This window comes from Chaetodon auriga, chromosome 15 (assembly GCF_051107435.1).
Source record: "Chaetodon auriga isolate fChaAug3 chromosome 15, fChaAug3.hap1, whole genome shotgun sequence".
Classification (NCBI taxonomy): domain Eukaryota; kingdom Metazoa; phylum Chordata; class Actinopteri; order Chaetodontiformes; family Chaetodontidae; genus Chaetodon; species Chaetodon auriga.
Window position 1 is genome coordinate 17,613,499 of NC_135088.1, and position 143,417 is coordinate 17,756,915.

General features: G+C 41.6%; 9 protein-coding genes across 13 annotated transcripts in view; 3 read left to right on the top strand and 6 right to left on the bottom strand.

Annotated features, from left to right (window-relative positions):
- Nucleotides 1-2,951: 2,951 nt before the first annotated feature.
- LOC143333113 (endonuclease domain-containing 1 protein) lies at nt 2,952-13,505 on the bottom strand. Its single transcript, XM_076751053.1, has 4 exons — nt 13,452-13,505; nt 13,312-13,366; nt 3,910-4,148; nt 2,952-3,733 (listed from the first exon to the last, which is right to left on the bottom strand). Exons 1-4 carry the CDS (start codon nt 13,503-13,505, stop codon nt 3,125-3,127), a joined length of 957 nt encoding a protein of 318 aa, XP_076607168.1. The 3' UTR covers nt 2,952-3,124.
- On the top strand, nt 8,764-29,591 carry kdm6bb (lysine (K)-specific demethylase 6B, b). 2 transcript variants are annotated; one of them, XR_013078223.1, is made up of 22 exons: nt 8,764-8,955; nt 11,279-11,402; nt 13,856-13,912; nt 14,567-14,687; nt 16,021-16,077; nt 16,382-16,601; nt 16,725-16,970; nt 17,073-17,228; nt 17,302-17,580; nt 17,887-20,516; nt 20,631-20,757; nt 21,728-21,833; nt 22,698-22,903; nt 23,828-23,990; nt 24,081-24,149; nt 24,247-24,395; nt 24,464-24,578; nt 24,656-24,843; nt 25,002-25,143; nt 25,254-25,380; nt 25,486-25,656; nt 26,732-27,050. XR_013078223.1 is itself a non-coding variant. In XM_076749970.1 (22 exons), the coding sequence occupies exons 4-22, from the start codon at nt 14,572-14,574 to the stop codon at nt 26,753-26,755; spliced, it is 5,280 nt and encodes a 1,759-aa protein (XP_076606085.1). In that variant the 5' UTR covers nt 8,764-8,955; nt 11,279-11,402; nt 13,856-13,912; nt 14,567-14,571; the 3' UTR covers nt 26,756-29,591. The 2 variants fall into 2 exon arrangements, 1 of the variants encoding a protein (XP_076606085.1); XM_076749970.1 differs by having other exon boundaries at nt 23,839-23,990; nt 26,732-29,591.
- A 2,337-nt stretch (nt 29,592-31,928) lies between these two features.
- tmem88a (transmembrane protein 88 a) lies at nt 31,929-34,965 on the top strand. Of its 2 annotated transcripts, none has more exons than XM_076750840.1 (3): nt 31,929-32,407; nt 33,578-33,900; nt 34,442-34,965. In XM_076750840.1, exons 2-3 carry the CDS (start codon nt 33,592-33,594, stop codon nt 34,727-34,729), a joined length of 597 nt encoding a protein of 198 aa, XP_076606955.1. In that variant the 5' UTR covers nt 31,929-32,407; nt 33,578-33,591; the 3' UTR covers nt 34,730-34,965. The 2 variants fall into 2 exon arrangements, with proteins under 2 accessions (XP_076606955.1, XP_076606954.1); XM_076750839.1 differs by having other exon boundaries at nt 33,575-33,900; nt 34,442-34,964.
- A 1,876-nt stretch (nt 34,966-36,841) lies between these two features.
- Nucleotides 36,842-42,802, bottom strand: pcolcea (procollagen C-endopeptidase enhancer a). Its single transcript, XM_076749971.1, has 9 exons — nt 42,514-42,802; nt 40,355-40,463; nt 40,002-40,260; nt 38,378-38,502; nt 38,134-38,270; nt 37,706-38,040; nt 37,537-37,617; nt 37,289-37,459; nt 36,842-37,189 (listed from the first exon to the last, which is right to left on the bottom strand). The coding sequence occupies exons 1-9, from the start codon at nt 42,600-42,602 to the stop codon at nt 37,059-37,061; spliced, it is 1,437 nt and encodes a 478-aa protein (XP_076606086.1). The 5' UTR covers nt 42,603-42,802; the 3' UTR covers nt 36,842-37,058.
- A 3,765-nt stretch (nt 42,803-46,567) lies between these two features.
- Nucleotides 46,568-57,726, bottom strand: vamp2 (vesicle-associated membrane protein 2). Its single transcript, XM_076751154.1, has 5 exons — nt 57,159-57,726; nt 52,566-52,668; nt 52,202-52,360; nt 51,627-51,678; nt 46,568-51,458 (listed from the first exon to the last, which is right to left on the bottom strand). Coding segments are annotated over exons 1-5 (333 nt in total). The 5' UTR covers nt 57,161-57,726; the 3' UTR covers nt 46,568-51,441.
- Nucleotides 57,727-60,374: 2,648 nt separating this feature from the next.
- Nucleotides 60,375-69,537, bottom strand: mpp1 (MAGUK p55 scaffold protein 1). Its single transcript, XM_076750837.1, has 12 exons — nt 69,197-69,537; nt 65,098-65,226; nt 64,910-64,988; nt 64,508-64,593; nt 64,333-64,401; nt 62,705-62,901; nt 62,448-62,551; nt 62,285-62,365; nt 62,054-62,134; nt 61,751-61,953; nt 61,245-61,319; nt 60,375-61,160 (listed from the first exon to the last, which is right to left on the bottom strand). Exons 1-12 carry the CDS (start codon nt 69,317-69,319, stop codon nt 60,984-60,986), a joined length of 1,404 nt encoding a protein of 467 aa, XP_076606952.1. The 5' UTR covers nt 69,320-69,537; the 3' UTR covers nt 60,375-60,983.
- Nucleotides 69,538-73,297: 3,760 nt separating this feature from the next.
- On the top strand, nt 73,298-79,831 carry tmlhe (trimethyllysine hydroxylase, epsilon). 2 transcript variants are annotated; one of them, XR_013078261.1, is made up of 8 exons: nt 73,304-73,738; nt 73,822-73,998; nt 75,964-76,243; nt 76,427-76,546; nt 76,732-76,968; nt 77,340-77,478; nt 77,625-77,849; nt 78,122-79,831. XR_013078261.1 is itself a non-coding variant. In XM_076751370.1 (7 exons), exons 1-7 carry the CDS (start codon nt 73,597-73,599, stop codon nt 77,754-77,756), a joined length of 1,227 nt encoding a protein of 408 aa, XP_076607485.1. In that variant the 5' UTR covers nt 73,298-73,596; the 3' UTR covers nt 77,757-79,831. The 2 variants fall into 2 exon arrangements, 1 of the variants encoding a protein (XP_076607485.1); XM_076751370.1 differs by having other exon boundaries at nt 73,298-73,738; nt 77,625-79,831.
- A 419-nt stretch (nt 79,832-80,250) lies between these two features.
- Nucleotides 80,251-85,084, bottom strand: LOC143333225 (V-set and immunoglobulin domain-containing protein 1-like). Its single transcript, XM_076751222.1, has 7 exons — nt 84,980-85,084; nt 84,677-84,840; nt 83,697-83,904; nt 81,573-81,728; nt 81,371-81,487; nt 81,122-81,266; nt 80,251-81,033 (listed from the first exon to the last, which is right to left on the bottom strand). The coding sequence occupies exons 1-7, from the start codon at nt 85,020-85,022 to the stop codon at nt 80,937-80,939; spliced, it is 930 nt and encodes a 309-aa protein (XP_076607337.1). The 5' UTR covers nt 85,023-85,084; the 3' UTR covers nt 80,251-80,936.
- A 14,562-nt stretch (nt 85,085-99,646) lies between these two features.
- The window catches only part of gabrb4 (gamma-aminobutyric acid type A receptor subunit beta4), a 52,636-nt gene continuing 8,865 nt past the window's right edge, over nt 99,647-143,417 (bottom strand). The window contains exons 3-10 of one of the 2 annotated variants that reach the window (XM_076750194.1): nt 120,564-120,631; nt 118,495-118,715; nt 109,673-109,755; nt 106,500-106,637; nt 104,135-104,287; nt 102,802-103,058; nt 102,068-102,157; nt 99,647-101,755 (exon numbers count right to left, since the gene is read on the bottom strand). In XM_076750194.1, coding sequence (XP_076606309.1) covers nt 101,402-101,755; nt 102,068-102,157; nt 102,802-103,058; nt 104,135-104,287; nt 106,500-106,637; nt 109,673-109,755; nt 118,495-118,715; nt 120,564-120,631 — 1,364 coding nt within the window. In that variant the 3' untranslated portion in view covers nt 99,647-101,401. The remainder of the gene's footprint in view (nt 101,756-102,067; nt 102,158-102,801; nt 103,059-104,134; nt 104,288-106,499; nt 106,638-109,672; nt 109,756-118,494; nt 118,716-120,563; nt 120,632-143,417) is intronic. The other variant, XM_076750195.1, reaches the window with a different exon arrangement.

Below are 143,417 nucleotides of genomic sequence, written 5' to 3' on the forward strand. Positions count from 1 at the left end.
TGAATCGAGGGTCTGGACAGCCAACAGATAACGGAAGCACACTCACTAAGTTTACCTGTTTACACTACAGTTGATGTTGGCTTAAGGTAAGGGAAAAAAAATAAGAAAAATAAAAAAGCATTACAAGGATCCAAGTATCTTCTTCTTACAACATTTATTGCTAGAATGGTAACGTGAAGGCTTGCACCTGTTTGTCTGTTTCATTTAGTCTGATTCAGTAACCTGCTTGAAGCTCAAGATACTGTGAGAGAGCATAATGACCAGAAGGGGTTGAAAGAATTAAAGTTAATATTTCTATTTCAAATAGAGGCTATTACACACTGTATGTTGTGTATCTGAACTGGAAAACATTAAAAGACATTCTTAAACAAACTTTTTGCCATTTTTGTCACATTGTCAGACATGCAACATATAAACTGTAGGACATTTTCTCACCACTTGGGGGCAGAAGAACCCCACAACAAGTCGGTACACACAACCCAGAGCAACTTTTAACATTGTTACAGCGCACTGGTTAGCAGACGATCGCTTATTTAGACAGCCTGCAGATACGGAGCTACTTTAAAGGAATAGTATGCGGAAATAGTAGAGTGCACCACCTGCAGCATCACATACCTACATAAGGCAGCGACTCAGCAGTGGGGTATCCAACGTCTTGCAGGAAAATAAGTGACAAGGTGTCAAATATTTTACCAAATAACTATTTATCGTGTTAACAGCATGCTTGGTGTATATGAACGAACAGCTGTGCTAATAGTTGGATGACTTGCCCTAATTAGTCAGAGTTTAGCTATCATCAGCCTAGCTTGCTAATAGGCAGAGTAGTAGACACAAATTAATAGCGTAATTACAATTCCTAGTAATCTGTGGAGTAACAGCAACATTAGCTAATTGTCTCTGTGCTCCACACAGGAGAATTTGGGGTTGAGAGGAATTTGTATAAGTCTGTACATCCTGCATGATAAACCTTTAATTATGAGCCGTGTTTCTGGCCTCCTGCTGAAAGTTACCTTTTAGCTCCGGTTTGGTCTCCACCTCCTGAGAAAAGTACCTCGGCCTATGAGCTGTGTGTCTGCTAACTGTATATTCGCCCACTGCTGCTGGAAAGATTTGAAAACGGAGAGCCTGAGGTTTGAAGAATATTTGCCTCTTTGTCAACGTAAAGTTCAAAAAGCATTAAAGAGGCTACAAAGGTCCGTAGAGCAGGTTGGTCGAGCCATTTGATTCATTGGCAGCATTCACCACAGCCTCTTAAAGCTGAGCTTTTGGAGTTCTGACTTTCACTCCATGAGGTCCACAAGTTATCCAAAGGATTTGAATTTCAAAGCCTAAAATAACTTGGCAGCTCCAGTTTTATGAAGGGAACCGTCCTCTGATCTCTGTTTATTCAGCTGTTGTACTCAATAAATCAATATTACAGCAAATACTCTGGAACAGACTGATGCACTGCTCCTGTTGGATAAAGCATTTGTGTTAATGCACAACTCTCCATTCATTCCAGGCCTGATGTGGAAATAATTGAACACCTTTTTTTCTTTTTTTTTTTTGTTTTGGCCACCGATGCATACGCTTCTGTGGAGGTGCATCAGCACTTTTAGACCACATTACACCTTTTTTTTTAAAAAATCCCTCCAAAGTCACATTTTACACTCTAATTAATTGTTTTTTGTCTGTTTTTTTTTTTTTTTTTTTTTTTTTTTAATTCACCACCTACATTAGCAGCTTTATAAATGTCACAGGTAGAGTATAGGAAAAAAAAAGTACACATCGTTTCAATAAGTCAGCCCGGCCGGCAGCTGTGCAGTTGCACTATCCATTCATATACATTCAAAAAATCAAACAAGCAACTTTTCAATAGTTCTTAATAATTGGATTTGAATAACTGGCCTGAATTATTGCTGCAATAAGAGGCGAGTTATTAAACCCACTGGGTTTAATAACTCTCATGGTTCACTGTATTAATCCAAATCATCTTTGTCATAACTTCACATTGACTGTAAATAGATTGCATAAGTGTTTGGATGACTGATGCACACAGTAATGTCACAGCATTTCTCTTTTGCACTCAGCTCAATAACCTCTGCGGATACAGACACTGTGTTGGTTTCCCTGTGAGCACAGAAAATACTCCTCCTCTCTCACTAGATGGCAGCGTGCGGCTGTGATGTATAGACAGAGGCTGCTGTCTCAGAAAGTGGCTGCTCCCAGCCTCTATTAAAATTAAACCTCCTCCTTAGAATTGCAAATGCCAACGTCAGTGTCAAAACTTTGAAGATGCTCTTCAGCACCACATGACTTATGAAAAGTGAAATATGCTTTTATGATTTTCACAGAGGTAATATTCAAACGTTTCTCACTGGATGCCCAAACATTATTCTCACTGTCTTTAAATAATGAAATGTAGATGGTAAAATTGGGGTTTTTGAATCCTGCTGGTTACATGTGAAAAACTTAAAAAGCTCTGCTACAAATGTATGCAGCTTTCCATAGATTCCTTTTCATTATTACATTCAAATGTCTTTTATAACTTAGAGATTAACTAAATGATTAAAGACGCTAAAACCCATCAGACAGCCATGAAAGTCAAATCCAATTTTTATAACTACACCAAACATTCAACCTGACAGGAGGCTGTTTCTAAGCTCAGCACAACTTTACATTCAGTCTACAATAATTTAACATCCTGACTGCAGGCGAGCTTCATTCAAACATGGTTGTTTTTCTGGTTTGTATTTTACTCTCAGAGCACATTTGTGATTTTTCACCTCAGTCAGTACAAACCCCTTCATAAAGTTCAGTATTTTACTCATTAAAACACAGTACAAACCAGTAAATTAATATAGTTTATTGAATGAGTTTGCAGAAAATCCCAGCAAAGTGTCTCTCCTGTGACATGTTCCTGTTTTTCATAAGAGGAGAGACAATGAAAGCATTTATCAAAACGATCTAATTGAAGAAAATACATTTTAAGAGCACACCAAGCCTCTGTTTGGAGCTGCGAGGGAAAATTAAAATAAACATTGCAGAGAATTATGACATCTTTTTTATCACTGCTGAGGGAGAAAAACACACGTATCTACCATTATGAGACTTAACTTGAAAGTAAGTAGGAACCCACGTGCTTTCAGATAGTATGCTGGAGGTAAAGAGGAAGCGGTGATGGAGAGATGCAGTTGTCATAGAAGATCTGAAGGTTCTGGTCCACATCCATGCTGTTTTTCAGAAGGATCTCCAGTTCCTGGACCGGCATCTCATGCACGCTGTTGCCCTCTTTGGCGTTCTTGGCCATGGCTGCGTGGGACGGGAAGCGGATGCGGACGTCGTGCGGTGCGTTGCGGTCGTAGTCGGTGCAGCAGTACGCGGACCACACGTCTTCCGGGATGGCCACGCGGTCCTGGTTGTTTCGCCGGATCATGTTGCCCCTGGTGGTCACGCCGGTCACGATGAAGGCCGTGCCGCGGCAGAAGTTGTTGAGGCGGACTCGGATCCGCTCCTCGTACTCGCGCCAAGGCCCGATGTTGAACTCCCGGATCTCTGGGACCACGTTGGTCAGAGTGTACGTGGCGGCGCGGTCGTGTGGAGTGGACTGGTGCTGATCTGGGTTCAGGTGACCTCTCTCATAGAGGACCACGTCAGAGTAGTCATCCAGGACTGCCTGGCTGTCCTCAAACTTCATGTGCAGGTAACCAGTGGGGAACGGCAGCATGTTTCCATTCCCATCGATTTCTGCCAGCTGGAGACACAGAAACAGCACTTACAGCATCCTTTCATATGACCAATAACACAAAGCCAGTTCCCATGAGCCTCTGGACTAGAACTATTGAAACTCATTAGATTTCATACTTCAGTGTGAGCTACCTGCTGAGAAATGAAAATGAATGACAGAACCCTGAGTGACAGATCTCTGACCTGTGGCTCATACATCCATGGATAGTCCACACGTCTGTCTCCCTCTGTTTTCTTGAAGGTGTAAGCCGAGTAAACTGGAATCCGCTTATGGGGGTCGTACAGGGTCACATAGCGAGGTTTGTCGGCGTAGCGCTGGCAGATCTTCTTCAGTTTGGTGTCGACGAAGCCCCGGGGTGGTGTCCCCATGTACAGGGAGTCCTTGCATCTCTCTACATGATTGAAATCGAATACAACCGTTGCTGACACGAGAGGCAAAAAACAGATGATCAAAGGAGAAAAAGGTAAAGGGCCCAACATGTTCATCGTGAAACACGTCTCCTGCTGTAGCTTCTGCAGAAACAATGGCAGAAAATGTTTGCAGTTATGATTTAAATGTCTCAAAGCAGATATGCAAATCGAGTAGTGTCACCAAAAGACAAGCCTGTGGGCACATGTGGGCGTGGATGTGCAGGTCATTGCATTGATCCAACCTAAAACTCTAGAATAATATTGAATAAGAAGCTGTTTGTTCTCTTGGATATTATCCAAAATTGGATGTTTTTCAGGTTGTTGCTCTTTGAAAAGTTACTGCAACAAACACACGGAAGTGTATCATCTCTGTGGCCACTTAGGCTACATTGACAGGTTTGTCCTTGTGACTTCATTGGGATAGATTCATATCATATATGCATTATATTCGTGGTGCAATTCAATGGTAATGCAGCTAGCTTCTAGATGATGACTGCTGTGGGTTTGCAGTCTTATGTCACATCTTCACCATGCCATTATTCCATATATTCCCCTCAGTACTGCATGGAACTCATAACCAATAAACCTATTCTGAACAACCAGCATCCAAAAACACTTGTGAAACCTCCATTTGGCACAAAATGTAAAAACGCAAACTGCCTTCCTCTTACAAAAACATTTTGACCTTGCAAGGTGTGTCATAAGCACATCCCTGCTTCCCTCTCACAGACGCCTTCATTCCACTGAATGTGGTGAAGACACACAGGCCATATTGAAATGGGATATTCAGAGAGGTGCTCAGTGTAATGGTAAAATGCAAAACTGTCTAATCTGTCTGTGTGATGAACAAAAGGCCTACAGTGACCGATAGGTACTATGCTACTCTGGTACTGTGAGTGAATGGTGGAGATAAAGGATGGAAGTTGACATAGCGACAAAGAGCGTATGTGTGCTGCACGTTTCCAAGTCAAGGTCTGAGGAAAGAATCCCGCTGAAATGCAGACGTCTCATTTAACAAGTCAGTCAAGAGCAAGAGTTGTACATCAACCAGCTGTGGAGATAATGATGAATATGAAGAGGCAAAATAAGAAAGTAATCCAGTACTCCACAGCAACTGAAGAAACTTAATTTGCTGTGACGTAGAAAGAGTGTTTCATAGCAAATGGTTCAATGTTCTGCCAAAATGGGTGCTTGACCTAATTTGGCAGCTCACTTTGTACAGAGCAATTAATCCATCTGAAACTCTCTTCCTGACTCCAAAGTTTTTTTTTGTCCTCAGTCCTTCATAACAGCTTGGACACATTATGCAAATTCTTCTTCTTTTATTAAACACATGATGACTGTGGCTGCACACTTTTCTCTTCCCAGTACTGCGAGGTGCACTTGCATGTTTCTTGATTTTCCAAGTATCGACGTCAACATGCCATGTGGTTTGCGGTTTTGCAGTGACCTTCCTGTGACAGAGGGGTCACTGATTGATCCGCTCAGCGACCACATGTCCTGTCAGTGTCCTTGATCTCATAACACATGCTATTTGGAAAGATGTTGGAGTAGCTGGAATAATAATGAGCAAAAAAGGCAAAGAAGAAGAAGAAGAAGATGATGAAAAAGAAAAAGAAAGAAAGAAAGAAAGAAAGAAAGAAAAATTAGGATTTGATTAAAAACATTCATCCACATATTGAGTTAGCTGCACCTGAGCAACCTGGAGTGCATGGAAGCTAGTTAGGATGTGAGCAACCAGCAAGTAGTGGATAAATGGTTGAAACAGCTAAATTAATGGATGAACAATTGAAATAGAAAACATAAAAACATCCTCTTTTATAATTTATAGTACAAACATCGAGTTTAATTCAATTCTTAATTATTATTCATTCAATTACCAAGTGAAGTGAACACATTTGAAACAGGGCTGTGGGAGAGGATTGGAAGCCACAGATCTAAATGTCTGAAATGTAAAGGAAATGAAAAATGTGCTGCATATCAACGGCTTCTGGTGCTGTCCTATGCCTCCCTGTTCTCAAGTCTGGTTCATGCAAATGGCAACTGTTTGTCAGATTAGCCAGAGCAACAATCCTTCACTGCCCTAATAAGTCAATTTGAGTGATCGAGCATGGTTATTCACTGAGGGACCAGCTCGCCTCTCTGATCTAATCTTGAGTTATGACAATCATAACTTATGTGGCCGGGGCCGATGGTGCAGTTATGTGAACAGACATTTTTCAGCCGTCAGCATTTTTACCAATTAAAATTATAAATTCTCACCCAGTGCAGCCCCGGCTCGGCCGCCCTCTGCTGCCTCATCCTCAGTAGAAGATGCTGCTGTTGAGTTCAGTGTTATCACCACTGGTCATGACTGTCCATGCAACACATTTCTGTTTTCCTCAGCCATTATCAGCGTGAGTCATGGGAAAGCACTTTGGGGAGGCTCATCAGTTGTCTGTTTATCCGTGTGTTTCTGAAGGTGGATCAAAGATGTCGAGTAAACCTCTGATTCTCATGCAAAGTCCTTACAAACGTAGTTAAAATGTGTGTATATTTGACCTGGGATAAGCTCATTAAAGGAAAATGAATGTTTAAGGACAACTGAAACTAGTTGCGGTTGATTCTTGTGCTGGGAGCTGCTCAGGACGCAGTGATTTAAAATGCTCTACATAATAAAGGCAGTATGATAATTTACTATAAAACCTACTAAATGTTTGTTGACTTGTTCTACTGTATTTTTAGCACCCACTCCTTGTGCTTGTTCTTCATAAAATCCAGTGTGTCATCATGCAATAATATATATGGCCCACTTGGAGGCAGTGTAGGCTTGCTTGTTGCTTGTTCGCATTTCCTGCTTGTGATAAATGCATTAAAACATAATTCTATTGTTGGTGTTTTTTTAAATCCAGCACATTTTCAATTAAAAAACACTGACGTGTTATGAAGCTTGAATCCAGTTTGTTTGATGAGAGAGGTGCTCTGCATTGACAGACAGGCTGTAGAGACTGTAGAGATTATAATGTTAAAACTATTCCTCTGAAACTCTTTCTGTGTAAATTCATCTATTTTAGTTTTCATCAAACTAACACAGATCTCCGTCCTGGTGCTCAATGTGAATATTTTTAGGAATTTGTATTCAAAGAGGGCTTAATCATATCTTCCTGTTTTGGGCAGGTCTGTTTCTCCTTTTCCTTTCTTAACTTTTTTCCTTTGTTTTCATTCTTTTCTTGCATTCCTCAGTTTGCCCTGACATGATGTTATCAGCTCTGTGTTTAGAGTCAGAATCTGAGTTATTAGTTATTATTAGTTATTAAGAAAAAAAAAACTTAACATTGTTATTTATTATTTGCTATGATTAAACTACTGTTTAATAATACGACTTTCAATTCAATGAAATCCACATTAGGATGATATCTATAATTTCTTCTGCAGACACAGTGAAACATTTGCAGTATAATCATTGTGTGATTGCATCCTAAACCTGACAGCCTTTTGATGGGAGCTGTCGAGACAGAACAGATGCTCCCTCTGCTTGCACACTACGGGAGACAGTTTCTAGGCCTTCGCTGATCCACCAGGGGGCTCAATTTAGCAGATATTCTGAAGCTACGAAGCTGTCCCCACTTAGTTCTGCACCAAAGCCTGCTGATTGGTCCAAATACCCACATGGGGCTGAGCATTGACCAATAGAGTTTGGGCTGATCAGGGGCTGTTGCTAAGGCACTTCAGAGGTAAAAAAAAAAAAAAAAAAAAAAATCTGTCAGCAGTATGCTTCCACCATTTCACTCTCGCACAGGTCTGCCTCCTCCTCAGCTCGCTGTCTCTGCGCCTCTGCCTCTCTCTGTGCTCTCAGGGCCCACAGCTCTGCCCGCTTAGCTTTTATTGGTCGCTGATGGGTGAAATGAGCAGAGGAGTGAGTGGTGGTTTTGCATTGTGAGCCACAAAGACTAGACCCTCCCTCATGAACCTAGAGCTGTAGCCCCACCTCCCCCTGGTTATCCCGTGTCACTTGATATTTGAGCTCAGCCAACAGCCCCGGCCCTTCTGTCACCATTTCCCTCCGCCTCACTTCCCTCTTCATCCAGAGATACCTGACTGTCCTGCCCCTGCCGAGAGAAACCTGTGCACTGTTCACACTGATACTGCCAGGCCTAAGGTGATTCTGTGGCCCTTTTCCTCTTTAATGAAGAATCTTATTCTGAAAAATGCTAGCAGCATGACAGTGTGCATGAGGTGTGTGTGTGTATGTGTTTGCACAGATAAACGCACAAAGCCAATGAATATTGCATTTAAAGTAAAACAAGTGTCAACCGGTTGCAGTGATTTTTGGGAGAAAACAGCTCGAGAAGATTCTTTTACAGCTGTGGAGGGATTTAAAATATCTCCTCTACTGTACTGGCCATGTTCCAACTCTCACTTACTCTCTCTCTCTCGCTCACACACACACTCACACACATATTGTATACTCACACACACACACAGAGGAAAAGGGAAATAAAGAGCCCCTCCATGCCTCTGTCTGCTGTTTTCCCCTCCTCCTGCCTCCTCTAGCTCACTGCAAAATGTGATAGATAAGAGGCTCTCCCCTCTCATTGGCCCTCGTCTTGTGATTGACAGCTTGCTAGGCCCGCCTCGCCGGTCTCTGTACATGGATCGGTCTGCTGCCAGATCCCCAGCATCAGAGAGTGGAGTGGAAACAGGAAGAGGAGGAGAGGGGAAAGACAGGAGCCAGAGGAGAGAGGATCGGGTGAGACAAGGTGGCGAGGAGTGAAAGAGAGGAAAAGGGGAGCAGAGGGGTGTGTGGACCAAAGAGAACAAGGACACAAAAAGAGAGAGGTAAAAGAGGAGTGCAGAGGAGCAGCTGGATGTGCAATTGGCTCCTGGCTGAATGTGGATGTGCTAAATGCAGTGTGGAAGCAGTGTGAGCTTGTGTTTCTGTCTCCTGTTTGTGCAGTGCCCGTCCACATCTGTTGATTTTCTGTGTGTTTTCTATGTGTCATTGTTCTGAACGGTCTGCCTTGGCTGAACATGCTGCAGTGTGTGTCTGCAGAATGCTGCACGTTCATGCATGAAGCCCACACACACACACACACACACACACACACACACACACACACACACACACACACACACACTCACATGCAATGCTCACATGCAGAGACATAGTGCAGGGGCAGAAATGTGAACTGATGAATGTAGTGGAGGAGAGCTTTTGCGGTTACTCTCGTGTTGTGGTTACATTTGTGCTCTGGAACGTTTAACTGTTGAATATCAGCCTGTGTGTGTGTGTGTCTCCCTCTCTCTCTCTGTCTCTCTCTGTGTGTGTTTGTGGGAGGTGTACAGTAGTAAGAGGCCACCAGTGTGACCGAGTGTGATGATTAATCTCCATTTAAAGTCATGTCCGAACTGTGTCACACACAGCTCTTAGCTCCGCTGAAAGTTCAGCTCTGTCTCTTAAACACCTCTCACACACTGGCTTTGTTGTGTTCTTGTAAAACGGTTGGCTCAAATATGAATCTCCAGACACTCATTTTTGACTTAAAATAGAATAAACAAAGGGTTTCTATGGTAACTATCGCTAATGCACAGCATGCACCCAATGTATGCTTTCAGGTGATATGATTGCCAGCTTAGGTAACCACCTGGATGTGTGATTCTAGGTTACCATCCCTCACACAAGCCAGCTGTCTGACGCGCACACACGTGCCTCCAGTGCCTTATTCGAACCTGTTAACCCACTTCATTGTCTTTGTTCACAAACAGCTGTACATTTTGCATTGTTTGCAAAAGACACCCCCCTTTCTTGTTCTTGACCTTGCCTTGGTACATTCCAGCACCCCTCAGAGGGCTATGCTTTATGGAGCATACACCGGGAGAAGCTGCTATTATAGAAAGGGAGAAGGGGATAGAGCAGAGGGAAGCGGGGCTGCGGGGATGTTATTTTTAGAAATGTGATTGATATTCGGCTCGTACTGTACATTCTCTCTCTGTGATCGTGACACTATTTCAGGCTTGAATCCAGTGAAATCCTGCATGTGCAATGCTTTCAGGGTCTGTCTGTACATCGTCGCCTCTCACTTCCCCTCCATCTGTTCTCTTCACGTCTCTGCTCCTCGTGTTAGCTAGCCTAGGAGCCACCAGAGACAGGCCTGGTGTGGTGCAGCCCATCCTTCCTTTTATGGTATAGGACCAGTATCCTTACTACTTCCACACACACACACACACACACACACACACACACACATAAAGTCTCAGCAAGAGATGCACATCTGCAGTGGTTCACTGCAGCTAGCAAGCAGCTCCAGATATTTTGAGATATGCAAGGATGTGACAGACTGTTGATTTGTCCAAATGAGAACACAAACTGGAGTGTGTTTGCAGAGCTGCAGCAGATCTTCACTCCACAGTGTGAATTTTTTATTCAGCTGACAGAGCAATTGTATAGAGGCTGCAGACATTTGAGGAGAGCGAGCAGAGAAGATAGAAATGTGGAATCATACATCAAATCCTATAGACTGTCTACACTCCCCCCCGTCTCTCTTTCTCCATGTCAAAATCACACACACACACACACACACACACACACACAGGCAAACACTCCCCTCCTTGCTTGAGGCCTTGCTCCCAGCTCTGGACTAAATGATATCATCGGTTGCCAGGGATACAAGGACACAGCGTGCAGAGAAAAGGGAGGGTGAGGCATAGGCAGAGCCATACACATAGCCTGAAAGAGAAAGGAGGAGGCTGGGATATTGGGTATCAAGAAAGAAAAAGAGCCTTGTTGAAACAAGTAGTGAAGATAGCAAAGGTAATGGGGCAGGGCCATGACGTGGAAAGACAGAAAAGAAAGCCTACCGGCTTGCCAAAGGTTACTGGCCCATTCTTCCTCTCCTCTCTCTCTCTTTCATGTCATTTCCTTCTTTCTTTGTCTGGAGAGGGTCAGGTTTGCAACACTGCAAGTGTGTGAGAAAGCATGTGTTGTATGAAATGAGACACAAGAATATAAAGGAAGAGAATGGCAGCAGTACCTGACGGATAGAGGAGAGACACTGCCCTTGATTTGAAACAATAAAACCTTCCTGTCTTTTACATCTGTGCACCGACTGACTATGGTATTTCCTCACTCTCTCTACTATGTGTGTCTGTGTGTGTTTGGCAGTGAGCGGAGGATGAGCATGTCTATTTAAAGGGATCCGAGTCTGCTGTCTTGCTATTCCTGACTGGCAGCATCATCGAATTTAGACCAGAGTCTGTGTCCCCTTTTCTCTCGTGCTCAGTGCAAGGTAAGATTGGTGACAAGGATACACACGTGCACACATGCACACACACACACGCACGCACATTTGTGCTGTTAGGTTTCAGATATATGCCTCCAATTTTCACTTAACAACAGTATTGGTGTGGTGAAATTGCAAAACGTTAGACAGCCAAATGGAGTTTTCAGCAGAGACGTGAATGGACGCACGGACATCCCTCTGTGGTGACAGAGACATGACCAGGGTTTCCTTGGTGATGGAGGGAGACAGGAAGCACACCAAAAGGTGCAGACAGCAGGTTTAACCTCCTAGGAGGTGTCATCTAAACACCCAGCAGCATAATACATTCAAATATTTACCTGTTAAGCATCATGTGCATACAAATATTTGACTATAAAAGTTAGGAACAGAATTGTAATGTCTTAGATGTCATGCCCAGATTTAACACGGTACGCTCCTGTACTGTACTGTTTACACCGCACATTCTTTTCTCAAAGTTATCTGACTGTGAAGCAGAGAGTGTACTTCAACAGCAACTTAACCCCTTTTGCACATGACATCATTTGGCCTTGGAGCTAAATTCCAGATGTCTGGAATTAACCCTGCACAGATGGGTTTAATACTGGGAGCACAGAGCCATTGTTGTGTAGTGAGTCAAATTTAAGCTGCTGTTGACTGACGGCTCCCCCTACAACACTGCTACGTATGTTCCAGTGTGCAACAGGGAGGGTCGACAGCAGATGGTATATCTGCTGTCTGTGCAATGCTGCTCAAATGCTAGCAAGCTCAGGATTGAATGCATGCTAAGATGTCATGTCAAAGAAAGAGGAAAACTGTAACACAGTGTTTAGAACTGTTGTAGCGCAGCACAAACTGTGAAACACAGTTTACAGGTTGTTGGCATGATTTGAGCACACAGCAAACTTATTTATTAGCATTCAGGATGGACAGTGTTGTGACATTAGCATAAACTGCCTTTCTGGGACACAGACCCAGAAAGGCAAGTCTGAGGATAATGTCAAACAAAAAGATCCTGAGCAAAGGAAGCTTTAGAGCGGCTGATGAAGAGGTTATTTCAGCCTCAGCAGAGAATTGTAGAAGCTCAGAAAGCAGATTTCACAGGAACAGGATGTGATATGAGGATTAGAGTGGATATACCCAGATGTGCAGTGTCTATTGTACATGATGACATACAGTGCTGCATGTTGGAATAAAGGTATGCAGTCACACTTTCTTGTATGTTAACATTGTCACAGCTTACACTGGCATGTAACATGTATATGAAAGTCTTTTGTGTCCTCTTTCTACTCTAAAAATAAATCTAAATGCAGTTGACTCTAAAAAGCCTGAAGCCACAGCATTAAGAACAGTCTGGCTTCAGTTGCTCTAGCAACTGGTTGGAAATGGACTCTTGAAGAGGTGCCTCACTTAGCTCATTCAGCATTCACTGAAAGGTTACTGCAGCACAGCTGCAACAGTCTTACCACAAACAAACCTGTATGAAACAAACATGAACCCCGAGGGAAGTGGTAACATGTTGCACAGCAGTTCTTCATGCTATCTATAAATAGCTGAGGGAAAAGAATGCATATAGAGATGCAACCTAGCTTCAGTAGAGCAATGCTCGCCTCAGCATGCAGAGTTGATCAAGGTCAGCTAACCTCAACACAATATACGGTGCTGAAGTGTTCGGCAACAGCAGCAGAGACAGTCAGAGATCATATCTGTCTATGAAAGAAGTGATGACTGCATGCAAATCAAAGTGAAACAAGTGAATAAAAGTCCAAATGTGCAGAGGAGGCTAAGGATTAGCAATTATGATCACACAGTGAGTGAACAACTTGAAATTCTGCAGAGGCACAACCAGCCAAAAAACCTGACCTGGTTTAGTGGTCCAGGACTCAGCAGGTAGCTGTAGAGCTCTGTGTGCCTGTACCATAGATGGCTGAACTCACAGCTGATGGATCGGATGGAAGATGAGTGCTGTTGATCTGAGACACAGTCACCACCAGTTCTGTCAGAAATAAAGAATCAAAGCTTTTACTGTACAGTGAGAAAAGAACTACAGCAGCCCACCCGGTTTTTCTCTCCGCTGTTCTTTGTTCTGAAAGCGAGGTCGCCATGGTCCATCGTCTTAGTGCCATGTTCTTTTTTCTGTCATTGCATGGCCACTGGCTGTGGTGACTGCTGGGTGGGAGTGATTAGAGAGAGGCTGAATGCACAATGCAGCTTTGGCTGACTGATGATACGAGCACTCAACACATACAGTGCAGCAGGAAAAGACAGGAAATAAAATCTACTGGAAGTACACAAAATGACACTTTGGTCTTGATGTAAATCACAGACCCACAAGGATAAAAAGCGTATTTGTTATGTTGCCAGAACAAGAGCTTTTACTGTGTCGACATGCTATAGAATTATGTTTCTCTCTCTCTAGTCATATATTGATTGCATCTCTCATCCATGTGTCTTGTCTGCAGGCTGCTCTTTGCTCTCAGGTGTGAAGTGGAGGGCCTCCCAAACACAGACCAAGACTGGTAACGACAGAACATTTGTTTCTGCCTCTGTACTTTGTGTGTGTGTGTGTGTGTGTGTGTGTGTGTGTGTGTGTATGGCTGTTTGCATGAAAACATGTAGCATGTGCACCACTGCAGCACTTTCTAGCATCACAGTGGTACATACTGCATTGAAGTTTTGCAATGCAGTACTGCAAAGGCACTGTCCAATCATGAAGTCATATGAAGGTATAGATTATTGTCAACATTGTGTGTGAAAACAAAACTCAGCAGTTACTGCAAATGTCACAGATAGTAGAATGATGGAGATGCAGAAATGAACCTTGATCTTGTTTCCACCTGCTGCTGTAATTGGATTTTACTTGACTTGATTACAGGGCCCTTCCTGTAGGCCTTATCAAACAACCAGCCAGTGTGTAGAGCAGTCTTATGAGTAAGCATCAAGGAACTAAATTTTCCCTTAATTTGTGTCATACATCATTTAAGTGTAAGAAGTAGTCACAAATTAAAATAGTGGTGGGCATCGTGACTGTATAAGATAAGATTTGATTGGTTGAAAGTGCCAAGATTTTGGTATTGTATTTTATCTGTTTAGAGACATCACATTTATTCATTTGTTCATTTATTTATTCAAAATCTGAACCCCGTACACATTAAACAACATCTGTGTTTCAGGCTGCATGTATCACCCAGCAGAGCTGTACTCTGGCCGTAACACATGGGACTCCTATCCAGCTGGAGGACCTAACAGAGGACAATGGGCTCCTGTAAACACTCGCCCCTGGAGCCACACAAGGTCAGCAGCACCCTCATACACACTTACTGTGTCTACAGTGTTATCTTTTATTTGTAAAACGTCAATAGTCCATTCTCAGGAGCACACATATCATTTCATATATAGAGGATATAGCCTCTTGTGTATTTACTGTACAGTAGTAGTCGTGCAGTATGAATCTAGACTTCCAATAAGACAACACTAACCTTCATTGCAGCCAATGGGGACATTGTTGCTGTTGCAGTGAAGAAAGCAGATGGAATAAAAATGTCTTGCACACCGAGACAGTTGGACTGAAAGTCTTCTTGAAAAGAATTGAAACTCAGTGGGAGTGGATAGTCGAACAACTTGAGGCTTGAACTTTCCCAACAAAGGTCATTCCAGCAGGTGGGACTCCAGCCTTTGTTGTCTGGGTTGATTCAAGATAAGCACCACTTTAAGGGACTGGCTGATTAACTGAAACTGTGATGAGCATATTCATGAACAGCTCTTATTTCAGCTGCAGCTGTGAGCATGAGCCCATCTGCAGTTTAAACAAGCGGGACTCCAGTGAATGAAACTATAACTTCTTCAGCTGCAGCTGAGAGAAGCTTCAATATAACCGTTCAGCTGCAGCAGTTGAGGTTGGCTCTAATGAAAATGCTTGTATGTGTAGTCTGGTTGTGGCTGTGGCAGAACTAACAGTTGGGACTCTGATAAAGAGGTGTGACTCCCAAAGACATAGTAAAAAAACAAAAAAAAAAAAAACTGTAATCCAATCCATCTGAGAAATAACACCACAAGTCTCCTTTCAAGGTCAAATTACAGACAGTATTCAGGATGCATGTTTTTGTTTATAGTAATAGAAAATTAACAAATATCAATTAGTGGGTTATCCAGTCACCTGTTTGAAAAGTTCAGTGGGGTCACAATGACAACATCACCCTGTGCATGGGGTTAAGTGACCCTTTAACTAGAAGTGCTTTACGACCTAGCTATGCAGATTTACTTTATAGTCTGTGAGGTCAAAGGTTATTGCTGTATAAGTGGGAATTTTTCCATATAAGACATTAAAATGAAGTAATGAAAAAAGTAACACCTCATTTTTGAGTGATGCAAAAATCATTAACAAGAAACCGTTGATTTTGACATTCAAAGAAAGAGTAAAGATACAAAGCAAATGCTTGCAGAGAGAAACTGATGTCAGCAGTCAAGGAGAACAAGTAAATTTGGCTTCAAGCCAACTTCTAGCCTCTGCGAACAAGGTTCAGAGCTCCCAGATTTGTTATTCTCACATGAGCTGTATATGTTCAACTCTCTGCTGCATTATTACCTTCAGACATTATTGATTTTCTATGTGTTTTTGCTACTGCAGATGCCAAGAAGGGCGCAATCAATCACATCATCTGCCATCAAGTCGTCTTTATAATAGGTGAGTAAATCAGTATAAACAGTATTCATACTCTGCATTGTAAATGTGCATTTTGCAGCTTTGCCGTTTATAGCACCAGTCATCTTTCTTAAGTAAGTTATGCACTGCAATGTGTTTGTAACTTTTTAAAACAGCTGGAGAGCCAACTTCATTTGTCACTTAAGTAGCAGAAAAGTTGATCACTTGATGCCACCATGGATATAAATATTCACTTGCTGTATAAATTCCCATTTGTGTCATTTGTGTTTTGAGTAGTATCTGCATCATGATACTTGTTAATTAGTTCAGTTGGTCTTTTGCTTAGGGGGGAGAGAACAGTCAACCGTGTCCAGGACAAGGGCATCTCTAAGGGGCACAGACAACCTCTACGTCTTTGGGATGGCAAAGAGCGGCCATTTGAGGCCCAGAACTGGCATCACAACTCCACACGCTCGTTCCACACCCGAGCTGGCACGAACAACTGTTATCTAACAGGACCAGGAGATCGCTACGTAAACTGGGACAACAGTGTCAGTAACTCTGTGGTGAGACCTGCAGCTGTGTAACCATATTCTTTCCAATGGAGATCATATTGTTATTGGAGCTAGAAGTGTGTCATCATTTGACTTTCTGATTACGACTGTCCCTTTTCTCTCTTTGACTGATAGCATGGGGGTCCTCGCCTGCATCGTAACAACAGAGAGATCCAGTCCCCACCAGAGAGATGGGCCCCATCAGACTGCCGCAGGAGCTTTCCAGGCAGAATGATAAACAACAGACCAGGACCCTGGAAACGGCCAGACCTCCACCAGCGGCGAGACCAACTGCACCAGCACAGTCCACCCCCACCACACCCTTTATCCCCTAGGGAAGAGTGTCCAGCCAAGAGGAGAAGGGACTCTGGCCCTGATCAGGTAAAGTCTGTTTTCTTAGTTAAATGTACACTGCATTTCATTTCTGTGTAGTAGCACCAAATCCCATCCAATGTGACAGGATATCCATGCTTCTCTGTTTAGTCATCTCATCCAGGATCAAGGCATTTACCTTTACTTGCCCACGCCCCATCACCACCTCGCCACCACCGCTGCAACCAAGACGACTGGAAGCCTCTTAATGACCGGGGGGGTCCTTGCCACCACTCTGACCACAGGACCTCAACAACACAGCAACAGGTAAGCTTGTGTAATGAATACATGAAACTAATATGTTGATCATTGTTGATTTCTCTTATTGACTGTGTTGCAGGAAACCTCTAAACTGCGAGCTGGAGGACATAGCTTCAGTAACAGTAACCAAGCAGCTCTAAGCCAGAGCTGTGGCAGCAGACCACCACATCATGGAAGCAGAGGGAAGGTCGACCGGAAAATCTCGTCTTCACCAGCAGACCACACCCGTGTGCCTTACAGCCACCAAAACCATCATTACCACTATCAACGGCACACAGGCCACCCCAGAGCCCTACAGCACAACCCGTCACTACACCCTCTTGAGGACTTGCGGAGCTATCACCACAAACAAAGCACAGTGAGAATTACACATTTAAATAGCATGAACACACATACATCTGTCTGCTTTTTACATTACACCCTCTTTGTTCTTACTAAATAAGAGTGTGTCCAATAAGTATTTGTTGATTCATCAAGTACATGGGGGTAATAAATTAGAAATGAAGGAAGTGAAAGCTCTCGATATCTCTTCCTTTTTAAAACCTGGTCCATGTCACCAGGCCTAAGTTGCTCTTAATATTATTCGTTTCAGTATAACAGTGCATGGTTTTGAGTGACTGATCCTTGAAGAACTGTCTTAACGGATGTAATGCTACCTCTGCAGGAACCTCAGCGCACTCATCAAAGGGTCATTTCAAGGGATCTGGCCCTCTCCAAGTCTTCTGGTGCAGACTTGCCTCCCTATTCATCCCTCCTCTGCAGTACTAATGATGGAGGCTCTACTGCCAGCAGTCCATGTGCTTCTTCCAGTCCCTCTTCATACACGGTGGTCATTGGCAGAAAAGATCCATCAGTCATTCGTCAGTGTAGTCCTAGCCTCAGTGGACAGCAGAAACTGCAGGGAAGCCCTAATCACACCCTGAGACCTAGCCTGACATGTACCACATCTCTTCCATCTCACGCTGGTCCAAAATCCAGGTTTTCAGACGTCAAATACAGAAAGACCTCACAGCCCCTCTGCTCACGACAGTTGCCCCATAGCAGATCAAGAGCAAACAAGCCTGAGAAGGAGTTGGAAGAACACAAAAAAACAGACAAGCTGGTGAAAAAGGAGAGAAAGAGTGAAGCTCAAAAGACAAACAGAAAGGGTGAAGAAAGAAAAAGGCGGAAGAAAAAAGAGGAAAAAAGGTTGGCTGAGAGAAAAAAGAAGAGAGATAAAGTGGCAAAGAAGGAAAGAAGACTCGTCATGAAAAGCAAAGTCATAGAAAAGGAAATGTTCACTTCCACCTTTACTTCCAACTCCTCAGGGGAGGCCAAAATGAGTAAAATGGAGACTACAACTCTGTCTGCAGAGAATCAAAGCCAGCCACCATCCAAACACAAGCACAGGATGAGGAATGAACGAGCAGAGAGGACACACAGGCCGTCCACAAACACTCCTCATCCCAGCTGCACTTCACAGCCATCCTCCAAATCAGAAAATCACAAAATGCCCAAGAAAAGCAGCAACCCCCAAAAACCTCCCTCCAAGAAACAGCCAATGCAGACTCTTCCCAGGAACATCAGTCCCAACAAGACCAGCAAGAAGCTCACCACTGTCTCCCAATCAGAAGACGGACCAAAAGCAAAGCCCAATGATACACTCCCTTGTCTTTTATTTAAAGCCTTAGCACCTCTCACTACAGCATGCTCCATTAGCTTAGAGCAGCCCATGCATGGCAAAGAAGGAGGGCAGAGAGGACTGCTCAATGCCCCAGACCTACAGCCTGTGGCAGTGATGGGAAACTTGCATGAAATGGGAGACAACCTTGCGAACACCCCTCCCGTTCTCAGCTGGCAGGGCTCTCCAGTGTCGACTCTGGGAGAGGATGAGGAGGAGCTTGAAAACGGAGTGATAAGTAGACCTGTCCTCCAGCCCAGCCCCACCCAGTGCTTGTCTCCTCCACCTGTTGACAGCGAGAGCATTGATGATACGAATAAGAAGCATTGTGAAGGTCCACCGGCTGATCATTCGCACGATGGCATGTCTGAACTCTGTGATCTGTCTTGTGCAATGGAACCAGTTACTGAGGATGAAAAGGAAGAAGAGGAGGAAAGCAGTGGGGAAACTTCTGGCTCTCTTCTTCGTGAGCTTCACCATCATAAAACAGGTTTGGATGATGTCTTCAAGAGCCTGGCCACCTTTCTGGGAGGCCAGAGGGTCACATGCCGAGGCGGTCCATTTGGGGGACCTCTTGCTGGCGCCAACAGAGGAGTGAAGTACTCTTCTTCTCTTGAATTGGGGCCAGAGATCCACTGTCAAGAAGATCAGGATTTCTCCCCCAAATCAGATCCCACAGCATCTTCCAAACCCGGTAATCGATCACCAACTCACGCTACCTCAGACACATGTTTGAAATCCCACAGTTCCACAGATCTGACGGAGGCTGTCACAGACACAGTGCAGCAGAAGCAGGAAGAAGCTGAGATTGTTATAAAAGAGAAACCAGAGGGCAAGGAAACAGAAATCCTCACTGAGAGAACAGAGCCATCTCTTCTGGACGGGTCACTGAGTGCAAAGCTAAGACTGACCACAACACATACAGCCGCTTTCACCAGCCTCATATCTGTCGCCACCAAGGAAGAGAGAGGCAAGAGTGAAAAGACCCAACACATAGGTGTAGACAGGAAGAGAAAACAAAAGGCTAAAGATGGAGGAAAAGAGGGAGAGATCAAGATTAAGATTAAGACAGAAGAAAGCAGTGTCATCTGTCATAAAAACAAAGCAAAAGAAATAAGTGGTTTTGAACAAGGGGATGTTTCATCCTCAGTGCTCGTCATCTCCAGTAACTCACCCAGACCTCTCAAAGACAGAACGAAGGGCCAGATTCCTCAGGAAAATCAAACCCTGCATGGCAAAGACAACCAGAGAGAGGATTTGGACACTGAGAACATTGAGGGAAAAATACTAACAGAGAAGAAAGGGCATGTTGTTGAGTTAGAAAATAAGATATCCTCTGCAGCTGGAAACACAAACACCAAGACCCCTAGCTCAGTGTCAACCGTAACAATCAACACATCCAAATTATGTGTGTCCACATCAGCAAGTAAGCCTCCCTGCTCATTAGCTCCAGTTGACCCACTAAAACTGAAAGCATTGTCCATGGGTTTGTCTAAGGAGCTAAAGATCCTCTTGATTAAAGTGGAGAGTGCTGGAAGACAAACGTTCAACATATCCGAGGTTGAGGAGCAAAGAATCCCACTCTCCAAGATCAGCATCGAAAACACGGCTACTGAAGTGATCAGAGCTTGCAAGTGAGTACTCTGACAAAGATACTCTTTGATTAATAGATTTTTGACAGGAGAGTTTCAGGGTGGCTTTTAATATCCAGGTTGGTCTTTTTGATGCATTTTGTCATTTTCTTCCAGGGCGACAAGGGTGAAGGGGAAATTCAAGGAGTCGTTCCTGCTTCCCGCCTTCTCCGTTAAACCCAGTATTTCCATTGATATCGCCATACCTCGAGAAAAGCTTAATCCTCCTACACCAAGCATCTACGTGAGTCCACACAGATTAGCAGTACTCTATCCTAAAGACATGTTTTTAGCCATTAGGCAACTAACAGTTCTTTTCATTATTGATTAATCTGATGATTGTTTTCATTATTAATCTATTAATCATTTAGTCCATGAAATTGGTAAAAAACCTCATAACAATTTCCTACAGCCCAAAGTGATGTCTGCTAAGTACTTCTTTTTGTACAACCACCAGTCCAAAAACCAATGACTGCATTTACTGTCACAAATGGCAAGAAAAGCTGCAAATCCTGAACTTGAAGAAGCGGTAACCAGCAAATTTTTGACATTTTTGCTTGAAAAATTAATTAACTGATAATCAAAATAGAATTTTCTTCCAATTGACTGTACAATTAATTGACCATCCATTGTAGCTGTATCTGCCATGCTTAGCAGTTTGGTTCTAGGGATGGTGATGATGACGAACTGTGTGATGCATTGGTGCAAAATTTCAGACATTTGTGTTCCCCTCAGAATGAAAGGTTATTACTCCGATGATCCCATAATTTTTTAGTTACCATCAGTATTTAAACTACAACATCAACTGCACTTTATGTTTGATGCTAATTAGCAAATGTTAGCATGCGAACATACTAAACTAAGATGATGAACATGGTCAGCATATATATAACATCAGCATGCTAGCATAGCCATCAGGACCATGTTAGCATATGCTAAGTGTCGCCTCACAGAGGTCTTTGCATGGCTATAGATTCTTTGTCTTGTTCTTATATGAATAAAAGACTGTAAATCTCCATCATAATTTTACTGAATTATTTGAAATTGAATTGAATTATTTGCTGGATCACTTTCTTGATAGCATCAGAGAGAGCTGCCTTATCACATCTGTTTTCAAGATCTACAGTTTTCTAACCCACTGTCAGTATTTATTCCTGTACTGCATTCAAATGTTTGTAACTACTCTTTTTTTTTTTTTTCTTTTGTTCCTGCAGTTGGAGAGCAAGAGGGACGCCTTCTCTCCAGTTCTGCTCCAGTTCTGCACAGATCCCAAAAACGCTGTTACAGTCATCAGAGGCCTTGCTGGCTCTCTCCGCCTTAGTAAATTTATACACCATACTCATCACAGCTAATTTATGCCACTCCATTTACTCTATTTAGCCCAACAGAACTGACCAGATTCCATTCACTCGAAAGTTTTTGGTGATTAATAACACATTTCCATTGATTAGAGCCATTTGTTTTGTGAAAATTGTCATGCAAGCAGCAGGGAAAGAGAACAAAGATGGGACTGAGGCATTTGTTGTTCAGATATAAATGAAAGTTATCATAAAACTGTGGGGTTTATTTTAGCTGCAATTGAAATTTTAAGCATGATCTTCTAAACGTTTGATCATTTTGAGGCTACGGATGCTGCATCTTTCCCAATCATTATGAGAGCAACATGCAAATATTGTGGGGGTGGGGGTGAAGATTAGAGAAACAAGACAAAACCTGTCAGGTCTAAGAAGTGCCATGTGTGTAACCAAATAGGGCAGCAGACAGCCGCACATTCTCACAGTCACATCACAGTCACAATTCTTTATGATTCCTATTTGAATGCAGACCGTGTGTGCTCAGCCATGACATGATGCTGGGCCACTGCAAGGCTGTGCTATGATCCAGGGTTGTTGCTTTTAATGCTTTTGCATATTTCAGTGTGTGTACTTTACAATCCTCCCGTACAAATATGCTAATCTCATTTCTATTCCTGCTCCTTTTTCCTCTATGTCATACTTTGAAGAATGAAAACCAATTCATGTTTCAACAAAATGTTAAGAAGGCAACACAACTGGGATAGCAACAGTTTTGAGTGTTTAAAAATCCCAATGCCTTGTGAAATCAAAACTTAATCAAAATTAAATTCACAGTTTGTAAATTCAGATTTATCTCATAGTTATCTCTGCTTTCTTTTCCCTATGTGAGACCTTGGTCTGTTCTCCACCAAATCTCTGGTGGAGGCCAATGCGGACCACGCTGTGGAAGTGAGGACTCAGGTTCAGCAGCCCGCTGATGAGAACTGGGATCCCAGTGGTTCGGCACAGACGTGGCCATGCGAAAGCAGCCGCTCACACACCACCATTGCCAAATACGCCCAGTACCAGGCTTCCAGCTTCCAGGAGAGCCTGCAGGTAGACATCTTCCCTCATGGCACATGCACACAAATGGTATAATGTTCAGAGGATGTCGATATAATTAAAAGCATGTCTTGCAACTTTGCACTGGGCCTCATTGAAAAACCACACATATAAACAGATTTGTTCTTACATAGCATGTAGAAGCCATTTAATAGTTTCCTCATACTCAAAATTGAGGTATGCATGAACTTCACGAGTGGTTCAGACCTGTGGAAAGAGGCAAAGTCTGCATGTGACTTCATGGTACTTTTTCTTTATTTCTGTTGTTATTTCCCTGAAAATCTTCTTTTTACTCTTCTGTAACTTTTTATGAATGAAACCCACAAACACAGCAGAACAGGTAGCTTTATAGAACCATACTAGGGCTGTTGATTATGCTTGTGATAGACATCATCTGATTCACTGAAACAAGTGATTTAGTTCGTCACGTCAAGAGACAGGTGAATCCAGCTCGGAACAGCAAACCTCACAGTAAAGAGAGGTTCAGGAGAAGAATACAACAATGCTGCTGGAAAAGAGAGGAAGAGAATGGTACATAACCAATACAATAGTACACAGTATATACTGGATATATATGCAGCTCTGTTTACTTTTGCCAGTGTGAAACGTGGTTAGGGTTCTTTGTTGTATGCATATACGACGACTGCAGTGCAGTATAGTTACTATGATTGACACATATATTTTCCCACAATTAGTTCAGCCCTTTGCCTCACAGTGATCCATTATTAAACATTCCTCCCATAATCCTGCTAATTTCAAGAAATCTCTATAAAAAAAGCAAAGTAAACATGCCGAGTGCATGGCCTGATGAAATCCACACACGGCAGGTAAATAATGATCTGTTTCACATAATGTTTTTCCAGGACTATTCTTGAAAGAGAACTGTGTATTGATGCATTTTTAGCTAAGCTCATGTAGATGTGTTACAGGAGGAGAAGGAGAGTGAGAATGAAGAGGAAGGAGAGCAGGCCAAGCCCTCAGACCCATCAGCCACTACAAAAGCTGCTCTGACACAAGTCAACAGTAAAGCTGCTCCTGTCTTCAGCAAAGCCCAGCCTGTTAATGCCACCACCCCACCCAGGTTAGCACAAACCTGTCATCAGTTTGCATGAAGAATTCACCGTTACACTGTGTGAACAGCATTCAACTCAGACTTTGTTCTTCTCCCCAGCTCAGAGCAGAAAACGGTGGGAAAGATCATTAAATTTGGGACCAATATTGACCTCTCTGACCTTAAAAGGTGAGATTACGTCATAAAATTCTGCCCGTTCTACCTGCGCCGAGCTACCTTTCAGGATCCTTGTTGTTTCACATTACTCATCATATGTGTTTACAAGGTGGAAGCCGCAGCTGCAGGAGCTTCTGAAGCTGCCAGCTTTCATGCGTGTGGAATCCAGCAACAACATGCTCAGCCACGTTGGTCACACAATCCTGGGCATGAACACTGTGCAGCTCTACATGAAGGTGCCAGGCAGTCGCACACCAGGTCAGTGTGCGTCTGAAGTAAAGTTTCAAATGACAGACAGTGAATAAAATGACTGCCTCTCTCTTCAGGTCATCAAGAGAACAATAATTTCTGCTCAGTCAACATCAATATCGGGCCCGGTGACTGTGAGTGGTTTGCGGTCCACGAGCACTACTGGGAGTCTATCAACAGATTCTGTGAGAAGTGAGTGAGGAGGCTGTTTGATTTAAGAGGAGGAGCTGCAGTGTCTGTGCATGGATGTGATCAATTGTGTCCTTCAGGCATGGAGTAGACTACCTGACAGGATCCTGGTGGCCAGTCCTGGAAGACCTCTACAGCTCCAACATCCCCGTGTACCGCTTCATTCAGAGGCCGGGTGACCTGGTTTGGATCAATGCGGGGACTGTGCACTGGGTCCAGGCGGTGGGCTGGTGCAACAACATCGCCTGGAATGTAGGACCGCTCAACTGTAAGTTACGAGGACCACAAAACAAGAGGAGAAGAAAGATTGCAGCTTAAAACTTTATAGTCAGGTGTTCCTTGTCTGGAATTCAGAGTGAGATATGCTGTTTAATATGCTGCCTTCTTTCAGCCTCGCCGCTGTTTGTGTGTTTTTTGCTCTCCCAGCGTACCAATATCAACTTGCCCTGGAGCGATTCGAGTGGAATGAGGTGAAGAAGGTTAAGTCAATTGTTCCCATGATCCACGTTTCCTGGAATGTTGCTCGCACCATCAAGATCAGCGACCAGGATACCTACAAGATGATCAAGTAAGATGTCTCTCTGTGCGTATGTGTGTGTGTGTGTGTGTGTGTGTGTGTGTGTGTGTGGCAGCGTGTTTGGTTACATCTTTCACTGTCTGCTCCTCTGTGTCCCTCAGACACTGCCTGATGCAGTCCATCAAGCACATCCAGATCTTGAGAGAGCAGCTGGTGGCTGCAGGGAAGAAGATCTGTTACCAGAGTCGGGTAAAGGACGAGCCAGCCTACTACTGCAACGAGTGTGATGTGAGTCCCTCCTCCTCCTCTGCCCGCCAGACAGCATTTGTGTATGTGCTGTGGATGCATTACAAACATGATACTAAGCGCAATACCACACCTGTGTTCACGCAGGTGGAGGTGTTTGACTTGCTGTTCGTGACCAGCGAGAACAGCACTAAGAAGAGCTACGTGGTGCACTGTGAGGACTGTGCCCGAGCTAAGAGCCCATCGCTGGCAGGAGTAGTGGTGCTGGAACAGTATCGGATGGAGGAGCTGATGAAAATCTACGACAGCTTCACACTGGTCAGTCTCGCTTTCTAATCTTGCACAGTAACAGTGATGCCAGAGAGGTGATGACTTTGAGATACGATCCGGTTTGAACCAGAGTTCATGTTGATTCATGTATATAACACTGTCAGTCAGTGCAAAGGCGGAGGACGATATTACAAATCACACATCAGCTGTGCCAAAAGCTTGAAATCATAACTGAGATGAGTTTATGAACAGTGATTCTTGCATGTTTTAACTCATTGTGCATAATTTGTGTTCATTTTGCGTGACTCTTGACCTTTTTCCAAAGCAAACCATGAGATTTTAGATAGCTGTAGGTTAGTAGCTGTTAGGTTTCGTCCTCGCTGTTTCAGGTCATGTCAGAAAATATGAAAATCAACTTAAAGAGTCTTGAAGCTTATCTGCAATTGATGATGCATTACAGTAAATGCCCGTGTGTTTATTGCTTGTCCCAGTTTACATTATGGCCTTGTTCTGTTGCTGCGATCAGGGACTGTTTTAAAAGCTCAGCTTTGTTGGTGCAGAGGAAGATATTTCAAAACAGACTCTGCTCACAGCTGCACTGTCAGACAATCAAAACCAAATCAAAATGGTGTTGGTGCAGATCATTTTGAACATGCTTGAACATAAAAAGCCACCAGTGTGCCTCTTTAACTGATCCCTGCAGTAAAAACTGCTAAATACATACATGACCTCAACAGCATCCATTCTAACACTGTATGTTGTATCATCTAGTTTTATTTGATTGTCTTCATGACATAAAGTTAGATTCATTTAAACTCAACACATGTGACTGGGACACAAAAACAAAATGAATGCAAACATCTGGACACAAACTATTTCACAAAAATAGTAAATATGCATAATAATCAGAACGTCTACACTCCATTTTCTGCATATTTGATATTTATTGATGAACTGCTTAAATTGTTTCTAATTGGAAATTGGTCTCTAATTGTTTCCAAATCACAACTTCATGTGTAGACACACACACACACACACACACACACACACACACACACAAACACACACACACAGAGTTCTGATAAGTGGCCAGCTGACTCTCCCTCTTTTTGTCCCCCCTCAGGCTCCATCTTCCTTATCAAAGTGAGGACTCCTCCCTGGTGTCTTTCAGCCATAACCAAAACTCTAATGGCAGCACAAATGTCGTCTTCAAGGCAATCTATTCCTGAAAAACACTCTCTGAATCAGCCAATCACGTTTACTCAGTATTGTTTACATCACACAGTAAGGTATGGATACTCAGCCAATCCAACTATAGCTCACTGTCTTCCCCATACCAGCTGCTGATTGGACGTGTGTTTTGAAATAGAATGACTAGACTGGTACTTCTTATGAAAAGCATTTCAGATGTGTACAAAAAAAAAAAAAAAAAAAGAAAGAAATGTGAGCACTGCTAGCACTGAAAATCAGGTTATATGTTCAACGGACACTGCTGTGATTCAAAAGCGTCAAGTAGCCGGTTCTGTGTATTAATTCAGGTACTTTTATGCAAATTCAGTAGAACTTTTTTACACCAATCTAGTTATTCTATATGTCCATGAATTTGCTGTGATTCTGTTGTACCAGCAGGGGAATGGCTTCACAGGAGAAGTAGCTGATTGTCACATTTGGCATCGTATTGGTTCCTGTTTTTGTTTGGTATTCAGGTAAACTCTGACATTTGTAATTCCTGTCTGTATACTCTTTGAGGTGCTATTCCAATCTTATTTATTCTCGTTAGATACTTAAGAAGTTTTACCAGCCTAGAAGTACACCACATTGGCCTTGCGAACTGTATTTAGAGGAGAGGTAATTAGAGGATTAAACACCCATAAATAAGGTTTTATGTAAGTATTAAGAAAAAAAGTGAATCAAAAACTTTTATCGGTTTCTCTAAAATACGGGTTTACTAGAGGACTAATATGGTTTCATTCTTAGTTGGAAATCCAGTGTGTAGATGGAAAAATTCAATTTTTTTGTTTTCCAGCGAAGTCCAGCTAAATAGTCTTTGGTGTGGTTTCTTTGATACGCCCAGAAAACAGACAAAGTGTGGTTTTTATTTTTGGAGCGGGAAATCGATCCCAGTTTTATACCTCTTTTGTTGCTATGTTCTTGTTTCTAGATGATGACAGATAAAACAAATAATTGTAAATTGTGAATGAATTTATGGGATACACAGTGGTGTGCATAGATGGGCTACGGGGGGGGCGGGGGGGTCGCTATTGATGTTTGTGTCAATGAAGTGCCCGTTACAGTCTGAAAAACGTCCAAAGAGACACACAATCATAATCCTATGATGCAAAAGCCAATGAGGCCGAACAGATGAGCAGACTGAAAGGCACCTCAGCGTTTTCATTTAGTCCCAAACATCCGTCCTGACGAGGTCCACCTCCATGCACTGCCAGTTTCCAGGTTAACAGGTTGAAGAGCACATGAATTGAAACGTGACAAGAAACAGCCAGTCATCACTTTTTTCCTTCAAAATAAAGCTCTTATTTTGTTGAGGCTACATAGTCCATCATTTGGCTTTATACGTTATTATAATGCAAGGGTGACTAAATTTATACAGCAGAGCCTGACTGACACTAGATTTTTGTGGCTGATTTTTATATTGTTAACAATACAATCAAGCAATATAAATTTTTTTTCAACAAAGATATAGCAGTGATAATTCTTGTACAGATCCCTTGGATATTTTTTTCTTTTTGAAGAAGAAGAACATTCATGCTCGCTGCTCTAAATGACTTACCTGCAATAAGCTAACATGGGCTGAAATATTGGCCTGGATGTTATTGGTCCAGCTCTACTTCAAAGTAAAAGCTTTGAGTCCTGCGTACAGTTTGATCATCACTTACTACACTGGATTGTATTCACATGCAGTGATTTGGCTGCATAGGTTTGGCCTGTTTTTTCATAATTTGAATGAAACGACAGCTTTCAGATCTTACCCCTGCCCTCATGAGTCTGTGCACACCATTTACTGTACATAATGTATCTGTTTTCAGGTTTACTAGAAGACTTATGTAGTTTTGTTTGCGATCAAAAATCTAATTTGTATATGGTGAGATGTGTCCACCTCAGTCACTTGTTTTTGTTGTTGCTATATTATAATACACCATGAAGATATCCTGTTTCACTCTAGTTTAAATTACTGCAATGGGAATTTCTTCCCACTTTTATACCTCTTTTTGTTGTCAGTTTCTGTTTTTTGGAATACAGAGAAAATGGAAAATTGTAAATTGTGACATTATTTATACTGTACATGGTTGTTTTCTTATATATTTATTGCATATCAAAGGGTACTTCACTTGATAAGGGGCTACAAGGTATTTTAAAATGTAGTATGGTCATAATGTGTGGATGGGGAAGTGCAATCAGAGGGCGGTTTAATTTTCATGGTGCTAGACCCCTCCTTGCCTCAATGCCCCCTCATTAAACAGCATATAATGATGTATGAACAGAAGTCAGTGATCGAACTCAAACCAACCGGTTGGTGCTTAGAACCATTTCAACACAGTTGCTTGTAACAGAAATGGAATGATGTCTTTGTACTGTATCTAACAGATAAATACAAGATCTTTTAAAATGTTTTTTTTCCATTGTATGAAATTCATAATCTTGTGAGGCGTTAGTGGTTTTATGATGAGCATTAGCAGTAGATGTAATTCTTGACACTTTTGCAGAGACTTTTAGGGATGTGACTTTTGATGACGTCAAGGTTTCGTTTTTTTTTTGTGTCTTGTCCTCATTATTAGTATTATTTGAAGGATGTAATGATGCTCTTTTTCCTCTTGACTTGTTTGATTTATGCTGCACTTATTGTTTCAAAAAGAACTCACATAGAAGAAAACCTGAGCCAGACCTGTCTTAAATCCCTCTGTGGTTTTTCTGTGACATATTGTATTGTTGTTCGAGAAAATAAAATGTTTTGATAAATTATTCAACGACAAGTCGCTTCTTTTGATTTTTCTTTCTGTAGTATCACCAGTTGCTGTGTGGTGCGGACAGTTTCATTGATTTCTGCAGGCATTCTCGTATATATATGCTCCCCTCAGATGTTCAAAATATGCTGATATGAGTTTGATTTGTTACGAGCACTCAGGGAAGCACAGGTGGATCACCATCAACCGCAAACATTTGTTCTTTTTCACTGCACAATTTAAAACATTGTACATGCTGCTTCTCATACAATATGTTGTTAGAAAGCGAGTCAAAGTTTTCTCCTGCTTTGTGAAATATCTCAACATCTACTTGATGGATTAATGAAAGATTTAGTGTAGACAATCATGTCCCCATGATCTCCCTCAGGATGATGGTGGTCACCGTCTGACTGTTCATCAAGCACCATCACTAGGTCAAAATGTTGACTTGTCCCATACTTTATGACTAAATGCCTGCAAAACTAATGATGTTCCCACCAGCCTCGGCTGTACTTCTTGTACAAATGTTAGCATGTCAATAAGCTAAACTAAACGGGTGCTCAATGGGAAATGCAGCTGTTGTGCATCAGCATGTTAGCATTGTTGTTGTGAGCATGTTAGCATTTATTGAAAGCAGTGCGTAAGTACGCCCTCACAGTATGCTTACTCTGGTTGTCTGTTCTCATGTTTGAAACCATGTTAGCTTGTCAGTGAGTCTGCATACTGTGCGTTTCCATCCTCTGAGGGTTTCTCAAAGATCTTTCATCCTAGTCTTTTTCTACAGAGGACCACAATGGAAAAACATCTTTTTATTGTTTTTATTCTCAGTTGTATTGTATCTCAGGACTGAATGACTGCAGCACTGGCACTTCATAGGCTCTTCTCTGGGCATGTGCATGCATGTTGCAGCTGGCCTTCAGCCGCAGTGTGATGGCCACTGGGTGGCTCCACTGGCCCAGTTTGCTTAAGGCCACTGTCAGAGTTGAAATTGCAGGAGGAGAGACCTTTATTTTTTCCCTCCAACATTTTCCCGACACCAGCTTCTCAAAGCTGCAGCTGCTCCGTTTCGTTACGGAACAGAGAAGTCCAAGTCCAAGTCTTTCTAGGCAATAGCGTAGTCTGGATCATTTGACCAAAGTGGGACATACACTCATAGTGAGCCCCCAGCCTATATACTGCCGATGACAAGAAACAGAATATAAAGTAAAATAACAGGACAAATTACCAATTTTTTTAAAACAACAAAGAGCAACAATCGTGAAGCCTGCACATGCACCCAGACAGTCGCATTACCTTTTCTATGTGTAATCCAGAGGTTTTACCTGTCTGGTTGCTCTTTGCCATATATTCCTGTCTTAATCTCTGGGGTTTGAGGACATGAGAATGGCAAAGCTGCAGACGCAGGGACAGCTCATCATAGAACGTGGTCACAGCAGCGGATTTCCCGGTTCCAAGGACAGGAAGGCCGTTCTTCCTCCACCAACCCCCTCAGACACTGACATACACATACAAACAGGACACTGTGGCATTGTTAATAGCAAAACCACCCAACGCTCCCACATTTTTTACGCACAGTACTAATGCCATGGACTCTTTGATCACTTTTCCTTGTGTCAACTTTTAAAATGCCCTTATTCACTCCAGGGAGTGCATATATTTAAGAAATAAATAAACAAAGATGTCCAGAGCGGCATGAAAAAATGAGACTTCATATCAAAATACTAATTTCACCCTTTGAACTGAGCCCCTCTGGTTTCTTATCAGTCCCATGATAGCTTCTTTCCCCAACAAAATTAGTCAGCGTTCCCCCCTCCCCCTCCCCCTCCCTATCCTCATTTCCTTATGTTCTCTGAAAGCAGAGCTCTGTTTTTCATCAAAAGGTCAAGGGCCAATTCTCTGTCATTCCTGCTTCAGAAGCAAATTTTCAGCAACTCTGACTTGCCCTTTACCTTCTTCTTTCAGCGCTGTGTTTTTGCAGAGCAGTTGAGCCACACTGACACTTTCATCAGCACAGTTCCTTGTGATGGTGTAGCATGGCCTTTATCTTACGTAATGGTCAGTCTTACAGCCACAAAGTGTGTTTATTGGCAGTTTGTGGCTTTATTTTAGCATCAACATCAATACAAAACCAGCTCAGCTGTTTTGGATTAAGAAACCCACCTTATCAGTATTTGAGAGTGGAGTAGAGAAAGTCCTCAGTGAGGGTGTCAAGTGTTGTGGATTGGGCAGCATACCCTGACTCCTCTAATCTGTCCAAATAAACACTCTTCCTCCCTCCCCCTAGTTCCAGGGGTTATCACAGAAACCCTCCACTGCTCCCCTGCCCAGACACAAACAGCAGCCTTTAGCACAGCCCAGCCTGCTTTCTGTACATTCGCATCAGAGGCAACACAGGATACACACTCACTCACACACACATGCACACACTCGTAGCCACTCAATCATATCAGAAACTGGAGTCGCAGTGAGGAAACAGAATGTCAGGGAAGGAAGCGCTGAAGTCAGTGGGAAAGCAGAATTTGCCTCAAGTCTACAGAGCTCTTTTCTGACCCATGAGAAGTCTGAGGGAGAAGTCCACATTCAAATATCTGATGATATTTTTGGAAATCAGCCAGAACACAAAAGGAGAAGGTTTTTAGATTTAATTAAGGAGCAGAAAGTCAACCTACATTTGGATACCACCCTCAAGATCTGGGTTTTCAAAAAGAAAAGACATACATCAGGAGGAAATTCTTGAAATTCTCTTTGTCTCTGAACCACTCTGCTGCTCAGGTCTTTCAGCGTCCCATCATCTGCCGCCACCATCAAACTGCAGGAAGACACATCAGGTTTACCGCACAGTGAGTACAACAAACTACGTCACCATTTCTTTTTTAATAAAACCTTGCTTGTAGATACAGAAAAATGCTCGTCTGACCCGAACAAAAGGGCTCAGTTTACTGGAATACACACAGTTGATTGTTCTATTGAAACACCCTGAATGTTAATGTTACTCTGTGATTCTGGAGAGTTAGTTGTGATTTCTGAAGTTGATCAATAAACAAGGCGGCTGTATGGATGACATTATTAGAGGGCAAGTGTTTGAGGTGCTCAGTGATTGAATGGATGAAAGGCTGACACACACTCACAAACAGATCCACATCAACAAGAAAACACTTTAAAAAAAACTGATGGTTTTATGAATCCTTCCTCCTTTCTCTTCATGTTTTATACCCACTTAAGTGTCTAAAATCCTACAATGTGCCTGAAGCCTGTTTAAGTTTTCTCTTTGTGTAGCATCACAAACATGTGAGCCGATGATGGAAGCGGGTGGTGCAGATGTAGCGAGCTGTAATTTACTTAAAATGATGGTGACAGACGGAAGAAAAATGAAAGATTGCTTGTAAAACACGTGTCCACACGGTGCTTGGCGTAGTAACAGTAGCTGCTAACACAGCCAAGAGGGAAATGGTGGAACTGGCCTCTGTCATTTTCTCATCACTTTTAATTTGTCACGTGGAAATGTTTCCGTCTGATGCAGTTGTTGTAAAAAAATATGCTCTAAACCAAAGTCATAACATGGTTGTGACAATCAGATCAGCGATTAGTGGGTTTTTTCCAAGTTTTCCAGCTGTTCCTGGCTCATTGTTCTTAGACGTGGTTCTTCTGGAGTTTGAAGGTGGGGTCACTGGAGCCCATTTCCTCGCACTTAGTGCTGTATGGTTATCTGTGTTGACTTTCCACTACTTTCACCACATTATTTAAGGAACCTATTGCTTAATGGATTAACATTCTTAAGCTTTAGAGTGAAGAAATCAGGGCATGCAGACACTTAAAATACTTGGCACTCTGTGATAAATACACATCATTTCAATATTGTGAATCACAGAGTTTACACAGATTTTCTCCAAATGTAAACTTTCAATCTTAAGAGCAGAGTTAAAATAAAGCTACTGCAATCCAGAATATTGATTAGATTCACCAATCATATGAAGCTATCAGGCTTATGTTGCTTTTCTTTCCTGCAGCAGAGACCACAAGCAAGATGAGTCTGTCACGGAACGGGACGCTGGAGAAGACGGTGTCTGAGCAGGCCCACTCTGAGCGGGGCTCCCCCTCCAGAGCGGGGTCAGGGGTCGTGGTGCCGCCTCCATACTCCCTGGGGGGCAGCGAAGCTGCTGACACCCCCCTGGAGTTAAGGGGCTCTCTGGACTGCTGGGCTTGCTCTGTGCTGGTCACTGCACAGAATCTGATCATAGCACTGATCAATGCCGGGCTGGCCAGCATCGTGTTCGGCACCATCCTTACCCCTGCTCTCACCATGATCATATTCGGGTTCCTCTGCCACTCCACAGTAAGAATCCTGACAATTTTTTTTTTTGTTTACTTTTTTTGACTGACAGATTGAAATGTAGTAGGTCAGACTGGTGCCGTGTCCCTATGCCATACTACATACTACGAGCATACAGTCATAATAAAGCATGTTAAAGAAATCTTTCGTACTGACAAGAAATGATGCTGACTGTCAATCAAACTGGGAATTTGGGAAAGCCACTGTTATGTTTTTCCAGAGATTTGATACTGTTTTCCAAGATCTTACTGGATCTTCCTGGAGCTTAAGTCTTAATTTGTTGCAGCTGTTTGCAGGACTCTGCTCTGGTTCCTTTGTGCGGTGCACTGTGGGACAGTAGTGTACCTTAACTACGCATATTGAAAAAATCCAGCATAGTTAGTTCATACTATAGTTTGCGCTATGGAACAGGCTGCAGGTTGGGCCTAAAATGAGGGGCATACTGAAGAACTAGAGGCAGCTGTGTGTGTGTGTGTGCGTCCTGTACACTTGATTTTTGCATCCATGCAAACATGCCTTCATTCCCCCTCCCCTTGCTCTCCAGGTGCAGCCCCATGGAACATCTCTGTATTGCTCAGACCTGCTGGATGACAGCGGCTGTGTGGCTCTGCTGGTTGTGGGCTTTCTGCTGCTCACCCCTCTGCTGGTCCTGGCTCTCGCTGCCTACTGTCGCCTGGCCCGACACCTCCAGCTGGGCATGTGTTTCATTCCCTACAGCCGAGCCGTCTACAAGAACCTGCCCGCCTCTCGCCACCGGGGCACTGGTGCAGGAGGCTGCTGTGGCCAGCGGGGGGCTTCAGAGAGGGAGGGGAAGGGTAGCGTGTGGGTGTAGGACAGGAGAGGAGAGGAGGATTGTATATGGTTGTAATATGTATCCCAGTTTAATGACCATGAATTGGGTTGTTTGAGTCTGAAAATTTCCATTGCATTTCTTTTTCTAAAGCCATTGTAAAAATCCATTATATTTCATCATTTATAGTCACTGTTTTGAAGTCGTTTTTTTTTTTTTTTTAATACAATTTCAATATATTGAATGTATTTTATACCTTTTTACAATAAAGTGTCACTTGACCTGCCCAGCTTTGTGTTTTACACCTGCAGCATGATGGACTGAACCAATTATATATTTAAGAGGTGAAGTTTAAAGAAATGTGAAATACACTGAATGAACTAAACGGGTAAAAGATGTGTGTCTCAAGCAAAGTTCCATACATAAATCCACGTGTTAGACTGTGGTGTATGTGATCAGAGTCATCTGAATGTAAAACCACTGCATTTGTCTTATATTATTCCACAGACACTTATGGGACATTGTTGGGACAAGGTGTTATTTAGCTGCCAGACACAAGTTGCTTATTTTCATTAAAAATCAGACGGCCAACCTGGTTACAACTGTCAGTCTTCTTGATAAAGCAGAGAAGGAACTTTATCATTTTTTCCAACATTCTAATGACTGTGTAAGATGGAGGTATATGTGCTGTCTGGCTCACGGGTGATCATCTCTTTATTCACACTGGCTCTACTCAGAAGCAGCAAGCTCACTGTCTTTGTAAGCAGAGATATCACAGGTTAATGTTAATAGTTTCATCCTGATCTCCACACATCATTGATGAATTGATATGTATTTGATGTGCTATTCATTTAACTGTCAAAAAATGTGTTTTTGTCAAATGGTAATTTCTTAAAAAGTAATAAAATATTTCAAGTAAGACCAAATGGTTGAGAAATTACACCAAACAAAGGAGTTTGAAGTTATTCTGGACCTGCATCTACCTCTACTGGTGAATATTAGGAATTACAGATCTTTTCTTGTTTCAAAATTCTTTCTAAATAAAGTAAAACAAAGTCTTTTTTTAAATGCACTTGCTGACAAATATCATCAGTTTTATACTGATTACATTTTGTATGCAGTCTCTTGAAATGACGCTCAATAAAGAGTTCTATTTTGTGATGAAGGTTTATGTGCAGCCATTATTGAATTATTATTATTACAGAAGCATTAAGTTGAGGAAAAGGGGTTTAAAGTTTTCAGGCTGGATAGCAAACTGTAAAGCAGACAGAAAATTTGTGATGCTGATTATTTTACCAGAACCAAATACCTAAAATTGCAGATGCTGCACTCTGCCTTTGGATATTCTCCACAGACTGCTCAGGGAAACTTCAGTATTATCATAGAGCAGCTTTCTGCAGTGAATGCCAGAATGCAATAACTACAATCACTGCTAACCAAAGTGGCACTCTTGGAATGGTTTTTAGGTCCATGTAGGTGTTGCTGATATCTCCTTTCATAGTTTTCATAGTTAATTTTCATCAGTTTTGACCAAATTACATTTTTTGCTTTTGTAGGTCTGGCTGTTTGTGTTTGTTCAGGAGATTGGTGTTTAGCATGCTGTTGGTGATATCAGAGATATTTTGTAATTATATTCACATGTTGATCTACATTACAATTTAATACAGTTTGTGACAATTCAGTATAAGTGTATTATGTATGCTGGGGTAAAGTGGAGAAAGGGAACATACTATGAACAGTTTTGAAAGACCAGTGAAATTAACATAATGATTTAAATTGGAGCATTATTGATAATTAGCAGTCACTGCAATAACAATAAACGTAATGTAATATTTTTAATGTGTTCACTTGTAATAGATACTTGGTGATAGATACCAACAGCAGCTTTTCAGACAAGAGTTTGACATCTAATATCTGTGCTCATTGTACTCTTGATTAAATCAGATTTCAAAACTCTGACACATAGGTCATGTGACTAATGCTCAACTCATATCACAGGATTTTAAATCTATAACTGCTTGGAGAACATTTGTTAGGATTACCACAAATTTATCTTGAGTGCTGTTACCCTTCAAATCCACGAGGTGGTACCAGAGACACAGTTGGAGAGACAGCGAGAGCTACAAAGCCATGAATAAGCATGAAGTCAAATCATTGGGAAGAGATATAAAACCTTTATTCATATATAAATTACAAATATAAGGTTTACTGTGTGTTTGTATAAAGCTGTATTCCTTTAAAATGGTGGATAAAACATTGAAACATTATGTTTTAGTGTAATATTGTGCTTTTAGTGGATATGTATTTCACATTGTAAAGTGGATTTGTATGTTTGATATATCTGAATTTCCTGGCCTGGACAGACGGGAGGTTAACAGGGTTGGTTGTTAATGTTCATTAATAATTTGTGATGCGGGGCTTTGTATGGAGCAGTGAATGCTCCAGGTTCCAGGGTACCACGTCCTTCGTCATCCACTTGACCCATGATAATGTAGTTGATACCTGTCGGAAAGGAAAAAAATTACCAAAAAGATCGATTAGTGTTTTATTTTTGAGTAAATAGAAACGCTGGTAATCTGTGTGTGTCCAAGGCGCTGATACCTCTGCGGAGCAACGGGCACTTCTTGCACTGTGACACCAGCTTAACCGACATGGTCTCTCCGACTTGCGTGATTGTTAGTCGACCTGCCTTGTAGGTCTTAATGAGGGAGACGCTAACGAGGAGAGTGCCTCTGGGCCCAGGGGCCAGAGAGGTCACCTTCCCGGTTATCACTGGGAAAAGGAGGGCTCAGTCAGAACACAACATCGGATTGGTTGCTTGTTGCTTATGTGAAGGGTGGGAAACTTACCAAATTCACTGGCACAGAAACTGGACTTGATGGTTCCATCTCTTTTACAGGCTTTGGCGCACAGAGGATTTTGAGGGACTACTATAAAGAATGCATTAAAAAAAGCACATTAGATATACATCTTCTCCACACTGACGCACAAACATAGTGTGCACATAAAGTCACCCACCAGGCCTCTTTCCATTGGGCCTTGTGGCGACCACCCTCCTGTCCTGGCCTGTGGTGCCCTGTCCACGGCCTCCCGTAGGCTTGACTGGTTTGGGTCTCTGAGTGGGCACATATTTGGGGGTGGGGGCGGGTGGCTGTGCAGTGCTGGCAGGACGCTCAGGTGCTGCAGGTTTGACTGCAGGCTTTCGGGGGATGGACCTTGTACTACCTGTATTAACTGTTGGTATGTTAGAACCTGCTGGGATGCTGGTGTAGTGGGCGAAGAACCCATCAGATGTCACACTGAGGTCAGATACAAACTGGACCAGTAGCACGTTACCGCTGCTGGTAATGGGCCTGGACAGGAGACAGGTAGGAAGGTTAAGAATAGTCAATTTAGAATGACTTTTTAAAAGCCAACAAACAGCTTCAGAGATGTCTGTCACTTACTGTGGGACCTGATCGCCGCAGTATCTTCCAATCAGGCGTGAATCGTCTTTCTCTCCACCATTAAAGAATGCCACATAGTCAAACCGACAGTAGGTGTCAGCCTCCAAGACAAACTTATCAAATGTCACGTGGATGACCTGGTACCCAAACAGACACAGAAAGATAATGTTGTTTACCTCGTTCTGCGAGTATAAGACTTTGGAAAATCAAATGTTTGCATGCTGGGAGTGAGCGTGGCGCCAACCATATTAGGCTCCACAGTAATAAGCCAGGAGCAGCTGGTTCCAGGTGGGTATTTCTTGTCAGGCCAGTTGGGCGTCTTGATCTCTCCCTGGGCCTTTGTTATCTTCCCTCCACAGAACTGCTGGTCTGAAACAAGTTGTCCACACTCCATGAGGACAACATATGAAGATAACAGCAGAAAATACTCTAAAGGTACGGTAAGAGGTTTTCTTCCTGAAGACTTTTTGACTTTTACGGTTGAATCATTGATCATACAGGATGTTGCATCAGTCATGCTTATCTGGAAGTTGAAGATCTTAGTTTCACAATTAAGGGCTGGTTATCGTAATGTTAGCAGAATCCAAAGTATACACAAGGGAAATACATTACGCAAGCTGCATTTAGCACATTCAGCCAAAGTGGGCCCCCTTCCCCTCTTATTATGAAATCAGTTTTAGATACGTCTTTTCCTTCCTTTTGGATTTTATGCTTCTATTATAGCACATAGTAGAGGTATGAGTAACAGGAAACGGGGGGAGAGGAGTATTTATACATGATATCTCCATGTATGACTATCTTAATAACAATGCATCAGTGATGGTAATAAGAGCCATCAGGGATGGATTGTTTGGACATCTTTTAAGCTGTATTTTCTGGCCTGAGAAAGGATTACTGTGTTTCATGATGAAAGGTGATGGAACAAGAGTTTACTGGAGTCTTGTTTTACAGGGCAAGTTGTGTTCACTCTTGATGTTTGATGCAAATCTCCTTTCAGCATTTTGCTCCCAGTGGTTCTTTGATATGTCTTTTAGAAGTCGCTTTATGCGCTCATTGACATGAGACGATGCACGGAAGGAAATGCTGCTGAATTAATTCAGCAAGTGAAGCTAAATTAAGCTAAGCTCTTAGGTGGAAGGTTCAATCTACTATTGGAATACAGGGGCTAGCAATTTGAGGTAAAACATAGCTGTTTTCCCTCTGATTTCTTCTTCTCATCTGTCTTGCTTTTCTCTTTTGCTTCTTGAAAGACACAAAAGTCTTTGGTTTTGCTGCAAAAGCCTCAGTGCAATTGTCACATTTTGAGACATCCCCTTTGTGTCTGACCTGATTGCAGGAGTGGACTAAAGCATGTGCAGTCCTGAGAAGCTAAAATATTTTTCACATACACAGAATTTTCTATTTAGCCAGTGATAATAACGAGACTCATAATATAAACATTTCAAATGGCTAATAAAGACTTAATTTCAGGCTTCTCCAGGGCCCTGCCCTTGTTTGGGTCCCGGGTAGTTCCACTATTCCCATCACTACTACAGCCTTGTCCAAGCTGTGTGATAAAGGAGAAGCAGAAGGCTTGTTTGGATACACAACAGTGACTTGAGAGTGTCAGTTGCTCATGAAATGGCTCTTTCAAATATTTGATCGTTTATAAAGAGTTAAAAAGTTGGAACTATTGATGGTTAATAAATAATTCACTAAGCATTTATGGATCAGTTCTAAATCATTAATGAGAACAAACTTTGGGTTGCCATGTTGTGATAAATCCCTTTGACTTTACTGTATACTTTGTGGTGTGTTGTAAGCCCATGCAGGCAGCACATTTGTAGGCATGACTTAACAGAAAAACAGAAAAAAACTTGACCACATACCATCTACATATGGTTTGGCTCCACTGAAGTAGGCCACAAATCCTCTGCCCTGCGTCTCTGCATCAGAGGCCATCTCCAGCATCATCGTGTTTGTGGTAGAAATAAGAGCGCCGGGGCGGAAAGTTCCACAAAAACGACCCAGTTTTTGCACCAAGTTGGAATGGCCGTTGTAAACATCCAGATAGTCGTAGCGGCATTGTGAGTCAGCTTCCAGGTCAAAAATACGGAAAGAGAGCATGACCACGTTTCCCTCCGGGACCTGGAAACCAGAGGGATTGCATCTGAGTCAGACACTGAATGGCTGCGTGATGCAGGAGTCAGTATTTAGGCTTGTTGCAGGGTAAGTGACTCACGGTGATACGCCAGGTACATTTGCTGTTAGGTTTGTAAAAGCTTGGGAAGCCTTCACTGCCAACAAAGCCTGAGTCTGCGACCAGGTCTCCTCCACAGTAGAACACAGGCCTGTGGAGCAGGAGCCAGAAAGAGAGAGGGCATGGGGGAAACAGGGACAATACTAATGGCACTGTAGGTCTATGAGACAATAGAACTGCATTCATACAAGTCCACTGAGACTCTCTCTAATCCCACAGTGTTTTAACTCACTTCCTTCACAGGTCTGTCTGTAAATTCTGACCACTCTAGGCCACTGAGGTCATGTAGAATTTACTGGAAGAACTGAGTGCAATGTAAATAGACAAGGATCTTATTAGCCTTGACAGGGTGTTGCTACATCTGTTCTTGCATATGTGCAAGCTGCAAGTCTGCAGTTAGATGACCGAGGACTGAAGGCAACTAAAAGCAAAAACAAACAGAAATAGTCAAACCACAGTCAAGTTATTTGTGCCAACACTTGAGCTCTGTAGGAACATGTTTAGAAGAAGATGATTGATGAACACAGACTCTTGTTTACTCACAGGCCCACTCCATCTCAACCATGAAATATGCCTTAAAATAGACACGAGGCCTCACTTTATTTGAAAAGTCAAGAGCTGATGTTGATCATAATGCAAGAAGCTGTTTATTTACAGCAGCAGCCTCTGGTCGGTCAACTCCGAATAACTTCAGGATTGTAAGCTAACCGGAGATAACTGGCTAAATGTTGTTGTCAGTGTTGATCTTAAGACAGACAGGCGGCACGACTGTTGAGTTGTTGGTTCATTTAGTTATTTCGCACAACTTATTCATGTGATTATTTATGCCCACTGTAAATGTTTGTTTTTCTTTTTTAATGTAGGCCTATTTAACATTGAGCACTTCCATAGCTATGACGTGATTTGTTATTTCAGCTGATTCAATATTTATGAGTAAGTGTTTGGCTTGGTTGAGGTAAAGCCTTCCAGAGTGTACAGAGAGGCAGCAATAAGTCTCAAAGAGTCAAAAGTACCACATTGTTGATTATTTTGGAATCTGATATTCAGGGATCAACAATGAGCTAAAGTAAAAAGTTGCCAACTACACACATAACCAACCTGTTTCGCATTTTAATCTCATTTCATCACATTAAAAATGAAGCTTTGTATACTTTAACTACATGTTTATCTTACCAATAAACATCAGAATCACCACACAGGATTACAAAGCCCATTAAAAATGTGAAAAGTGAAGCCACCGAGCGCTGTGGCTGTCTGGATGGGTTCCTCGGTTTAAAGATGTCCTCTACTGCTTCAGAGTTACAAAGATGAAGACGCATGAACAAAAAAGAACTGTAGTTCAGTGTTAGCTGACGAGCACATTTTACAGCTGACTCGTCCAACCTCAGAGTTATTTTGTTGCTTCATGTAATAAATTTTGCTGCTTCCCAAACACCCAGACCTCAGTGAAAGTCGAAGCTCATTTCACAGAGGGGAAGAGTTCCTATGTCAGGCTGTCGCCAGCAGGGATGTATACTTATGAACCAAGAAGAATGTGCCTGTGATTATGAAGTTTTTATCGTTTGGCATTTTACTGTCTGTCTGTGATGTAGAGAATCGCTGTTTTTTTGGCTCGGTTGTAGAAATAATGCCTTTAAAGCTGTTCATGACAATTCAAAAGAAGTAAGAAAAGTCAGAAAAACATTTGCCTCCCCCGTTCTGAAAAAGTAAACCTATACTTAGATGCAACACAAAAACTGTTTCCCACAAACTAGGAACTCAGACAGCAGAACCCCAGCGAGGCCAGACGCTTTCTGATTTGAGCCAAGATGTCCAGAGCCGGAGCCAAGTCGCTCTGATTCGACCCCACAGGCAGACCCAAAAGCATTAACATCTGGCTCAGCCACTGCAGAGTCAGCGTGCCTCACATCATGAGCCAAAAGCCAACAGGACAACTCTGTGCCCAATCAAACAGTGAAGTGGAAAGAATTTACTTACAGAAACAGGAAAGAATTCAGTGTTTTTCACCCTCGAGTTCCAGACTTTAGTGAACTCAATTAGCTGATTCTTGTTAAAACTAAGACCAGTACCCTCACCTCGACAAAATGAAGAGTATCAGTCATTCCTCAAACATACGCAATCTCCTCAAACTGCAACCTCACCTGGTGTAATTGGTTTGCTGAGCCTTTGTCCATCCTAAATTCAGGGACAGGAACAAGGGGAGAGCCCAGATGCAGATCACATACATCATGATGCAGCGTGCAGACAGAGCAAAGCAGACCACTGCAGGAAAGGGAGATGATAGTAGGAGGAAAGAGGTGTAAGACGGGGGGGTAGGACGAGAAAGAGGCCGCCTGCGAGGGATGGGCGGAGAGAATGAATGAGTGGGGAGGAATCAGACGGGGAAGAGAGTTCGAGAACGGATAAAGAGACGGACAGTGATGCTGAAAGGACAACAGCAGCGACAAAGAGCCACAAGGGGGGTGACGTGAATGGGGAGGGAGGGAGGAGAAGGCTTTAATTAGAGCCAGATGTTTCTCCATGATAAGTCTGACTTCTAGGAAAGAAGGGCAGAGAGGAGTAGAGGCAGAAGTTGTGGCTGATGCTTTGTGGACATTCAGAAAGGTGTGGATCTATCACACAGCACATGTTTCATGCTTCTTCACATGGTTGAAACTTATGGTAAAAGGACTTGAAATCAGTTCTGGATGGCTGTTAGCTCCATTAACGTCCATCGTGACTGTCTGGCTGATCACTGTACAGGGTGCACAGGTGGGGCCAGAGCCTGAGGCTCTATGGGCTGTAGCACTCAACCAGTGGAGCCATAAATCTTCGCATTCCACAACAACGTGTGAGACCTTTAATCTACTCAGCAGAATCTTTTCTTAATGTTTTAACTTTAGCTATCTGGTTCAAACAAAATAAGACCCCAAAAGGAGCTCCAATAAGACCTAAACAAAGAAGTCTCCTAAAACAAATGATTTCTTTCCTCTTACCGTATTTCCCCAAACCCCAGGGGCTCCTTTGGCTCCATAACATCTGAGTCAGAGAGCATCTATAACCCGTACAATCCACCAAGGCAAGAAAAACACCGTAGAGGGGGGAGTATTCAACCCTCTGGCCTACATTGTTGAGGCCTGTGGAGGGGACACTGCTGCAATAATACTATAAAATCAGCTGCTTTTACACACTTCAGAGCTGCAACACCTTGATCAAAGCCTGGGGCGAGCAGCATGGACAACTCATGAAAGCACAAAGCAGAGTTTCCACAGAGGGGCCGTGTCTCCGGTTACATGTGGCATATGCCTTTCACACTGTGATTGAATTCAGAATCTGCTCTCAGGTTTTGCAGTCTGCTTGCAATAGTTTTGGTGCCACAGGGAAGGGGGACTGGTGCTCATGGTGAGCTGGAGAAATGAGCTTTCCCTAGTCCTGCTGTGTTTGTGTTAACCCAAAGTCCTGATAACAGGCAGCAGAAGCAGGAATGCGATGACGTGCAGAGTCTGCTGGGGGGCGGACAGCGTCTGAGTGTGCACAACTCTGCAGCCACTGCCATTATGTGTGGGAGTAACAGCGACCTTTACACTTAGCAGGAATCCAAACTCAAGGGTGTAGGTTTCTGCAATAACTCCTGATGAATCCTTCGAGCTGGGTGTGCATTCCTTTTGGAGCGTCAGAGGGAAGCAGTGGGGGAGTAGATGACTGTTGTGAGATGGGAGACAGATGGGTAAGGAGGGGAGGGGTTGGAGAAATGAGCATAAATGGAAAACAAACTTAAAACGATCTGACAGAGGAGCAGTCTGAGAAAGTGAGAAGTTGTTTTTGAATGAAGCCTGGAGTCAGGTCATGTTCATGCCTGCCTGAGCCAACCGATGACTGTACGCCACACATTCCCTCTGCAAATGACTCTGCTATTGTCCAAGACAATCACTTCGATTTATAAAAACACACTATTAAATGTGACAGTGCGCTAGAGAGGTGGAAAACAATGAATAGAAATGCGTGTGTGAATCCATCCGAGGTGATGGACCGAAACTGATGATTCCATAATAATCATAGGCCCATCTGTTCTCTGTAATTGTGGTTCCTCTTAAATTCACTCCCTGCAGTCTCAAAAAAGAAGAAGAAGATCTGTCCTCCAATTATGCAGCGCAGCACAGCAGGCCAAGTTTCATGTGACTTCAGAAATAAATAGAAGCACAAGCACAGAGATAAGGATTCGACCAGAAATGCTGCTATCCTGCTTTTAATCTGAGAAATCCTTCAGGAGCATTACAGACGGAGCCCGGCACCAGAAGACTGCAAACTGTGGGTATGAAACATCAGCACGAGTCTATTGGATTTAAAGAGGGAAGTCAATAAGGCATAATAACTTTTTCCTGGATGCACCTCACTGTGCACTCCATGACAAAATGTGATGTGCTCAGCCAATGGACAATGTGCTAAAACTCTCACAGCACCTCATTTGGCTCTAACAGGACGCTGCACTGAAGTGAAATCTCATTATAAGCACCTTTAAACACACTGTGGATACATGTGATTGTCTAACAGCATACAGTGTCACACATACTGCTGTAGCCTTGCCTCACTTTTCATGGCAACTGCTCAGGAGATACATCATCATTTGCCAGTAAGTCCAAGGATTCTAATGACAATATCATGCCTGGTAGAGGACAAACCCTTTCACAGTGGAAACAACACTCAAGCATCTCTTTTTCTCAAGCAATAGACGCAAATATGCTTTGTATTCTCGAAAATGAAAGGCACAGAGGAAATCACAGACATCCGCCAATTTGTTGACTATAGATGACTAATAGGCCAAAAACAAAAGAACTTGTTCTTGCAGTGATGTACTTTTGCAGCTTGCACAGAAAAAGCAACGCAGATACGATTTTCTCCTCTTACTGTTTACCGTATAAAGCCTGTGCAGTGGTGGTTAATACTAACAGATGTACAAACTGCCATCTCAAAAGTAAGCATTCAGGCTTCAGATTTCCACACGGAGCAGCATTTTCTGTTCAGTATTCCTCTTCAGCACACCAATCTGTGCACCAATCAAGACTGAAATGTTCATATGCACTTGTGTTTTCTAATGCAGACGTTATGTGATACACATTAATGATGGATCAGCTGACATCTTTCTGTCTGAACGCTGACAGTGAAACCTCTGTCCATACTGGAGCTCACCGTTCTCATGCTGACACCTGGTGGTGAAAACTTGAAATTACAACGTCGGCGGCGGAGCTGCAGAGAGAGAGAGGGGTGGGTTCAGCGACGTGCAGCGACTCCTTCAAAATAAAAGTCGCCGGAAGTGACTGTCTCTAGTGGCTCTTTTCGCAACAAAATGTAGGTACAGCAGCTTTTCCCCACTGTTCCTACACGACTTCCTACACTGTTCCATCATTTTGAATGACTGTGGATCCATGAAATGTTTGGATATGGTCTTATAATAACCCATCCAGTGCAGTGGTGTTACTAGGGTCTCTGGGAGCTCCAAGCAACCCCCCCCCCACCCACCCACCCACCCACATTTGAGATGATTTGAAATGGATTAGTGGTTCTCAAAGTGAGGTCCAGGGACCAAAAGAGGTCCCTGAAAGCCCAGGCCTATCAGTAATCAATAAAACAGTGGCCAAGGGCTCCAAGCAACTGCCTGGCATGCCTGTCCTCAAGCCCCGCCCCTGATCCAGTGCTTGAAACCTGTACTGCATGAGCAACAAAAGAGGTTTAATAATGTTTCTCTGTGAGATCTGCGCAGTCACACAGCAATGTGCAATATACACCATTAACTGGATATGATAATATCCCTTTAGGTGTCATTGTTATCATGATCTCTAACGTGTCTCTTCATATACTCTTCGAAAGGGGATTGCAGTTGTGACAGCTGATAGATGGGACTAGGAGCACATGCCATTTGTATGTATGAATGTGTAGACTTCAGTGGTGTGTGTGTGTTAGTGTGAGGTAGGATGTAGGTAGGACTCTGGATGAATGCTGAAATGTGCACTTTCACGGCTCCAGGTCTCCATGTATTTTAGAAACACATGTAACTAGGATGCATTAAAGAAAGAGGTTTATCTTTGTATTGATAATAAATTTTATACTTATTCATACAGGTCAGATAAGGTCCCAGAACTGCAGTCAAAATTGCATCTGCCCATGGTTGCACACCCACAAAGCACATAAAGCACACACAAAAGTACAACTTGTCATAGGTACTGTTTTTCCAATATACATATATTTCATGATGTTCATCAATATAATAAGACATTGATAGATTTACACTACAATTATTTTATGTACTTTAGTTTTTCATTCAGTCTCCTCTCCTTCACGTTGAGTCAACCTTGCTCAGTTCCTAATCCCATACCAAATGACAGCACAATAAATCTATCAATAAATAAAAGCAAAGTAAAAGAAAAAGATGAAATAAAACTGAGCACATTGCCCATGATCCTCCAGCCCGGTCCCTCCTGAAAGGCCAGATGACCAGGGCCAATATGGGCCTGCATCCCAGAAACCCCAGTCCCAAAGAGAAATCAAAATCTTTCCTCAAAAATAAACAGATTTAAACAAAAAATATATCTTGTAGATACAAACGGCAATCTGATGTAAACTGTAGAATCATTCTAATCATTCTGGACAATTGAAGGTAAAAATACTTTTTTTCCCCATTGACTTCCCATTGTCTTTACCTTTTCCCATCAGTGCTTACACACAAACAATTCAGTGACATCTGGAGTTATTACTAAATTGATGCAAAAGAGAAACACAATATTTGGTTCAAAAATAAACACAAGTTAACATATGTTAAGTAGAATATTGTATGTTTATAGCCATCCAGTGAACATTCAGAGACTCAGGTTCCCTCCTATCGCTGCATTCATCGCATTTGGGGGTGAACGTAAACCCCCTCTGTACACACAGTATTAGGTGACGCTTTGTTGAAGGACTGGATCTGCTGTTGGTCTCTTTCTTTATGTTTCCTTCCAGGTTTGAATGACAAGTTCACAAGTTATATTCCAAACCTGGAAGAGGGTCTGAATACACTTTCCGTGTTGGCAACTTGCATTTGGGACCCCCCCAAATGACCTGAACACAGCGGTAAGTTGAGATCACTGAACAGTTCTTGAGGCTGACATAAGACAATATTCTCCACTGAATCATGTTCCCGTCCCACCAAAATGAACGAATCACAACAGAAAAAGTGCCACGGTGTTAAAACAAATGCGCACTTCTTTTCATACAGACAATAAAGCAACAGAAAGAGAGAGCACTCACTTCATTTTCACTATTGTGATCAAATTGGTTGAGCACTCGCAACAGTTGGATTAATGGAACACACAGAAGTCCTACCCCAATCAGTAGTGTTATTCCCCTTCAGTCCACTGTGTGGTTAACTCCTGCAGGGTGGCTGAAAGGACCACATTTTAACCCTGTAATGATTTTCTATTGCCAAAATCCAATTTTACTGTTAATAATATAATTTTCATCCTCATATATATTTTGGTAAATTGCTAATACCTTAAACCTGAGGATATAGGACCCCCTACTCCCCAAAACACCCCCATATTACAACACCAAACAATGCAGATTTTTTATGTTTTTCTTGGTTTATGTCTAATAGCTATAGTTAAGTGTATGTCTTTTCATTTTAGAACTTGGCAGCACTATGGAGACACGGAAAAAGAAGAGTTGTGCTATTATTAGTTATAGGATCATGTGTCTAAAAACTTGTTACCGATTGAAGAGGCTCTTCAGACCTGGAGACACCTGGTGGAGGAGTCTGCATTTGAGATTTGAAGCATGCGGTCCTTATGTTTTGGTTTTAATTTGCATATGTTAGACTGGCACACTCACAAGCCAAACTGACACACCATGTAAACAGTGTGTGCTAATTAAAAGGTCCTGTCATCGTGGATAAGAAGGGTGAGGGTAGAAGCTATTTAAAACAGACTGGGATAGTTTGGATAACCTGTTTGTCTCCACTTGTTTTTGATGGCAATTGGCAGCATAAGCATGGAAATCTGGTCTTTGGTAATCTTCTGCAGTTTACTTTTGCTCTGTTTGAAGGAAAACTTGTAGGGGAAGGGGAGGAGTGGGTTTGTCAGGGTTGGGGTCCTTGCTAATAGAACTGGCGGGCAGATCTGTAACCTCTCTGCTTGTGTACTTCAGTGGTCAAGGAAACAACGTGCCCTCACTCTGAGATTTAAGCGGCCTAATCTGTCGGGATAAACTGGGGATATTCCCAAGACAGAGCTATTCTAACACACACACACACACACATACATTGATGCACCTGTGCACCACACAGACACACACGCACACTGTAGGATTCAGAATCAGTGAGTTTAGCAAAGGGGGGCAGGTTGGTCTTCTCAGCTGGTGAAGAAGTCATGTTTAAAAGAGACAAGGCTACTAAGGCTTTACACACACTTGGTTTGACATACTGTATGTGTTTTCATGGTCTCTTAATTCTTTGCAGTGACTTAAGCCAACTGTAAAGATAAATTTAGACATTTTAGGATTGTTAACAATGGCGTCAGTGGCAGTGCAGCACGAGCTGAGTTACTTCCTGTTGAGCATTTGTTAATGCTGCTCTGCACACTTACAAGTCTTCAACGAAATCTGACTGACTAACTGAACTCCAATGATTTTAGGGCTTAGATTTACCACGATCAAAGAATGGCTCCAAATCCCCCAAAATGCCATTTGCAGTTTCAAGGAATTTGAGGTTTATGTCATCTCATGTGTACAAGGCCTTAGTTTGACAGAGCATTAAAAAACAGGTGCATCATGTTGCCCTGCTCTCCTGCTCATAGCGTAGCCCAAAGGGTAGTATGCACAGGAGTGGACGCCGAGACAATGTAAAAGAATTGTTTAAGACCAAACCAGCGAGGGCACCAATGAAAGAAATAACAATAGAAGCCTCTCCCTTGTTGCTTGGCAGTGTATAACGCACGGAGCTGAATTACAAAAAACACAGCAGACGGAGGTAAAGAGGAGCTCACTGCTGTTGGCAGCAAACAGTACTGATTGCACACTTCCTCTTTACCTGTCTGTTTCACACAAAAATATACTATAATAAAAAATAGAATCTATTATATTTAAAAAAGAAAAAGGCCTTAACTATAGGGAGAAACACTGAGACAGAACCACTGCGCTAGCAAAACACTCCTCAAAGGAGTGCTTGTCGTTTTGGAACAACTGCTTCACACGTCTCGAACCTCTGACTGCAAATTTCTGAGCCTTCCCCTAAAGTTGCTGAACTAAAACTCAACTGTGAATTTGACTGTTTCCTCATTAGCCTCCGTCCCTGTTCCAGGATTTGCAAAGTAAGGCTGAATTGTCTCTTTTAGTATGTGCTCTTCATGTCGAGAGGTTTTGCTGCACGAGGATCTCCGTTGGCCAGGCTATTGACCAGCCAGACAGCGCCATCAAAAACAAGGTTGTTTGTGCATTTTAAACAGATTTCTTCTCTGCAGTCAGCCACTCCCCCTACACCAAGTGTGAGGGTGTGTTTGACTGGAAATATTCCACAGTAACTGGCAGAGGTGACTGAAGACTAAGGCTTTTCAGTGACCATGTAGGTAACGGGCCGGAGAGAATTAACCTTTGCTTTATGGAAATGAATCAACTGTCCAATTTATGCGACGGCCCTATTTTATCACCTGGTATAAGGATTGTTTTGCAAGCCCATATCCACAGTTTGACATTAATGACATCTCCACAGTATACTGTAAGTGTAATGTTAGGATAACATCATTAAGATTACAAAAGAAAAGAATTTGGACAGACTGAGAGTCTAATCCTGTCCATCCAAAACTTACCCTTACAGCTATTAACTATTTTCTCCTATGCTTTGTATGACTGACGTTTTAGACACAAGTTTCATTGCATGTATTTTTTTTTTTTAAAGATACTTACACTTACATGTGCTACGGTAAGACCATTTGCACTAGACTGCAATGAAGGAATGTTTTCGAAATAAGACACTACGTAATATTTAAATAAAAAAAGAAACATCTACAGACATTGGTCCAACTGTACTATGGCAGTATTGAAATTATCAGATGAAACTGAGGTGTTCAAGCATGCTGAGAGACAGAAGAGGGCTGGGGCGTTTAAAGACATTCCAGATGAAAGTTTGCAGGGGGGAGAAAGAGAAATGACACTCAGATGGAAAAGACTGGAAATGATGATTACGAGGGATAAGTTTAACGATTCATGCATTATTCTGTATGTTTGATCAATATCAGTGAGCATTAACTCTCTCAGAAAGCCAGCAAAGAAGCTAAGACTTGATTTTTTTAGCGGCATCAAGTTACAGAAATCTGGAGCTGAAATAAGAGTATTTTCAAGGGCAGTTTTGTCGATGTAGTCGCTCAAACTTATGTAACTTGATGATTTTTTTTTTGTTTTTTCAGTGAAAGTTTTAGATCTCTGGCTTGTTTTGGACTGTCTGAGTGGACACGAGTAACACAGATTGGACTTGAAAATCAACTGGTAATCCATCGGTTGGATGGAGGCTAACGCCACTGTGCAAAAACACACCGAAAGGAGAGAGTAAGCAGGGGACAGACGGATGATGATAACATGCAAGATACACACTTTGATTAATAGGCAGTAGTTAACGCTGAAGCATACGTAAAATTAATACAAAAATTAAAAAATACAAAATGCACACACACACGCACACACACCTACAAAACAGTATATATCAGAATAAAACTCTACAAAGAACTATATATATCAGTTATGTAACAATTATCGCCAATCGTTGTTTCCTTTTCTGTTGTTGCACCGTCACAAGTGTTTGGTTCTCAGTATGGCGGGTTAGAAAAGCCAAGAGTACCCAGAAAGGAGACAGGGCCACACACTCACAGGACAAATATTGACAGGGGTCCAGAGGCAAGGTGGTGGAAGTGGGGGAGCCATGGGGCCCTGAAGGGTTTAGGGGTGTTATATCGAAGCTAATCGGATAGATATATAGAATCAATTATTTTCTCATGGTTAAATTTGAAATCGATTTGAGGGTTTTTTTCTGTAGCAAGGAAACTGGGATTAGACTGGGGTAGGAGCGACTCTTCTTAGGTGCTGAAGTACACTGTGGGAAGAAAGACAGGAGAAGGAAATGTGATGGAGTTAAATTCATAATGGATACAGTAATGCATCAGCATAGAACTTTTGTCAACAGCTTTCTTCAAATGAATATTATATTGGTTGAGATAACAATGACAATGACTGTGTAAAAAAAAGTTCAGAGGATTCTTACCAATAATGACGATGAGGACAATCACGCATATCACACCCAGGATAATCATCATCTGTGGTCAGTGGATTTGCAGAAAATGCCATTAGAGAAGCAGTGAAATGTGTCACTTTATTTCAGTTTGACCACACTTTCATTATTTTGTGTTAACACAGAACAAATACCCTGTAGCCCAGACAAAGTTTCACCTGTCCTTTTCTGTATTATTATTCATGCTGACGTGTAATGAATTTCTCAACTGTCCTGTAATCCCCGGCTAAATTAACCTCAAAGACCTCAAAGTCCAGCAGCCTCTGCTTTTTTTTAACACTGCTGCACAGCATTAACGCCATGACGGCAGCACAATGACTCGTAAAATGACATGCCATTGTGTAATCCAGTGATGATTTAGATAGTATGTGTTGAATTTATACCCTGAAACAACTAATGACACACTGATATTGATGTCGCAGAAAGCCTTTAGCAGAAATTGACATTCCCAGAGGTTTTTTCATCTGTCTGTAAACAGGATAGTTTAAGGCAGCCTTTACACACACATATTTGCTATCTGAGTGATGTGCACGTCTGCCTGTCCTCACCTTGGCATTCTTCCACCAGTATTTATTCTTCAGTTTTGCAGCGCTGGTCTCAAACTGAGAGGCTCCAGCCTGCAGGGCATCAGCCCTGTCGTCCAGTTCTGACAGCTTCTGATCACGCTCCAGAACCTTATCCACGTTTACACGCATGATATCCACCACCTGGGGAAAGACACACAAAGCAATGCAGTGTAATCAGCTATTAAGACAGAATGAGGGTGAGGGTCCGTCAGGATGGGGCTGAACTAGCATGCGAGCAAGCATAGAGAGTCACCAGCGAGACCCCAAAGAACAATGCTGAAACCGTAGATGTCTACATCCAAGCCTCACAACATGACCCTGGGTTTGCCGCGAAGTGAGCGCTCACCTCGTCCACCTGTGCCTGTGTCTGCTGCAGACGACGGTTGCTGGTGAGGTTGGGAGGTTGATTCCCTCCCTCTGCAGCAGGGGCTCCAGCGGCTGGGGCAGACCTAATGATTAAAAAAGACAAATATACAGAGGTTATATAAAGCATACAATCCAAGAAAAGTATTGAAAATACAATAGTTTGCCAGAGCTGAAGGGGGAGCAACCACATCAAAGGAGAAGGCCACAGCTACTGAAAGTACGGCGGCCCCCATGGCGTCTTAAGCAGGGGTCAGCAGTGTTTGTGTGATTACCCTCACTGCCAGAAGGGGGAGACAAAAGTTCTCCACAGCAGTATTAACTGTATTTTATAAAGTGTAATTATATGTAGGACTGCAACTAATGATTATTTTCATTGATTAATCTGTTGATTGCTTTCTTGACAGTTGCTGTTGTTGTTTGGTCGATAAAATGTCAGAAAATGGTGAAAAACGTCCATCTGTGTCTCCCAAAGCCCAAGACGACGTCCTTGTATGTTTTGTTTCATCCACAACCCAAAGATACTCAGTTTACTGTCACAGAGGAATGAAGAAACCAGTAAACATTAACATGTAAGAAGCTGGAATCGGCTTTAAAAAGTTGTTAAACCGAATAATGAATTATCAGAATAGTTGGCAATGAATCAATAAATAATACAAATAATTGACAGCTAACTGATTAATCGTTGCAGCTCAAATTATGTGTCGTATTCTGTTGTCTCGGAAAAAAGTTAATTAGTGACAACAACAGGAAACATGGCTCAGCAAAAAGACAAATATTTCATTTGTTGTGCTCATAAATATGCTCATTTGGGGGAGCATTTGTTATTGTTAATTCCCTCAGATGTTGGTATATTTGCTCACAGGGAGTGGAGTTTTGCTGTGGACTGATCAGTGTTGGGAGCTGAAAGATAATGGCAATGCGATGGAGTCACTACTTTGCTGTTTATCAAGAGGATGTAAAGTGCTGACATTCATACTGTATGAGGCCATTTAAGTTAGAATCAGATCTATTTTTCAGGAATTGGAAGATTTACTGTGTCCCAAAAATGAACAGCTTCAGTTCTAAGTCCAGATAATCACCTCATATCACAGAAAGAATCAACGACTGCAGGCTTTGCAAAAATCAAGAAGATTTGTCATGTCATGTTGTATTGTGACCTACATAGGCGTCTCCTTTCAGATGCACTGTGCACCAATAATGACCTCAGTGACAGACAGGACTTGTACCTCCGCTCTTTGCAGCAGGAGAAACAAAGAAAACCATAAATCTAAAAAATATATAGTAATTTATGAATACTAATTTAATATTTACACAGTGTCATATAACAGCTGTGCCACAACCTACATAAACAAACAGAATTGGAAGAATTTACAGATCTGATTCACCAAATATGCATTATTTGCCTAATTCTCTGAGAGGCTATTCTTTTTAACATTAGGAAGGAAAATGCATCCTAGAAATGCACTTTTAAATGCATTTTTTTCTTCTAAAATGCATTAGTACACAGGTTTCATTTAAACAAAGGTACTGAAAAATCAGTCGGTATCAATAGATTTCTATTCATGATAATTCCTAAACCTGCTGTTTCTAAGGACATTGTTGACATATTTCCAGGCAATTTGTTTCATTCTGTTTCTGTGATTCCCCACAAGGGAAATCAGGGGAAACAAAGTCTAATTTTAAAATACAGGCTCCACTACAGCTAAATATCATGTCTGAAATACAGAATGGACTTCAGGCACAATTAGAGGCACTCAAAGGAAACACAAAAAACAGTGTGATTATTTGTACGATATTTCATCATGCTCTATTGCTACCAATCCAAATAATGCAATAAAATCTGAGGTGCAACTGTAGATTAGTGCTTTATGATAAAGCTAAGGCTGCAGTATGTTCTGACGAATATACCTTAGTTATAACTAAGCTACACTACCAGTGTGAGACAAAACTCTGTATAAAGGTCACCTTTACACGCTCACACATGACTAATCCTCTAGCAACAACAAATCCTTTTGAATAGTTGGCCTCATGGTGCTGGTGGTCCCTATCAGCTGCTAACCAGTCAGAACAGAAACTGGCTGATACATAACACTCAAGGCTACCTGTGATGTCTGTAATTATTACTATTATGTGTCTTAAACAAAGATAGATATGCAGAATGCATTTTATGACTTGAGAGTGATTATCATTCTGCAATTGCCATATGTTTACAAATAAGAAACTGGATTGGTGCAAGGACCTAATAAAGAATTGTGCACATTCACTGGTGAACATTAAACTAGACAATGTCTATGTAAGAACTGCAGGTTTCTTTTCACCTGCCAGCAACGAGTACCACCACAAAGCTGTAACGTGTGCAGAGGTTCACGCTATCATCGCCTCTGAACTGGCACCCCAACCAACCAGGAAGAGTTGCGAGAGCAGTGACAAGATTTCTCACCAGCTTCCACGTTCTGTGAACACCGCCCACTGTGTTTGATGAAGCGACAAACTGGAAGCTCCACACCCAAGTGGGGCAACTGTGTCTGATCAGTGCCACTTCGGTACACAATCTTCACTTTTAATTGAAAATTAAAAACTGAATTAGGTTTCTGAACGCCCCACTGATTGTGGCACTTGGGACAGTAATATCCTATTTACTGATACAGTGCATTTCAACAGGTATTGGTGGTAAATGTAACCTGGTGAACCTATGTCACCTGTCTCAAGATCACAAAAAAGGGCCCTAAATGTCAGCCTTTTGACAAAAACTGTCTCTCCCTGCTGATGAATTTATGTGTGGAGGTAGAGTTTTGCCCCATTTCCTGAGGATAATGCCAGAAAACAACAGAACAGAAATATAAACATATAAAACATACAAAAAGGGAGCTAACCTAACCTAACATCCTGGTTTGGTAAAGTATCACATTCCTCTCTCTATAGTGCATTACTTATGTCAGATTTGGTGTGAAAGCTAAATATATTAAAACCTCCTTCAAGACACATCTTATAAAAATAGTCTCGCCCTGTGGTCTCCAAAGAGTGCTGGAGCAACACTGAGGGACTCGGTGCAAGGTTTTCAGGGGCCCCAGATGAAATGCAGAATAATTTAAACACGAATCTTACTTCTTCTGTACCAGACAGAATATCATCCCATCATTTAACGTTTGATTTAAACCACTGAGGGAACAGAATGGATTCCTGTTTGTTTGCTCAGTCATGAAGAAGCATGCTGTCTGACTTTGAGCACTGGAGAGCGACATTTCAGCACTGGACAGCGCCGCAGCAGCCGAGGTGATCCCAGCCTCACCATCCCAGTCTGCGCGCTGTCACTGAACTGGAACCGAACCCTCACCACTGGTTTCTTTCGTTTCTCACCGTGTACACGGCACAGCAGGCCGACATGAAGTCCTGGAAGACATCACGTTTCACGACGGGCACGACGGGCCTGTAAATACACCGAGAGCCTACCACACAGAGGGCGTGGAGGCTCCTTAGGCACCCGGGTGGACATTTCTAGCAACATTTTGGGTGGCAAATGAAACTTAAAGCCCACAGAGGGGGTGTTAGCAAACGTGTTGCCACAGTTCAGTGTTCAGTGGCTATTTCAACAACAATCTTTCCTTAGCCTACCCTTTACATGTATGCTTCATGTGCAGTCGAAACCAGAAAGGAAGAAGTAAGGCAGCAGAGGAGACATTTTACAGGCTTAGTTTGGCCATGAAGACGCAAACAGCCTGAAATATAGTGAGATATATAGCTGTCCGCCCTCGCACGACAATCGACGACACACAGTAGGAGGCTAGGCTATCCCCACCCCCCGCTGTAGGTTGCAAATATCACGTAAACTAGGCCTAAGCCTACTTCAGAGCTAATAATATCATCGTCTATAAGAAGGTCTGTAGAGTATTCGTCGAATAATGTCGACGCTTTAGACGTTCACCGTCGTGCCCTTGCTGTTTCTAGAATTAGCCTGGTCGTCACCTGCGCTTCAGCGACACGAAAATGAAGGCCTGGCAAATGTTCAGGAAGGACGAAAAGCTTTTATTGTGCATGATGTTTTCTTTAATGTGCTTTTAATGAGCCTGTGGGTGCTCGCGCAGACGGTGTCCTTTTCAAATCAAACCAGTCCAAACTGGAAAAGAAAAATGCGTGCGTGCTGGCTCCAGTGAAAAGCACGAGACGATTAAATAAAAGAAACACGCGATGGACACGGAGCTCGTTCATCGTGTAAATGGCATAAATAAGCCTAATTATGTGTCTAATAACAAGATAAACCCGATGCCTCCGTCTGTTCCAAGGTTAGGCCGACGCGTTAGCCTGTACATTTACGTTTGGGCCATATTATCAGCAAAAAAAACAGCTGTAAAATTCAATCCAACAGGCAATATGTAGCAGTGGTATATTGATGAACATGACGGCAATGAAATAACCTCAGTATTTGATGGCAAAGATACACAAGCGACCATTCAGACCACATAAATCCCAAATAGCCTGCCAACATCAGTCGTGAGGACGAAACTGGAATTCATTAATAAGTCAGGATTAAATTCAAAAACCAAAACAAACAGCTTTAAAACGATGCTGTACTTACATTTTCCTGGTAGTATTGGCTAGACAGCTGTGCTGAAATCCGGGCTGGAAATGTTAGCGCGTACTAAGTGGCTGGCAGATGGATGTGGATTGCCTTCTGCGCTCCTCTCTACCCTCTGGCACCCTTTGGTTGGTTATTGTGGCGTTTCCCTGCCTATTTAGGCGGAACTGTGGCTTGTCTCTGCCACTGAGATCTGTCCCCTCGCTACAAAACCTCTTTTCCTTCGTTCTACTTCTACGGTGATGCGGCACCTGCAGGCTGATACTAGTGCCGGGCGCTGTCGGAGTCCGTGCTGTAATGAAGGTGTAATAAACAGCCGCCTGGATTAGGTGGACAAAGATGGCTCGGTGACGTCAATCGCGGCGAGTTTCATGTTGAAATGGGTGGCCGGACGCTTCTAACACACCGTTTTAATGGCCGGGACGGCGCTGTTTTTATCTGGGGACGCTGTTATTGGCACTCTGAGCATATTTCATTCCCGGGCATTACATGTCAGGGTCATGCTCGGCGTTAAAGCCCCTCTAAAAGAGCTTATTTTGATGGCACGTCTGTGTGTCAACAAAATGGCGTTCCACGAAAGGGGGTGTGGCGAGCTTCGCATAGGTGCCTGGTTATCATTTATAGTAAATATGGAGAGGGATGGAGTGCAGAGGAAACCCACCTGAAAGCGTTTTACCAACATTTGCTTTGAAGAACAGGGCTTCAGTATGACTTCAGGATGCTCTACATTCAGTATGGCACTGTCAATAGTATGAATCTTACATAATTAATGTGAGTCTGTTCAGGCTCATGTCCTCCAGCCTGGCCCTCTGGGCCCCGGAGACCCTTCCTATTGACTTCTAGCTTCCCAAATTCAGTAAAACAAAATCTATGAGCCATTTCAAAGTAACCAATGGCTTGGATTGAACATTTTGGTTCTAATTAGATGATTCATGGTCAGGTTTTTTTTTTTTTTTTTTTTTTTTTTAACCAAATAAAGCAGAATTTTCAAAATGATGCTAAGTGTATGATGGCCCATAACAGCATCTTTTCAGCTAAGCCAATAAAGAAATGCATGCAATGCTACTTAATGTATTTTTCTTTGTTAGTGTGAATTTAATTTTCATTCAACTCTTTAGTGGCCTTTCTCATAGTCTTGAATCTGCTATCTTCACAGACGATGCCAGTGAGTAAAGATTTGTTGATTCATTGTACCATGAATCTAAAAAGAGAAGAAACTTCTGCCACAGGATCTCATCAATAATCTGTACATCAGTAGGCCTCAGTAGGTTTTATCTTTGTTCCCATTTCATGTGAAAAAGCTTCACCAACATGTGTAACAGGAATAAATGAGTGTGCATAAAAATGCCCATTGTTTAGAAAGGCTTTTGAACGCATCAGTGCAGTGTCTCTCATAAGAAACGCTGCATTATAGTCACGCTGATGTTGGGAGACATTCTTTGCTGTGTATATTGATTTTCTACATCCAAGTGTTTAATACTGTGCAGGTAACTAACGCTGGAGGAACCTCTAGTGGGGATGAATCCAATCACTCAAACGTCCAGTCATATATTGAACCTACTCAACTCAACTTGACCTCACTTGACACATCAATTGGCTTTCTCAGCATTATTAGTCTCAAAGGTGCAAGTAAATTAGACCGGCTGAAATCTCATGTGAGTTTGTAAATCCACTCTCAGTCCCACCGCTGAACTCTTGCTTGACCAAATAGATTCTACACGTTTTCTAGAAGAGCTTCCTCTCTTTTGTAATGTTTTATTGTCAGCATGTGTCCATATGAGTTTAACTCAACAAAATACATACCTGACACCCTGTCTATTTAAAATAATAATAATAATAATAATAATAATAATAATAATAATAAGAAGAAGAAGAAGTAGAAGAAGAAGCAGAAGTAGAAGAATACATTTTCTTCATACAGTAACGTGCAAAACAACATTACAAGCTGCTTCACATGCTGCTCAAATCAAGAAACACTCAAAGAAGAATGTGATGAGGATATAACCCATATAATTACATCTGTTCACTGCAGTTTTTTCCACAGATGCTGCAGGGTGAATCATTTTGCCACAGAGGTGACAAATTGTCATCTGAACACTGTTTGAACAAGCCTTGTATATAATGTGTGGTTCCATGCATGATGGAGGTCCATCCTTGTAGCAGGGTGGTGTTGACTTGCCACATGGTGGTGCAATAGGACAGCTTTGGGGGGTCGCTGCCCCCACTAATGGCTGTGGCCTCTATATGTTGAAGAATGTACAGCTGGCACGCTGGTCAGTAATCATCCCTGAGCTATATTGTGTTTAGCTGCTCTCTGCAGAGCCCTAACCTGCTAATAACAATCAAAGTTAAAGATTTGGGAAGAATGATCACAATCATCACAGATCTGTCAGAGGTTTTCATGTATCGTCATTCTGTGATGTTTTCACTTCCATTACTCACTGTGCCCTGTTGAATTCTGCTACTCAACTCATTTTGATATATTCTATTCAAAAAAGGTGGTTTCAATATTGCAAATTGTTACTAATTAAATCATTGCAGATTTACATATTTGTGCACTTGCCATTAGGAATTAACAGAACACAAAACACCATTTTTCACTTGATAAATTCTGATTTCATTAAGTACATAATCCTGACAATGCCAGCTGGAAACTGTGCAAAGCCGTTCTGGATCGAAGCTGTGAACAAATTCATTGTCATGTAGAACCTGCAACTATTTCTCCCACACTGTGGATGAGGGAAGAATTGTAATGGGGAGATACAGGTACACTACTTGTATTGTGCAGCTCAAACCTGCCAGTCTTGATCTATAATTGATCAAAGCCTTGAGCCATGACTTCTTCAAAAAAACAGAGGCAATTCTTCTGCTCCATAGTCCAAGTCAAAAATGATAGTAGAGAGATTTGAAGTGTGGCATATTCTGCTCAGACATGAAGAAACACATAGACAACAAACGCAAAATAAAGTCTAGTCTGGACAAATTAGCAAAACATCACCCCAAACCATAAAAGAGTATAAATATTGACCTTTATATTTCAATTAAGCCTTGTGGATTTGCTCTTTCTTCACATTGCCATGTGTGTTCCTGTCTTGTGTGGATCTAGTGGAAGGAATTCTTGTGCGCTTAGAGATTTCCTGCTGACATAAAACTGCCAGTTTTCCTCGAGGGCTCTGGAGAATTAGGTTTCCACATGAAACACAGCCAAAGACGCGGTTGCAACAGAGCTGGGAAATTTATTTTTTGTTTAAAAGTGCCTTTACAGTACCCCATGAGGTATACAGTTTTGATGAGATGAGACGTGAGGTTGTCAATGACTGACCAAAAGGTTTTGTGAACAAGACATTATCGTTGTATGGAGCGACACTCACTGTACGAACAATCACTTTCATGGCACAGTCTAGTGAGAGCAGAAAAAAAAGAACAATGAGTCCAGAAATGATGCTTAACATGAGAAAATCCCCTCATTTAAAAGTTTGGATTTCATTCACAGTTGTGGTCCTATTTTGCATTTGCTCACGTTCCAACAATCACAAAAGGTGTGCGGCACCAAAACTATCCGTTAGCCCCTCAAGAGCCTCAAGCACAAATGTCTAAACAACCAAATAAAACAGCCCTGGTGAGGTTGTCGACTTTCTGAAATAAACCTTTCTACATATTGCTTATTTTTTGAATGCGCTTGTGCAAAAAAATCTCAGTGACAACTAACATGAACCAAAAGTAAACCCATACACACCTGGGATGTCACTAACTGGTTTTGTGTAAGGAGTGATATTGCACTGCTTTTCAACAAACAAAGGGTATTATACTGGTGCCAGACATCTGTCAGTACACCCATGATACAGGCACCCACTGTGGGGTGGAGGTGGCGCGCTCCATGGCCTCCTCCACGCCTTTCACGCTTTCATCCACGTCGTTGTTGACAAGAACCACATCAAAGAAGTGTCTATATGTGGTCAAAATGGCGTCCGACTCTTTCTGGATCATCTGCAGGTTTTCCGTCTAGGAAACAAGACAGAGGAGATTAGCAAGTGCTGGTGATGGAGTTTCAAAGTACTCGAGTGGGTTCAGATAAAGATGTCGCACCTGGGCGGCTGTGGTGGTCGGAGCGATGAACACCACGAGAGGCGCAAAGTCAGCAGTCCGCAAGAGCTTCAGGGTCTGTAGGTGCAAGATCAGTGGGATCAGTAGCAGCTCAATGGAGGTGAATCCGCCTTTTATATCGCCAAAGACAGTTTACCATACCTACATATATTCATTTATGAATTTATATTGTGTAATTACACATTTGTTTTTAATGGAACAAATGAGGTTATATTTCAAATGTTCCTGTGAACCTGCAAACAGCAACAGCTATGGAAAAAGTGGTTAGAAATGATGAAGTAATTATTTAGAAGAGCAAAAAAGGTTAGGCTAAAGATGCGGAGAGTTAAACACACTCAGCATCTGAGCTTACTTTCCTGCCTTTGAATGATCAGTCACACCATTGTTAATACTTTGCACCTGCTCAAAGAGGCATAAAAGGCAACCCTTTGACTATATGTGAGTCCAAAATTGCACGTTACGTCTCCGATCAACTTGTGAATGCTAACCTGTGGCTCTACGTCCAGCACAGCGATTTTGCCCTGCTCGTGGATCTTCTGGATGGTCTCGATTTTGGTACCGAACATATTTCCCTGGAAGCTGCCGTACTCCAGTAGCTCATTTCCAGAGATGCACTTGGTCATGGCTTCATTGGAGATGAAATAGTATTCCTGTCCGTTCTCCTCATCCTTACGTTGGGGTCTGGTGGTGTCTGTGTAGAAGGTCAGAGACTTAACCAAAGCACAACTGGTGTGAAATGTTGACTGTTCTCTTGAAAGTGGGAAAAAAAAAAAGTCTACAGGTCTACTTACGTGGTGCCGGATAGGAAAACTTCTCAGGGTATTTAGTCAATAGGGCATTTTTGATATGGCTCCGTCCTACACCAGGTGCACCTGCAGACATTTTCATCAAACATTAACTTTGGACACTTAAAATACACTTTGAGATGTATTCTGATCAATATGGATGATCAGAAATGTCTTGTTACACCTTTAAGAATTTGAGACAGCAAGTAAATAACATATCCGAGCTGGGACGCTTACCAATAAGCACCAGTGTTTTCCTTGTAAAAGCTGGGAGCTGAACAACCTCCTCATAAGAAATCACATCCAGCTGGTCAAAAACTGCAAAAGAAGGCATTCTGTTTGAGACAAACAGTCAAAATGAGAAAACTTCTAGGAAACGTGAATCCAGTGCTGCACTCACTCGAGCTGTGCTTGGCCAGATATTTGTCTTTGCACTTCTTTTTCTTTCCGAACGGGCTGCAGGACTGACTGCCCTCTCTGGCCTTGCTTTTACTCGCCACCCTCCTGCGGGAAAAAAAGAGATTTAGGTCAAGCTGGGAACATTTGAGCTCTAGGTCTCTGCTGATGTAGCACATTATGTCAGTCTTTGGCATGTCATGGGAAACGTGACTTCACACTGCGGGATTCATCATCAGACAGGACGACAGAGCGGTTTACCATTCCTGGAGCTCTGGGGAGGGTATGAGTCCGGCGAAGTCAGCGACACTGCTCTCCACTCGGCCTTGCCACCAGTTCGGGTCCTGCTTGTTGATGATCTGAATGATGTCAGCAGTTTGAAACTTCAGGCCGGCCTCTTTGCATGGGATGAGGTCATCCTTGGTGGGATCATAGTCAAACTGGGCCCTCATGTACATCTGTAGATTAAGAGAAGATATGGTGTTTCTGCTTTTTAGAGAAAACGAGCTTGTAAACATTTGCAGCGTCTATTTGGTGTTTGTGACGGGACTTTACTGATAGCCTGCGGCCCTTACCAATGTGTTCAATAATCTCCTACCACCTATGTTAGCTGTGAAAACAGTCTCTGGCAAATGTGCGTTCAGTGTTTAATGTTTAAAAAGTATCTCTCAGCTAACCTTCAGACATTTTCTCACCAATAAATAATCATAGTAGGACACATTTGGATTCTGCAAATGTTAATTGGGAAAATTTACCCTTTGACAGAATTTACAAGTTCATGATATGATCTTGGACAGCTCAATTCACATTGTGAAAATGAACAATTTTCTGCAGGCATGAGATCGAATTTATCAAATCATCAGTTTTCTTCCTGTAGAAAACATATAGAAGAGCAAACAGAAGCTGAAGTTCAACCCAAAAGAGGTTCAGTACATGAATGTCTGGATGTTTGGTGCCCTTTTAAGGTCCAACTGAGCATTCGTTCATACTCCAGATTAGATAACTAACTCTTCTTGGGATTTGTTATTTTATTTATGAGCGGGATCAGTTTATGTTCAGTCATTATCTAAACTGTCAAAGGTCACAGCATGAACACGTGTAAGTTCTCCACAGGGTAAATTCTGACTATTGTTAGTAGAGTTCAAGAACATCTGTAGCTTCCCCAAGTTACTCCAGCAGCAGCTGCACACAGACAGAGTGAATACACCCAGTGTGTACTACGAGGCCAAACTGGAGTGGTCCGGGTCACCAAAAATGATGTTCTTTGAGCGTTAAGCATGAAGAGTGAATTAACTAAGCCTACATATTAATGGACTACAAGCTTTTGAGTAGACTGCCATCGCTGACCACAGCAAAGATATAAAGATAAGAGCAACATCAATGACGACAAGGTGTGTTTTTTTTAAGTCATAAGCAGCCGCTGACAAGCCAGAAGCCATTTTTATGCCACAGGAGGCACATGAATGGCTGCCGGAGAAAACGTGGTGCGCTGTGGCCAGTAGATGGCAGAATGAAACACACTACCACAGTGTTTCAAGTCCAACTAGCAAAAACTAATGCGAGTGACGTTCGTTAGATTTAAGCTCATTTTATAGTCACCTGGGTTGTTCACTGACTAACAGAAGATTCACCTAATAAAGAACAAAATCCTTTCGAGAAGTAAGTTGTAGAGGGGAAAAACGGAAAGAAATGCAGTCAAACCCATATTTGTAGATTATATCACAAGACGTTACCACTGATCGGAGCGAAAGGCTAATTTCTCTGTTTAATCATGCAAATTTAGAGGAGTTCAGAGAGGACCAATGTGAAACACAAAATTCACTCAGAACAAAAGTACAAGGCACCACCAGAGCGAAGCTAAGCGCACACTCTGCTGCTCATCGCATTACCTCACAGGCTTGGGATCGACTCTGCAGGTTGGGAATGATCTTCATTGTGACGATTCCGTTGGTTTCTTTCTGTATGTGAAGATGCCGCAGTTTTATTTCGTGGTACAATGCAATAATTACATAAAGATATTCATCGACTTTAGTGTCAAACCTGAGCGAGAAGCCATCAACTTACCAGGATCTTTTGTAGCTGATCCACACTTTGGTTCGTCACACTTTTTCCATTGATTTCTGCTATTTCATCCCCTTCATGTAAGGACCCTGGAGAGAAGAAGACACCAGGAGACGTGTAGTAACATAAATGTGCTGTTCTGTGCTCCAGCTCACTTTCTGTATCACAGTTATTGTGGTCCTACCATGTGCTAGCACCTACTGAGCTAATACTTATTCTCATGAGAGGTAACCTAAAGACGAAACAAGACATGCAAAACAGCCATGTATCAAAATAACAACTGCAGTAAAAATAGTCCAAAATAGGCACTGATGAAGACAGAGCTCCTCCAGTACGCACAGATGCTAACGATAAGACGCACACTCCCCATTAACACTCAAGTAAAATCAATGTGTGATTCATTACCTTGTCTGTGGATCATGCCCCCGTGCAATATTCTGGCCACAGTGCACCTTTGCTTGTCGTTCAGCTTCAGAGTGACCCCCTTCAGACAAAGACCACAACCAATGAGGGGGAATCAGGAACACAAATGTAAGAATATTAAGTGTGTGTGTGTGTGTGTGTGTGTGTGTGTATAGAGGCAGATGATATACCATTGGCTCTGAGGGATTCTTTTCAAATGCTACTTCTTTCATCTTGGTCAGTTCTGCACCATTCATGTGTCCAGCACTACCATTGGTGTAAACCTCAGCTCCTTTACTGTCATTGGTTTGCATAGCCGCCTGTTTAAAGGGGGAAAAAAAAAAAAGTTAGATCTCACACAAAATGAACTCAGCTTTGCTCAAAATGAAGGTTAAACCTTCGTCTATGCACAGAATCGAAGTCCCTGTTCTTCCAGTCAGCCTGTCGGGACAGATCACATCACAGTCGCAGTGCTCTTTCCAATACCTGCAGTGAAAAGCTTTTTGCTAATGTGTGCCAACAGCTACGTTTCATTTGCAGTTTCAACATATGTTCAAGGTTGAAAATTAACCCAGTGTTATAACACCTCATTAACCACGTCCAGTGATCTGGTCTGCCAGGTTCATGTGGTCATGGATACCAGCAGTCTCATCAGGTGATCACGTCAAAGAATAACATTAATAAAAGGAAGACGAGTGTGCAAAGAACAGACAAAAGGCTGGTTTTGTGGATTCATTCTGTGCTTTTACGCTTAAATGAGCCCAAATGGTCCAAAAGAAGGACATCCCTGTCCTCCAGGCTACTTCCATAGTGTCAACAAAGATGATCTCTGGTCCAGATCACCGGCAGAGACAGATCCGTGTATCTTTACAGCCATAGAGGGAAAGAGCACCTCTGACAAAAACATCACTGTGATTGAGAAATCACATTAAATGTAATAGGAGCATGATGCCCCGTAATTATTCCCTCTGGAGTAAACTGGCATTCAGCGGAACGCACTCGTGTGTCATTTAGAACAATGACGCACAATATCAAACGGCTCAGATATTGGTCACTAAACACATTTAGCTGCGTCAGCACTGACTTTCTGCATGAAAATGACACATCAGCACTGCTTCAGCAAAAAAAAAAAAAAAAATATTATCTATCTTCCAGCATCAGCACTACAATAAACCAATAAATAGAATTATTGCCGCTCCCACCTCCTCGCCTATAACCTCTGCCTTAAAATGCGGCGCAGAGCAGCAGCTCGGTGTGTAACGCATGCAGGAATTTAGACTGTGTTTTTATTCATTACAAATATGTGTTCTCTGAAAGATGACTTTCCTGAACACATGCATGTCTGTGTTCACATTATTTGGACTCGTGTCTTCTCTGGAAAACTTAAGAATCTTTTAAATAAATACATAAAATAAGATTACTTCTTCCCTGCTGTGGTACGGACTCTCAGAGAGTCTACAGAGAACTGAATGTACGATTAATGAAAGTCAAGCAGTTGTTTTTCTGTGCAACATGATCATTATTTACCAGCCTTGTGAAGTAATATAGCATGCCAGGAATGTACAGTACCAGGAGGGGAGTATCTGGACAGCGTCCCGTGGTGAATAGATGAAATTACATCTTCTGAGGAAAGGAAGCTGAACAGCAATTTTGCTGCAGATAAGAATCACCACAAACACATTTAATCCTGAAACACCAACTCTCTCATTTCTATCCCTGAAAACCAAGCAAAGGTGTTGCACTTATTATTTCTATTCCTAGAGCAAAACATTTCCATCTGGAGCTGCTCCAAGGACAGCAGGAAATGAATTTTGTGTTTGTGATCTTATGATTAGTGTAAATAAACTTGATGAAAGTGCCAGAAAAAGTACAAGCTGGACGGTCGCATCATGACATTTACTGGTTTTCCCAGTTTAGAAGGTCCATACTCACAGATGCCGGGTCTTTTTCCTCAGCGCTCTGAGCAAAAGGCTTGATTTCCTCTCAACAAAGTCCTCAAAGGTTCAATCTAAAGGCCAGACATTATCACTGTGAACAGCTGAAGCTATCTGAAGCAGACTGGCAGATTTCTCTCGTGCAGCAGGTAACAGAGGAAGTGTCCCACTAAATGTTAAAATGATTAGGATTGGCGCTACAAGGCGTTTTTAATTAACGTGTCTCATCATCAGCTCATATCACTCACTACAGTGGAAGGAGATAAGCCCATGATTAAAAGGTATTCATGGGGTTTATCACAATGTGGTTCAATCACCGCTAACAGTCAACACATGTAACTCTAACTGAGGTCAGGAAGTCCTTTCAAACACTTGAATGCCAGTTGTGGGTGTGGAGAAGCAACAGGATAAGCAAAGAGCTGGGTGGAAGGCATTCAGGGAAGAAGAGAGCACTTCCTGCTCTGGACATCTGCTCATCTCATCTGAAGATGAGGTTTGGCCGTTTTTACAATCACAGTGTGATATGAGCATCTCTTGATAAGATAATACAAATCCATGGCCATTGTTCTGGCTGCTTTTCTTCATATGCTGCAGCACTGTGGTCTAACAGCACTGATTAGATTGTAATACAATCTGCCTCCTCATTTGCTCTTTCTCTTGCGATGATTTGCCTTTCAATCAAGCCATATTAATTATTAATGCTTTCCCCCTGTTGGATTTAGGGCGGATCTCCCGGCAACAGGCAAAGAAGTATTGATTTCTTGGAGGAACACGGTCGGAGATCAATATTTGACCCAGATGAAACTCCATCTTTTGAAAAGAAACAAACAGCGTAGGTAACAAGCCCATCGGACAAACTCCCGACCACAGCTACAGCCTCTTTGAACGCAGACTGGCAAAATCCGGATAGATTAGACGTGCTGTTGAAAAGCAGCCCTGAAATAAGACGTTCAGGCCTCCATCTCAAGCCAGCTCTCCTCTGATTTGCCTGAACTTGTCTGGGTCTTAACATATGAACTTTCACTTCAAGCCCCAGCAAGTGTGGCCAACATAACAAGTAGTGTACATGTCCTTGAGTTGACACACGTGACGGACTGTGTACGCAGAGCTGCTGGACAGTAAGTCTTCAGTATTTGGAGGAGTCTCTCCAGAGAGGCATAGCATGCGCAGAGCTGAAAAGGCCTACTGCCTTTAGTCATTACCAGACTCAAGATAAAGGATTCATAAGATACAGTAAACCAGCCAGATGTCATGTAAAATACACTGATACACCACAGCATGCTCAACATAACACACGGCAGTGAGCACAGTGAGATAACAGACCACGTGACCTCACTTAAAGACAATGATTTCACAAATCAGCGTCGAGCAGAGGGACACACTGGCAAGACTGTAGCTCAAGGCTATTGAACGGCAAACTGCTGATGTCAGGAAAGGAGTTTCCTCCCTTCACCATTTCCCTCAGTAGCTCAGTGCTGACTTCTCAATTTCACAGAAGAAGTTTAGCACAGAGAGCTCCCTCGGTCTTACAGGCTGCCAAACCGAGGCCTGGAGGTCGTGGGGGATTTAAGTGGCAAGTGTTTTTAACCGCTGTGGTCGTACAGCTTAGAGGCGAGGTCGGTGGTTTCACGACAAAATCTGGAGCTGATGTGAAGTTTGTGCCTGTAACAACAGTCTGGTACAGTGTGATGTGGTAAACAGGCTGCCTGCTCTCAGCTGACTGTTGACACTACTTCTCCTGCAGTAGCTGCAGGCAGTATTACACAGCGCTGCTAAACACTGGACTAAGGGTGACTTACCCCCCATATATATGTCTTCTTTTATATTGCATAACACTGCCCAAGAAAACAGGCCTATTGCTGTTACTTTAACGACTTTACATGTTAACATGACTACAATGGGATCAATGCAATGCCATGTTATGGCTCTATATCACTGTCTTCCAGGCTCATTGTCTCATGATCACAGCTGGAAATATAGAAAGTCCGACATGTGATCACACACCCTTCCTCCCTAGTTTGTCAAATGATAACCCATGTGTAGTTTTTGAGGGAAAGCAGAAGTGAAATTGCCAATGCAATGTCTGCTGGCCCCCAACTCAGGCTGACTGAGCAGTGCAGTGGTTGCTGACACAGACCAGCTGATTTGAGAAGACCTACATGTTTAGCTCTTTGTTTAAGAGATCAACACATCCAGTTGCTGTAAGTTAGATTATGAAAACGCAGCTACGTCTATTTTTAGAGATCTGCTCGAGAAACAAACGGTCATGTGTCTCATCTCTGTTTCCCGGAAGCGAACATATAGTACACCAAAATATGGGGGCAAAAAAAAAAAAAAGGGAAAAACGACACCTTACCTTTTCAGACTTTGGTTTGTTTTGAAGGAGCTGCTCGAGGTACAGATCGGAGAGGGCTGTCCGGACGCTGTTGACAGACTCCAGTATGACGGCCGGTTCGTTTTTATTGGATTTTAACGTCATCTTTCCCTGTTAGCTAGAAAAAAAAATTACCCGTGAACCCGACGTGCCCCCGCTCAAGGTCCGCAAGAGGCTGGCCACGAAATATTGCGAGAGAGGAAACAGCTGATAAGGAGGGCTGACGGTGTGATAAGTGCCTCTCCGAGATAAAAGTCCAAGGTTTCGATCAGCAGCAGGTGAGGTACATGAGAGATCTGCTGCGGGGACACCGCTGACAAAGCAAGTAAACATGTAACTGCTGCTCAGAGGGGCAGGCTCATGCTGCGTTCAGGTGCCCCCTGGAAGCTCCCAAATATCAGTGCTCAAAGTTGTTTATGTTAGCATGCGCTGAACTGTTTCTACGCGGAAGTTAAAGCACAATGGACCGTGTAACCGACGTGTTTTTGCCCTTTAGATGGTCTGTTTCGTATAGTTAGGGCTACATATATTGGCTAGCCATATTATTGTGCTTATGTTATAGCCTAGCATATGTTTTTATGTTCACTCGTGCTTCTTGCATGCCTATTGACTACTTTGTCATAAAGTAATTGAGCCTCTTGTAGAAACCTTGGAACCAAATACATACATTGCTCTTTGGTTGCCTTGTTCTGTCATTTACTGTTTTATTTTCTCATTGTTTTGTTGTGTATCTGTGGCACAATCTCCTCTCATTTTGATTTCACAATCTGCCGCACTTAACTCTTCACGTCTCATTTGAAAGCTCTTCGAGTACACACAAAGCAAATACTAAGAATTTCCTGACAGTACCTGAATGTAGCATTACCGCAGCTTTCTCAGCTGGGCTGCACTAACCGGCTACAGGGAAGCGAAATAACGGGAGTCCTACTGACGGTGCACACAGCACATCACTTGCAAACACGTCCACAAGAGAACAGCGCGCTAAACGGCAGATTGTCAGGATGCAGCATTGCAGTCAACCACGGGGTCATATACCTGGGGCTTTTACAAGGGCCAACGCTCCCAGATCTCACTATATGGTCTTCACTTCCTGTACATCCTAATGTGCACAGCTTCAACATCAAAAAGCATGCATACGTTATTTTGACAACAAGCCCACAGGGGTGTTAGTATATGGATACATATTTAGGCTACATATAAAAAATATATATTTATTTTCCCTAATGGTTCCAGTCCTTTTCCACACAGCCTGCACTTCAGGCTCCTGAAACAACATACTGTAACGCTGTAAGAGCATATTCATCCTTTGCCACGAGACGGAATGTACATGATATATGCAAAGGTGTATGCAAAACGGCATTTTTTTTCTTTGACTATATGTATAAGTCACTCCCATGTCTGTAACCTCCTTTCTACATGACAACTTCATAAGAAAATCAGAGCTGTGGACTCAGAGTGGTGAAAATAATGACTACAGGATGTTAACATATTCAATCTATTTGGATGCTCTATCATCTTGGGGGGAGGGGGGCTGTGCTGTACAGGCAGCTGAGCCCTGCTGCTCTTCATTGTGACAACAGACTGGTTCTTGGGGGCAAAGGAAAGAAGTTTTTTCAGCCAGGTGATGAGTGTTAGCTCCCTGATAAGCACCAGTGCCCAGAGGGGACTCCAGAGGGAGCCAGCATGCAGGATTGTGTCAGCCATCAACTATCATGGCTCAGCCTGATAATTCTTAGCTTCTCAAGAAAAGAGTTAGTGCTGAAATTAGTTCCAGGAACGAGCGCCTGAGCAGTGGAAGCTGTGGCTACCTGTGATAGTAGGGGTCAAGACCGAACCCGCAGTAGTAAAGGCCTGATTTGATTTTATTAAACTGATGGTCAAATGAACTTAGATTATTACATATTGGCATCCTGGATAACAAAAAGCCAGCAGCCCTTTTTCTTGTCTTAGGAAGCTGGCTCACTTCGCTGATGACTTTGTTTTACAGATCTCAACTGAGTCAATTTCTACTTTTTTTTATGTCCGCAGAAAAGCTGGAGAACGTTTTGATGCCAGATGCATTGCACCCACAGTGAAACACAGTGGAGATTCCATTATGGTATGGGGTTCCACTTGTGGAAACGGCGTGGACAAATTAGTGAAAATCGACAGTATCATGAACAAGACCGTCTACCACAACATCTTAGTGCATCATGGAATCCCTTCTGGACTGAATCTGATTGGGCGTGGGTTCATATACCGACAAGACAATGACCTCAAGCATACTTCAAAGCTGTGCAGAGACTATTTGGAACTCAATAAGAAAAGGGACTGTCAAAAAGTACATAAAAACAATGCCAGCAAGAATGCAAACTGTTATCAAGGCCGAAGGAGGCCATACAAAATATTAAGTTTTTTGGCTATTATGTGTGAAAAAGGACCATTTAGTCGTTTCAGTTTGTTATTTTGCCAAAGAAATAACAACATTTAGTAATAAATATTAATTAATAATAACATTTTTAGTTTTAAACAACTTTTCAAAAGATTTCTAAAATATTTACGTTTTCTCCTTTTTATGACAGGTGAGGCTAATAAATTTGTTAAGCACTGTACATTTCTGCAAACCACGACTCCATGTCAAAACTTCATATTTGTTCTTCAGTTTTATGTTCGACAGTGCTGTGTTTAAGGTCTGGTTATGTTTAGACACACAAACCACTCGATCAGGCTTATGAAAAGATCATGGCTCAACATAGGATGTAATAAACATTCTGTTTTGTATGTGTCCCACCTGACTGAACAGGAAACCCTGCAGTCACCTGTTCACTCACCCGCCTGCAAGTCTGTCACCTATCAGCCTCTCTGCTCCTCTAATCTCACACAGCTTGTGTGTTACCTGCCTGCCCACTTCTCTGTTGCTGACTGACAGCTTGAGTTTACGCCAAGTAAAGACTGGTTAATCCTCTACTGCTCTGTCTGCTCGTAGGTCCCATTGTCTGAGCCCCACAGCACAACTTACACACCCTAAACACCCACTGTACACGTGCTTTCACTTATGCTGACTGATGAGTCCTCCTCACTGGATTGTGTTGGCAGGTGCATATGAACAATATCATATTATAATGACAGCTGTTTCTATTATTTTGTCTACTCCATTTGTATCAGTGAGCGTAGGCGAAACAAACTACAGCCTCTAAAATGAACAGAAAACTGAATCAGCACCTCTTCAGTGCAGCTTCAACATGTCACAGCCTTCATGAAGGGGGGGATTTACTGCAGGAGTGTGGAATAAACTGGCCAATGAGGCCAGTGTCAGGGACGACACATTAAATTTGTCTTCTTCATTGGTATTTAGAGGCGGTTTGCATCCAAAGTGTTCCACTAATGCAACGAGTGGCCTTACTGGATAAATGATGTGATCCAGGAAAACTTGCAACAAAACAGATGTTTCACATCTGTCTCCATCTCATCCTGAACAATCGATGACTGTCGAAAACTCTGCTACAGTCTTTAAAACCCTAGAACACTAACGTCGGGTGATTTTCACCCACACGATTCTTGTCATGTGATTTTCATTGTGTTGCTGCTGTCTGAGTTATTTTTGTGGTTTGGAAATTTCTTGTTAAGAATTACCTGATTTTTCAATAATTTTGCTGCCTTTTTAAAGGGTCCCCCATGGTACCTTTTTTTATTTTATGTGAAATTGTATATTGGGAAATTAAAGAAGAATGCTACAATTTGGCATACAGTGTTGTACTTTTACATAAATTGATGAAAACTGTATTTTATTCGGGATATTATATCGGGTAAAATACACCCGGCGTTAGTGATGGTGTTACTAATTTTAACGTTAGTGTTCCAGGGTTAAATCTATTTGCCTTGACCATATATTTTACTCCATCAACTGTTGTATGGACATGTATGAGTTATTTCCAAAGTCTTCTTCAGTTGCGTCTGGGAGCCACATCCAACAATGAGTAATGCACTTCTTCAAACATCAACTAGTTTCGCAGTTTTCACTCATCTACTCCCGTCTCCCTCATCACGGGTCTGCAAACGCATGGCCGTTGCGTTTCATCCGGGTGTTCAGGTAAAGAAAACCACGCATGCGTCCGGCGTCGCTCGCAGTAAATAGTGCAGCCGATGACTCCAGCACAGACGGCCAGTCATAGGAGTTACTGTGTAGCATTTAATAATTAATCTTACTTTCTTGGAACATTGAGACATTTTATGAGATTAAACACTTACTTGGGTGAAATCGGAGGGGGGGAGGAAACCGCACCTCTTTTTCTTACGGTTCGTGCACCTCCGTCTGCACGCTGACTCCTCGGGAGAGAAGAGGCTGTCATTTTAAGTTTTGGGTTTGCTACTTTAAAGGTCATAAGCGTGTGTCCTCGCCTGGGATGTTTGGAACTTTAAGTAGAAAAGTGCGGCCTGCGCTGCTGCAGGTCCAGATGCTGTCCGGTCCACCATGGACACACAAGCTACAGTTCCGTGCATGTGCTGCGCGTCCTGCAACTCTGCAGTTACTTGAAGACTGTCTCGGTGAGTTCAAATACATTTCAAGCCGATTTCTACATATCTGCGAGGCAAAACTCCTTATTAACCCCTGCATATGAACTCACCAGTGCTCAATTATGGAGGGACGCCGATGCGCTTTAACTACGTGTGGCTGCGGGATCACTGCCGCTCTGCCTCTTCGTACAACTCCAGCACGAACCAGAGAATCCTGGACACTGGGAGCATAGACCTCAACATCCGTCCTGACAGTACAAGTGTGCAGGACGGTCATCTCGTCCTCACATGTGAGTTCGTTAGAAATATTAAGTGTGGAAATAAAAGGGTGCATTGCTGAGGTGGTCTGTCAGGCAGAGCACGGCCAAAGTGTTTTTAAAGCCTTGTCAAGTTCTACTGTCCACAGCTCAGAATATTCAAAATATATGCATCCTAATAACAGTCATAACACATACAGGTTAATTTACCAACTGAGCGAAAGGGGTAAATGCTCTTTTATATGTTCTGCATGTTATTGCTACATTATTGTGCTCCATTGCCCCACTGATAGGGGTTGACTGAACATCACAGACAGTTATGATTAGCTGGAACAAAGATCCTTAAAGTTCCAACCTGAAACGCAGTTTGGTCTTTTAAAATCCTTGCATCAGCCATACACAAAAATTAATAAATCTTCATGGTGCAAGCACAATCTTTTGGCAAAGTTGTGGCAACACAAGCACCAAGAATAGTAGAAGATGTAATAATTTACAACATGTAACCTGAGGTTGGTCATTTACTTTTAGTGAAGCAATGAATTACGTCGAGGAATTGTTTTTAGGAGTATTTGGTTACACATCAAACACTTACTGGAGGAGGGAGCACATTACCATTAATTATAACATGTAGGCCTAAAGGTCTTCTTGCAGGCAAGCCTAGGGGTGGACTTTTCCCTCTGTGGTGGTTTGTTGTCAGGTAATTCTTAGGGTGTGGTCAAGTCTTGGAACAACACCCAGACTGTCACCTGTATACCATAAAAACAATATCTTTACCTTGCACATTTAGACACTGTCACATAAAAAGATGCTCGCTTGAGAGGCCCCAGCAGGCAGAGTGGAACTGGCTCAACCAGCACCAACCCACCCACCACCTGCTCCTGCAAACAAAGGGGGAAAAGCCACGTGGGATTTAGTTGTCTTCTTTTGGAGTAAGAGGAATAACTGGTCCCACAGCAGCCAGGTGTAGAAAAGGAAACAGGTGTTTCAGTGTCGCTTGCCAGGAGCTCATGTGCACATCCTCACATCAACCCCCCCCACACACACACTTTGTGACCCCACAGCCCGAATGGGTCAGGTCAGGAGTAAACAGGAAGATCATTATAGTGCTGGAACAGTCAAGCTTTTAATGCGACAGCAGTGCAGGCAGAGTCTGGCAGCTTGGAGAGCGCCGTGTCTGTGGACGCCTGTCTGGCTCATGCTGCTGACTTCAGACTGACTGATGCCTCCCTGTGGCCTGTTGGGTGCCAACATTTTTTGGATGCTGGGCTGTTTTTATGTATCCACAAGAGTGGCACTGAACCTTACATAAACTGACAAATGAGGACCCGCCAGCCTCAAGACACCTGATGACGCACATACTCCTGTGGGCGTACTGGCACTTGTGCCTCTCCCTGTTAGTGGTGCATATTCAAGGTCAGCTGAGTCTGAGTGTGCACACCCGATCCATGAAGAGTGGCCCTCACAGACTTGTTCAATCTCAATGTTGAAAGGGCCCCAGTAGATACTCATGTTGCACACAGATCAGACCGTGTGCTTACAGGACATATAGATGGTAAATTCTTATGAGCTGTTCTCTAATCCTTTGTAAACTGATGTACTGCAATTCATGTGTCTGTTCATGCACATTGTATAATTGAGATAAAAACAAAACTATAAAATGATCAATAAAACTCAATTCAGTTTATCTAAAGTCAGTCATTTTTATACTTTACCAATCCAGCAGATGGATTAAGAGAGAAGTCCATGCTGTCCAGCAGGTAATCCTTAATGTTGCGAATCATCGTTTTAGATGTTCATTGTAGGTATTGAACAATAGATATACAAAAGTTACATTTTGTTCCAATAATAGTTAACTCACACAATGTGATCTTCCCGATTCTACCTTAACCTTTCATAAATAACTGATTAAGACAAGTCAGCATCAGGTCATGCATACAATCTGATGCAATTCTCCATTAACTGCATCTAATAACCATTTTATCTGTTTCTGTGTCTCAGGGCCTGGTGGTCACGTGTCAAAGTACAGCCTTAACTGGTTAGCTGAGAACAGCTATGAAGGAAAGAAGCAGAGCTCTGTCCAGCCTCGCACCCTTTGGAATTCAGACACCTATAAGCATGCAAACATACCCTCTGCCAAGTGGGACAAGTTTATGAACAGCGATGAAGAGTTAAAGAGGTTTCTTCAGAACTATCTTCTGTACGGGATCGCTTTTGTAGACGGTGTCCCAGCTACAGTTGAGGCCACAGAGGCAGTTACCCAGAGGGTCAGCCTCATCAGGTATTGAGTGGTTCTTCCTGGCCTGTGCATCAGTGAATCTCTGTCTCCTACAGACGACATTCTCATGCAGCTATTCAGCATTAGCCATCTGCATCCAATGGCAGCATTCAGGGCCAATGCAGAGGTTGTTTGGTCCTGTCCACTCAATTCTAATTTGTGTTTTGTGTGTTACTGATCCACAAGGGAGACTACATATGGAAGAATGTGGTGTTTCACTTCGGATTTTTCCAGAGGAGACAGTGCCTACAGCCAGGTGGCTCTGGACCGCCACACTGACACCTCATACTTTCAGGAACCCTGTGGGTAGGTGCAGGAGAGATGCACTGATGTGGGATTCCAAAAGAGCCCTCGTGCAATGGAAGTGAAAGGATAATCAGTGTCACAGCGTCACATCAGCGTAACAGTTTTCATGACGCTTTCATGAAAATATGCTTTTTTATATTGTTCATGCAGCAGCTTTAAAAACACTTTATTGATTGTTGCTGCAGGATCCAGGTTTTCCACTGCCTCAAGCACGAGGGAACTGGAGGAAGGACGCTACTTGTGGATGGCTTCTACGCTGCTGAAAAAGTACGCCAACAGTCTCCTGAAAACTTTGAGCTGCTTGCTCGCGTACCCATCAGGCACGAGTACATTGAAAAGACTGACAGCCACCGAAACCACATGACAGGCATCGGCCCTGTGCTCAGCGTTTATCCTTGGAACAATGAAATCTACTTGATCCGGTACATCAACGCAATTTGATCATGCATTAGTGAAATAGAGGCATTGTATTTACAGGTTCAATGTTTCTCTTAAGGTCCCATCTAATTAGCTTTACTGTTAACGTTTTGCACTATTTTCATCCAATGCATCATTTCTCTTATACATCATTTTATACACACCTGCAATTCATCACGACACATTGTATTTATTACCTTTCAGAAATCTCCTGTTCATGGCTACTGTCGAGCATTTGACTTTAAAGTGGAGATGAAAGATCCACCTTTAGCTTCATATGCTATTTACATCAGGGTAGTTACAATAGTTACTGCAGTTTCTTGCTTATTTTTAGATTATGTTTTTAGATGAATTTCTTGTGTCTTTTTTTCAACAGATACAACAACTATGACCGTTCAGTGATAAACACAATCCCCCATGACCTCATTCAGCGATGGTATGTGGCACATCAAGAGCTGACCACAGAACTAAGGCGGCCAGAGAACGAACTTTGGGTGAAACTGACTCCAGGGACAGTAAGAAATTTAGAAATGCTTCTCCAAAAATCACTTTCAATCAATTGATTTATAGCTTTCGGGTAGCTGAAAAGTAAACAGGAAGTTAAAAATGTAACTGTACTTCAGTGTAATGTAAGGATTTTACCCTCTCTTGTCTACATAAGGTGATTTTCATTGACAACTGGCGTGTCATGCATGGGAGGGAGTCTTTCACCGGCCTGAGGCAGCTCTGTGGATGCTATCTGACCAGAGACGACATCCTCAGCTCTGCACGCTGCTTCGGTTTGCAGGCCTGATGCTGACCTGAAGCTCCCTTCACTTCTGTGCCTTATCGGTTAGCCTGCAGCGCATTCAGAGAGTCAGACCCCTTCACGTTTTTCACACATTACGTAAGAATCTTTTAAAGTCATATATTCCCTCATCAATCCATGCTCAATACCCCATAAGGACAAAAAATGAAAAAGAAATAGTCCAAGCTCTGGCGGGGCCACTCAAGGACATCGAGCGACTCGTTCCTAAGCCTGTGATGTTTTTGTTAGGGTCAGTGTCCTGTTAGATGATGAACTTTGAGCCCAGTCTGGGCTCCTGTACGCTCTGGACCAGGTTTTCATGAAGGATATCTTTGTCTCTTGCTCCACTCTCTCAACCCTGATCCCCACAGCGTGATGCTTCCACTGCCATGCTTCACCATTGGGATAGTATGGTGCAGGTGATGAGCAGTGCCTGGTGTTCTCCAGACATGATGCTTAGAATTGAAGCCCAAGTTCAGTCTTGGTTTCATCAGAACAGAGAATCTTGTTTCTCACTGTCTGTGAGTCCTTTAGCTGCTTTTTGCAAACTCCAGCTGGCTCTCATATGACTGAGGAGAGGCGTCTGTCTGACCACTCTGCCAAGTCCAGATCAGTGGAGCGTAGCAGGGATGGTTGCACTTCTGGAAGTTTCTCCCATCTCCACACAGAATCTCCGGAGCTCAGCCAGGGTGTCCATTGGGTTCTTATTCACTGAGCGTAGATTAATTAGAGAAAAATTTGTTGAACAATTTATGTGAAATAAATGTTGTATTTTCTTATCTTCGTTCATTATTTTGTAATTTATGTTGGTTGTTTTTGGATCATTTTAAAGGTTTATGTACAAATATAGAATAAGAATGTCTCCAATAATACATTTCAAAATGTTTTAAGTTCTCAGATGGCTTCATATTATTGAGCTCATGCGGTCATTTGATCACATGAAATGGTGTAATGGAGAATGAGAGTGTGCAAAATGCATAAAGGAGTCCATAACATTACCCATCAGACAGGATCATACAGTACATTACAGCCATTAGCACTAAACATGTACAAAGTTCAGCTGAGGCTGACGGGAATGTCAGTTGTTTTCACGTGCTCGGACAATTTTGGAAACTATAACGTGATGATTGTGCCATGAATGTCTGCACAAAATTTCTTGGCAATCCACACAAGAGTTCAGATATTTCAATCCGGAACAAAGTGGCAGAGTCCATAGAGTGCTGCTGCGAGCATAGCTAAAAGGAACACTGTATTCAGAGGTGACTAAGCTCAGCTTTGATGTCGTACACCTGAATGAAAACAATGAGTAACTTACTGCAGCTGCATTACACAAAGTTGCATCCAAAGTCAAAGAGTTCAAGTGACACCAGGATTATCGTATGGTTTTTATGTTATTTTACAGTAGCGAGGTGTGTGCTTATAATAGATATGCATGCAATAAATTGTACCTCTCACTCTTATTTTAACATGATGCTTTTTAGAGTCACTGTCAAACCCCTCACGTGATGTAGTAGCCTGGGGCCAAACTCAGACATATTTATTATTACAGAGGGAGTGTGCCCTATGTGGGTAAAGATGGTTGACATAACATGGATTTCTTGGTAGGGTAAGGTAAGGACAACCTCTCTTTGAGTTGTGCCACAGTATGGCAGTGTGCCAGCAGCACACTGAAAGCAGACTCTGTGAATTATTCAACCAAATTAAATTGGTAAAAGTTATTCATTGGTAAGGTGTAACCAGTGTAAGATGAATTCAAATTAAGGTGCAGGGAGGCTCCTCACCTCTCTCCATAAAGATGTCAAGCCACTTAGATAAAGGAAACACACTGAAGTGTCTGTGCTGCCCTTGCTAAATAATCATAAAACAGTGGACCTTAGCATTGGCAGAGGGGTAACCAGGTCGTTTTGCATTGAATTTATGGATTTGATTTGTGCAAAAGAAGGAGCTGTTTAATATTTGCTTTTATTAAAGGGGAAATAAATAATCTGACAGTATAATACAAAATGTCAGTAATTCTTCTGCAGCTGCGCGTAGAGCTGGAGTCAAACCAATGACCCTGTGATTTCTAGCTTTTATTTTCTCCCCTGGAATTGAATGGCTCAGGCTGTCATCACTGCCCTCCTAAACCTCCATGAATGGATACAAAACTGAAAATCTGTGGAAGAATCTGAAGGCTACACATACTCACGGGCCTCTTTTTGATATATTATTGGGATCTCTGTCTAGTTAACCTTTATCCTCCTTATTTTCTAATCTGTGAGAAAAGAAGTTCAGTTTCTCTATTGAGGTAGCCACATGGTTTAGGCTTAAATTTTGATTTGATATCTTAAGAAAGCCACTGAAGCCCAGATGACAAACCTCCATGGTGCTCTCAGGGACTTCAAAATGACTGAATGCTTGAGTTGCAGTGGGCGGCTCCAGTGTGAGTCTGCTGCCACCTAGATGAAACTTGATAGTGTCCATTATGGTCAGACTGGAAGAGTTACATGACTCAACAACTCAGAAAACAAATATTTTATTTAATCAGTATCTCTGAGCATAAGTACATAAAACTGTCATACTTCACCTACAGCTGCTTGGCAGTTTGTATTAGCAAAGATTAATTAAAGATCCATCTGGGAGTCACTGTAATATCCATTAACTGTGCTAGTTGTTGTTATACATTACATATTATAGACATTTTATCATTTAAAAGACTTTAAAATTATTTTATCACCAGTTTTTAAATGCAATAATGTCTTATTATATTACTACACAGTGGATCTCACTGATCATTTGCACGATACAGACTTTCCCCTCATGATATGAACCTTTTATGGAGTGTTTCATACAGTAAATTCAAACATTTGTTCTAACATTATGTCGCTTGTGTATCAAATGCAGGGCTCATCTACAACAATGCCATACTAACTATGAAATGGTAAAACAAATGAAAGCACTACAGACATTGTGTCTTCTACATTCAAGCAGATTTTTAGTAAAAAAAAAAAAAAAAAACTAAAATGAAAAAACAGTTAAAGGCCAAATTGAATTGTAACTTTCTTGATTCAGAAAACGTGACAAAGCGCAGCTTCAGACGTGAGCTCCACCACATTGATTACATTTGAGAGTGACGTACGTTAAAGCCTGAACATCCTGTTGTTCAGAGCGGTGACGTCGCTCCAGTTGTTTTCAACAGGCCTTTTTTTAGGCTCGTGTCTCATCTCCCTCAGCATGGAGGCTGCTGTCTATGGTTGCCTTGGGAACGCCGTCTGAGGCCTCCTGGGCCTGGGGAGAGGTCCTCCTAGTGGACAGAGAGGGAGTTGCTGTTACACGCTTGAATTAGAGGTGACGTGATGAAATGCATCAACATCGAGGGCCTAAAGTCTCACTTCATCTCGTTGCCCTCGGCTGCTTTGACCGCTTTGTACTTGTGCTTCTTCACGGTGTGAACGATGAACCACACAACCAGGATGATGAGGACGCAGCCGAGCAAGGCGCCAATCACTGCACCGGCAATCACTCCATCTCCCACTTCTACACAAACATGCATTTTCAAATCCATGAATCAAGCCCCCTTTTTTGCCTTTTTCAGTTTACTGATGTACATTTTTGCACACTTTCTCAAAACACAAACATACCAGCACTCAGCTCGACCGTGCAGGTGGAATATCCCACAGCATTTGTAGCGTTGCACTGGTACTCCCCAAACTCAAACTGGGATATATTTCTGATTTCCAGTATCCCAGTTGTGGTCACTGAGGAAAGGAGTGCACACATGTTTATGAAAGGATGAATGTTAACAAGCGTACACACACACACACACGCACACACAGTACTCACCTCTTCCCAGAACAGGCCTCCTTGTGTTGGTCTCATCCAGTCTGGTCCAGTTGTATGTCGGGTTCGGGCTCCCACGCTCGCTGTGGCAGGTCAGAGTCACCAGGTGACCTGATTCCACATCACCGTGGATGGCGCAATAAGGAGTAGAGGGCGCCTCTAGCAGACAGCAAGGAGGATGCATGAGTCCGTTATGTGGCTTTACATTTGCTCTTCTAAAATGTCCTCGACTTTATAAAGAAACACATGTTTAATCAACAGATACAATTATGGTAGTTTGACCCAGTGGTTCCCAAACTCAGGGCTGGGCCCCCCTCCAAAGTCTGGATGGTCGTCTGATCATTAATGGGGAAAACACAAAGTTGTGCTGCACAAATTCATATTTACTTTTTGGAGTTTGTCTTTTTTTATGGGAACATTTTTGGATAATTTTAGCACTTTTGGTCTCAAACTATATCTGTCAAATATAATAGAGTAAAATATACTGAAATGTAGCGGACTTGAAGCATAAAATAGCATGAAATAGTCCACAGTCAAGATTGGCTTATGCTAGTGTTTATATAGTGTTTGTATATTTAGTTTCTATTAAACAATTTGATTGATCAAAGACTGAATCAGTGTGGTTGTTAATGCTGCTGGTTGTTTCTGTATGTACCTGTAATCACAACTCAAGAATAATTACTATTACAAAAGTTAGGAGTTGTACTGTAGACTCTATGATTATTAGGAGATAATTATGATCTTAACAATATTCAAAACAGGTCCTGAAAAGTCAAATCAGAGTAGATAAAGATAACATTAATGAACCTGTGATCTTCTACCAACAACACTTCACAGACTTGAGCTAAAATGGCAAGACCTTTGCTTATTGTTCATCGACAGGACGTCACGTGTCCGTCCATTAGTCATCGTGAGGCAGGATGTGTGCTGGGAGTGGCCTCACAGCTCTCTGCTCCTGACTTGTGACTGATTCCTTACTGTGTATTTCATGGAGGCAGTCCACTAATCATTAGGCTTTTTAGCTTGAACATAACTTTATTTTTTAGATCTATTGTTGTCTCGACACGGGCAAAGGCTCACACACTCACTGGTGATTTATAATAGGCTGCTGACTCTCCTTCGAATATCACCATAATTCTATGTAACAGTGAGCAATGATGAAAATCATGTTTGATCCCATGACAGTCACACATACACACCATACCAGCAGCCACACATATTCACAGAGCGCTTACACATGCATCACGTTCAGTATGTGGAAACATTTCCATCAAGCTTATGAAATACCGGACATGTGCTTGGCATGCAGCAGATGCTGATGTATGTTTTGTATGCACTACAAGGATGCAGTCACAGCCCGACTCTAATTTCCAACACTGACGATGAGGAGACTGCTGCAGTAACCATGGAAACTACTGAGGATACTGAGGCCTGCAAGGTTGTCCCTGGTAACTCAGTGAATGAGAGGATCCAAACTGGATGTAATTCCCTAATCACACTATTCAGGGCCACTGTTTTCATAGACGTGTTGATGTTACAACACTGATAATAAATACAGCAATCTCAGCTGTGGAAAGAGCACTTTGAAATATCACTTTGAAATCAAAGTGCTCTCGCCTCCGTGAAATTATTGCTGAAATTTTACGTAGCTACAGTCATTCGCACAGGGTTTTATGTTGAAATACTCAGGTGAGAGTGAAAGAGTAGCTCACTCAGAAGTGACTGATGCAGACCTGCTTTCACAGGAAAAATGCTGAGAGAAAAGACAAACGAGGAGACAGAATGGCTACTACGAGATCGAATCAAAAACAAAATCCGACTGAGTGTGTGCTTTGGCTCTCCCTTTATTGGGTAGCCACGCCCTGACCAGCAGGAGAATAATGGCCGAGGCTCCAGAAGGAGATTCTTTTTTTTTTTTTTTTCTGCATCTTAATAGCTGTTTCAAACAGCATCAGCAGCTCATGTTGTCAGACTCCACCCAGGTCCGGGTGTGAAGGCTAGTTTGAAAGCAGAACATCAGAGCACCAAGCAGACGCAGAAACGATCAGCTGCTTCTGCTTTCACTCAGAACTCAAATATTCAGCCTTGCTGGAGGTAAACGCATTCTTTCCAGTTAACAAAACTTACCGAGAACATACACAATGATATTGGCCTCAGACTGTCCGTCCACGTCGGGAAAGTTGTGAACCTCACAGGTGTAGACTCCAGCATCTGATGGTTTCATGTTGCTTATTGTTATTGAGGCGTTGTTGGTCGTGGCGGGAGAAGAGGGAGGCTGAAGCCTGCCCTCGTAAGAACTTGTAATGACATCCTTTCCTGATTGATAGTAATACACCTGGAAGCAAACCACAGCAAGTTAGACTGTTGTCCCCAGGGCCTAAATGAATGACTTTTCCTGTATCACGTCCAAAGGATGGTGGCATTTTAATTAAAAAGTCATTTATTTTAAAAGTCTGCATAATAATTCTACTCATTAATAACTTCAATCAATCATTTAGAGTAGTGTTTTTATTAAAAGTGCTTTTATCTGATTTCTCAATCACAGGCTCTGTTGACTCACTGAGGTGTGTCTCTGAAAGGACAGGCGCCATCCTGTGTGTGAGCGCGCAAAAGATGTGTTTTTGGTGAATGTTCAAGCTTTGTAACGACTTTCAGCATCGTTTCAAATACGAGCCACTGAGATTTTGGATATTGTCCGAAATGTTGTTCTTTCATAAGTTTCCACCCGATGGAAATCCACAATAAGGCATTTGGCAACAAGCTTTGACTTTGTTCTGCATTTGCAAACTTGAAAGAAACACATAATGACTGATGTCTTTACAATATCACTCCAAGCCTTGTGCAGTCATTAAACAAACACATAATGATTAAAGAGTGGCTTTTGAGCTCAGTTGATTTCATTGGATATATTCAGATCTTTCTCACTTTTTATCAATTAAATCACTGAGCCTGATATTAAATCACTGATATTACCTGATATTTCCGACCATCTCTACCTCCCAGTCGATAATGCGACACATTTTAAGCACATTTAACCACATCAAAATTGCCTTACTGCAAAACTCTGATCTGAGCAGCAGTGCGTGGGTGTGTGTGTGTGTGTCTACCTGCTGTGGCTTCATGGAGGACGATGAAACAAAGTCCCACTGGACGGTAAGGCTGCTGGTGGTCTGCTCAGTAGTCACAAACGTACATTGAAGGAGGACAGTTCCACCCACTGTAACATTGACGTATTTCTGCGGAGTCTTGACTGTGATCAGTTCGACACATCCTGCACAGGAACACATTAAACAGGACTCAACTACATATAATCCAAACATAATCGTTCTTCACAAAAACCACCATGAAACGCAAACCTACCCCTGAAAAAATCCCCAAAACATAAGATGAAGCAGCAGAAATGTAGTTACCTATGATGCTTATAAGCACAAACAAGCGCAGCGTGGAGCACATCTTCAGAGAATGGAGGAGCGCACTCACAGAGCTTCTTAAGAACTGAACTTTCCACAGTCTCCAGCACTGACTACAGCAAGCGGCACCGGAAGAGAGGACAAAAACGTTACAGTATCATAGGCAAGGTTAGAGTCTGCCTCGTAATGGACTGGCTGATACTGGGCACGTTGATAACACAATGTTTGCATATCCATGTTTGCCAGACTGGGTGTGTATAGTCTGTTGTTTTTCAAAAAACGCCGTTTTAGCCGTTAATAATTTCGGGTGGGGGTGAAGAAAATGAGAAATGAAGAAAAACAACTCACCTGTTCGTTCATGCATGAATTAACACAGTGTGCATTTTAAACTACAGCTAATCAAGTCACAGTCGGTGCAGCCCATTGTGTGTGTTTGAGGTTGTTGACTTTATGTGGCAGGTCAGGACCACAGTGTGTTCTGACACTAATGGTTAATTCATTTTTCAGTACTTTGGCAGTAGTTTCACTCCAGCTCATCACTCCATCCTCCTTGTCTTGTAAGTCATTCTGGGTCAGGGCTTCTGGCGAAGGAATTAATGTAATTTAATCTCCACCTGGCCTTTATCGCTTGCCTCAAGGATGTGTAAGCCAAAGCAGCGCAACATGCTGCTTATCATTGGGGAGTTCACTCCCTGGTGCTGCGTACTTAATAAAGCCAGTTTCACCTTTGTCATTTTCGCTCACGCAGTGTGGAGCACAATGCTGTCGGAGAGACAGTGAATCACACATGCTTAATTGTCTATAATTACCAGAAGCTGACATAAGTGATTAACAATGTGAAAAATGTTGATCAGGGGTGACTGGAGGGGTGAGGGAGGGAGGCGGTGGGTAATGTAGAAAGTGGAGGGAGGTGTGTGGAGCTCATTATCCGGAAGACACTCCCGTGATAGGTTTGGAGATGAGATGATGTCCAAAGGCTTTGAACAGAACAACATGTGTTGGGCAGAACTGTACAAGGAAAAAAAAAACAAAGGGCAGTCTTTTAATAGATGAAATCAACAGCATGACTCATGACCAACTCACCAGAATCCAAGACTGAGACACGGTTATGAAGATTCAAGTTGCCAGCGTGAGTAAGTAAGTGATAAGAGGGGGTGAATGAAAGTTTTCTTCTGATTCCATAAAGTCAAGTGGGACAACCAAAAAGAGTGAGTACATTCAGAAATAACGCACACATTTGTTTAGATTTATGAAATACTGATGCTCCATATCTGTGGTGTATAATTTGCAAAATGATACCAAAATGAAGAACAGTTTGTAGGACTTTACATGTGTGAACACTGACGGCCAACAGCCATGCTAGCAACTCTGTGAGGCTGTATTTAAGTACAGCGAGGCTTTGAGCTAACTGATCGCATGTTCATGATGGTAATGTTAACATGCCGATGTTTAAGTATGATGTTTACCATGTTCACCGTATTAGGTTAACATGGTAGTGGGCTAATATTTGCTAATTAGCGCTAAACACAAAGTACAGATGAGGCTGATGGAAATGTCAATAGTTTTCTAGGTATTTTGCTACAAACCTACAGAAGACGAGCACGTCCCTGCTTGCAATTATTTTACATTTCATCTCAAGAGCATGAGTTCATCATTTCGTTATTTCAAGATAGTAAAACTCGTTTTCTCATAATGTCGAGATAATTTATCATGAGAAAACGACTTTCAGCAGGATCACTGAGGTGCATCCGGCCTTGTCTTCTCCTTAAATGATGAGGACTGATCTGAATGTCATCTTTCACTATAAGGCACAATGTAGTTTCTGCCCGTGTTAGACACTGATAGAAATGCAGGCTGATGTGCTGATCAATAATGGCTCCTCTTGATCTGACATTTTCATCTTAAATAAGTTGCTACAGTTGTGAAGACACCATGGATGCATGCTGGCATGGCACTCCTGATCGCCGACTGACATCAGAAGAACTATGAGAAAACAAACTTCTCATGATAATGACTGAATAATCACTTTATCACAAGATAACAAATCTCTTTTTCTCGAGATATCAATTAACTCATGATCTTGTGAGAAAAGCTTTGAAAAAAATGCTCGTAAGTGCAGCCATTTTCACCAGAGTCATTAATATTGATCCTCTGGGCAGCATGTACAGAAAGCAATCCATCCAATACATGTTGAGACAGCTGAGTCTGGCTCCACTGACCATCCTGAGAGCCCTGCTGCCAGCATGCTAAAAACATCGCTTAAAATTTCTACAGTAACAAATAATCTCCAAAATTGTACAATAGATTGTAGCCATGTGATTGATTCACCTCTTAGCATACAATACAATCACATCAATGGCTCCTCAGTTACTATTCTGAATGTGAGTGGACGGCCGGTGACGAATCCGCCCCCAGAGTGCACAAACAGAGCTGTCTAACACAGTGGAATGAAGGCTGCTGGGCCTGAAACTGTGTCCTACTCAAACCTCCAGCAGCTTTCAGTGCAATACCTCCACACAGACTTATTCATCCACCCACCACAACCAGTGTTTCCCTGTCAGCAGACTGCGAGGAGGTGTGAGTCAGAGCTTTGGCTCAGAAACTGTGAGTAGGTCTACAAATCGGAGGTGTGGTGTTTTCTTTTCCTTCACGACGGCCCTGCCTGGGGATTGCTTTCACGTGATTACAACAGCATATAATCAAGTATTCATCAATTGATTACTGCAGTAATGTGTTCACGTGCATTGTTCAATAGCAGGAACAGTTTGGTTGAGATACTGTAACTGCTGTTGCTATTAAGGAAGACAGATATGCAGTTCAGAAGGTGGCCAGCAGATGACAGACGAGGCTGTTAGATGTTAGATGTTGAGTGTGTATCTGTGTGTGTGTGTGTGTGTTGGGGTGCAGCTGTTGGCAACAGAGCCAAGAGCGCCACACTCTGGCCTCACTCCCCCTCACCCTCCTCTCCTGCTGTCTCACGCCACAGAAATGAAAAATATATAGGCCAGACATTTAGCATGGCTTCACTTATTGTCCCTACAGGTATCAAGCAGCCACTTAGAAAAATAATGATGCTACAAAACCAAACCACATCTGAGAGGTGGGGAACACACAACCTCAAAGAGCGGCGTGAAACATCATCTGACTCACACAAGACTAAAGGTCGCCTTTGCATTGCATTATTTTTTTTCTTGGCACTAAAAGCCAAACGCGGTGACACTAAACTATCATCTCACATTGGCATCAAATGCAAACAAAGCACCGCTTTCACCGAGACTGACACAACTGTGCGAATAAAACTTAAAAAAGCTCGGGCGCAGATAGTCAGAGGTAACGTCTCCTGATACTTGTGTCATCTCTGAAACACAGTCTGTCATTGCAGACGGTGACCTATCACAAACTGTTTAAGACAGAAAGCATGAAAGGATGAGCAGAGGAAGGGGGAAAGTTTATATGAGCAAACAGGCTAATTGACAGCCCGTCAGTGCTGCATTTAAGATCTAACTTTCATAAAGTGCTGGCAGTAAGAAAAAAAAAAAAGAAAAAAAAAAGGAGCAAGCACATAGTTGACCCTTATTGGCTAAGACACATTATGTTCCCATATCCACTTTGTCTAATGGCATTTTTGATCATCTAAAATCTGTCCTTCAGTGACTGACTTCAATCCAGGGAAAATGCCAAAATAAATTGAGAAGCAGGCTGTTGAGATTTGCCAGAAAAGTGTAATTTTATGCATTTGACTTGTGATCTTAATTTAACTGAAAGATTTCGCTTGGCTTGAGGAAGTTTGCGTTTTCCACGCAGAATGCCGAACTGATGCGTTCGGTGATTCTCAGGGTGCTTTCTCTGTGACTAACATGAAGTAGTGGAGGGAGATTTCCGCGTCTTCCAATGAGATCTTGTGTGTTGATTGATATTCATGGGATAATGCAAACGTTGGAGGGCAATGACAAGCTCAAACACAGCCGGGATCAATTAATTGTGAAAAATTGCCTTTGACACAGATGACATGTGCAGTCACATTCATCATACAATATGCAGTGTATACATTTTCTCTAGCACAGACTGTAACTATAATCTCACCTTTAACTGCTCCACCAACACCTCCACCCCCCTCTCTGCCTTTGCTATACCCTGAGATTTTCTGATGCCCCTGGAGGGGGTCGGGTTTAGCGGTTCAGCTGTGGTCACATTGCATAAAAGAGATGCGTCTTAATATTTTATTAGACACATTATGTTTCCACTCTTCTTCCTCTCTTCACTCTCTTTTCAACCCCCAAACAAGAACTCCATGGCAACCCACATGAACATCCTGCAGAAGGAAAGTAGATGGACACACTGCGCGACAGGAGGTGGAAGCATGCCTGACATTTTATCGTGTCAAAGATGCTCAAAGAATTTGTGATTCTTGTAAAGCATGAACACATTTAATTGTTTGTTGACTGAATAATTGAAGATTTTAGTGGACATTATCTATCCAGCAGATCCAGGGAGAAACTGGTTACAGTAAATCCGATGGAAACTGGACATCTTTTCCCTGAATTGGTGGCACCACTGTGTTGTAAAGTCTACAGTGATGTGCATCCATTAACATGAGCTTTGTTTGAAACGCTGGATTGAATATTGAATCATGACAATCATGACTGTAATACCAAAAGCGCAGCATTGTTGACCTTTCTTTATCATTTTTTTGCACCAGAATGTTTCAAATATTCCATATAGACTGAAACCTTCATGCATTACTCGGTTAAAACAATTAATTTAACACACGTATGTGGCGGAAAGAACAAGCAATTCTAAGCCGCAATGCCAAAGCATTCACTGCTTTTTGGCCACTTTCATTTTTTTTTCTTTCTCACACGGGAACAGCCATCAATTTCTGACCCATGTTAATGGACCTTTTCAATATTTTATGTTTTTATATGGAGTGCTGACAATAGAACACAGAAATGGAAGGCACATTCTGCCGAGCTACTTCACTGACTCTGTATCCATCTTCTCAACAGAGCTATGCACTCCAATGCAGAAACAGCCAATCCATGGAGAGAAAGATGAAAACACAGGAAAACCTGCTGAAGCTGCATGTTTTATATTCTATCCATACTAAACATGAAGTGTTGAAATAAAGCAGAAGTATTTGTACATTCTGTTATCTCCATTGTTTCCCAAAGACCTTACCTATGGTGCTTTGCGATGAATTATAATGGTATAACGTGATCTTGATTTAATATAGGTGGATCTGTGCATCCTTGCATGTTGGACGTATTATTTATACACCTTCCCTTCTCACAAGGTCAACTCTCTTAGCGGCGTAATCAACTGTTGAAGTGCTTGGTAGAGGCGACTCGGAGTAAATTAAAAGAAATCAATTAGGTGAGACAAACCTGTGCATTAAATCTGCCTTGTATCTAAAGGCTGACATGTCAGGAGAGGATCATTACACGGGGCACAGCTACGAGAGGGGGCATACATCACACACAACAACGACATGAAAGGAGCTTAGACACAATTCGTTTAAAGACAGCAATAAGTCAAATCAAGTTTGAGAATCCACCGTGTGAAAGTTCATGACAAGCTCACTTTTGGGCATAAAGGTGGAAAATGCTGCATCCAGGTGTGGCTGGATTGTAGATGGATCTGTGGATGACAGGAGAAATCCACCACTTACAGTTAACAGAAGTCAATCTATTTCATCTCAACTCTCTGCTTGTATTTGCTTTAATGATCCATGATACAAGCAGACATCGCTAAAGCCCTGTGATCAGATCACATTTAAAACAGACACTGCATGTCGTTTGGTTGGTCCAAATAAATAAAGTATGGCTCCATTACTGCGTCTCTATTAGTGATGTTGTCACAGCAAACTCAGTAAAGATGCTGCTTTACCACAACTCGAACTAATGACCTGCTCGCATATTAGTGACATTGATTCTGTCCAAGTATGAAGGTCCCCTGTTATCTATTAGTCGCTTCTCATTCTGTCAGATCGATATTTGACCTCTGACCTTTAAATCAGTCTTGCTAATATATATAAATTCTGGTTATAACAGTGCTCTCCAAAGCTCAAGGAGAAGAGTAACTGTGGCCACTAATCAATCGTTGAATGATGGAGATTTTCGAGCACGTATATGATGTATAAGAAAATACTGTATGTTTTATAGTTCTTGCAATAAAACCTTTCAACATCACCCTCTAATATCTTTAATTGTAGTTGACTAAATGCTGTTGTTTGCTTCCAATGTAGCAAGAAATATGCAACAAATGGATATTTCTGAACAATATCGTTAAGCATCAGAATTTAAGCTTTTTTCTTAAGGCTTTGTGTTGAGAAAGAGTTCTAAAACAGCCAGAGTCTAAATGATGTATCACTTTTAATGCTACATGATATTTAAAAATCATCATCCTCATCGTAGGCCACATTTTCTGACTAAACATGTTGTGTGAAGTTCATTGCATCCTGTGCTGGAAACTTACTATGCACTACATACAGTACATTGGAAACTTAGAGAATGATTCTCTGCCCTTTAACTGTGCTGCTACGGCCTTTTCTTGCCCCAATGCATTATTTATAGTAAAGCAGCCATGTCTGAAAAAAGAACTGGTATGGAGCAGAAAAAGGGGAAGTGTGGAAAAACAAGAGCAAGGTCGGCTGTAGCTATTATTTTAATGGCTGCCAGGTAGCTGTTTTGCATGTTTGCGGACAGGTGTACAACAGCTATCCAGCTTGGTAGCTGGTAACTTTTTTTTTTTTATAAGGCAAACCACAAACAAAAATATAGTGGTCAAAAAGAGTTAGTGAATCAGTGCTTCACTCTCAGGATCCTGATATTGTGCTTGCTGCATTGTCACACTGTCATGGCTTACTGGCACACTTGAATGGAACACAGCCATTGCCATTGTTATTAGCAACACACGTTTTTCCTGCCATGCCAAGTCAGAATCATAGGCCTATTGGCTGGCAGCACAGCTGACCCTGCGCTATCCCTCGACAGAGGCAAGCAGATGAAAGACTTCACCATCTTAACCGCTAGACCACAGGGACACCCGCCAATGTGCTTTATTGACAGTATTTTTTTTTCTCCCAACAATTTCAAATAACTGAAATCTCATTAATTTCGATATAATTTTGATATGAGAACTTAAAGGACCAGTGTGTAAGATTTAGGGGTATGCATAGGCAGAGATGGAATATAAGAATCATATTTTATGTTGTGTATAATCAACACAGGAGCTGTTCTGTTGTTGTTATGATAGAATAAGCTCTTTATATCTACAGCGGGAGCAGGTCCTCTTCTACAGAGTTTGCCATGTTTCTACAGTAGCCCAGATGGACAAACCAAACACTGGCTCTAGAGCGCCTTTCACATTTTTTTTTTTTTTGCAAATTTCACCCCACCATAGATTCTCCTACACACTTGGAAAGGGAGCGGTGAGGCCAGGGGTATTTAGTTGGTTGCAATCTGGAACCTCACCACCAGATGCCACTAAATCCTTCACACTGGTCTTTTAACTGTTTTTAGCTGTGGCTCTAGGTATGGCAATGTGGATCCACCACTTGGGTCCAGATATATCTCAAAAACTATTGGATGGATTGCCTTGAAAGTACACAAATTTATGGTGCCCAGAGGAAGAATCGTTGTGACTTTGGTGCCTCTCTGGCTTTTCTTCTAGCGCCACCAGCAGGTAAAAGTTTACATTTGGCCTTTGAAATATCTCAACATCCACTTGATGGATTCATGTAAGCATTTGTACAGACATTCATGGTTCCCAGATGTGTCCTAATGGCTTTAGCGATCATCAGATCAAAACTTCAATTTGTCTGATACTTTAGTTTATGACAAAATATTTGCAAAGCTAATGACATTCCCATCAGCCTCAGCTGTACTTTGTGTTCAGTGGTAATTAGATGATTTGGCATGCTAACATCATTATGAGCATGTTACCATGCTGATATTAGCATTTAGCTCGAAACACCACTGTGCCTAAGCCCCACAGAGTTGCTAGCATGGCTGTGGACTCCTAGTCTTGATTAATCTCCTCCTGTTCTAAAATAATTGCATTGAATCAAATACTTGAGTCAGGATTTCGCGGACGACGGGCCAGGTAATATAACACACATTCAGTTCTATCTTTCATGAAGTACAATGAAGTTATATTTCCCCATCATAAATAGCTATCAGAAAACTCATATTAACTTTGTACTGTAATAACAGAGGTAAGTTATGCATCACCAAATCCCACACCCGAACCCTTTCCCAAATCTGCATACACATGATGTGTAGAGTGTGCTCTCATGTCCACTTTACTTTATGCTGTACATCCTAAAAGTTGCACACTGAGCTGCGTATGTGTCATTTGTGTGCATGAGGCCCCAGGTCCTACTCCTGACGACATTGACGTATTAGTGTCTGGGGATGTCACTGCTCAAAAATCATTAATGAAGCCTGGAAGTGATGACTATTTAAAGCCAACAACACAATCTGGCATACATCGATGTCCAACCATCCACCCATTTTCTAAACGGTTGCTGAGGGCTGGAGACCATCCCAGCATGCACAGAGCATGAGGCATGGACATGTTGCCAGTCTGTCACATACTGTTGCTAACCCACATGTGGACAGACACATTCACACCCACATTCACACCTACAGGCAATTTAGAGTCTCCTGTGAACCTAACCTGTGTCTTTGGACTGAGAGGAGACTGAAGCCCTCAGCGGACATCCACACAGACATGGGGTGAACATGTAAACTCCACACAGAAAGGCCCCTGCCCTCCTTATATTGTACAAAGGTGAGATTTTTGTGCTTGTCAGCTGTTACAGGCCAGATGTATGTACAAACATCATCGATGTAAACAGCACCGAGACAGCATCAGATAACATTAATAACTTTGTAATTTGTCTGTGTATTAAAAGCCCTGTCAGTTTTTGTGGAAGTGACAGCGGATTCCAGTCCTGTGTTTTGAATTTTGTTTGGCGGGAGCGACTCTCTGATTCTTTTAGACCACAGATTGTGCTTTTAATCAGGTTGTTGCATCACGAGGAACTCAAAAGTGGGGGTAGATGTTGTACCGAAAGGCCCCCAAAGCCCCTCTGCTATGAATCTATAAAATCAATGAGCTGAGCAGCTGCAATGTTTGGACAGAAACACATTGCCTCCTTGTGCTTAGAGGTGTACAAAGAACATAATAATTCACTGCTACTCATTACTGCTCTCTGTGCTCCAGGTGCAGTCACATTTAGAGGCTGTTCACCTTCACCACCTAAACATTTGCTGTAGCTCAAACCCAAAAAGAGTGGATCCAACAAGAAAAAACAAAACAAAACAAAAAAAACCCAAATGTGCTACCATATATAGCATCATGTCCTTGACGAGAGGACAAAAAAGTCTCAGCAAAGAGTTTCAACGGCATCTGTCCTTGTGACAGAACTAATTAATTATCTTGTGGTTTGTAGATGTTGAACTCAAAGTGCCCCAGACAGGCCACAAAGCTACTTTATCCAACCTGTACTACAGTATATAAGTTTTACTCTTGATATATTTGCCAACAATGTCCAAAAAATACAATTTAGTAGTTCCTGAATTGAAAAAGGGGCAAATATTACACTTGTCAGCAGGAGTCACTTTGCGTCTTTATTCAGGAAATAGGGTATGAAAGGAGGTATGTTCTCATAAACGCGCAATGTTTTTGTAATCAAATTAAAAGAAGATAATCTTTTCTTAATTTTTGTTTTGGGACTGTCTTCATATCCAACAGTCCTTATCAAAAGCAAAACACCAGCGAAGAGGTGAGAGCTCTGACAACAACCTGGAATAGCAATGGTAAATACCTGATTTTATCCTCTTATTTTGCAACATTGTATGCTATTTACCTTTTGGGGACTAATACCTGAACAGAAATTAATAAAAAGTCAAATGAAACAATGTATTAGTCCTCAAAGGGCAAATGAAAAGACATTAACTTTCTTTACTGTATAAGCCTTTATTTGTAAAAAGTCTGTTGTTTGAATGATAACCCTTTTTATACCACATACTTGAACACCTTGTATTTGTAAAAAACACATTTTGTTCAAACACCTAAAAAAGCTGATTGACACTATAACATTAATTTGCACTGACAAAAAAAATACAACTTCATACTACACAAATGTTGATTCCATGAGTACTGATACTCCAAATGAAATCAAACACCTTATTAAACAACTGAATCAAATAAGCGCCCAATGAGAACAAAACAATTACAGTACAAAAACCAAATGCATTTTTCTTCCAGTGCCAGTATATCAGATGAATTACATTTCCTTCTTATGATAAAACAACAACAACAGTAAGAATAACAATCCATAACAAATGCAACAAATACAATAAATCAGAAATGAACACAGAAATGAATAAAATCATTTACTAATTCATACTGAAAAATAAAATGGGCTGTTGGTCTTTTGTGGGTTTCTTTCTTTTAGTTACCAATTTTTATAAAGTGTGGAAAATCATTCTCACCTACTGGTTAAACATGAGACAGTCTCCCTGGTATGCTCTTTCAAAGAGGGAGGTATACTGATGTGTAACTGGGAATCAGCACAGCTTCTTGCAAGTATCATCATACAGTAATCGACAACAGACCATAACCAGAGGCAACTTATTAAAGAGAAAATACAGGGAACACCCACTCAGTGTGCAATCACATGGCTTACGTTCAGATGCTACTGGTGAGCATCCTTTACATCCTTTGTAGTTGAAGGGCGATTGATGTTAATGCTTATGCTGAACCTGATAAAACTACAGCATGCACTTGGTGCATCTATTCCAAATCGCGTGATTTACAGTAAATACATTATATAGAAGTACACGTTGGTGATCCACACGAATCACGCGATGCACGTTCTATGTTGACATTTTTCTTCCAGTTTTACGAACAGTTTGTTTCACAAAGATTTATAGAGCTGGCTGTAAAACAAGTGCAATTTGAGCATGTAAACACTGGATCTTTCTTTTCCTGGTTGTGGAGATGAATCGGATGGTGTGGAGTAAAAATATATGAAAATAAACCTTTCAAAACTCAGGTCATGCAAAACAAAACCTACAGGGTACATACAAAATAATGAATGCACCAGCAAAAGTTCTTCCAACAGTGAGGAGCCTGTCAGCCTTGGTCTGGTGTTTGGTGGATGAAATTGTCTTGCATGGGTGTGGTCCTGTCTTGCATTAGAGGTCAGCCTCAACGCTCTTCATAACTCACAGGACAGTTTTGTGGTCACAGGTCCCGCCCATCATGCATCTCTCTCTCTTTTTTTTTTTTTTTTTTGAGGGAGTGTTGTGATCCCAGGTGAAACACCCTAACATGAAGACTGGAGTCAGAAAAAAATAAAATAAAATAACATTATTTATAAGTTTTACTATAGTAGGTCCAAGCTGGTTTATGGCACTGACTGAAACAGATTAATCACACTGTAACGCTGAATGTAACTTACTCCTACAGAACTAAGGGGTGTTTGTGGAACTGTTTTTCATCTTTACATGTATCCTGGGGACAGTTTTCTATCAATACCCTCAATGTAGCTAGACATATTTACTTGTGGGAGCTTGCCCACAGACATAGACTTCTGCTGTTAGCAAGTGAGCAGCTGCACTTGGGCAATTGGCTAAGTGCCTTGCTCAAGGGCACACGTGACTGTCTTATTGAGGAGCAGGAAAGAACATCCCACTCGCCTTCTTAAGGCTATCCTGCTCCCCTAGCCTCTATAAGCCAGCTAGCCGACGATGCCCATCATTTTTTTTTCAGTCGGATTCATGGACGATGGCTGAGGTAAACGCTGCTGCTGCTATACTGTGCTGAAATCTCCTGCAAATCCTAAATTCAGACATGACAAAAGGGAATGCCCAACTAGAGAATTTCATTAACGAGGCCACCATCCCATGTGCTGACAGTGAACCAAGGCATATGTAATTTCCAGGAATCTTCAACAGCATTAGCATTAGACTTGTTCTTAAGGGAGCGGGTGAACCAATACAAACTTAGAGCCACCAGAAACTCCGTCACTGTGAGAGGACTTTGCATTGAGTTCTCCATTATTTTGTTCACACCATGTATTTCTTGTGTTTCATTTTTTAGGTTTCGTTTGCAGAAGTATGCCAATGCTAGAGAAGCTGTCCATGCCATTAGCAGTGAGGCTAGCTGGTATTACGAACTGCCATGTTTTTGTTCATGCATTAAGAACTATTAAGTGAAAGATATCATATTTACAGTACAATTCACATGTAATTACACATATACACTAGAGGCAAGAAAATTCACATTGAAATCAGTTCAACACTTTTTTTTCTCCTCCTCTACTCCTTGAACATATGTGTCAAAAGAAATCTATTTTCTCTCTTGTATAAGCAAATATCCTAAAGTAAAAGCATAGAACAAAAGATCCTCACAGCTTTTGGGATGAATGTGCTGATTTCATGTCCAGAAAGCAGGTAATACATGTTCTGAGTGAAATGAGTGATATTTACTGTGAGCATGCAAGGGCTGCTAACGTTTCTCCTCTGTATGCGTTTGGAGTTTGTTTAAGATATGCATCGGCTATCTCGAAAGAAATTATACCTGAATAGGCATGTTTGTATTCATTTATTGGGAATAAACCAACCTGAATGACAATTTGATACTTGTGTTAGTTTGCGTTATAAAATGTAAGTGCATTTCATTGAAACCACAAAGCGGATGGATCAGGCTTCTTTCTGGTCGAACACGTTGATTTGAATTAGCTGAAATAACTCTCATGCTTGCCTTACGTCCCACATTTTTACAATGTGTTTGTCTTGCACCGGAACAAATAGCATCCTCTGGCCTCACAGATCCATCATATTACCTTTTAACAGTTTGATAAGCTGTTATTGTGCAGACCGGGATGAAATGATGCAAAGACAAGTGTATTATTTGACTGAACTTGCATTCATTAGCCAATGTTACCACCTTGCTTTTTTTCCCAAATATTCTTAAGGACAAGGTTACCTGAAACACGAATGTGCACATTTGTAATGACCGCCATGAAAGCGCCTGAATACGCCTGACTCAGATGCCTCCACGCACATCAAACATTTGACGTCTCAAATGAGAAGAATTTGTAAGTTATGCATCTCTCAGGAATGTATATCATGAGTTAAAGGGGAGCTCCACAGATTTTACACATCAAAGTCTGTTTACATGAGCTGCACTGCATATGTGGAAAAAAAAAGTTGGCCAGAAGGAGCTGTGTGAACTCTGATAAATGCCTCAAATGATGTCACTTGAGTCAGCTGGTTGTGAAACTGTGAAAATGAAAAACAATCTGGGGGTGTGGAGTTAGAAAGAGCTTACCGGGCCTCTGTAGCCCACTCCTCGCCTCTGCTTGAGGCTAGAGGTGCTAGGCCACATTAGCCGCACCTAGCGTAACAAACCCCTCTGACAAACTGTCTGTGGTTGAGCTGCATCATGGGTAATGTAGACCAGATTTTGACAAGGAAAATTAAGAATATGTGGAATAAAAAAGGCGACATCTCTGGTTCTGCTGCATTGATTTTTGATGCTTTTTCATGAGTGCAACAATTTTAAAAGGAGTGCTATGCTAAACCTGCAGAGCACTCCTTTAAAACTGGTAATGAGCATTCCGAACCAAGCTGTGAAAGACTGCATGTTGAAACATCTGATGCTACTGTATTCAAGTTCATTGAAATTCAATCCTAATTCACCCCTATTTGGCAACTTTTGAAGAACTCTGCGTATTTGTGCACAATAACATATGGCACCACTTCAGCTGTTACTCCTACCATTCACCCACAGTATAATACTGAATATGTATTCTCTACTTAACACAATACAACCCGCTTCAGAGCTTGGAGATAAAATTCTTACCCGGAAGCCATTTTCTCACAATACTCGCTGCTACTTTAGTTCATTGTGGCACTTGTTGACTCACAGTCACTTTTTTGACAACAAATTCACTTTCTTAACATTTAAGAGTAATCACTATGTTTTGGTCATGTAATCCTTTGGACCTCACAGTTGACTGAGAGACAAACAACAGATTGTTCAGCTGCAGACAGAAACATAAACCTCAGCTCTGTACGTCTTCCTGTCACTCTCACCACTTTTAGATACTTCCTGTTTAGTTTCATGGATTAAAGGTGGTTGTTTTTGTTCCGTTCTTCTGCTTCTACAGGACAGTGACGACGATGCATAAAATTTAAACAAAAGGAAATACTAAACTGGGATCACAGCTCGGGCCACATCACTGTACAAACTTCACTATGACTTGCGGAGACAAATTGGTTTCTCATCAGTTTTCCTTTTTGAAGACACTGTGTGCGCACTGCGTTCCAGAGGGGAGTGGGTATTTCTGATGCTAAACTGATTACTCTGCAGCCCTTCCATCTTCCTCTTGTCCCCATGTGTTTGTTTCCGTTGGTACATTTCTCTCACGCTGCACTGTGTATTCTAAAGAGTCAGTCACTGTTTTTTTTATTTTTATTTTTTTTTTAGATATGGTCGTGTAGGTTTTCCTCAGAGCCCGTTGCTTCCAATAGAGCCTGTTTGTGCCTGAAGTGAAGATGACACCAATGAAGGTGGTGATCTGCACTTCATCTGAAGCTAAACAGGCAAGAAAGGATTTTTCCATGTTTTTTTTTTCTTTTTTTCTTTGTGTCTTCCCTTCAATGTCCACTGTCAGTCTTCAGTCATCTAATGCTCTGACTTCATCTATATTTCTTTAACTTTTTATTCGATGTCATTCTACCACCTATAAAGATGTGATTTCTTGGGCTGATTTTCAAAATAAATCAAGGTCCTACAGTACTTTTTTCCTTTGCAAATGAACCTGAGCGCTGGAAATGCAGCGTGTGTGTGTTTGAGAGCAAAACGAAACAATAACGCATATGGATTATAGGCCTTTTGGTCGACATTTCAATTCATGGCTATTTATCACACATTTTCTCCCCAAGAATCACGGCATCATTCCTGATTAGTCTGATGCTTCTGATCCTCGGGCTTCGGAGCATTTGTGTGACGGCACTGATTGAGTCTGAGTGTGAAATGTTGAATCCTTCTCCCCACGTCTTCTGTCCAGGCTGCCCTCAGCTATCCCAATCAAATCATCCTGCCTTCAGAAACTGTGACTCCAACACTGAAGCAATGCTCAACAAACAAAGAAATACTGGATACTGAATGACAACTGATCAAACTGCGGGCTGATATGTTGACTGTTTTGAATATACATGTCCTCACATCTTCACTGTGGAATAATTTCAAATGCATCACAAAAGCAACCCCCCCCCCATTTCCTTTTAGCGAACACAAAGCAGGATATGACGTCGATGAACTCTGCATCTAAAGAGCATGTGAATCAATCAATAGGAGGAAATAAACAGTACAAGTATACTTTCATGAGTATCTGAATGATAAAATGTATAGAATATGTCTTTTTTTTTTCACACAATCAAAATGAGTAATGCATACCTTTGACTCTTTTATCTCATAATGCCCTAGCTCTAGAACATGTTCTGACACTTTCTGAAATCACAGTATTTTTCAAGACAAAATCATATCTACAATAATCAGCACTTGTTTTTAACCATAATGAAAAAGACCCCCTCGAGGACATGTTTCTAAAAATAACATGAGAAGAGAAAGGAACACAAGTTTGCGTTGACTCTGGGCGGGAACGCGGCGGTCAAACATCCCATCCACACGGCCCTCTAATGGAGACCATTAGGCCAGAGCTGATGTCTGATAAAGAGAACGATATCACTTCAAAAAACCCAAGGAACAACACATAATCCAAACAAGGTTGCTGTACATAGTAGAACCGGAGATTTCCGTGCATGTTATCCATGGGCAATGGGAGGAGTGGGGGGTTGTGGGGGGTAGGTCGGGTGAGGGCGGCGGGGTTTGGGGGGTGTCAAGGATCTCACTCAGCTGATGCCTGAACAGACGAGCCACCACTGATTTCATGAGCTGCAGTAGAGGATTTTTGATTACAATAAGTATCAATAAAAAGTCAATGGGACTCTGAGACATCTTTTCTCTCTCAAGAGCTTTCACTTTCTCTTTTTTCTCGTTTTTTTTTTTAGCAAAAATATCATGCAGTCTTTAGTTCCAAAAACCCCTGGTGGGGGTCTCGTGTTTGTTTGTTTGTTTGTTTCTTTCAGGAGGAAAAAGAAACTCAAAGCCTTGAAATTCTTCTCTCACAATTATTCTTAAACATTCAAGTCATCCTATTAATACTTTGTACAGCAGAAAGGTCCTTCAGATTTCACATGTGTATATATAAATATAATATATAGAAATATGCATATACATATGTTCAACTTGTATATGTGTATACATATTTTGGAACTGTATCAAAGCCAATTTAATGTGCTCTCAAAATATGGCCCATGATTCCTAGTGGGATGCACATCAATTCACATAGTACAACCAGTAGATTAGGTTGAAAAATCCAAAGGTGATTGGGAAAATGACCCGGGACCACTTGTCAATGGTGCTAACATCTGACAGGTTTGGGATTTTCAACTTGAGCTTGGAGGAGCGTCGCCGTAGCCGACAGTTGGCCCGGCTCCGCATGGCGCTCCGGTCCAGCGAGTGGTGGCTGAAGCCATCTCGGGGCGCCATGGGCTTCCTGAATTGGACCCCGGAGCTGTCGAAGGACATGACTGAATTCCGAGAGTCACTGACGCTGCTTCCCACGTCAGAAGGCATCACTTCGTTGTTCATCTCCAGCGTGGTGAGGAGGATGTTTCCATAAGCGTCCACCTGCGAGGAGAGGGGAGGACGCTGAGTCAGTGAGCGCTGAAATGTCGAGCAGTAGCCCCAAATTCCCTTAATAATGAAACTTATGTTAACCCCCACCCATCCCCCAAGCTGTCAAGCTAAAGCAAAATGTAGGGATGATATGGAACGTCATTTCTTGCATGCAACAGAAGTAGTTAACAGAGTTTCTATATACAGGCATCTCTTAGTGGTTTTTCACTTGCAAAAAAGTCACAAGTAATTTGAACAGCCTTAATCATCTGACTTTACTGTGAAGGCTGGCCTACAGCCGATATGATTTCTAAATACATGTACCCCAACTTTTCTTTGTTCCTCGAGATACAGATTTCTTCGCTGTGTAAATGACCTGAAGGTGTTGGTTTGAAACGGCACGGAAATGGAGTCCTTGCAATGTGAAAGAAAAATGAAGAGAACATTAAAACGGCTATAAAATTGTGGCAAATAAGCACATTTTCTCAAAAATTACACAATGCATTAAGACAAAGAGTTAACAGGAACAACTTTGAATAAGCATTTAGTACTTCACACACAAAAAACGGGGGGTGAGCTTCATTCAGTCTGACCATTTCAGCATCTGCCAGTGCCAAATTGCTAAACTGTCCCTCTCAGTCTGCATCTTGATATTTGGTCCACTTTAGTTGGAAAATAGATATTAAAATACAAGGAGGCAGAGTGAGAATGAATGACGCCCACAGCATAAACAGAGACAACAACCTAAATAAGAAATGAGAATGTTAACACCACTGTTGAGCTAGATGAATCGCTATCTCAATGAAAAAGGCTATGCTCGATAAAAAGCAGTCAGTGCTTGAGGGAGAAGCAATGGATGATGGTTGGTGAATGCACATTGGGCTGTGGTGGCATTAGTATGCTTCTGGAGGGTTACTTCAGGGAATACTGTATATGTGTCTTTGGATAAAATGACTATGGCTGGAACTCTTATGTGCAGAACATAGTCGTTTTGTACTTGAACTCTGACTGACACAGAGAGGTAGACTACAAGAGAGGTAGCAGATGAAGATGCAAACCTGTTCCCTCAGGCGCTTCTCTTCGTATCTTGTGCGCTCGTTGTTGGCTTTGTTCAGCCTCTCATTGATTTTCTTCTGTTGCGCAGGGCCCCGGCCAAAGAACACGTAATTTACAAAGGCATATTCGAGCAGGGCCAGGAACACAAAGACAAAACAGCCCATGAGGTAGACGTCGATGGCTTTCACGTACGGAATCTTTGGGAGAGTCTCCCTAAGGTGGGTGTTAATTGTTGTCATGGTGAGCACCGTTGTCACACCTGAGTACAGCAGCACACACAGAAACACACAATTCACCATCAGAGGAAGTAAACAACGTTGCTGCAGTAAAGGAAGAAGTATTTGGATCATTCACTTTAGTGAAAGTAACAATACTACAAAGTAAAGATACTGCATTTAAAGTAAAGTCCTGCATTCAAAATTATGAAAGTATGAAACTATTATCAGTAAAATAAAAATAGAAAGAAAACTAACTATTAAACAAGAAAATGGCTCCTGTCAGTGTAAAATTAATATACAGCATATTATTTGATTATTATCAATGATGCACAAGCACATAAGCAGCATTTTAAGGTTGTAACTGGTAACTTTATACATAGTTTCATCAGTAACAGTTCATCATATTCTATAAGATGATCTTACAGTTTGTACATGAAATCTGAATCTGTAGGCACTGAAGGTGTCAGATCGAAAGAGAATAAGTATTTATGATTGGATGATTACTATTATCCGACGCACAAAATATACAAACTACCTCAGCCTTTAATTACACATATGACATATATCTTCAGTCAACATACAGCAGAATCTAGATGAAGTCAAACTACTGTTAAATAGTCTGAGAGCTTCTCTGTCATAGCATGTGGACACAGTAATGTAAATGTGTTAAACGTAATTAACATCAGCAACATAGCGACGGTGTAACCGATGTGACATTCTGTGCACTACTTTAAGGTAACTGGGGCACATTTATTATATTATGAGTAAGCATGTCTCTCAGGCTTACTCATAATATGTACTGCTCATCACTCCGTATTTACAACATGTGCATCAGTGTTTGTGTTTCTTTCTGTGTTCACGCAGCACTGGTTGACCTGTGTGAACATCAGTGTGAGCAACACAACAGAATCTATAGCATCTCCAGGAGCAATGTGACTGAACAGACACAACTGACATCAGTTTCTTTCACTCAATCAGAATAAAGTTGTAGTGTCATATGCCTGTCAATGTACAATGTACACGGTAACATTCAACATGCTGTTAGCTCTTGTGGCAATCACTGGATTGTAATGAAGACAGGTCCAAGTTTAACAATGCAGCAGTGGTTGTGTCTTACCCAGGGCCACCCGAGCTGCAGAGGCATCATAATTGATCCAGAAGGAGACCCAGGAGAGGATGGTGATCAAGATGGAGGGCATGTATGTCTGCAGGATGAAATACCCAATGTTTCTCTTAATCCTGAAACTCAGCGAAAGCCTTGGATATGAACCTGTAAGGAGAAAGGATGGAGTGATAGTTTGGAAAAGAGCAGGGCAGAGTGAAAACACATCAGTGGAAAAATGAGAGAAGGGGGAAAACATTGGCACAACTTAAGAGTTCCAAAGTCTGCACTTTGACAACACGCGGGGTAGTCATTTCTCCATTTGTTCAGATGGAGCACTTAATTTCCCCAAAGCGATGGATTCCTTTCCAGGGACAAGTTCGATTCCAATTAAACATGGCAGAAAGTCGCAAACACGGCAGATTTTTCTGCAACCCCCTATCTCAGCAGGCAGCTCCAGCATCCCTCTGAGAATTGTCACAGAGAGCTGCTCTGCCTTTCTTTTGCACTTTCTCTGTCCTCTAAACATTAGCAAAAGGGCATTTTAGAGGTGCATAATTGCAATGTATGCCTTTGCACTAGACCAGGAAGGGAAATACACAGTATGTGGCTGCGAGGTAGTAAGTCATTCCATTGCATATTTTGCAGGAAAATATCAGCAGGTTGTGCCAAGAGATTAATTAGTCTTTTGACTGCACTTTAAACAACCACAACCACACGATGCTGATGCAAAAAGCAACATAAACATCAAGGCAGGACCTCTCTGCTTCAGCTAAAGCTAGATATTTACGAGGTTAGAAACAATACAAATTGCTCTAAATATAGTTAAATTCCATTCTATGTATTCTATCTACAGTTTTATTTCCAATATGTCACTAAAGAAAAAAGGCTTCAGATAAGCGTGATGGTTTTAATCTAAAAGGCTATTTGCTATGGGGAACACACGGTGATGAATGACCTCATCATCTGCAGGTTCCTCTAAATCTTTTAATGAATCAATACCTGAGCATACATACTTCATCAAGTCGGAGACAAAAGGCCTTAGATGACCCAAGTGAATCCTAGATTAATGGTGGCAACAAATGTTCATGGATTTCATTAAACTCAAACATGAGATTTACACTTAAATTTCTCTTTTGTTGTCCGTTCACAAGAAGTTTATTTATGGGGAAGCTGGGGTCAACTGGAATAAACTACTGACCCATTCATGAAAGACATCACATAACACATCACTTCTAGTTGTTTTAATGGCCTTTTTTTTTTTTTTTTTTTTTTTTTAAAGTTGTCTAAAGTCTGTATGTCATCAAGAGATTAAAATACAGAACTGAAACTATACTGCATGCCATCACAACACATATGTACGTCCATAGAGTATCACAGCGAATGTACAGTATGGATAGTCTACTTTCCAAAGTACTGTACGTGTTTCGTTGAACTGTAATTTAAATCCTGATCTGCTTTTGAACATTTGTAATCCTTCCAAGATGTCTCTGTCAGACGTGGAAGACCTGATCACATCCTTTATTCACACTGCGGCCGTCACGCTCAGGGCGGGAAGCTCAAATGCTGTTGTAAGTGTAACAAATGTCAGGAATCTGGCAAATTGTTATCAATTCACCGCTTCGTGATTGATCAAGAACTGGAGAGACAATGAATAATGAAAATCCAGAGGGACATTGGGCCTTATTTTTAGATTAAACCAAATATTTCATAACCCATTTATTACCATTGGACAACAGCTAATGTTAGCATTCAACCACAAACTTACATGATACAATAGGAAAGGTGTAATGTGACTGTGGTCTTCATCACCCAATGCACTAAATATGAGCCTACAGGCAGAGAGACAATTCGCTTAGCTTTACATAAAGGCTGGGGGAAAAAATCTGCAAAACACCAGCACCTCTAAACCTCACTAATTAATGTTACACCTTGCTCCTGGAGTCCGCCTTTGTTGCAGCCTCACATGACAACATGACTACAGAAGTCACTTGTTTTTACACTTCATTTTCACACACTTCATGAGACATAACATGTTAATTAGAGAGCTATAGAGGTGCCTTTGGACAGAGACACACAAGCTGTTTCCCACTATTTCCAGTGTTCATGCTAAGCTAAGCTAACTGTCCAAAAATTCAAACTTATAATCTAAAATCTGTGGTTAAAATTTCAAACAAAAGTATAATCATTTAGGAATAAAATATGTATGATGCAGAATGGCCATTTCCCTGTGAGTTTAGTTTAATTGAATCTTTAGCCTGTAAACAGCATTTTAATGTTGGAGCAATATCAAACCACTATACAACTATAAACTATTATACTATTGATTCTCTACAGCCTGCTTTCATGTAGGTTTGAAGCATTTCAAATACAGCCTTACCTGTAGTAAACCTGACCTCCCTGGACACCAAGCGGATGTCTACAATGGAGAACTGAGGTAACTCTAACTTGTCAACGCCCGTCACAGCGTTGTCTCCTCCTTGCCAGAAGAATACGATGTCATCTGTGGTATATCCATCTGTGTCAAGGTCAGGGCAGATTGAGGGGAGAGGACAGAGAGGAAGATAAAACATGTGAGTGTGATGAAGAACCAACCATTACAGTTAACCATGGTTCTATTTAAAGTCTTCTAAGAATATGGATAATGAGTGGAGGTCGCTTTGACAAATAAAACACTTGTTTCCACTCTGTTACATTAAAGTCATTCAGAAATCAGCAACCAAAAATATTTCTTTGTAATTCTTCGTTACCTAGGACACCAACAACAAATCTATTATTCATAAAGTATTGATTTTTAATTAATCAGAGTTTTTTTTTTTTTTTTTAATCATTAGCTTCTACCACATGGTAGCCATGTCCATTTACAGTAGAAGCTCACTGTCAACCACTCCAGAAGTAAAACATTTTACAGATAACAGAAACATGAAAGGTCACATTTTATATTAAGGTACCCATATTCACCTTTAACTAGTACGTCAATGTCATATAGAAAGCTGTCGTGCTGGCTCACCACTGAGGAAAAACTCTTAGTAGTAGTTGTAGAATTTGGCTATGCAGAATAGGGCATTAATAAGTCCTTTATAATGACTGATAACCAGCAAACATGCTACTAATATGCATGCAGCTCATAGTGAATATGTCTACCTTGATATAAAAGGTGACCACATAAGACATTTGTTAAGCCAGCACGACACGTTTTTTGTATGATGGATCTTTTTTCTTTTTTTTTTTTTTTTTTTTTTTTTTCCCTCCAATGAACCATTGCTGACTTGTTTTCCCATTAGTATTTCCCATACACTTCAACCTACCCTTTGGGCAGGACTTGCACAGCACCCACTAATCACAGTGAGATTTGTCAATGTCCACAACTGTTAGTGTGATTAAATTTGGCTTTGTTGACTCATTTGTATCACCCTGCATTTACCTGATTACTGACTGTATTTCTATTGAAAAGGTCTAAAGAAATTACAGAAAATACAATAAATAACCTTAGATTCATCAAATGGACAGCTGTTTTATAATCCTGAAGCTTTGTATTCCATGGTAACATGAATCAAACTTCATACCAGCAACACTGAAGCCACACATTAATTTCTAAACGCAATAGACTGTTTGCCGTATCTTTAATTTTATCTACAGTTTATCAAATTCATTCTTATATATTTCTAGTAAAAGTTGCATTAGGGACTGTAGTCAGACAGCGGCAGGAGAAGGGGTTCGGTGAGAGATTTCTGAAGAAATGATTCATGCAGCACCAAATACAACACTAAAACAAAAAGCCTCCCTGCCTCAGATTTCAATCTGTCTGGTGTCTCGCCCTGCAATCACATGTGCCATTGTCCAGACTCCTATGGAGCTATACCCATGCATGCATTACTACCTGCATGAATATTTATTAACATGTGTCACTTGGTATGGCGCTCCCACACATTCTCAACTGGCAGTGCAATTGAAAGTGACCACAGCAGCAGATTTATGTCAATAGACCGGTATGCATTCACTGCAGAGCAATTTCTCAGTCCGGGAAGTGTAACTACATTTCACATTCTACTACCCCACGTCCAGACCTGGATGGCATTAAACTCACTAAGGGACCAGGATTCATTACCATTAAATCTCTCTCTGAGGTTATAGGGTAAGGAAATGTGACATTGGCCATGAAATTGAAACAACTGCCTGCCTAATCAATCACACTGATGGTTAATGTGCATGACTCCCACTAATGCAGAGCATTCCATGAGCATAAACAGCAGATATTCTTGCAACTTTTTAATTCACGGCGTATCCATATTTCATTGCCGAGTGATGTCCCTGAGGGTGAACACTCTGCACTTTTATCTTGAACAACGAGAGCCACAAATATCTGCCGTATTGAGCAAATGGGTTGATTGATGGAACGGTCAATGAAAATGATCAATGAAAATGATCAAGCAAATACAATTTTTAATTACACAACTTGCACATTTCCCCCTGGATATTGATTTATTTAAATTAAAACATTTTAAAAAAAGACATGAAATCACATGAATTAAATGATATCGTGTAGTATCATGTAAGTCTTTATTTTTCTCCATAATGCATTTGTGCACATATACTTGTTCAAAGAGGACTTCGGGAGTCAAGCTCAACTTCTGGCCAAGAGTTAGACAAGAAGATAAAGCCAGGAGGCAGTTAGCTTAGCTTAGCATGAAGAGTGGAAACAGGGGGAAACAGTTATTCTGACTCCATCAAAAGGTAAAAAAGTCCACCTACCAGCACCTCTAAGGCTCACCAATGAACACGTTACATCTTGTTTGGTGAGTTCTGACTATTTCATGTCTTATTTCTTCTTATTTCTTTAAGGACATTGTAGATAATGTGAGGTTCCTGTACTTGAGAACAAACTGCTGCTGTAGATTGTATCTTATTGAACCAAATGACTTCCTTAATGAATCATTCCTCATGAACTCTGAATCAGGTGCTAACTGGCACTTAACCAATAACTCATTATTACCTCGTTGTCAGTTAGTTAGTCGTTATGTGTCCCATGTATAAATTATTCATTAAAATGATTATTGTGGACGTGGTGGCTGTGAGCTAATATTATTATTTATTCAGACATTGCAAGACACTAATGTAACTTAGGGGTCAAGAGCCATATTGAGCGTCAAGTAAGGTTCCCAATATTAATGTCATCATTTTGCTTTCAACATTGAAAGATCCAGATCCATTCCATCTGTCAGACTGAGGGAATAGTAATCAATGCACATCACCGAGAACTGTGATTTCTTCTTCTCATAGCAGTCAGTCATCAGCTGCAGAGGTAAAACATGTGAAAAGTGGCACACATTGACAAAGATGCCAAACATTTCACGACTGAGGTCTCCACACTAAATGTATTTACCACAAAAACCTCACTTAATTATGTGTAATTCTTTGAGGTAAGGTGCAATGATTTTAAGATGGTGATTAGCCAGTACAAACAGCTTTCTGGCAATCATGCTGATTGCTTTTGAAGGGTGCTGTCTGAAGGTCTTTGTTGAGAGAGACAAAGTCAAAAACTGCATTACTCACAGCTTTCAATTTCCAGGGTGCAGTTCTGTTCATCGAGAGGGTATCTCCTCAAGTCCATCATGCAAGCAGCAGTGGTGGTTATTCTAAGAAGAAAAGACAGAAGGAGAGCAGGTGCTATCACAAAGACATGGACAGACAGCAACAGATCATTTTATGACATTTTTTCCCATAAATGAAGGAACCGGTTAAGAGGGAGGTCACTGTGTGCGATGCCTTTCACATGTTGCACAATATGACGGACCACCAGTGTGTCCACAACTTCCTCGAGCTGCACTTTCAACGTGTTTTTTTTGTGGTTGTTTGTTGAAAACATGAACGCACCGCAGCAGTTCAATCAACCATGGCTTGGCTTTCAAGTGTACATTATCGTGAGGACATTTTTCCAGTGCTGCACGTATCGTAGCGTAGCGGGGTTTGAATGTGTGTAACTTTGTAGCACATTCATGTTCCTTAACCTCTACAATCTTTTCAGGTTCATGGAAGCTGGAGACTCTGCCTGAATGCACATGGCAGAGAGCAGGAGAGCAAACCTTTACTCTCGTGTTTTTTTAGCTATTTTTCCAACTTTTCTCTCTTAAAATATTATTATTTTTTTTTTTTTTTACATTTCCCCAAGTGGAAGCATTTCCTTTTATGTGAATCACTAACTGCTCAGCGTCTGCGATTTTGTCAATGTGTGTTATTTATTGCTAGTTCTGAGATATGCATTTCTTCCAGGTAGCTTTAGAAAAGATGTATGCATAGCAGTTTATTAACGTCAATAAATCCAGTAGCCCAGGAAAACAGCTTTGGCTACAAATTATACATGTAGGGGTCTTTGGCATTTAACTGAGATACAGTATTTACCGGTGCAGCACATTTTAGTAATTACATTTCTGCTGTTCATACCAGATGCTATGTGTTCATCAGACCAGCTTTCATTCGCTTACTGCCCTCTTCTGTAAATGAACAGAAAAATTAATTTTCAGCTCATCATCTCTGTGTCAGAAGCCACCAGCACGTTCACAGGGGAACGTCGATATGCACGTTATATATCTCTGTGTGTATGTTAGAGCTTGATGAGAGTAACATGTAGTTTGGCCCTTTAAAGCACATTTCAAGTTTCAGATACATTATTAATCATGCTGCTACAGTCTACTGTTTTATATTGATGCAGTAAGCAAATGTACACAACCATCTACAGTATCTATAATTAGTAACACAGTAGATAACAAACTGTTCGCACAGGAAATATATTGCTTGAACTCAGAGTTTGTAAATTGGTCATGGTGGGGTGAACAGAGTGCTGTCGGCAGGTAATTGGAAAACAAAATATGCTTTGCTAAAGCTGATTGGGCCAGATTAACATGTGGGGCCTCTAGGTCCATGATAACAGAAGGGAGCAGAAGGGTAAAGAAAATAACACATAAACAAAATGTGTGACAGGTATATATTTATTATTCACAATGACACTGAGCTGCATTCTGCTGCACAAGCATTAAGCTGCTCAAACAGAGTCTGTTCTGCTCTCTTGTACTGCACCTCCCTGCTGCCTCGCAGTGCTGCTCTGCTCTGAGCAGACAGCAGGGCTACCACTGGTACACACTGTGAGGAGATAACATCATGCCTAATTACATTAATGGGAAAGGTCACTTGGCAATCATGATTTCCAGGCAAGATGTTGAAAAAAGGCAACAGTTTTTTTTTTTTTTTTCCAATAATGTGTCTCTTAGGTGAGGTGGGCATCAGTTTAATACAAATAGATGGATAGATTTTGGAATTAACAACGTAGGTGACACAATGAATGAAACAGGATTGATGACTTTTCAAGATTTGAAATTAAAATAATATTCAGTCTTTTATTTGTTGATGGAATTCCCTGTGACACTCAACTGACTTTGCATCCCTTAACATGTTTGCTTAATGGACTGTATAATGAACTATTGAACTGTTCACAGATATCTTTCTATCTTTGGTTATTACAGAGAAATGGAATACATATCTCGCACATTTATCTATATCAATAAACAAAACAAAAAAAAAAAAGAGAAATATCAAACTACCTTCAAGCAACTGGAACAATCAAGTGTTGCATCTTCAGTTTGTTCATTGACTTTACTTAACTGCAAAGAAAATGTCCTGATGAAGAGGGTAATGTCTCCTGATTGTAATCCCTGTCATATATACACTATATACATATATATACTGGATATGCAGTCCTATTAAGGTTTTATAAAATTATCTCCAAAGTGATTGGATCATTTTTCACCCTGCTCCCCGCAAGTAATGTGATTTAATTATGACTCTAACTTGAACTTAAACATGTCTCAGAGAAAATTATGGTTAGCTGGATCCACTGCAGCAAAAAGGCTTCTATCAGCTCAATGGAAAGCTCCACATTCACTTTCGCTTTATCGGTAGGGCATATTTAAATATACTGATGAAAACATAAATAACATTTCAGAGAAATATTCTGATAATAAAGTGAAATGAAAAAAAAAAAAAAAAAAAACTCCTTCTAACAGTCTAAAGCTCCTGTGCTAACAGCATAAACACAAACACTCCCAGTGCTCTGAGCTCCCAGTCTGTCCACAGTCAGCTAACAGGATCGCTAGCTGCACAGCTAACTGAGCTAACAAGACAATGTAGTTCTGGGAATGTACTGGAAATAAAACCTGGATTGGTGAAAAAAAAAAAAAAAAAAAAAAAAAAAAAAGTCCCCAATATTGATGACTAATTAAGCAATGATCAAACTAAGAAAAGAAATCCTTTATAATATTAGGATCAATCAGGAACTGCCATATGCCATCACATTTGATTCAAAAGTCGAAGTGATGATTTAAAAGCATGTGACATCACCTTTTCCAGTTAGTACGCTAGACTACCAGTAAAGAGAGCTTTGGCAATAAACAATATCTTCGTGCAGGATCCCATAATTCATAGCAAGAGGCTCATTGAGAAAGCCACACGGCCTTTAAGTCTAATGACTGTAAACTAGAAACCAGGTATCTATCAGCACATTATCAGCAAAGGCTTTTTATAAATCTACTAAGCAACCGTAGGGTCAGAATGAGAAGTAGTGGTAAAACAAATACATCTCCAAAAGAAAACCTGCATGCCAAGTTGCATCTTACAGCATGCAGTGAAAAATGGAACAAAACTTAAGTATGGTGAGACCCTACAATGTGCTGCCTGAAACCTCAAGCTGCAGCGAGGTCCTGAGTCCTCTGTGATCACGAGCAGGAAGACATATCCTGTCAAGACACAGTTACCGTTCTTAAAAGACAATACCCCCGGTAGCAGAGTGAAGCAGTGAAACCCTGCCAGCAGCTCGGAGTACTGGACAGAAATGAATTCTTTACACCTTGGCAGAGAGGGGAAAAAAACCCCACTACGAATAAAATTGACTTTATATGTGACAGTTAACAAGTGAGGAGAGAATCATCATTGAGGAGGCACGAGCTGGGACGGCTCACAGCGAGGGCCTGGGATTTGGAAATGTCAGCAGATGTAGGTCAGCAACTAAGAGTCCCACCAGAGATGGTCAGCAGCCGTCTCAGACCTGAGCAGGCACTGCAGTCCGACACTCAGCAGTCTGTTTACTTCACAGGATTCAAGGTGACATGCGATGTTAGTTGGTTTGCGTTGTTTTGGTCAGACTACTGTTAGACAACTATGTCGGCTAAGAGTTTGAGGATTATCTGTGTGAAGTTAAAGGCTGTGAAGTGATGGAAATGAAACTTGTTCCACTGTACAATGCACATACAATGTAAAGCAAATGAAAAAATAAACAGCTTAGTAGGCTTAGCGCCTTCTTACAAACTTCTAATTCAGAATCAAAGGTGCATTCCACTCCTTTATACAGGCCACTCTTGGCTTTTCAGACCATGCTTCGTGCCAGCATCACATGACAACTAAAAGCAATCTGGAGGCGGATCCAAGAGGCTCAGCGCTACAGACCGGGAGGCTTTCAGATACGTGAGCAATAGTTTTGACACCCACACAGTCTACTCCTGTATCCTTCTTTGCGAGGTAGCTTGCATACCAAAGAAGATCATAGTACTACACCGTGGTTTAATAAGCACGAGGAGCACGAGAGAGTGGATTCACAGGAATGGGAAGAGAGAGAACACCATCTGGTGAAAGCTTAGCTCAACAAAGCCCTCAGTGCTCTCAGGACCCAGAGCACGACCAAACTGGATTGTGAGTTCGCTAACGATGATTCAGCCCCTCAACTCACTGGCAAGTTAGACAAACCTGCTCTATCATCTACACCCAGCTGGACTCTTTCTACTGACGCCGACTTCTTTTATTGATGCTCGGAATGACTTTGTTTGTTTGCAGCACCCAAGCGTTCTCCTGCACCGCTCAGCAGTCCTCAGCCCCAGCCCCCCTCCCTCCCTCGCCTCATGAAAATAAAGTACAAGGTTAAAATCTAGCTACAGTATATCTCAGGTACACAAAAATGTCAATTTAAGCAAGGTGGTTTAAGCAAGGTTTAAGCAAGCAATATTAATTTCAGGGGGAGGTGGCAGTTCTCCAGATTTGATTAGATTTTTGGACAATCCATGGCCACTCCTGGAGAAAGGAATCATGGGTAGGCAAACTCACATTTCATGTGCAATTCATAGTCTCCAATTTGCTTTCTTAACATGTCGCTGGCAGTGGCACTCCCTTACAAGTAATAGTTAAACAAAAATACGGACATATTATAAGCAAAAAAACGCTTAAAGTATCAAAACTAAAAGAACTTGTTCTGCAGCAAAATGGCCCTGTGTGTCATTATTATTTTACAAAACATTATTAGATTATTTATACTGCTGGGTGGATTCATAAGAATGCAGTGTTTTACTGTTGTAGCTGGTTTACTTTATATACAGCTCAGTAGTTTAGACCAGTGGTTCACAAACTTGGGGTTGGGCCCCTCCAAAGGGTCACAAGATAAATCTGGGGGTCATGAGATATTTACTGGGTACGATTCATAATTTGGACTTTTCTCTTTCTATAAAAAACAATGATAATTTTACAACTTTGGGTTTCAAATTATTTAAATGAAACCACCTGAGAAGTTTGAAGGGGAATTCATGCTTTTCTGAAACTGCTAACATCTGGCATCTGACAATGTGGTGGAGTTGTAGAATTAAAAGTACCTCGAAATTGTGTAAAGGCAGTATTTTAGTCAATTAGCCACTTTCCACCACTGGTTATTTGACTGTAGGAGGAGTTTGTGACGGTGAAACACACAGAGCCACAGGCAGCGGTCACCTTGGAAGGACTGATCTGAATGCTGGATTTTTTTTTGCTTTGAGTAAGCAGAGCTGATGAGGCGCTGTCTGCTACCCCATGCCACTATCAACGCATTCAAATGTGGAATTCAGCAATGAGGTCAACTATTAACTAAGTCTACCATTTAACAGTCAGAATCAGATCTGATTTCAGTCAATTAAATGTTAATTTTTGATTGTTAATTGTGAATACTAAATCACGATGTGTACACATTCTTGATTATAGCATCTTTTTAATAATCATGGTTGCGTACATAAATGTTTTTAAATGCAGAAAAATAAAGATGATCCTGGGCGCAATCTAAAAAAATCGATGCAATCTGCTCAGTTTAGCCAGAGAACAGAGACTGCAGGTACAAAGAATGCACTGTTCAACGCTCAACACGAGATCAGTGGGTAAAGAAACAAGGACAGAGTTGTGAAGAAGAGAGAATGTCAGTTTGTTCTTGAAATTAACACAAAAATAGAATATGATGATCAACACGAATCAGCTCAGCTCAGATTAAAATCACTGTAAACATGAGGAATCAAGGTAAATAAAGGCTAAAAACAGGACAAACAGCAGTATCAGCACATTTCACAGTGGGTGGATAGGTGAGAGCCCAGCACAAGGTGCAGTAGTGTGTGTAATGTGATTGTCCACAGTTTGCATTTTACTGCACTCAAGAGTGGCACGGGGGATGGATTCAAACAGGCGGTCTTTACGATAAAATGCATTTAAGACAACAATAACCTCAAGCGGTCAAACTTGAGAGGCGAGACATTCAAATGAATTGAACTGAGAATGCAACATATATTGTTAAATCTATTCTTCTGGGAGAAAAAAACAAACGTCCGCACAACCCTTGGGCAAAGTCAAACATTTTAACAAAGGGATTTAATGGCATGCTTACAGGAGGCTTGTAAAGGTCCTGAAAGCACCATGGCATGTAGATTGTGCATTGCTTCTAATTACTGTACACTGCTGGAAAAAAAATGGTGTGGAGGACAGATCCAAGGGCTTGACACCATCTGCTTTTTACCATTACTGCAGTGGGAGATGGAAACAGCAAACCCCTGTGCAGTGTGCTTGGAGAAGAGATGCTGGAGGACTGGCTGATGCTCGTGTCCCTAGCAACAGCCTTAGCTTTCTGATTCATGCAGGCACAAAGCCAGTGGAGGTGCAAATGCAGGTGTAATGCCATTTTCTTCTGGCACGAGTCCATTTTACTATGCTTGTGCCTGCTCGATACTTTTGTGGGAACTTGGATTTGCTGAGGTACGTGGAGTGGAGCAGCTGGGAATGTTTATTCAGATCAGGTGGCGCAGTGTAATTCTGGTACCAGTTTGGCATGAAATTGATCCTGTTTCCACCTGTTGTATTTGTTGCAGGCACACACAGGATAAGTTTTTCATCTCGCACACATGCAAAACCATCAAAGTCATGTGTAATTAATGCCAAATTATAATTTATCTGTTATCTGAAACTGCTTGTGGGATGTATGGGGTGCTTTTATTTCAGTTCAGTCAATCGCTGTAGCTGTTAAACAGCGGCAGAAGGGCAAAGACAGAAGGTGATTTGATTGGCCTTTATTTTAATACGCCCCAGCGGTACCTGCTGATAACCTATTCCTCTGAAAAATAATATATTCATCCTACTTTGGACCTTTCTCAAGGTGGCACCAAGCTTCTCCAAGATTCAGCTTGTACACTGCCAGGACCTGAGAGCTGCAACGTGTTCTTCAGCAGCAGTGAGACTGCACTCCTGCTACCTTCTGAAGAGTCATAAAGGGTAAAAAAAGAAAACTTTTGCCATCATATCTCCTTTTGTGTCAGCATCAATTCAGTAATTCAGTTTCTCAGCTCTGATTACGGCATTAATAATTCATTACTTCATATGATCTACAACTTGTCACTGCCATTTTCTTTTATTCATGGAACAAAACACATTCCCAGCTTTCTTGCCTCTATCAAACTGCTTTATTTTAATGACGTGTTAAGAAAAGCAGCGATCTGTTCCGAGCTTGAACAAAACCTCGGGACACTTTCCTACTTTTAGACGTCCCAGAGGGACTCTAGATGGGTCCCTCTGTGCACATTTAATGTTGACTGAGTTGTCTAGTTTGTCACAGTGATCTGGGACATTTAGGTGGTGAGCATTTTGAACCTTTTTTTAGCCTTTTTGGGTCAATGAATTTTGGATTCAGTGTACCCGTCTGCTTCCAAAAAATTGTTATTGTTTGTCTTGACTCACACTTAGAACTCTGGAGACTATCAACTTTATAAATAAAGCTTGAAAGTCTTGTTTATTGGTGCCAAAAATAAAGGTGTCATTACTCATCCTGCCACAGGACCAGGCGCTAGCATGTGATTGTGGGGTTATCACGATCTTCACATGCTGCATGACTGACACATGACAGAGACAAATGAAATGATAAAGGCAGCAGTCATCTAATTAACAGTTGTTGAGATTCTGTCTGTTGAAATCACTCTCCTTCCTCCATCCGTCAATTAAGTGCTCATGTTTTTTCTGCTCTAATATTAAATGGAGTGTTTGCTCTTGCTCTAGATTTCTAAATACTGGTGATGCCCTCCATCCAGTTTCTGTATGTGCGTATCCTGTGCAGGGTCACGAGGAGGTAAAGCCTTTCCCAGCATGGCTCTAACATCTTTCCTGTGTATATATTTTCTTTCTGAGGCTCCATCCTCTTGCATTTTTAAGCTTTTCCAAAAGCAGAATTAAAAAAAGACATGAAAAATCCATCCATCCCTTCTCTATACCGTACCACCTTTCTGTTCTGAGTGACTCCCAGCGTGCACTGGGCAAAAGGCAGACACACACTATAGGGGCAATTTAGAGTGTCCAATTCAATTGACCTGTTGTGTTTGGACTGCAAAAGCAAACTGAGAGACATACAGGTATGACTCAGCTCTAACCACTGACTATGCAACTTATCGGAGACCACAAGTAAGAATTATAGGATGAATGCTAAAGTCAGTGAACCATAAAAGCTACACAAAGTTTGCTAACATTAGCCATCAGAAGATATTGTTCATACCAGACCAAGTACAGTAAGGCTGTAGCAGCAACCTCCCGGAGTGTATTGAAGTGAGCAATGAAGGCTTTTATTCTTTATGAACTCATCAGCAGCAGACTGTGTGGGCTCTTCACATAGTATTGCTTTTATCACACATGCTTTTAGTTATGCACTTAGATGCTGATCACCTGTTGCTGAAATAGTTTTCTTATTATCTACTTTTTTCTTTTTTTTCTTTCTTAAGTTTGTTTAGTGCAGCAATCTTTGACAGCCATATAAGTTCTTTTTCCTTTTATATATTCTGTCTTTTCTGAAAGTTACTGGTCCGAGTAGTTCAGGTTCACCCAGTAGATACATGTTGGAATGGAGAAAATGAAGCCGAACAACAAAAAAAAGAACATCATCCGTTAGTTGCATACTGAAGGGGGAAACGCTGATGCAAACCACCATTCCAGCCATACAGAGTGCATGAAATCAATGCACATAATAAGAGATGTGTGTATTTAGATAAGACACAAAGCAGAGTTTCCACTGTTCTTACCTCAGCCCGTATAAGACAGTGCCATCAGGGTGCAGTCGGATCATACGGTTTTTTACTGTCACGCCGTGAAGAAAGGACTTCTTGTCATTAAGGAAGTAGGTGTCAGGGAGCCAGAGCTGGTCTGCTACACGGTTGTCCAGAGTCAGGTTTAGTTTCAGCTCACCGTAGGCCAAACGCTTATCTCGCCAGCTCTGCTGGAAATACATTGTGATGGTGTAGTCCTGGGGAGAGGGAAAAGCTTGTATGAAGTCACAGACACAAACAATTCAGCGGTACAAAAAGTGATGAGCTACGGTAACTTTTTATCTTATTATTGCCTGCCAGCGCCCAATGAAAGTAGATAGAGTTTCAGAAAGAGTGTGCATGGCTCATCAAACCAGGAGGAACACATGAACGTGAAGCAATCGCAGACAGACAGATTGTACCATATGTAATATATGCAAACAAGAACAAGGTGGTGTGTACATGAAAATATAACAAATTAAAAATCCCTGTATGCAGTGTTTCACCACAGTGTAATTTAATGAAGGGCAAAAAGAGGAATAAGCAACTTTGATCGAGCTAAAACAGCAATAAAAGAAATGCATCTGCTATGCGGGCACAGCAACACTATTTTTATGCACTGAGATCATGAAAATTGTTTAGCTTTTTTATACAATCAGGAAAACTAACCTGCTCAGCATTTGTAAGACAGAACATGGGCAGCAAACCAATAAATACAGCTGTGCTAGTACTCCTGTATAATACTGTATCTAACTGGAAAAGCGCTCAAGTGGAGATATATGGTCTGACAGCTAATGCATCATTGCCCCTCTGGTCAAAGTATTGTAGTCTACAGTCAGACCCATGAAAGATACGCACTGGCTTAATTTTCAACCTACACAGTCCAGTGATTTTAAATATTGTGTGCTTTAACAAAATTCATTTTCATGAAAGGTGCAATTCATCTCAGATCACACAGCAAGTGAACCCACACTTCACGTGTTTGTGCATGATTCATGTTGAGACATCTAGTAACCCTTCCATCCTGTTCAGCAATTAATCATATAAAGTGTTTTGTGTTGAAAAGCATCGCTCGTGAAGAAATGAATGAACACTCAGCTCTTAATGAGCACTTAGCCATACTGCTGATAAACAAATCAATCAACCATCTCAGTCATATCTGTCATTAAAAATTAGCCATTTCAAATGCAGACTTGGTGAAAAACGCTTTAACTTGAGCACACAGACAATAAACCCACAAAACAGCAAGAAGTTACAAACACTGACATTTGGTGAGAGCATTTTTAATAACTCGCCCCTCATCAAATTAAAAATTCATGCAATAGCTGTTGTCATTGAACATTTAATATACATTTGGACATTAATCAGAAGTGTTCTTTTGTTCTCACTCTGAACTCATGATTCAAAGACGTTCAAGAGCAAAGATATCTCGAGCGAATCGTGAACACGTGGAACAAAGTCAGCTGTGGATTCGAACAGGTTGAAAATCGTTTGATCACTCCAGAAGAAGAAAGACAGAGGGTGAAAGAAGGCAACAGAAAATGGAAAAGCTGCCTCACCACATGGGAGGAGTGAGCTGCACCGTGAGTGACGATGCCACGCCGAGTGAAATAAAGAGAGCGCTAAGGGACAGAGTGACGTCATCACTCAGACGTCAGCCATATTGCCTTCTTCAATCCTGAGCCCGCATTCCTGACTGCTTTCAAGTCAGCGTCAGAGCAAAAGAATATGTGCTGTCTTGCAGAGCAGTGGAAGGATTAAACTGTGAACAAATTACCAGTAGTTCAAGACACAATGGTGAAAACCAAGGTTTCATTCAATGGAGGATGTGTAAGATTCTTGCCCACCACAGAAACTCTGTAGCAGCCTGGCTCCATCCAGTCCAACAGTGTATCATGTATTTGTTGATGCCCCGAAAACTGCCTCTGGTTGGTTGGCTGCTTGCCTGGAGGTGTGTGGGAACTGGGGAGATTAGCATGAACCCTGTGCGTGTTAGACCCTCACTGTGAGCGTGAGGATGAACTGGACACATAAGAAGACATAAGACAAAGAAGCTTGTAACTCACCATGTTTACTTCTGAGATGGAGTCAATGCTTGCTATGTTGATGCTCATTCCTACGATGACTGGAGGACCTGAGGGAACAAAGCAAAACTGCCATGAGAAGAAAAGTACATAAAGAATAATGCATCAACTCCAAAGTACATTGATAGAGTAATGATAATGTTAAATTAATTGGATTTCTAACCTGCTTAAGTTCTTAAACACATACTCCAACTTTTGCAGTTTTCAAGTTCTCGTTTAAAACATATAGCTTATAGAACTAACCTGTGACAGCTGACTTCATAAACTGTTACTTTTTTAAAACTTTTGAAATTTCACCCATACATCAGACTGCAATATTCTTGGTTGAAAGACCAACATCAAGCAGAAGATCTGCATCACTCAACTGCATCACAAACTCCTGTTCAAATGCATAGGCTCCACTTGTAGTGTACAAAACAGGAGTGACAAAGCAAATTTAAATCTACTTTTGTTGCTTCGGGCGTGTACATAGAACAGAAAGTATAGATCGGTTACTGTCAGAATCTTATGAAACAACACTGAGGAAACGCACTCATCCATACTAATTTCTAGGCTGGCAATTCATGTCAAGGAACAGGAAGAGCAAACTGTGCCTTATTTACATGATTACAGTACATGCTGTAGACATGTAAACAGCCATGCACATCATCTCGCTTACATGTACAGCAAACCCTTCGACCACTTCAATATTCACGCAACTTCAGGTTTACAAGGATTATCCATTCACAGTGCCCATGTGCCCACAGACAACGGCTGGAGCTTCAGACAGCGGCAGGCACATCTTCACGCAACATTGTCGTCATTTTAAGTCATTTTGTGCGCTTACAATATATTTATAACTGCCATGATAAATGAGCAGACACCACGCGCTACAGCAGAGCATTCCCTGAACCTCGACGTCCAATTTTGAGATACTGACCTCAAGTGCATTCATTCTGTAGCAGTCAGCTCTTTTCATATCAGGTTTAATTCAAACAGTGTCTGGAATATTAGCATCGTGCTACAACCACACCTCGTTGGTCAACACAGACTGAAGAAGCTGGATGCAGGACTGCAGAGAAGCCTGGAGACCAGATTCAGAGTTTTCTTCCTTTTATCTGCTCTTCACCTTTTCTAGCAAGCAGCAAAACAAAGAAAACTGGCACCCACCACTGGAGAAGCTGCTCCCAGAGGCAGTGGATGTTGTGTGTGAAGCGTTGACAGCATTTTATTATGACACATTCTTTCTCTTTCTATATTTATAGCCTCATAATAGTTTCTATACATTTATAGCCTTCATGTCACCTAAACACCCTTCCCCCTCCTCTTCCTCTTCAAACCATGTCAGCCTCACACTGCGCCAGTGAGAATGATCAGGCCACAAAATATGAATTGCTGACACAGAAAACAGAAACAGCAGAGACAGTTCAGTGATTGGTTCATGTGGCAGTGCTGAATCAGTATATTCAGATAATGTCCCATGGTATTACAGTGGAAATGGCATTAGCATAAGGATCATAAACAACACAGAAAACAGATGCACTACAATACGCACTTTATCATGTGTATCATTATCATACAGTCTTCGTAGGGCCCCTGTCAATCTGCCACTCTGCTTAAGTCCCCTCGCTGACCCAATGCACACATTAAGAACAAAACAGATGACGCAGTGATGAGAAATGCGCTGCACAGTTGTCTTACCACCCTGCTCAGAAACAGCTAGAAGTTAGCTGCTTGTTCTTTGTTGGATTTGTCCTTGCACATCTGTTTAAATCACTTCTTTTAACAATTCCTCTCTTCTTTCAAACTTTGCAAGGCTTCATTCTCTACACAATCGCATCGGCGCAATGCAACAGCCATGAGCTAACAACATCTGTGAGCTGTAGTCACCCGGAGCGCGTGAGGCTTTCAACTTAATTTTGAACTTCAAGTGGCACTGAAGTGTCATCAGTATGCTTTCATTAATTTTTGGTAACAATGTGATATAGTTTGCATGTTTTATGTCGCCAGGAGAAAGTGCAGACAGTAAAGGCTCACAGAGGGCGGAGTGATTCATTTCTACGCTCAGCTGATGGATGGAGCTCACAAAATAGACTTAAATCATGACTCGTGTGCTGAGTCTCTCTTTGACCAGAACAGATCTACAACTTTCCCTTTCTTCTGAGTCCTCTCAAAATACAACGCTTTGAAATGCAAAAGGGATGGAAAACAGATCTTGACAGTTACTGCAGACAGCAGGAGTCATGGGGATGTTTATGGGTTGCAGACTCGCATAGTTCAGAGCCCATAAAGGTTTTTGACAATGTATTAAAATTGCTAATATAACCCTCATCTGTCCAAATACCTTCACAACCCTGAAATAAAGACTCTGGGTGCACGAAAGGTTCTACGCCTATACTTCCTTTTATTGGATATGGCTAAAAATACAGTTCAATCAACGTTGTCAGTCTGCACTTTACCCTCTCTAACTATAGTAATAACAGCATACACTCACAAAGTGTGTGTCTGGCTTCAGTTACTCAAAGCATGGAGCTCATTGTACATCCTGTTGTATAACATTAGAAAGAAATGAGCATTGACATTTGACTCAAAACATGTTGTCTAAAGAAAAATGTTAATAAAATCATGTTTATGAGCATTATTGTGATGATCAATTAGCCTATCGAAACCCTTGCTTTGATGGATAAAACTTCAAGCATCAAGCATTGTCTGCTCTGATTAAACAGACAATCACCAGTGATTTTTTTTCCATACGGGAGAGACTTCACCAAATGCAATGTCCACTTAGTTTATTAAATATTCATTGTACGTTGCATCAGAACATTTCAGTCCATTCCCACACTCCAAAACAAATACAAACCAGACTTGCAAGCATAATGGGGTCCAAACACCCCACGCAAATCTAAAACCAAAGTCTCACTGACCCCGAGCGATCGTGAAGCCACCATCACTGAATGAGGCTTAAACAGGTGGTTTAATATGCGCTTGTTTGCATGCTTGGCCAGACTTAGACGCTTTCTTTCAGGGCACATTGCCAGGATCTGATCCAACTTTGGACCACAAGGACTGTTGCACTAAAACTATGCTCAATAAATCATTTTGTGTCCTATTCCCGAGTGATGATATGTCTCTCACCTTAAGCACTGTTCTCTCAAAACCAAAAATGTACACTAACATCCCCAAATGCACTTACTTCACTATTTTCAATGCAGGTTGCAAATATAATTGTATTGGCACATGTGCAAAACACCACCTGGGTGTGTCACATTGCTAAATGCTTGGAAAGCCATGCAGCAGCTGTATGGTGGGCAGTTTATGCAAATGTTAAGCAGCTGACGCGGAACAAGTTACTGGTGTTCTGCAGAGGCCCCAGTCAAGCAGAAGCTAATAAGTTTGTTCTTAAGTTGATGGTAGAAAGAAACACTGGAACCAACCACCACAAAACAGTCATGAGTGCATTGTAGTGAATAAAGTGAACCTAAATTCAGGGCATTGGATGAAATACATTAGAATACAATAGAATAGAGTATTTCTGAACAAAGTAGAAGAGCCAGCAATACCAGCTGATTTGATTTGAGCAAATGGATCATTTTTGGGTGGATTAATTATCTCATCTGGACCATTTGGTTAAAAATTTGAAAACTATTATCATAATTGGACTTAATTTACAGGCTTGGCACCAAACGAAACTTACCACCATTCTGTACTATCCTTGGTATTTGGGTCAGGAAACAGTTGTCTGAAGCCTGAAGGGAGGTCACTGTACTAGTCTATGACATCAGAGTTAGGAGACAGACAGAGTTTCTAGTGTAAAACTACCACTGAATGCCCCATTGAGGTGGACACTGGCCATAATATGTGTGTCAGACAACCACACAAGCTGAGCCTCGATGATATGAAACTGACTCAGATCCATAACCTCTGTAAGATGTACCCTGATTCTTCTAAATGACATAAAGATCCTTCCTGGGGGGCCCTTCGTGCGGATATTGGTTAATTATGATGTTTCTCTTCAAATGCTGGTGCTAAAATATTAACCAGCAAACCACTTGGCTGAAAAGGACCATCCATCCTCTCTCTTACATTCTGTAATCCTATTTTCTTCCCCCCACTCCTCCCACGACGCTAAATGCCCTGAAGCTTTGTCATATTCCCTGACCCATCTCTCTACAAAAAAGGGAAAAAGTAGAGCCATTTTCCATTGCACTTTGTGAAGGCAACCAGTAACAGTTTTCCCCAGAGATGTCAAAGTACATTCGTTCGCGAGATGGAAACAGAAAGCACCCCGCCACCCCCACCCCCCTTTCTCTCTATCTCTGCATATTTTGACCCTGCTTTAGTGAAACAGAGGCACTCACTTTGTCACCACAGCTTTCTCAAAATAAAACCGCTACCTGCACTTGCACGACACAAGTTGGGAGAACAGCGCTCCTTTAAGAAAAAAAAACCAAAACAAAACACCTTTTCATCTTTAAACCAGCGTCGCTCTGTTAATTGTCAACCAGCATTTCAACCATTGTCTACAAATTGCTTCCCCCACAGAATACTTGGAACTTGTTTAAAAATAATACTAATAACTGATGAGCAACCTGATAACTGCAGTCATCTTTTGGTCTATCCTTTTGTTCGGATTTCATATAAAAGGGAGTGAGCGAGAGAAAGGCATCACACAGTCCCTAGACAAACCATGTTGTCTCTGAACAATTAGCATATGAGTGTGTAAACACTTTCCAATACTTTTCCAAGAATTCACTGAATGTGTCAAACTGCTCCCGTTCTGTGGTTTTGTACTTGGCCAATATCACAATAGGAGCAGCTTTCAACAGACATCTGATGATGAGCTGTATTTAGATGTGTTGCATTAAAACAAATTACAGAAACAATACGCACTGTTGTAGAATTGTCGGCCAGTGTTGCCTCTTAACTGATCCCCGTGTGTGGCTCCCTACAAAAGCAGGCACCATGACAGCACTCAGAGGGCAAAATCGAAAAAGGTGCTCTGAGGGTGTGTTTGACCACTTGTGGCATGGCAGAATTGTGATTTGCAAGCATCAGCACAAACTGATTGCAAAGGGTGGTTATAGTTGCTGGTGGTTATACACTGTAAAACACCATTAATAGTAGGGGGTAACTAATGCAGGATCAATAGGCCTTGCAAATATTTGAAGAGGTAAGACTCCACCAGAAAGACTGGAAACGGGCCTGGCTTTGTCTGAAGGTCCCAAAATGTGGCTACAGCACCTCTGACGTCATAACTTTATATCTTATCAGTGAAAGATTAACAAAAATCTCACAGTTAACCTCTCTCACCCTGCTCACTCTCACAAGACTGCTGTCCCTTTCACTCCTGAATGACTGTGGAAACAAAGTGAAAGAAAACCCACAGTTTTACAGTACGAGTCATTCATGTGATGACATTTTTCTACCATACTTCTACCACTGAGTATTACCATGGCAACAAACTAACTTCCTAATCCACTGTCCAATTGCTGTATAGGTCAGGTATCAATTCATAACTCATTTATACATAAAAAAAAGGCTTTTCTTGAAGCTTTTGGCCCACAAGTAGTATTAGTCACCAAGTTTAGTCGGCCAAACAGGAGACTCTCCATATGGCATTCTGGGATTGTTTTAATGCATTCAGCTGTGTGAGACAAAGACTTTCTAAGCTTCAACCATCATCTGGGCACATTAAGATATTCCAACACTCTTCCAAATGGCAGAATTTACTACAGCACTGGGGCGTCTGGAGTTGGACATCAAGGCAGGTAGGACAATTTATCCTCTAGCTTTCACTGTGGCACCAGAGGTCATTATTATTAAATCACAGTGTGAGAATTAACACTGGGAGCAAACCAATTCACTCATCAAGCACGTCCTGTAGAGCAGAGTGACCAGGAAAACTCAGATGAGGCTTTGATGTGAAAACACTGACCACCATGCTCACGCTGTCTCCATGCCAAGTGGATATTGATCATTAAGCAGACGGCCATCTTAAAGGAGGGGTATTTCCCAACTTTCTTCATAGAGCGGCAAGAAAGCAAATCATCACCTTTCCCAAAACGTCCAGCTCTACCTTTAATATGAGCATTATTTATGATTGGATAGCAGTATTGCTGGCTTCCCTGGATATCAGCAGATATCTTGCCTATTAGAGCATAAATAATGTGCTAATGACTCTGACAGTGCAGAGTACATAAACTGATGGGCCGCAGCATCAAAACCACCTGCCTAATATTGTGTAGGTCCCTCTCGTGCTGCCAAAACAGCTCCAAGCCATCAGGGCATGAACTCAGGACCTCTGTGGGTGTCCCATGGCGTCTGGCACTGGGACGTTGGCAGCAGATTCATGTGGGTTGTGGGATGGGGCCTCCATGGATTGGGCTTGTTCCGCCACATCCTGTGGATGCTTGATCGGATTGGGATCTAGGGAGTTTGGAGGCCAGGTCAATGCCTTGGGCTCTTTGTCGTGTTCTTGCAGTGTGGCAGAGCACACTGTCCTGCTGGGGGAGGCCAGTACCAAGAGGGAATACCACTGCCATTGCAGAGGGGGTGTGTGCTTGCTCTATGCCAATGTCTGGGTGGGTGGTGTGTGTTAGGGTTGCAGCCATATGAATGCCAGTAAAACAATGCATCGTAACAAAATGATCATTGTTATTCACATCACCTCTCAGTGGCTTTAATGTTGTGGATGATTGCTGTGTCTTATACTATAACTGATCAATTCAACAATGCATCAAAAGCAAATAGTATTTGCCAGTATGTTTGTGTGGTGTAAGGGCAGCTTTGGAATGTCACAACTACCACATTTACATTATGTATTTCCTGAATGGTGATTTCTGCCTACGATTCCCATGATAAACATTTATGATCAGTACTTCATCCTCACAACATCTTAATTGTATTTCTGTATTGGATGATTGGCTCAGATGAGGCGGTATTAGCAGAGTTGGCAACTTTGCAATGTCAATAGCTGCTGTGTTGAGCTCAGATTCTCTCTGTGGGTCAAAAACTAGCAAATCATGCATCACACTGAGCTTATCATATCTTCAGTCCTTGTTGACAGTCTCCTTTTTTTAAATTTAGCCTTGCTGTCCCCTCCTTTGCTTATTATCTATGTATGCTGTCCTCTCAACTCCAACAATGTGTCTCGACATTCAGCTTCCAGTCTGACAGTCTTATCTAGCCTCAGGGCAGACAAGCTACACTGATGTAGTGGGCAGTGAGGCCGCCCTATTTAACGTTTTCCTTGGTAATGGCACTTCACATCAAAACAATATAAGTTCAGTGTCAGGGAGTGCTCATAAGATTAAAAGGTCCCAACGTCAACTGGGGGCAGCGTAGACTTGTCTCTGTGGGAGCACACTGTGGAAAGGATCTCCTAACTGGTAATCTACCTACCACAGAGGCTGGACCTGTTAGATATGTAGATATCTAAGATCTCTAAATCCCATTATATCTGTCCGTGTTATAGAAATCTGACAATCAACTATACCTGGGCTGTAGGGTGCTGTAATGGGTTTTCATAGTCTATAGTTAATGTAGTTCCCCTTGGTGTGTCTGAGCGTAACCAGCTGGGTGCTTGCCAAATTAGCAAAAATCATTAACAGTCTCCATTAGGGACTGTCAATGTCAGCCAAAGCTCTCTCTGTACACTTATTATTAGTTCCTCAAAGATAAAATATGTATATATGAGCAGCTTCATCTTCTGTCTCTGACAGAGTCTGATATTGGTTTCTTCATAAATGTAGTAGAGTGTTGTCAGAAAACAGAAAACACTGCACGGTGGTTTACCAACATCACCTACATATTTCTTTACTGATAAGCAAAGCATCATTAAATTGAGAGATTTTTTTAATGGAATTTGGCATAGCATTGTCCATAGCACATGACACATCAGTCCTTTGCTTACTCTGGTATGATATGTCTGCCATTTGAATAATTGCAGGTTTTATCAGATGTTAGGGGAGTATGGTTCAGAGACTGTGCAAAAGAGAGCAGAACACAGACTTGTGTAAATCCTTAATCAGACGAAAGTTAAGACTCCATGGACAGAGAGCTTGTGTGCATGTAATCAAGGCAGAGACAGAGCTGCAGACAGTCACACCTCCCTGATGGTATCTGCTGGTTGTGTTTGGCAAATCTGGAATTCAGCAAACTGAAAATGGTATTACACGAGTGCTTTCTTGGACTATGAACATTAATGTCTGCTTTGGATATTGTAGTGATTTTCAACACACCCTTCAATCTCATGACATATCTTAAAATGAAGCAACAATTAAAAAATACTAATAAAAGGCTTAATTAGTTTGATATCTGAATGCAACCACAAGAGGGCGACATAATGATATTCCCTTACTATCTCCACTACTTAAAAATGTGATGTTTTAATAAATGGAGCAGTATAAATTACCAGCAAACAGGTGCTGAGATTAGGGACCGAGTTAACGCCTTTGGCATATCTGGGTTGATTCTGTACTTGTGCCAAGAAGAATGAGTTTTCAGCAGATGAGAAGATATCTCGTTTCACCTTGTTACATGATGAAATCTGATTAAAGAGGGTCATTGGAGAAGCTAGATATGATTTTATATGGTATACATAGGGAGGAGTAGCGCCGTTCTTCCCTGGCATCATTGAAACCTTCCCTAATGTTTATATTTCATGTGAATATGGAGCATCTGAACATCCAGTGTGCTCCAAATGTCAGTCCAGAGTATAAAAGATATCAAACTGGATAAATTGCATTTAAGTCGAGGAAAGCGTTGTTATGTTATTCCACGGATCAGTTGTAAAACCTGTCAGTTCTGAAAACAAATTTGCTGGACAGCAAAGAAAACACCGCTCTGTCTCCCATATATATATATATATAAAAAAAAACTCTGATAATCAACCCATTGCCTAGCAACAGAGGGTTCCATAGCAACTGTGCAGCATTTTCCCTACAGTGTTGCAGGAGAGGCATGATGATTTATCCGGTCGAGTCTGTGTTCGCTTTTGTTTTCAATGGCTACTGCTCTCATGAAGCCCTTTTCTCCCACAAAAAAAAAAAAAAAAAAAATCAACAAAAAGAAGAATATATTACATCGCACAGAATTCTTCCCCTGAATTTCGTACAGTGGCCTCATCAATTATTTCCATCTTCGTGCAATGCAGAAAAGGCACGTTGCTTCCCAAACCACAGGGCGTCTTTGATAGACATCGACTGCGACCGAGTTCAGGTCTAAAACGCAACAATGACACCTTAAAATTCAGTTACTCAGCACAGTGTTCATGGCGGGTCTACTCAATGCAGCTCCATTATTGCACCAGTTTTCATGTCACCATGTCCGCTACTGAAGGTGACCATGCAGGAGCATCACTTCCTGCTTGTGATGAATTCATCATAAAGTTTAGAGGCTTGAATTATTGTGCGAACGTGAAAAGTCTGAGATCTAACAACCATTTTGTGTGTCATGTGTGAAGGGTACAGCCGGACTCTGACACTCTTAACACCCTTGCCGTTCACTTCCGGTAAATGTACGTGAATTATGAGTTTGAGCACTTCCTCTACCCTAAATGATGTTTGGCAATAATATAAAATCGTATTCACCTGGCACACCTACACACTTAGAAAAAAATAGTGAAGCATCAAATCATTATCACAGGCACAGTAATAATATCTGACGAAAAAACATTTTGTGTCATGCTTATTAACTAAATGGTCACATTAGCATCTGTGTAATGGATACGTTGGCGTTCATCGAGAGGAAGGTAGTTCTACACTTTTATACATTAGTCCACAAGGTTGTGAATGTAGATTGTCTTTATGAATGAAGCTATTTAGGTCACCACGGGGAGCTACTGTAGTTGCCTGTACTGGTCGAATTCATTCATCCTGCACCCTCAAGACCTGAAATATCCTCACAAGTTCTCAGAAAGAGAACACTTGAATGTGCCGTGTGCAGATCACAAGTCAGAAACCATCACCCATAGATTAAAAATGCTAATTTAATATTATAAATCTATGTTAGAATTTAAGAAATATTCTTCCATTTTCTACATGCTCTTGTTCAGGGTTGTGAGAAACTGGAGCCTACATCCCAGCATGCACTGGGTGAGAGAGTACACCCTGGATGGATGACCAATCTATCACAGGGCTAACACACATACAGGCTGACAAACACATTCGCACCTACAGGCAATTTAGAGTTTCCAGCTGACCTAACCTGCATGTCTTTGGACTGTGGGAGGAAAGCGGAGCACCCAGAGGAAACCCACTCAGACATGGAGCGAACATGCGAACTCCACACTGAGAGATCACAGCTTTCAACAGACTGACACATCTGAACCCTGGACCTTCCTGCTGTGAGGCGACGGCGCTAACTACTCAGCCGCCGTGTGATCTTAATAAATATGCAAAAACATTTCAAAGTTGCCTCACGAACAAATAACATTTCTTCAGGCTAACACACTGAGACAAAATGTTTCTGTGGTTGTCTCTGCTCCACAGTCCCACCCCAACCCGTAACCATTAGGAAGACATTTCACAATGAAATGCTTCTTTTCTACTTCTTCTACTTTTCCGCCGCCATCGGTTTACAATATGCATCATTGCTTGTGTATTTCTCATATATGGACATTGAGCAGATATGTTTTTCACAAAGCAAATGTTTGTCCCCTCCAACATGGAGTAATAAAGCATTTTTACAGAAAATAGATATCAGAGAAAAGATGTGACCGAGATCCAGATCTGCCACTTTTTGCTTTCCGCACAAGTTATACTGCGACATTTCAAGCAAAGAGACGGCGTGCATTAACTTTAACATATGTCGAAGTAGCCCTTCATTGTGTGCTGCGTACAGTACAGAATCACACCACATGAAGGTTTTTGTATGACTGATGAAGCTGAAAACATTTACGACCAGGCAGATGAGGTGGGGAGTTTAGGTTGTGACTAGTCTGACTGTGGTCACACCCGAACTGAGAGAGGAACATGGAAATGGTAGACTAGATATTTCAGCATGTGTGATTTGATCTAAGACACGCTGTTCAGTTTGATCCTACTGACCGAACGCTACAATTCATCTGCAGGTCTGCTAAATGTTTTCCTTGAGGCCAACTTCAGTCATTTAACCTGAACTCTTTCTATATCCGTCTTTTTTTTTTCTTCAAAAAACATGACATAGGTCATGAAATAACCCGAGAGTTTTTCATTTGTCAGAAAAAGCCAAACCAACCAAAACTTGCCAGCCTTTAAAATTCCTCAAAATGATGTCACATTTATTTGTTTTCTGCTTACTTTTTCAGATTTTATACATTAAAATATTTTGTTACATGCTTAATTGAATAACTGAGCAAATACCTTTTATTTCTTGAACATATAATTAAAAACGTAATAAGAAACCAGCCTTTCTGTGTGGTCATTTTAACAATTTATTCATGGAATTCACAGAAAACGTGACAATGTCTTCTACTGAACAGCTATAAATATAAAGTACGCTGCGACTATGGATCAAGAAACAGCCAGGTAAGATTAGTGATCGCAGGCGAATAAAGGGAAATCATTAAAGCATCTCTGGCACGAGGAGTAAAAAAGGACAGAAAAGACAGAAAAAGAAAATGATGAGGCAAAGCAGGAGAGCAGAGGCAGTACATCACAGGAAGCCAGAGAGACAGAGGATAAGTAAAGGTGGCCTCATCTTATCGTCCTACGCTGTCACACACCTCGCACCTGATATATGAAACCTACTTCGATTCCACACTAAAAAGCTGCACATGAACAATGCTTCCTACTTACATACACAGATTTTGTCAGTGAATTATGAAACGCTGCACATATTACGGGCTGGCTTTCCAACTCATAAATTACACTCCCATGGGGAACATTATTAAAGTAGTCCAAAGGGACGGAGAGTGAATTACAGCAGAAGGTTTAGTTTCATTTAGTTTAGTAGACTTTAATGTAATCAGGTGCTAATACAATTTAAATATTATTTAAATGGATAAAGTCGGTGTAAATGTAATGCGCGAGGGGAAATATCTCAACATGGAAGCCAATCAAAAATACACTCTGTTGTAAGTTTGCATAAGATTCAACCCACAACGTCTTTACAGCGAATTAGTCAGAAACAACGTTAAAATCTCAAAGCAATGCTTCATACGGCAGAAAGAGGAGCAGAGCAGGATTTGATGGGTCCGCTCTGTACAAACAGAGGACACTCAAGATGAGGCGTGAGTCATGATTCTGTTGCAAAGTAAAATGTAAAAGGGAAAGAAATAAAGACTCTTGAAGGTTAATTTCTAGATCAATGGTGGGAGAAAAAAAGGCAGCATGCCCGTGTACAGTATGGGCACTTGAGGACAGAGTGTGCCCACTGCAGGATTTATCCTGAAGCCATTAAGAAACTTATTGGCTAAAGAAGTGTATAATTCATTTAATAGTCCTTTATGGTCCAACTTATCATTTATTTACTTATAGGCCTAATTTTTTCAGCAAGTTGCACGTTGACAGTTTTAATCAATGCCACTATTTCCATGCCGCTCCATCACTTTGAAGTGAACGTTTTTGAAAAAGTATGACCACTGGAGAAAAGATTTGTAGATATTTCTTTGTAAAACGACAGCCATCTTTGTCCCTGTAAACTGATGCCATGATTCAGAGCTAATCTCCTGAGTAACCTACATGTGCAGTCAATTCCAGTCACTTCACTGGCACGCCATGTGTTGGTAAGTCCTGCCGAAGCTGCCTGCATAATTATATTAACTTGTGGTAATTACATGCAGATCCTCCTCAACGATCATGGCTAATGTGTCTCAAGAGAGCAGGAATCACGAATTAATTCTTTATTAATATATTAATTTGTGACCATTGCGCTAACTCTGGTGTGCATGCAAGGGAATAAGAGATCATGTTGTTGGCTGCAATTTTGATAAACTGGTTTTTAGATTACATCTGATTGTTTTTACTCTTTTGTTTGAGCCGGCAGTTAAAACTACCAATAAATACTTTAAAGGCAAAGACAAATATTTAAGGACTCTGGAAACTTGCAGGCAAAGGCAAAGACTCTTTTTAAAGGCACAAAATTCAACGCAAAAATCGAAATTTGTACCATACTGTGACAACAGACTGGATTTGGGGGGCTGCATTTCCATAAAACAGCACAAGAAAGTCATGTGCTTCACGCCTCAGACTTCTTTTTTTACCCATGTGAATGTCGCTACTCTCAGCTTCTCCTGCGTTGCCATCTCGAGTGTGGACTTCATTTATTTGCACATGAAATGATGACGCGCCAAAGGAACAGAGAAAGTCACTGAGCAGGTGAGATAAAAAAAGAAACTGGGAAAAAAAAAACCCCTGTCTCACCTGAAACAAAACAAAGAAACAACAACGTGACAAACAAAAGTCAACAGAGCTGGATAACTGACTCTAAATGACAGACTCAATAACAAGGGGAAAAAAATCAAATAAAAATAAAAAATAAACCCACAAAGAGCAAATGAAAAAAGTGGAATCAAAAGGAAAAGTGACAGTGTGTGTTGGGGTGTGTTCAAAGATGGAGATAAATAGGGAAGGTGTGTTGTGTTGCTAGAGGAAGACAGTTTAGCTCATCGGTCGGTTCATACGTACGTCTATATTTGAACTGTAGACGCAACTGAACCGTTACCCTTATAGGCAAAATGGACGGCTCTGTTCCAGATGGGTTCCTCTGCTTTTAATGGAGACCAGACAGTATAAATTATAAACTAAATGAGCACTTTGCAGGTACTAAATGAAGGTAGTCCAGATGATGTTTCAGTGTAGGAATAAATATACATCTGGCGTTCACAGCTATGCGGTGAGGATCACACACAGACCGTCTGACCGTGAACCACATCAGCAGAAAACCAGCCTGTCAGGTCGCCACGATGACATATGTTTAACTTATTTCAAGAGGTTTGCATCTTTGATTGAAACTGATGACTGCATAAGAGCAGCCGCAGCGTGCCCGCAACGTCAATGTACCCAGCCAACAAAAAAAAAAAAAAAAAAAAAAAATCTTGAATAATGGATCATCTTTTGAAAGCATGCACTTAAAAAACAGTGCCAACAAACAGCCAGCTACTTGAGTTCTTTACTTCTCGTGATGACAAAGCTCAATATTTTGAGCTTCGGCCTTGTTCTGCGCTAATGTGCACGAGTCTAACACAGCTGTTTGCTGCAGGGTGGTTCATGTACGAGAGATGTGCTGCACAGATCTGCGCAGAATTGGCATCAAAAGTGTCTCAATGCATTTTAAAATGTTAGCATGAAAAGTGCTAAAGTTTGGTTGACGGTTGAAAATCACTCTACTTCCTGATGCAGTTGCATGTAAGTGATAATTTTTCAAAAAAAAAAAAGAAAAAAGAAAAAAAAGAAAGAAAAAGTTGTCTTTGTTATTATTATAGGAGAGCACTGTCATGATTACAGCACGGTTTGCACAGCACAAAGCACAAGTTACTATGTTACCCACAGTTACCCACAGTTCAATATACTGTGCATTGTAAACTAATTCACAACTGGTTGCTGATGGGAACTACTGGTTTGTTATATTATTTTAATGCATGAGCATTTTCCAGAGACTGAGTCTGTATATTTTAGACATGACGCTGCCCACGGATTACAATGAATAACATAATAAACTACAACCAGTTCATTGTTTCTTATTTTGCTAAATGTTCTTGTATATGCAGAGCCTTAACAAACTTCATAACCCCTTAATTTCCACCTGGTGTAAAATCCTACATTAGCTGATACTGTACATAGATACAGGTGTGGTACGAGAGATAATGGGCCAAAAGTTGCACAGGATGCAGCTGCAAAGGCCAATTAATATTAAGATCTTTGACCTTTAGCATATTAGTGCAGCCTACTCTTAAGTCTACCTTTTATATTCTTAATGTTTCATTTTGTGGACCTCAGCATCTTGTTTTGTCCTCCCGCTCTGCATGATGCACACATCGTTTTTATGTGGAAACCCCTGATATGCGGCCGGCTGCTGGAGTTCAATAATGAGATGGGCCTTTAAGCGGGCTTCCTGGTAGCGAGGATGACAGCATCTATCTCCAGATGCTGTAAATGACATTTCTTTCCTTGTTTATCTATGTGAAACAATTGGATAGCTGCATCTTGCCCTTGGCCAGCCAATCCTGGACCTGTCAAGGACACACCTCCCATCAATCACTGCAGGTTAAAAAAGCGAGTCACTGGGGACCTTAAGAGGAGAGTCGAAATGCGGGGGGGCGGGGGAATGCCCTGCATGCAGGATGCCTCCCCAATGTCTGACCTAGGGTTTTTGTACTTTGCAGTCTGCTGCGATACATTCTGGTGCAATTCTATCAGCATTTTTCTCCTTCATTTCAAAGTTGCTGAAAACAACACTTTGAATAGGAAGATGAAGTATGTCCTTTCTCCTGCATGCTATCTCTCACCACCCTTGCCCCCCTTTGCCTGCCTACATACACACCTCATTTAATTCAAATGGAAAATCTAAGTGAAGGGAAAAGCGCCCAGCTTGAGCATTTTTCCTGTGATTCCTAAGAAATAAATCACCGGGCATTCTCTCTTCATCAGGATAGATATCACTTGCACATGCCCCAACATCCATCCTGGGATTCTGACAACACTCTGCAGTTTTGCGCTGAATAGGCATTACTTTGAGACTGAGTTACGATGGCCTGTGCTACCAGCCCCTATGCAAAGCAGCCTGCCATTTGACACGAGGCAGCCTGCAGACTAAGAGATTGTCCTCAGTATTGCAAAAGTGTCCACTGGTCTTGGAAGAACAGCTGTCATATATCATTTAATAGCTGCAGCTGCCAAAATGCAGGTTGCAAGTGAAGTCCAGCACCCATCAATCAGCGGTCATGTTCACAGAGGGTAAATCTATAGTGCGGGAAGTGATTTCTGTAAATAGCCGCACACACATGTTAAAAGCATTTAGCCTTATCTCATAGGACACAAAGGATAGCCGAAGATCAATTACACTTACATTACATACAGTGTAGTACATTAGAAACAGAATACAAAGTGCTGCGGCTCCTGCTTTTACTCATGCGTCTGGGCTCTCCCTTTCATATTCGGTCAATTAAGTGTCTATTCTACTCAGCAGTCTCACTGCAACTGATGTGCAGTTTCATGGCTACATTTACTGCTTTTCCATTACAAACAAGATCAAGCTGCAGCTGGGACTCATTTGGGTCAATGGGAAATGAGATCAGTAAAACCCAGGCTGCGTGTGGCAGACAGGGACAGGTGACCATACTTTGATGACATGGCTGCCGGCTGAACTGGCGCCGAGCTGCATCACACTGGTAAAATGAAAGCAACCTATAGCCAGAGATCAGGTGCTTACAGTTACGGCCACAAGCTGCCTTACTGATAGAGTCAGACGCTCGCATCCCTGTGGTCCTGGCACCTATTGATGCCTTTTAATGTTCGAAATCGTTAAACTGCGAAATGTACGCTAATGCTCCTTCAGTTGGAACCATTAAAGGCTCGTGTCAAATTCCTTTACAGTACATCGTGATAAATACTCTGTCCAGTCATAATGGAGCCCTGAAAGACACTGTGCACAGCTATGGAAGCAACACGGCCTTCAATATACTGTGCATTAGAGGTATTTGCACATGAGCTGAGGTTGCCAATACATACAGTAGGAATTATACATGGACAATTTAATATGTAGTGTATATGCACACCGAATATGGCCTTGAAAATACAAATTCTACACTAATGGCATTATGCTAATGATAATACGTTTTCTTTTCCTTCTCAAAAGCAAAATATTTTGCAAATTTTAATATACAAAATTCACTCAGCGCATAAATCAGACCTTCCTGTTAGATTCTGTTCTTTTTTTATTGGGTTTCAGACGTGTTTCAGCTCCGTAGTATTCTTTTAAGGTCATACTTTGTGTTGTTGTAGTGTCATATCTTCCTTCCTTTTTGTCCATTCATTTGTGCTTTACCTCTGTCAGACTGCATGCATGTGTTTGGTGACATGCAGTGGCAAACATGCACTGCTTGGACAGTTTTAACTGTCACTGAGTGCTGCAAGCCTTAAGATTACAAACAGCAACTCCAAGAAAATGGACATATTCACAAATTCTTCCTAGAAATACAATTACAACCTGTACAACTACAATTTTAGTTATTTTTACTCTTTTCTGAGAATCTGCTTCTTGTTTCAGACTTTGATACAATAATAATAATAATAAACTCTCTTTTCAAGAGCTTAAGGTGATGTCACAGACACTGTATTCACAGCTTTACACATATGTAATAACAACAATAATAATAATAATATGTATATGTATCTGCTTTTTAAGAATATTGTGGAGCTGTGTCCAGAGAGCTCAGCTAACAAGGTGGATTTTTAAGGACATGCCTCCTTTGTTTTCAGAATGCTGTAGCTTGGAATTAGATAACCACTTAAAAGCACCGAGGACACAATTACCAATTAAATAAGTTACCGTAGAACCAAAGCTCATGTCGGCGTCTGTTGTCTTGATCTACAGTACAATAGGAGGCATTGACAGTGTGTTTACATGAGACATCTCAACCAAAATAATTATATTTCACAGAAGTGATGACCACTGTGAAAATGCTCCTACAGCCCCAGAGGACCCCCCAGACTCTAACAGTCACCACTTTCATCTTTTCTGCTTTATTCTCGGTGGACCTCTCCATTGCTGTGACATTACTGTACAAGGGCAGGACGCATTCTTTTCTGTCCCCGCTGCCTAAAAGATACATCTTGTACAGAAACATCTTCCACATCTGCATGCACCTCTGAAGACCTTTATTTGAAGTTATCCAAAAAAGTCACAGAACTGATTATCGCTTGCAATTTTGAGCAGTCACATGGATTTCTGAAGTCAGCAGGGCGATCTCCACCAATTGACAACACTTCATAAATTACCCCAGTACAGCACCTTCTGTTAGACATTTACAGGCTCTCCAGTTTCTTTGTCATCCTGTTTATGCACATCTACAATATGCTCTGCAAAATTCATTTTCTCTCAGCTGCGCAACTGACAGAATACTATTTAATACACACTAAGGCAGTATCACTGTTTATTACACCAGACAAGGACAAAGTAAGGAAGGGGAGCAGCTTAGGGAAGCATCAGAGAACTGTATTTGTGCTGATAATCTAAATTATATTTCATGTTCAGTATAGGAAACAGAGAAAGACAATGTAAATGCTGACATAATCAACTACCACTGCAAAAGAAGCTGAATAGTATGAAACAACCCAGTGTTCTACGTACAGTACAAATGCCACCTCTAGAGCAGTCTATACACCATATATGAAATTCTGTTTATTACTTAGTCACAGCTGCTAAACAGCATATTTCATACATAGTGATTCAATTATGCGTTTGTTGAACAATGCACCTTCCTACTGTCCTTGCCATCTGCAGTCACCTATAAGCCTTAAGTGGATAAATGGAATCATTATGCTAAGAAAGAAGCTTAACATCTTTATATTCACAGTCCAACTTATATGAACTCATCTGTTTAGATGTAAGACTGACACTGACTTACCACCAAGCAGTTTAGCTGGTTAATCACTTAAAGCCCACACAACCAGCTAGTTAGTTTTTCTCCAGCTTTTCTATGTAATAAAGAGAAGAAAGTAAACATGCACTTCAATCAGTTAACAAGCTTCAAATCTGTTGCTGAATCTCTTTCCCCTATAATGTCGCATGTAATGCAACTTTTACTTTCCTCTAATCACATTCAACACTGTGGTGTGTACTCTACATTGATCATGGGGAGAGGAACTGTGCACATTTCAGTGTATCACCTCCCATTTAATGCTGTCAATCAATTATATTTGCAGCATGTAACGGTTTTTAATTCAAATAATGTGGCTTCGTTATGTCTGAAATATTGTCCATATTTTGTTCTGCATGCATCAATGTGTCATTATATGACTTTAACCCTGTTATGCCACAGCACAGTGTACACTAGGAAGGCATTTGAAAAATACATTCTATGACTACAAGCTCATTTCAAAGTCACCATTTCAAAAGTGCTTGCCTCAGAATACCCCCTGGACATTTGTCAACTATATTTAGTGGCGGGGGTTTCAACTTCACTTTATGCTCTTCATGATCAGCATCTGTATTTGAGAACAAATTTCGCCATGCCTTGTACCAGCTATATACAGTCTACACAGTCTGTCCATAACACGTTCTCTAACTAGGCCAATGTATTTATTTAGAAAAATCTGTAGTGCTGCGAGTAGATTATTAATGGTTGTAGACAGAAAACGATCTCAGACAAAAACTGAGAACAGATCAAAGAATCAGAAAACAGATGCTTCCAACTTACTTAGAAAGACTTTAAATGTGTCCAGTGAGACCAGCTGCTAAAGATTCAGGTAATTTTGCAACTGGTTCCAAGCAGAGGCAGCAGCAAACTTAAACACCCTTTTTCCCAGTTCAGTAGAAACCTTAGGGACTGTTAGCAGGAATCAGTCCTGGGAGTGAGGACAAAAATTTCCCATACTTTTGGAAGGTAAGCAGACCAAGAATAGCCTTGTAAGTAAGAATGTGCCAGTTGTTAAGTCTACAGGTGGACAAGGCAGAGCATTCAACCTGACCATACAAAGAGCTACGATGAGCCATGGCTTTAAAATTTCTAATAAACAATGTGTAGTCCAGATACGTCCTGCTCTTGGTTCAGGCTGAGCAGAAAGAATGGCGTGTTCACAGCATTTGTGATATGTCACCCTTCATGCTTTGTAAATGGTGGAAGCTGAGATCATAAAACCTGTGATGATGACAGCTTGATATGAAATATGTCCTCCAGAAGGACGAATGTGCGACCGAGCTGAGAGCTGAGCCGGGGCCTCTCATCTCTGCCAACTGAGTGGACATCACGTGTGTTTTTTTTTGATTTTTCTGTAATATTGAGATCAACACGGTGAAAGTCAGCCTAGCGGTGACCCTGTACTCTATATGATTCCAGTTCCCATACACACATCATAATCGCAATGTCAGATCAACCTGACCTTTTCCCTGACCAAGCACACAGACAAAGAAATAATCTCTTACTAGATTGCATGCAGAAACAAAACAAAAGAAAAAACATACAGGTGGCCACACACCAAGTGACCCAAGCAGCGTAAGTAAAAGACATCACGACTGTTGTGACAAACAAGCTACCCAGTGGATGGCGTCTGAATGAATGGTGTCATTCATTTCATTGTTCTTGTTACATATAAAAATTCAATTTCTATTCAAATCAAATAATCATCTCCAACAAGGTAACCATATTTGTAAATGTATTGAGAGACTGGTTAATAATTAAATAGGCCTCTTATGAAACTGATTTAGCTAGGTCATGTATTTCATTACTCTACTTAATAAATTTATTCAGATACATTTTATGGGTCATCACTTTATGAAAACCATCTCATCATACAGCAGAACATCCCGCCCTCGTTACATGTATGTATGTGTGAAGGCCATGTGAGAGTGTGTCATGTCTTTCAGAGGGTTTGTTTAAATCAAGGTGGGCTGTGTTAGTCAGGAGAAGTTGTGTGTAGTTGTGGTTCTATTGTAGCGGCAGACAACTCAAAAGAGAAATAATCATTTGATGCAGAGACATGGAAGGTATCGCGCACTCGAATGCCTGTGTGTCCGTGTGTGTGTGTGTGTGTGTGTGAATGCAAGGCTGTGTGAGTGACAAAAGGAATAAAAAAAAATGAAAGTGAGAACAGCATTTTCTGCAGAAAATTAAATGTGTTTGGTTAAGACAAAAACACATTTTCAGGGAAATTTTGTATAGAATCACAACGATTATTGAAATTGCAATTAATTTGTCATTAATCACCATTGCAACATACGGAACACATTGCCAAACAGAAAAATTAAAATAGGTATGGCTCTGATAATTCTGTTTGTATTTTAATGTGCAGAAAAAGTGAATATACATAATTATATTGCTCACTAAACCAATCCCAGAAAAAGGCTAAATCAAAGGATAACACTATAGTTATTTTATCTTCTGATTATCAACAATTCACACAAAAAGAATCAATTTATCATACTACCAAATATCACAATATTGCCTATGTGCGATATATGCGATACATAGCTTATGAATTAGTGCTAGAACAGAAAATAGGATTTCTTTGTAGCATTCGGGTGTCATATTCATTACAGTCAAGGTGGCAACTTGAGTTCATTCCTCTCTGCTGGTCAAAGTAGCAAAGCAAAGACAATTGTAAATATTAGAGAGTGTCCCTGAGCATTCTCATTGATGTGTGCCTAACATTCAGCTACTCTCCAGAGATGGAACACGCAGTCGCAGAGCTGTTGAAGCAACACATGGGACTGACTAGCAACCATAAAACTAGAGATAATGAACAATTAAGACATGTTGAACTCAACAAAAGGATGTTTATTAATGAAACCTGTGGAAGAATCCCAGTGTCACAGGAGACCTTCCAGGTGAAGGAGGCTCAAAGTGTACTAGTGCCAACAATGTTGCATGACTGGTGCTGCCACTGGAAGCTCTGGTAAACGGACATACTCTTAAGTCATTTCACAAGCAAAGATAGTCTGAGCACTTTTTAATGACACATCAGTCTGCCATCTGGACAACAAATGAGACAGGGCCTGTCTGCGTTTGGATAAGTCAAAGCAACTCACAGTTGCAAGCCTGTCCTGGGACAGTCCCCCGTCATCTTCTGAAGCCCTCCTTCACTGTCTCAGCAGCTTACTCTGCTAAGCCATAAGGGGCAGGGTAAAAGAAAGCTGTGCCCACATAACAATTGCCATTCTGTTTCATGAATTCACTATAAAGGCCATAGGTGAATGTTGTCCCATTGCCTGTCACTGCAGCGCTGAGCATGGTTTGCAAACACCTCATTGTGACAGGATCATCAATCCCCCTTGAGTGAACATCCACAATTCCAGGGACAGATGAGGAACATCTACCTTTGTTAGGACCAGTAATTTGCCGCCATCCCCCCCCAGGGCATGTAAGGTGATGGTGGAACCATCCTTTGATTAGCCTCACACTAGGAGATCACTTTGTTCTCCACCTCTCTGTCTATGCTGGGCCACAAGACATACAACTAGGCACAGCTTTTCCACTGAGAGGTTTCATCTCGGAGCACTCCATGATCTGTGATCAGTCACAGGAAGGTACAACCATTCTGGTCCCCCAAAGGATGCATCCATCTTCCAAACACTGTTTTGTGCCAACATAGGGCATACTATAGGAAAGGATCTTCTATCCAATGCATGCACTGCTGTGCTGTACAAGCTTACATGACAGTTTCCAACAAAAAACACTGTCTCAGGGGCATACACATTGTGGCAGGTGCGTATAGCAGAAGTAAGCCGCTCAGTGCATCTGTATTTGCAATCCCTTTACTTGCTGTGTACATATAGCTATCCTACCTGAGGCCATGGACAGAATGGAATGACTCTCACTGAACAAACTCATCACACATTTACACTCTGCACATATTATAAAGGTCCACAGAGACACAAGCAGTGGGTTTTTCTGTACAGTCCTATGAGAAAGCAATGTATCAACACCATAGGAGGAGGCAACGCAGGACAGGACATAATTTGCATTGTGATACACAGGCAGCTGTACTGACTAGAAGAACATCAGTCCCTTAAAATTCTCCAGAGCAGGGCCCGGTTTACACATTGTATCTTTGTGAAGGGGGTAGTAAAGCAGGGTCAGATTTATAAAAAAGGCATCTGATGACTTGCTGCAGTATAGTAGTTTACCATGCCCTTAGCTCAAAGAGGGTCTTAGGACTGGTGGCCGATTTTATCTTCCACTGGCTACAGGCCCACTGCAATGATTATGTTTCCGGAGTA

Bases quoted from the DNA above. Each gene is read 5' to 3' on its own strand.
- kdm6bb (XM_076749970.1), top strand. From the start codon at position 14,572: ATGTATCACCCAGCAGAGCTGTACTCTGGCCGTAACACATGGGACTCC. The intron at 24,150-24,246 runs GTGAGATTACGT...TGTGTTTACAAG, and splicing joins GACCTCTCTGACCTTAAAAG to GTGGAAGCCGCAGCTGCAGG. The intron at 24,396-24,463 runs GTCAGTGTGCGT...CTCTCTCTTCAG, and splicing joins GCCAGGCAGTCGCACACCAG to GTCATCAAGAGAACAATAAT.
- LOC143333225 (XM_076751222.1), bottom strand. From the start codon at position 85,022: ATGTGCTCCACGCTGCGCTTGTTTGTGCTTATAAGCATCATAG. The intron at 81,729-83,696 runs GTAAGTTTTGTT...GCTGTCTGCTAG, and splicing joins TATCATTGTGTATGTTCTCG to AGGCGCCCTCTACTCCTTAT. The intron at 81,488-81,572 runs GTGAGTACTGTG...TCCTTTCCTCAG, and splicing joins GAGGCCTGTTCTGGGAAGAG to TGACCACAACTGGGATACTG.
- LOC143333113 (XM_076751053.1), bottom strand. From the start codon at position 13,505: ATGGACCATGGCGACCTCGCTTTCAGAACAAAGAACAGCGGAGAGAAA. The intron at 13,367-13,451 runs GTGGGCTGCTGT...ACTGTGTCTCAG, and splicing joins ACAGCGGAGAGAAAAACCGG to ATCAACAGCACTCATCTTCC. The intron at 3,734-3,909 runs GTCAGAGATCTG...CTGTGTCTCCAG, and splicing joins CATGGATGTATGAGCCACAG to CTGGCAGAAATCGATGGGAA.
- vamp2 (XM_076751154.1), bottom strand. The intron at 52,361-52,565 runs GTGAGCGCTCAC...GTCTTTCCCCAG, and splicing joins CACAGGCACAGGTGGACGAG to GTGGTGGATATCATGCGTGT. The intron at 51,679-52,201 runs GTGAGGACAGGC...CACTGACCACAG, and splicing joins ACTGGTGGAAGAATGCCAAG to ATGATGATTATCCTGGGTGT.
- tmlhe (XM_076751370.1), top strand. From the start codon at position 73,597: ATGTTTGGAACTTTAAGTAGAAAAGTGCGGCCTGCGCTGCTGCAGGTC. The intron at 73,739-73,821 runs GTGAGTTCAAAT...TGAACTCACCAG, and splicing joins GTTACTTGAAGACTGTCTCG to TGCTCAATTATGGAGGGACG. The intron at 73,999-75,963 runs GTGAGTTCGTTA...TCTGTGTCTCAG, and splicing joins CGGTCATCTCGTCCTCACAT to GGCCTGGTGGTCACGTGTCA.
- tmem88a (XM_076750840.1), top strand. From the start codon at position 33,592: ATGAGTCTGTCACGGAACGGGACGCTGGAGAAGACGGTGTCTGAGCAG. The intron at 33,901-34,441 runs GTAAGAATCCTG...CTTGCTCTCCAG, and splicing joins GGTTCCTCTGCCACTCCACA to GTGCAGCCCCATGGAACATC.
- mpp1 (XM_076750837.1), bottom strand. From the start codon at position 69,319: ATGACGTTAAAATCCAATAAAAACGAACCGGCCGTCATACTGGAGTCT. The intron at 65,227-69,196 runs GTAAGGTGTCGT...CCCTTTAAACAG, and splicing joins ACAAACCAAAGTCTGAAAAG to GCGGCTATGCAAACCAATGA. The intron at 61,161-61,244 runs GTGCGACATCTT...CTTGTTTCCTAG, and splicing joins CGACCACCACAGCCGCCCAG to ACGGAAAACCTGCAGATGAT.
- pcolcea (XM_076749971.1), bottom strand. From the start codon at position 42,602: ATGATGTATGTGATCTGCATCTGGGCTCTCCCCTTGTTCCTGTCCCTG. The intron at 38,503-40,001 runs GTATGTGGTCAA...AACTTGTTTCAG, and splicing joins AGCCAAACCATATGTAGATG to ACCAGCAGTTCTGTGGAGGG. The intron at 37,618-37,705 runs GTGGGTGACTTT...CATTCTTTATAG, and splicing joins GCCCAATGGAAAGAGGCCTG to TAGTCCCTCAAAATCCTCTG.